Source organism: Stegostoma tigrinum, chromosome 6, assembly GCF_030684315.1.
Source record: "Stegostoma tigrinum isolate sSteTig4 chromosome 6, sSteTig4.hap1, whole genome shotgun sequence".
Taxonomy (NCBI): Eukaryota; Metazoa; Chordata; class Chondrichthyes; order Orectolobiformes; family Stegostomatidae; genus Stegostoma; species Stegostoma tigrinum.
Window position 1 is genome coordinate 65,276,534 of NC_081359.1, and position 144,179 is coordinate 65,420,712.

At 41.5% G+C, this 144,179-nt stretch overlaps 1 protein-coding gene across 1 annotated transcript; it reads left to right on the top strand.

Moving 5' to 3' along the window:
• The first annotated feature begins 14,192 nt into the window (after positions 1-14,192).
• LOC125453258 (high-affinity choline transporter 1-like) lies at positions 14,193-101,593 on the top strand. Its single transcript, XM_048532582.1, has 8 exons — positions 14,193-14,388; positions 15,935-16,048; positions 41,983-42,138; positions 79,173-79,321; positions 79,435-79,578; positions 97,992-98,145; positions 98,680-98,897; positions 100,982-101,593. Exons 1-8 carry the CDS (start codon positions 14,205-14,207, stop codon positions 101,591-101,593), a joined length of 1,731 nt encoding a protein of 576 aa, XP_048388539.1. The 5' UTR covers positions 14,193-14,204.
• The last annotated feature ends 42,586 nt before the right edge of the window (positions 101,594-144,179 follow it).

Consider the following 144,179-nt stretch of genomic DNA (forward strand, 5'->3'; position numbering starts at 1 on the left):
GAATTGTGGGAGATATAGCAGTTTGGATTGGAAATTGGCTTGCTGAAAGAAGACAGAGGGTGGTAGTTGATGGGAAATGTTCATCCTGGAGAGCAGTTACCAGTGGTGTACCGCAAGGGTCGGTGTTGGGTCCACTGCTGTTTGTCATTTTTATAAATGACCTGGATGAGGGCGTAGAAGGATGGATTAGTAAATTTGCAGACGACACTAAGGTTGGTGGAGTTGTGGATAGTGATGAAGGATGCTGTAGGTTGCAGAGGGACATAGATAAGCTGCAGAGCTGGGCTGAGAGATGACAAATGGAGTTTAATGCAGACAAGTGTGAGGTGATGCACTTTGGTAGGAGTAACCAGAAGGCAAAGTACAGGGCTAATGGTTAGATTCTTAGTAGTGTAGATGAGCAGAGAGATCTCGGTGTCCATGTACACAGATCCTTGAAAGTTGCCACCCAGGTTGACAGGGCTGTTAAGAAGGCATACAGTGTTTTAGCTTTTATTAATAGAGAGATCGAGTTCCGGAACCAAGAGGTTATGGTGAAGCTGTACAAAACTCTGGTGCGGCCGCACTTGGAGTATTGTGTACAGTTCTGGTCACCGCATTATAAGAAGGATGTGGAAGCTTTGGAAAGGGTGCAGAGGAGATTTACTTGGATGTTGCCTGGTATGGAGGGAAGGTCTTACGAGGAAAGGCTGAGGGACTTGAGGCTGTTTTCATTAGAGAGAAGAAGGTTGAGAGGTGACTTAATTGAGACATATAAAATAATCAGAGGGTTAGATAGGGTGGATAGGGAGAGCCTTTTTCCTAGGATGGTGACGGCGAGCACGAGGGGCCATGGCTTTAAATTGAGGGGTGAAAGTTATAGGACAGATGTCAGAGGTAGTTTCTTTACTCAGAGAGTAGTAAGGGAATGGAACACTTTGCCTGCAATGGTAGTAGATTCGCCAACTTTAGGTACATTTAAGTCGTCATTGGATAAGCATATGGACGTACATGGAATAGTGTAGGTTAGATGGGCTTGAGATCGGGATGACAGGTCAGCACAACATCAAGGGCCGAAGAGCCTGTACTGTGCTGTAATGTTCTATGTTCTAAGTGTAATAAGAGAAAAAGCTTAAAGAGAGACCATAACCCTTCTGCCACTGCAAGTGCCAGTCCCAGCCAATGTCGAAGTTGCCTATCCTCAGGTGGCATCTTTTGCTGCTGGGCCTACTTCATTGATGTAGCAGCTGATATTGGGCCCCCACGCTCATCCCTCCCCCAGCTTCCTCCTTGATGCCACTGCTTCCCGCTCCTGGCTCACCGGTCCCCACCATGCTCTTGGACCCTGGTGAAGCCACCTTCCTCGTGTCTTCCTCCAATAAACAAGAAAATAAGTAAACAAGAGAAAAGAACAGTTAAAAAAGAAGGAAAGAAAAGAAAAGTGGGCAGAGTGGATGAGCCCCTGTCACAGGAGTCCAGACGTTGGTTATTTTGCCACTGCCGTCTTGACAATCATGGTAACGTAACTTGCAGGCTAAGTGGGTTAGCCATGGTAAATGCAGGGTTATAGGGACAGGGTAGGGGGAGTGGGATGCTCTACAGAGTGGTGGTGCAAACTTGGGCCTAATTGCCGCTATCTGCAATGTAGGGATTCTGTGCATTTCTCTGAGATCAACAATTTGTTGCATAGGCTTACCATTAAAAGCTGTTTCATTTGACAAAACACCACTGTGACTGAAACTATGGGCTCAATCTTACTAAAATCGGCTAAGTATTAAGTTTGATGTGTTTCACAAATCATTTCTCTTCACGGGGCCATTGAGTTTTCTCAAATTATTGCCCCAAGGTCATCTGAGCACCTATGTACCATATCACCATGGCTCTTCACTCATCATATTACTCCACTCGCCACAGGCAGATGCAATGTCCCCCCTAAGCTATATTATGCAGCCACTCTGATGTTCCATGCACAGCAATTGGTGTCAGCAAACCAATCACAGCATTGGCTACTGGCAGCATAGTTTTCCTGTTCCAGAAGTCACTGCCACACATGGGCCTCAGCGGTCTAAGCAGCAGTAAGAAAATTAAAGGGAATGTTGAACAAATGTACTCAGTGAGGATATCCTACAAACCCTGATATTGGTGCCATGTTTGAAGGTCAACCATACACCTGACCAGTAACAGTGTCCTAGGACATCCTCAGTCTGCACCAACACTGTGATTTGCTCATCTGGAGGCATTGGTATTTGGGATGATAGACTCTGGGTGTTTTGGACATCCCCTACATTCTGAGGGGACCTTCAGTTGCAACCACTTCAAGAGGAGGCTGTTAGGCATCTACTGAAGTTTTCTGCTAGTCCCAGTTTTGTTGGGACATCTGTTCCGCATTCATTTCTCTGCACCTTTGGTGCTTTGAAGGGGGGATCAAGCTGTTCATTTTCCCCATCGAGGCTGAGGTGGTGGTAACAGCTGATAAACACCCTTCCCACAGTGTTCCACATCCTCCCATACACTCCTGAGATGCAACCTGCTCCAATCTGTGAGCCAAGTGCTAAGCCCTGTGCTCAAAGCATCCTTGAAGCAGCATTGCAATGGATAAGCACTGGCACACTCCAAAGTGAAATATTTCAAGGATAGAGCGGCTCTGTAAGTGGAACAGTGATGTGTCATGATGACGGGCCAAGGCTGGAATATGTAGGATGCCAAGGTCTATACACAGAGTGATTGCTATCCATGTAGTGTGCCATAGGCCTAGTTTCCAAGGTGGGGGTTCTGGAGGGGCAGACTGGAGTCACCAGCTATCCGATCGAATGGTCATTGGAACTGTCATTGTATAAGTCCTGCCCTGACTTGTTGAGGCTGCTTGGGACCCTGCATCATTTTAAAAATTGGGTGGATTCGTGGAAATTCATTCTTCATCTAAATCAAAGTGCATCTCGTGCATTGCTGCTTGCGTTGGTTAGGAGATTGTTGCAGTGACTCATTTGGCATCTATGCCCTCTACCTGGGCTTCTCTTCAGGTGTCCTTTTCCATTCTCAGATTGCTAGGCCCGCATCTTCATTCGCTTGTAACACCTTGCTGCACTGGACATCAATTCAGATACTCCCTTTAGTTTGCCTCTGGTTCTGTGTGTCTAATCACCACTGCTATCACCTAGCAAAATCTTTATGCAACATGACATGATGTAAGTCGTGCAATTTCTACATATTTTAATTTCATCTATTTGAGAATTTGGATTTTTAACTTGTAATGTGTCTATGTGTATGAAGGGGTTTAATGATTAACTTGGGAGTGATTCTGTATTCATGGTGATTTCTTCTAAAAAAGTGAGAGAAATAGATCTTGGATGCTAATGGGAATTTGTTTACATTTGGAGAGTTTTAAGACTGAGCAGAATAAACAATAAACACTGGTGTGTGTTAAGCTCCAGATAGATGATTCTAGATTCTTTTTTCCTTTGGAGAGACACCCACGGCTTGTAGAAAACATATTTTTGGAATGGAAAGTTCTTAGCTGAAATGCATGTACAAGACGATGGCTTATGAAAAAGGGAGACAGTTGCGAACTATTAAGAAATAGGTTATCTCAGTGTCAGGTATGTGAGTTAATACTCTGAATGGGTTATTTGAAGCTGAGAAAATGTAAGCTCGGTTGTGTGAAGATTTAAGAAGAGGCTATCAGATTCTCAAGATTAAAATTGTAGCCAGAGTTAAACTAAACCCTTTAGGTGAAATATAGAAGGAAGTTGTCTTGGTTTGTCATTACGGTTATGGGATGCTGTTTGAAATTAATGGTATTGTATTTTACCATGCATTTCAAACTCTTTAAACGTGATTTGCATGTAAATAGTTTACTTTACTCCTATTTTTTTGGTGTAATAAACTTATACTTTTTTGTTCAACCCGAATATGCATAATTGCATGTTTCTATTTCAGTGAAAGACCACCTCACTAAAATAAAATAAAAACAAAAACAAAAGCTTTTAGTCTGGGATTTGACTTGTCCAGTATTGACATCAATTGGGATCATAACATTTTGGGGCTCTTGGAAAAATCCCCAGATTCAAGACCGATCTTTATCCTTCCATTTTAAAGAAATGGAAATATGTTGATTCTGAACCTAAAACAGCTTTGTTGTCACGAGGTTTATGAAACAGAATTTGAAGATGTCATCACGAAGAGTTTTCTGGAAGTGGAAGGTATAACAGTGGATTCTTTGAACTCCGTGGCTAAAGCTCAGCTATGAGTCTTAGCAGATACATGAAGACGGAAGTAAAAGCAGGATGTCATAAGGATAACATGCTTCAAGTGATTAACCAACATTTAGAGTTTGAAGAAAGAGAGTTTAAAAGTGTAATATCACAACTGGAATTAGCTAAGATATACTTAGAAATGAAGAGATTTAAGTTGTAAGAAAATCAGACACTAACGAAAGTTTGTTTTTAAACCCACTCTTGGGATGTGGGCATCACTGGCTGGACAGCGTTTATTGCCCATCCCTAGTTGCCCTTGAGAAGGTGGTAGTGCTCACTGCAGTCCATGTGCTGTAAGTGGTGAGTAAAAGCGTAGGGTAATGTGGAAGGTCATAGAGCTAGGACAACTTGAAATGGAAAGAGAAGAAAAACAGAGGAAGATCGAAAGTGGGGGAAAAGACAAAAAGCAAGGAAGGGACAAACTTGAATTCCAAAGGAGGAAAGTAATTAGAGAGCATGACTCAGCCAAAAAAAAGCGTAGAGTAAAGACAAAAGGAGGGAGTAAGTGTTTAGAGGATTGTTCTGATTCTAATGTGTTTGACTGAACTGGGAATCTATGCTTTGTGGCTGAATTTACAAGAATGGGTTAAAAGGAATTTTACCTCTTCTTGAGCAGGTAGCTGGGCAGACGATGTGGCCGAAAGACGTTTGAATTTTGGTGTTATAAAGTATTTTGACAGGAACAGCTATGACTTTGCCAGTTTATCAGAAGAACAACTTGCAGAGTATGAAACTGTCAAAAAGGTGATATTCAAAACTTTGAGCTTATTCATTAAAGTTTAGGATAATTAAAAAAAAATCTAATCAGATATTTCCAGAATTTCTAAGAGTGCAAGAAATACTGTGTGGTCAGTGGTTTAGATCTTTCAAGCTGGAGAAAAAAATTGAGAACATAAGGGAAATTTTGATCATGGAAGAATTCAGAAATAACATTCTAGCAAATTTGAAAAACTTAAGTTGATGAGTGTTAATATTAAGAGCCTGAGAAGCAGCATTCCAATAAGTACATATGATATCTCACACAAAACATTACAGGTACAGAGAAGGTTACATGGAAATTCCCAGGTAATTTGAGGAATAGAAAGTTGAGATGATACTAGTTTTGGAGAACAGACAGAAAGACATCAAGTAATAAAGGGGAAAGTCAAGAAGCAAAGTAATAAAAGAAGGTAATATGCTTCCATCATAATAAAATGGAACATATCAAAGCAAATTGCTGGAAGTAAAATAGGAGGTTGTTGCAGTAGGAATGTGCAAGAAATTTTCAGACAAAGTGACATGAGAAAAGGATGTTGGTATTAAAACTATAGTAGTAGTACAAAGAGAAGATGTTACCTTGGAATTGTTAAAGAAGGAAAGATTTCTCGGGAAAATTCTTTTCTGTAACATTGACAAGAATTAAACTTCTGGAGTACTGATTATTTAATTTCAAAAATGGTGGCATTTTCTTATGCTTTAAATCACAGAGGTAAGATGATAAAGATATTGAGAGACAATGGAGAAGGTCAATTGCTGTTGCTGGCTGATACTTCTTTGTCTTCCAGGAGAAACTCTTAATTGGGGGTACATATGGAGCTTATAAACCAGCCTCATGATACAGAGTGGGATTTAAGTGTGATTTCATAAATGGAGAAGTTGTAGTGGGAGTCGTAAAACAAAGTTATATATAAGGAATTTACTTCATTTTGGGAAATGGCCTGGCAAGTTTAAGAATATGGGCTTCACCAAGGGTGGTGGAGCAACCAGAGCGGGTAAAAGAAAGTGTAAGTTACAGGTAGAACATCTTCAATTGTTTTCTGACTGTGTTGTGACTAGATCATAGGCCAATAAAATTAGACAGGAAGAAATTGAGTCTATAAAAATAGGGAAATAGTTTGAAAATTCAGTTGTTGGACACAGTTTTTCAAATTTCAGCAAAATGGATGAATGCAAAAGAGAATGAGGGTGACAAGTTTAGCCCACCTTCTTTAATAAAAATGGTTTTAAGAGTTAAAAGTGTTATAGCAAACAGCCTACGCAGAAAGTAAATCAACAACAATGCCTGAGCACTGGTGTTTGAAAGACAAGTATTGATGATGAAATGGAGACCAGCTCAAATACCAACCATTGAGGAATAGGCAGTGATCCATCAGGTGGTTCCATCTGAGCTTCATATTAAAATTCTATGCTCAGCTCACAAAATACCAATGGCTGTCACTTCAGCATTCTGAAAACATAGGCTAGATATTGAAACATGATAGTAGCCAGAATTACATAAGGATATAGTCAACTTCTTTCCAGACATGCCATATATGACGGTATTGAGGAAACCAAGCATCAGTTAAACCTGCACCTTCAGTTTGGATACTAGCTTTGAAGAACTTTATAATTGTGCAGGGCCCATACCTAATACCAGGAACAGGAAGAAGTATGATTATGGTTGATTCCACTAGACTTCCTGAAGCAACTGTCTTTATGAAAAATGACTGCAAAATAAGTAGTGAAAAAATTAGTGCAGTTCTTTACAAGGCATGAATTACCTAATGAAATACAATCGGATCAAGTACCAGATTTCATCTCAAATAATTGAAGAAATCATGACTAATTTGGGGATAAAACAATTTCCATCTTCTGCTTATCACCCAAAATCTCAAGGTACGGTGGAAAGAGTTATCTGACTTTGAAGACCATGATTAGAATTTATTGCTAAGAATGTCCTAATGAACGTGATAAAGGATTTTCGTTGTTACCATTTGCCAATAGAGAAACTCCTAATCAATCCACAGGATTTAGTCCTTTTGAATTAATATATGGACATGAGATGAGAGGGTTGTTTAAATTGATTAAGGAGAAATTGATAAACCAAAACTCAATGACTTCCAACCTTTGTTTTGAATTTCAGCAAGAAACTGACCAACACATAGGTTGGCTAAAAAGGATTTAAGAAATGCTCAACAAACAATGAAAATAAAAGTAAATTTTAAAAAGCCAAAATTTGAAATTTCGTTGTTGGAGACAGTGTCGATGCTATTATTTACTTCTGGAGAACAATTAAAAGCTAGGTTCATTGGACCTTATCATATCATAAAGAAGACCAACAATGTAAATTATGTAAATTATGCCGATGAGAATCTGAGATGACACGGTGTGAAGCTGGATGAACACACCAAGCCAAGCAGCATCAGAGGAGCAGGAAAGCTTGCCATTTCGGGTCGGGACCCTTCTTCAGAAATGGGGGAGGGATGTAAATTTAAATGTAAATTATCTAGTGAGTACTCTAGATAGAAAAAAAAATTCAGCAAGTGTGTCATTTTAACAATTAGAAAGATGCTATGACAGGATGATTAACAGGGGAAAAGTGTACTAAGGGCCACTGATTGAGTAGGGATTGAGTTAAAACAGTTGGAGAATGAATCAGAAAATGAATATTCAAAAGATGACACTGCGAAAATCAGATTATGAAATACTGGGGTGCATAAAGGTTTAGATACCATCCTGTTTTATCTTCCATAAAACATTAGATGTGACTTATGAAGGCCACTACAGAATTCTAAACTAATTTGTAGGAGTAAGCCAGTAAAACATCTATTACGGCTGTTCATGATATAAATGTGGAAATGCAATATTGATAAAGCAATGCCATGACAAACACAATCTAGCGAGATTAGCTCAAGTGAGGTAAGCAATTAAATTCTTGACAGACAATGAAATTATTGAACTAAGTTGTAATTGCTTCAGCTGGATGGGTCTCAGAAATTCTGTCCTGACTATCGCAAAGTCAATAAGGGGAGCAATAGTAAACTCATATGCTATTGAAAGATTGGATACCCGAATTGAGCAAAGCAGACATGCATGGTTTGTCACAAAAATCAACTTGATACCAATATGTTAATAAGTTTGGTTAACTGACGGAACTAAAAGAAAAGCGGCTTTTATAATTCTGAATGTACTTTTTATATGCAAAATGAAGCAATTTTGAATGAAAAATGCACCAGCAGTATTCCAACAATAACCACAAATGTCATTTGAAGGACTACGTAACCATGTAGTTTACATTAATAACTTAGTTGTTTTTACTTGGGAGAGAACCTGGGAAGAACATTTATGCCACTTAATTAAACTGTTTGATCAACTAAAATATAACAATTTTGTTATAAATCTGGCTGAGACCAAATTTTCCAGAGCAAACAAGATTCTTTTGAGCCACACTATGGAACAAAGCCAAACAGCATGTGGAGTTCTGAAATTACTGACTATTTTGGACTTTCCCTGTCTAGAACAAAATGTGAAATTTTGAGTGAGTGGATTTTATTGCAAGTTTGCTCTGAACATCACCACTGTCGTTACACCTTTAGTGCATCTGCTAAAGAAGGGCAGAACATTTGAATGGATATAAACATGTCAAAGTGCCTTTGAAAACTTGAAAGCTATACTGAAATTCACGGTGATTTTAGTCACACTTAATCATGAGAAGCTATTCAGACTGGCTTTTGCTGCGAGCAACATCAGAGTTGGACAATTTCAGATAATAGGAACAGGATTAGACCATTCAGCCCATAGGCCCTACTTCACCATTCAATATAATCGTTGATGATTGAGCACTTCAAAGTGTTTACTCCACACTATCCCTATAGCCCTTCAATTCATTGAAAATTAGAAATTTACTTTAAATATACTCAAAGACTGAGCTCCTATAGCCATCTGGAGTAGAGAATTCCAAATATTCACCATTCTCTGAGTAAAAGAAAATCTAATCTTCATCTTCATCATTATGAGCGGTATAGTGGCTCAGTGGTTAGCACTGATGCCTCACTGCACCAGAGACCTGGGTTCAATCCCACCCTCAGGTAACTGTGTGGAGTTTGCACATTCTCCTCTGTGTCTGTGCGGGTTTCCTCTGGATGCTCCAGTTTCCTCCCACAGTTCAAAATTTGACCATGTTAAATTGCCCATATTGTTCAGGGATGTGTAGATTAGGGGAAATGGGTCTGGGTGGGATCTTCTGAGCATCAGTGTGGACTTGTTGGTCCAAAGGTCCTGTTTTCACACTGTAGGGATTCTATAAATGGTACACCCCCATGTTTAAATTATGCCCCCGTTCTAGATTCCCCAAGCAAAGAGAACATCTTATCTGCATTTACTAAGTTTCAATGAGATCATCTCTCATTCTCCTAAATTTTAAACAACACAAATTCAGTTTTCCCAATGCCTCTTCACAGGACAGTCCCAGCATTCCAGGAGCAAGGCTGATGAACTTTTGTTGTACTCTTTCTATAGCAATAATGTCTTTACTGAGAGGAGGCCAAATCTGTACAAAATACTCTCAGTGCAGTCTAACCAAGCTCATATATAATTGAAATAAAACTTTCCTTTTCCTGTATTCAAATCTTCCTGCAATAAAGGCTACCATTCCTTAAGCCTTCCTAACAGGTTTCTGTACTTGCATGTTAGCCTTCAGTGATTTATCAACAAGGACATCTAGGTCCATTTGTGCCTCTACTCTTTCCAACTGCTTATCATTTAAGAAATACTACTCACATCAATTTTTCCCACCATTTTCCCACATATTCCATTGCCATGTTCTTACCCATTCAGTACGTCTGTCAAATTCCTGCTGAATATGCCTTACATCTTTCATATAACACACATTCCCACTTATTTTTATTGCTTTGTAACACCCTTTTTGATAGATTCTAGCTTTTTCCTTGCTACTCAAGTAAGGTAGATCCCTGTTTGTATTCCCTAGCTCCTTTCCAAAATAATGAGATGAATTTGTGAGTTTTCAATCTGCAGGAATACTTGCAGAATCTATGGAATTTTAGATTATGATAAATGCATTGGCTATCTATAGCCACCTCCTTCAAAGCTCTGAGATGCAGACTATCAGTTCCTTCAACCCCATTAATTTCTCCAGTGCAACTTTCATACTAATACCAATTTCCTTCAACTTCTCGTTTTCCCCTGTCACTTTATCCTTGGATTCTTGTATCTTCCTCAGTGAAAACAAACACTTTATAGTAATTTACTTTTTCAGCCGTTTCTCTATACTCCATTTAAATTCTCCTGACTCTGCCTGCAACGGATCCACATCCATCTCAGCCAAACATTGTTTTTTATGAATCAATATAAGCAGTCAAGTTTTATGTATTTTGCTAGATTGCATTTATATTCTGTTCTTCATATTCTTATTGGTTTATTGATCCTTATTTGCTCTATTCTGAATACCTTTTAAACTTCAGATTTGTGGTTATTTCCAAACACATTATAAGCCTTTTAACCATATACAATTCTTAACTCCTTTTCTCAGCCATGGTTGACCTACATTCTTTGTGTTTTGTATCTTATATTATTATAATGAGTCATGCGATAGCTCTTTAAAGTCATAACCCTCTCATATATTTTCCCACTCCAGCTCAGCCAATTTCTGCCTCATTACTTCATAATTTCCTTTATTCAACTTTAGTACCCTTGATTCAGACTGAAATGTCTCACTTCTACCCCAATGCAAAATTCTATATTAATGTGGTCATTCATGCCTAAAGGCTCTGTAACAAAAAGATTATTGTTTGCTCTTTCTCATTGCATAATACTTGATTTAAAATAACCTGACCTCTAGTTGGCTTCTCAACATGCTGTTCTAGAAAACCAGCCCTAATATACCCATCATTCACAGCTTTAGTGCTCAGCAAGTTGACTCAGCATTTTGCAGGGACTATTCAATCTCGTTCACTCCCACAGCACCTTACCAAGCAAACACAGAACATGCAACATTTTCCCGTTTGCCTCCCCACTAGTAAGGGCTGAAAACATACCTTCCAGGAGAAGCGGCGATTTACCTGTACTTCACACAATCTAGTCTACTGTTCACAATGCGGTCTCTTCCACAGTAAGGAGACAAAATGCAGATTGGTAACAGTTTCGCAGAACACCTGTGTTATGTCCATAAAACTATCCCTGAGTTTCCAGTTGCCTGCCACTTCAACACCACCCTATTCCCTGGCCAACATTTAAATCTCAGACCTGCCCAAGTGCTCCATGGAGGCTCCTTGTAAACTGGAAGCACAACTTTTCATCTTTCACTTTGGCACCCTGCAGCCTTCAGGATTCAATGTCATGTTCAATAATTTTAATGCCTGATACACCTCCTTTCATATCCTTCAGCCACCCCAATACCCCAGGCCCTGTCATTACATGGGCTGCTTTCAACAGAACCTATCCATTTTCACTCCACATCAACCCATTATCAGATCTTTTGCGTTCCCTAATTTATTATTAGCCATTCTTTTGTCTGCCTAATGATCTTTGTCTCTGTCTACGTTTCCCTTCCATCCCATTACATCAACCTAAATACCATTTTTTCCTAACGGCTATTAGTTCTGAAGAAGAGTCACTGGACTTGAAACATTGACCCTGTTTTCTCTCCACAGATGCTACCCAACCTATTGAATATCTCCAACAATTTCTGTTTTGTTTCAGATCTTCAGCATCTTGCTTTATCCTCTAAAGATATGTTTGTCTTGGATACATGACATGTACATGTCATCACACATTACTACTGGATATATAGTCCACTTGGTTCAACCGATCTGCCATCCTCTAACTTTGAAAACTATTCACCACCCTTAGAGTAATTATAAATTTGCTAGAAAAACTACTTAAATTTATTTCACTTATGTCAACTTTATTTCCCTTTGGTTTTTCTTCATAATTTTATTTTGTTTTGACTCGATTTATCTTTATTTTTGTGAGTGTTCCTTTTTGATTATTCCTTCTTTATAAATGATACATTTTTCTGGTTTTAAGCAATTTAGACTTGTTCCTTCATAGCATATTCTCACTGAACAACATGTGATCAGATTTCCTATAGTTTGAATCTGATTTCTTTTTCACACTCAACCCAAGTAGAGATGTATCCTTCAGGTCCAGTTCTCTCCAAGTTGGATCTACCACCGACTAGAAACTGAACTATACGAGAGTAAGGCAGAAGCTGGGAAATCAACAGCAGCACCTCACTTCTTAACTTCCCAAATTGTTACTGAGTATTGCCAACAATTTCTGTTTATAATCAAGTCTTCTCATTCTGAGCTATCATGTACTCAAACACCAACCCTCATCAATGATCAGGCTTTCAGCTATCATCTTCCAGCAATTTTTCTCATAGTAGCATTCACAGAACATAGAACACAGAACACTACAGAGCAGTACAGGCCCTTTGGCCCTCAATGTTGTGCCAACCTGTGAAACCAAACTGAAGCCTATCTGTCCTCATATCCAAAGTTCTTTTAAGCTTATTTCTTTGATCTTGCTTCTGGCTCTTCCATTACATGTTCATTAGACTAATGACAATTAGAATTATCAACCCTTGTAAAGCATAGAGTCATACAGCACAGAAACAGACCCTTCGGTCCAACTAGTCTATACTGACAATCCCAAACCAAACTAGTCCAACCTGCCTGCTCATGGCCCCTTTCCCTCCAAACCTTTCCTATTCATGCACTTATCCAAATGTCTTTTACACATTGTAATTGTACCCTCATACACCACTTCTTGTATGTTGGAACAAGTTCATGTGTTTAAGTCATAACATGAGGGAAAGTTATAATGTTAGAGATGAGTTTTACTCATGACTTGAAAAATCCTGGATAGGAAGCAGGGGTGGTTAATGATAGAGTAAGATGTCATTGTTCCAGAATGATAACAGGTATTCCAGCTCACTATTCTGCATGCTGTGCTTACACAGACTCATTCTTAGAATAGTTGTTCAGGATTCAATAAATGAAGGAAAAAGAAGGGTAAAGAACATAGATCTCTGACCTCATCTGAAAACAAGTCTATTTTGTCTTAATGAAATAGGATGAATGAATAAAATATCGGCACAACGGATAGCGTTCCTGCCTCTGAGCCAGTGCTTCAGATTTGAGGCTCATTCTAGGTCTTGATGGGTAAGGAAAGTGTGTTCATTCTTTGGCCAATCAGTTTGAGTATCAACTTATAAATCCTTCTAAAATAAGATGAATGGTAGGCAATATGCATGGGAGAGATTTCAGTCAGCCACATGCTGCAAAGAAAATTGTAACCTTTACTAGCATGATGAATAGATCCAAGCAAGAAGCTGAGTGGCACAGTGGCACAGTAGTCAGCACTGCAGCCTCACAGCACCAGGAACTGGATTCGATTCCATCCTCGGGCAAATATCTGTGTGGAGCTTGCACATTCTCCCTGTGTCTGTGTGGGTTTCCGTCGGGTATTCTGGTTTCCTCTCACAGTCCAAAGATGTGTAGGTCAGGTGGATTGACCATGCTAAATTGTCCATAGTGTCAGGGGATGTGCAGAGTAGATGGGTTAGCCATGGGAAATGTAGGGGTAGGGTAGGGGAATGGGTATAGGTGGGATGCTCTTCAGAGGCTTTGTCGGTGTGGACCCATTGAGCCAAATGGCCTGTTTTCACACTGTATAGGGGTTTTATGATTCTATGAACATTCATGCGAAGGTGAATTTTGACACCACAAGTCAGACTTCTTGAGGATAATAAAGTATGAAGCTGGATGAACACAGCAGGCCAAGCAGCATCTTAGGAGCACAAAAGCTGACGTTTTGGGCCTAGACCCTTCATCAGAGCTTCTTGAGGAGTTGGTTGGCCAGTGAGGATTGGTGCTATTGACACAGGGTTTGATCCTGCTTGAGGAAGATATGGGAGCTGCCTTCTTGCATTACCTGTGCTGGGGAGGAAGGACCTGCCTTTGGGGAGTGAACTTGAGGAATTTAATACGTCTGTTTTTATTATACCAGATTGCTGTGACATAAGAAAAATTGGCACTTCCTTTTGTATCCATTTATATGTTCCTCTTTGATCTCATTTGACATTGGCATTTTGATTGGCTTAGCAGTTATGAATTTCACTCTTGTTTGATGTGTGTAAATACTAATACATGCACTTGTTTTATCTAGCCATTGGTGACAGTATTCTGCACTCGCTGCATTTTCATTTGAAAAATGGGTGTCGATATTGGAGGGCTAATCGCAATCATCTTGTTCTACTTGGCCATCCTAGCTGTTGGAATATGGGCAGCCTGGAAAAATAAAAGCAAACCAACACATGGCGAATTACTTCGAAATGAAGTTATTATGATAGGGCGGAGAGACATAGGTTTATTTCTTGGTATTTTTACTATGACTGGTGAGTTTATTCATTTATACTTAGTCTTACCTTTGCCAAAGGTTAAATTAGTACTTTTTTAATCATTGATGTCAAGAAGAAATGTTATAGTTTGCACAAACCATTTAAGACCTTTCCTTACCATTTTACTATTATTTCTTAGCAACATGATGGTTCCCTATGCTGGGGTTTGGACACTTTTAGGGTTGCAGTGTTCACATTAGTCAGAATGCATAACATGATTTGATATACAATAATGCTCCTTTTCCTCATTTTCAGCCTGCAGTCACTCTGAGTACTAACTGCAACAGGGCCCACATGAACTTGGAGCTTAATTGAAACTCCCAATCCCATTCACAAAGGACTTTTAGGGCCAGTGAAGAGAATAAATTTGTTCACTCTGACACTGAACTTAAATTCAAGGATAGAGACAGAAAGCCATTATCTATTTCATTAGAATTCCCGATATATCTAGTAATTAGATAGTGATTTCAAATAATCAAATACTAATAATTAAATAATAATAATAAATCAAACAATAAACAATAAAATAATTAGAGTTTTGGCCAAGATCTGTAGCTCGGGTTGTGGATGAGGTTGTTGACTTGTTCATTGATGATGTCACCTAGCATGGTGACGAAATGCCTGAACAAAAACAAGCCAGCTCAGCGAGCAAGTCAACAACCTCATGAAATATTTAAAGATCTGCCCTCCATAATGACTCCTCGTGCAGTTGACCCAAGCAAAGGGCTGGCAGCTCTAAAGCCTAAGCAACACCGTAAGGAGATGTGTTTGTGGCTGAAGCAGCTCACTGACATCATGATGCCTTTAAATGGAGGCTCTCCTGGACAATAAAAGTTAAAAGGTCATGAAAAGGAGAAAACGGGTATCTATACTGCAGTGGTTTTCAAACAGAGCGATGTGAAATTTTGTGCAAAGGGATAAAAATCAACATAAAACACATTTGAAACATAAATACAATCTTTAGCTTGTTGTATGCACCATGTTGCACATCTTGGCCATCATAATAAATGCAAGTACAATTTGACATTTATGTGCGATCAATTCAGTTGAAAAAAGTGTGTGTGCCAAGGAATTGTTTTTCATTGAATTGTGCTGTGTTACTGAAGTGGTTGGGAACCACTGTTCTACAGGTCTACTGCCTGCCTCTCCATTCCTCCAAACTGATGTACAGCTGTGTGCTAAGTTTGCTTCTTCCATCAAATGGGTGCTTCACAGGCATGAATGAAAGGTAAGGTGGTTGGCTCCACCCTCAGAACAACTCCCCCACATTCGCTTATTGACGATAAGAGGGGACCTCCTTTCCTCACTGCGCCCAGATGGATATCTGGAGGCAAAATCAGAATGGCGGATACTCCGCATCACAAGTTCTGCCCAAGTTCTTACCTTTACGTTAAATCAGCATTCCCCAAGTGCTAAAAACAAAACAATGGCCTTGGATCATATGATGATGATGGTAATATTAGTAATTAGTATTATAGATACATGTGGCAACGAACTGAAATAAATAAGATCAGTTCCTAATCGTCTTGTATCTGTCCCATAGCCACATGGGTTGGTGGTGCTTACATTAATGGTACAGCAGAGGCAGTCTATGTTGTTGGACATGGATTTGTATGGACACAGGCTCCCTTAGGATTTGCAGTAAGTCTTATCATCGGTAAGGACAAAATTGTTTTCTACAAATGTTTTGCATATATTTTGGTCAATTCACTATTTTCTCTGCAATATGCAATAATACAATTTTTCTTCAACACAAAAAAGGTATAAAATTACCAAGGGCAGTCAAAACTATTTTAAACAGCAAGGGATTATGTTGTACAACTGTTGAATCAAAATTCCAGGATATTTCAGAGATAATAGGAACTGCAGATGCTGGAGAATCCAAGACAACAAGGTGTAGAGCTGGATGAACACAGCAGGCCAAGCAGCATCTTAGGAGCAGGAAAGCTGACGTTTCAGGCCTAGACTCTTCATGAGAAAAGTCTAGGCCCCAAGCATCAGCTTTCCTGCTCCTAAGATGCTGCTGGGATATTTCTTCAGGCCTTTTGGAAACAGTCTTTGAATTTATAATTAAAATTTTATATTTTAATCTTTAGAACAGAAGTTGGAGTGCTTTCCAGCTTTCTTTGTGGAAAAAGCCCTTAAATACTGACAAAAGCTTGTTGATTTTCTATTTTTCCCTCACAGCCTCACTGGTACCACTGCTTTGTTTTAGATCAGTGTTCTTTTAAAAAAAAGCAAATCAACCCACGAATAGAGAAAAATAGATTTCATTCCGAAGCAGGCAGTGTGTCTAGATTTGGATGTATAAAATTCTGATATCTTCTCATATTTCCATGCATTTTATGAGGCTGGATTTGAAAATTTGCATTTTGGACAGCTCCAGGAAAATTTCTTAAGCTGTCGATTCTTGTATCGGATAGAGAAGTAAAATATTAAAGGTGTTCAACGCAAAGTGTAGTAATAACATTAGCAAGTTTTGAGAAGATTTGTAGCTCAGGTTGAGGTTCTGGATGTGAGTTTGCTCGCTGAGCTGGAAGGTTAGTTTTCAGACGTTTCGTCACCATTCTAGGTAACATCATCAGTGAGCCTCCGACGAAGCGCTGGTGTTATGTCCCGCTTTCTATTTATAACATTAACATTATTACTGCAGTATTAACACTGACGACAAAAGAACTACACAAAGTACAATTTCCACTGAAGTATTTAAAAATATCAAATTTGTGATCTCCATAGAGATCAATAACTTTTAGAAAGAAATTTGAATTTCTAGTTAATAACTGGGAGAATGACACTAGATACTTTAATGCATTCACAGCAACAAAAGAGTAAAGCCATTATTGAAGAAACTATATATTTGTTGGCAACTTCTACTTTAAGCCACAGAACACCCCTTTTTTATTTTAACAAAGCTGAGAAAGTACGCTTCAAAGGCATACATGACACTATCTTTTAATTAGACATTACATTCTTCCAAACAACAGTTCAAATGATTCTTAGCTCCTGAGGGTTTACATCCCCTCTTTTCCAATCTGGAAACCTGATCTTAGGTAGACTATAGCATAAGTCACATGGCCCCCTTCATTTTACCCGGGACTGTCCCGAAGCACAATGTTTTAAACTTCAGTAGTAAAATTGTTTCCTGTCCAAAAAAAAATCATGTCACCATTAATTTCCCAACATGTCCTCTGACATTTTAATGTTAATATTTCTAAAAAAATTTGATCTTAAACAGTCAAACACCCTTTAACTGTTTAATTTAATGTTGAAATATTTTACTGACTTTGTGTGTATTTGGCCTCTTCTCTGTCTTTGCATAAACTGAAACCAAGTTTTTAATTCTGAATTTCTGGCCATGTATGGTGGGGTTAAGGGGATTAATGTCTAAATGCCCCATGTTCCTTTAAAAGGAATGCTTTAAGAGCAAAAATGGTTGCCTAGATCAACCTTTGATGTAAAAATCATACTGAGACCGACAAAGACTTTTCAGAGGGAATTACTTTTCAATCTCCAACAAAGGTGACAATGCTTTTATGTAGTCCCAAGGGGCTATATGTGCAATGGACATATCCAGCCAAATCCTAGAAAATCTGGTGCAATGACTTCCAACAATAGAAAAGTCACCCACTCCCAAAAGAATAATGAAAAGAATGAAAAGTCACTCCTCCAATCACAGATAATAAAATGTGAGGCTGGATGAACACAGCAGGCCCAGCAGCATCTCAGGAGCACAAAAGCTGACGTTTCGGGCCTAGACCCTTCATCAGAGAGGGGGATGGGGTGAGGGTTCTGGAATAAATAGGGAGAGAGGGGGAGGTGGACAAGAGAGTTGCAATGGGAGAGAGATTCCCTGAGGTTGGTCCGGAGGGAGGAGGGTAACTTCTTCAGGTTAGGCATCCCTGGAAGAGGCTTCACAGTGAGGTTAAAATTGTATCAGTGATAATGGGAACTGCAGATGCTGGAGAATCCAAGATAATAAAATGTGAGGCTGGATGAACACAGCAGGCCCCGCAGCATCTCAGGAGCACAAAAGCTGACGTATTTATTCCAGAACCCTCACCCCATCCCCCTCTCTGATGAAGGGTCTAGGCCCGAAACGTCAGCTTTTGTGCTCCTGAGATGCTGCTGGGCCTGCTGTGTTCATCCAGCCTCACATTTTATTATCTTGGTTTCTCCAGCATCTGCAGTTCCCATTATCACTGATACAATTTTAACCTCCAATCACAAGCTTGTTCTCTCCTGCACTTGCTGCTGAAATGTTCACTCATGACCCAGAAGAGACGCAGCCTGTGATTGGACAAGTTGCAAACAACTATGAAATTCCACATTGGCATTAAGGGAGTCCATGGGTCAGTCTTCTGCCAGGAACTGAGGGTTGAGAGCTGTGAAGGAAAATTTGAAAATTGTTGTAAAGCTGAGCGCTCCAATTGGCAGAGATACAGGTTCTTTTTCCAGGATGGTCTTTTGCTGGACCAAGGAGTTCCATCTGCTGGATGCTGGGTGGAGATACCAGTCAGAAGAAGAGATGGGTAGGAGAAGGAGGCTGTGGCAGAGGGCCTGAGAAGGAAGAAGCATGCCTAAGTGGAGTGGGTGGAATGAAGGAGATTGCAAGAAAGGTGTGGAAGAGAGAGAGAGAGAGAGAAAGGCTGAAAAGGAATGAGAACAGTTTTAAATCATTCAACAAAGGAACACTCAGTTAACTGGGATCCAAAAAAAAACCTTTAAATCACTGATTCATAGTGAAAGAACACAGAATATTTAGCTTCTGGCTGTTCAGCAACTAAAAAACATGGAACCAAAGCAATGGATTATCCTGTACTGAACACTGTTAGTTGTTGAATTTTAAATCTGCAATTGAGGTCTAAGATGCAGTACATAGGGCTGTAACTGCATGGTTTTAAATGTTCCGCTTTTATAAATATGAGATGAAAATGCATTTAATGTGACCTCGCCATCTGCAGAAGTTGTGTTTACATTGATGGCTTTTCCAGTACAGATGTGTGGTGGCTATTGTGAAAAAAGTATTTTGTTAACTCAAGCTGGTTACGCATCAATTTAAATACTGTGTTGGCAAGGAAACTAAAGCCACAGCATACAAGGAAAGCAATAGGTTTATGTAAGAGTTGATCATTATTGAGAGTGTTGATAAAATATTCTAACTGCACGTGAGTCCAGATACCCATGTGTTAACACATACAGAAAGTATTATTATGTGAGAGCATCACCTTATAAATGATTTAGTCAAAATCAGAAAGTAATCCCCAAATATAAAGAAAAGCACAAATTTAATAAGTTGTTTCAGAGATAGATTCTCCAGCATCTGCAATTCCTACTAAGATAACAAGGTGTAGAGCTGGATGAACACAACGGGCCAAGCAGCATCAGAGGAGCAGGAAAACTGACTTTTCAGGCCAATATTCTTCTTCAGACCCTTTCTGGCTTTCTTGCTCCTCTGAAGTTGCTTCGCCTGCTGTGTTCATCCAGCTATACACCTTGTCAATTTAATAAGTTGGCCTTGATTAAAAAATAATCTCAGGAGGAACTGTCGCAATAATTCATTTGGCCCTTAAATAGCAATGTGTTTCCAAGCCTTAGTTAGCTCCTGCAATGTGTCTTGTGTCTTCAATCTTCTCCATAAACTAATCATCTTCCCACCATCTGTTGCAATATGATGAGAGCTCAAAGTGGAAGATATTTTTGTTTTGTTCAAAGGAAAGATTGAAATGAAGTTTCATTTTCTTATGACGTTTTAAGAATTTGCTTTGTTTCTTTCAGTGTTCTCCAGTTTTCAACTCCGGGTATTGCCATCCTGCTGGTTATTAGTCTATAGATGACAGGTATTTCAGAGAGTCATAGAGTCATACAGCATGGCAACAGACCCTTTAGTTCGACCAGCCCATGTCGAACATAATCCCAAACTAAACTAGTCCCACTTGCCTGCACCTGCCCCATAGCCCTCCAAACCTTTCCTATTCATGTACTTCTCCAAATGTCTATTAAATGTTGCAATTTTACCCACATCTACTGCTTCCTCGGGAAGATCATTGAACATGTGAACCACACTCCATGTAAAAAAAAATCCCTCATGCCTTTTTTAAATCTTTCTTCTCTCATCTTAAAAATGTGCCCCCTAGTCTTGAAATCTTTCATCCTAGGGAAACGACATCTACCGCTAATTCTGTCTATACCCCTCATTATTTTATAAACTTCTATAGAGTCACCTTTCAACTTTTTACGCTCCAGTGAAAAATGTTCCTGCCTATCTAGCCTTTTTTCTATAACTGAAACCTTCCAAGTCCAGCAATATCCTGATAAAGATGTTTTAGAGATAGTAGGAACCGCAGATGCTGGAGAAACTGAGATAACAAGGTGTAGAGCTGGATGAACACAGCAGGTAAAGCAGCACCAGAGGAGCAGGAAAGCTGATGTTTCAGGCCTAGACCCTTCTTCAGCCTAGGCCCGAAACATCAGCCTTCCTGCTCCTCTGATGCTGCTTGTCCTGCTGTGTTCATCCAGCTCTACACCTTGTTATCTCTAATATCCTAATAAATCTCTTCTGAACCCTCTCCAGCTTAATAATATCTTTCCTATAATGTATAAAAGTAACTTACTTTTAAAACATAGCAATCTCCTCTTGTCATATCATCAAAGGCAGGGGAGAATTTTAACAGTCATTAAACAAACCCCCAGTAGAATTCAACAAACTCAGCAGTTTGAATACCAACCCAGCACATACGTCCCACAGGCTGTAGGCTGTGGAACATTAACATCATAATGTATACCTGCCATTACTAACAGGTTTCTGATGCTACAGAAGAAGCCACACCACCATTTATACTTGAAGAGCAACTGTGGGATGGAATCCAATGTCAAGAAGGGTCTAGGCCCGAAACGTCAGTTTTTGTGCTCCTAAGATGCTGCTTGGCCTGCTGTGTTCATCCAGCTCTACACTTTGCTATCTTGGTTAAATTCCTTTGTTTTTACTGTTAAATAGTACCGAAAAAAGACTCCCACCAGGTTTCATCAAGAAACCAAAAAAAATGCAATTATGAATACATATGGTCTTTATAAAGAGGCAAAATAGATTATTAAGTGTTACTGCGTAAACTTAAACTCCATCCACTTTAAACCCAAATGCACGCAAACATTCATACACAGGATGAAATATAACATAACTCTTTGCAGTGTTTATTATGGGCTTGAAACATTTTAAAAACAGAAAATTTTGGCAATCAAGAGTCCAAGACACACAGATGGAATGAGGTGATTTTCTTAGTTTTTTTGACTTTTGTTGATGAGATCACATTGCTGTGAGCTTCAGGGTGATTGAAGATCCTCGGTTTATGTCGTTGGTCAGTTATACCTGGGTATTATATTGAGTTACCAGTTCAGAGTGCTGTCTTTTACTCACAAAGAGAGAGACAGAGTGAGTGGGGGTCAGAGAGAGGACTATATCCTTACAGCTCTCTGACTACTGTAAATGTTTTCATTATTTCCAGGAGAGACAGAGACAGACCTATCGTTACAATCTCCATGGAGGTCTCTTTTGAATTGTCCACAGTTCCGAACGAAAATGGTCTAAAAATCATAGAATCGTACAGTAGAGAAGAGAGCCTTCAGCCCATTGAGTGTGTACGTCCAAAAACACACTACTACCTGCAATAGTTTCCCACACTAGGCCCATAGCCTTCAATGTTATGATAATTCAAGTGCTTATCCAAATACTTTAAAGGTTGTGAGGTTTCCTGCCTCAATTATCCTCCCAGGCAGTGCCTACCAGACCGTACGACCCTCTGGGGAAAAAAAATGTTTCCTCAAATCCCCACCAAACCTCCTGCTTTTCACTTTAAGATTATAGCCCCTTGTTATTAACCTTTCAACTAAGGGAGCAGCTGCTTTCTGTTATCACTGTCCATGAACCCCATAATTATATACATCTTAACCTGGTTCCCCTTCAATATTCTCCACTCCAAAGAAAACAGTCTAAGCTTATCCAGTCTCTCTTCTTAACTAAAATGCTCCATTCCAGGCAATATCCTGAGTGACCAGTACTGCACACATTAGCCCAAGATGTAGTCTAACTAAATTTCTGTACAGCTCCAACGTAACACCCCTGCTCTTATAATCTATGTCTCAATGGGTAAAGGTAAGTATTCTGTATGCCATCTTAACTACCCTCTTAACCTGTTCTGCCATCTTCAAGGGTCTGTAGGCAAGCATCTGAATTTTCTTGCCAGTTATCGAGTACTCCCCTGTCTCGTTACTTTTTTCAAAGTCCGTCGACTCACTTTTATCAGGATTAAGTTCATTTGCCACTGATTTGGCCAATCCATTTATAAATTTGTTACTTAACACCTTCTTCACTGTGATCTACCTGACTAATCATTGTGTCATCCACAAATTTATTCTTCATCGATACCACACCCCTGCCCCACCCTGGACCACATTCTCATGTACATCATTTATGAATATCACAAACAATAAGGGACCCAGCAATGAATCCTATGGTAAACTGCTGCACATCAGGCCCCAGGAACAAGTAGCCTTCTACCACCACCCTCTGTCTCCAACCACTAAGCCAATTTCCAACTTGCCAAAGTTACAAAAGGCCCCGTGAGCTTTTCAGAAATAGTAAGAACTGCCGATGCTGGAGTCAGAGATAACACAGTGTGGAGCTGGAGGAACACAGCAGGAACAAGAACAAAGACAGAATCCCCCTTGTCCTCAAATATCACCCCACTAACCTCCGGATTCAACGTATCATTCTCTGTCGCTTCCGCCACCTGAAATCTGACCCCACAACCAAGGATATGTTTCCCGCCCCACCCCATCTGCCTTCCATAGTGACTTCTCTCTCTGCGACTCCCTCATCCACTCCACACTCCCCACTAACCCCACCACCTCTGGCCCCTTTCCCTGCATCCGCAGGAAGTGCTATATTTTCCCACCTATGCCCAGGACATCACCCACGTCCTCCGCCTCCTCCAAGACTTGCAATTACCTGGCCCGCAACACTTCATCTTCTCTATGGACATCCAATCCCTATACACTTTATCCCCCACACAGATGGCCTAAAAGCCCTCCACTTATTCCTCTCCCACAGGTCCAACCAGTCACTCTCCACCAACTCCCTCATCTGCCTAACCAAACTTGTCTTTACCCTTAACAACTTCCCCTTTCACTTTCTACAGACAAAGGGGGTGGCTGTGGGAACCCGCATGGACCCAAGCTATGCCTGCCTCTTCAAAGGATACTTGGGACAGTCCCCTTTCTGCAGCTTCACCGGCACTATCCCCCACCTCTTCGTCCGCTACATCGATGACTGTATCGGCGCTGCCTCATGCTCCCACAAGGAGTTTGAACAGTTTATCAACTTTACTAACACCTTTCACCCCAACCTCAAGTTCACCTCGACTATCTCTGATACGTCTCTCCTTCCTGGACCTCTCTGTCTCCATCTCTGGTGACCACCTCAAAACTGACATCTGTTTCAAGCCCACCGACTCCCACAGCTACCTAGACGACACCTCCTCTCACCCATCTTCCCTCAAGAGTGCGATCCCACATTCCCAATTCCTCCGCCTCCACCACATCTGCTCGCAAGATGGGGCGTTCCATTCCCGAACATCCCAGATGTCCTCTTATTTCAAGGACCACAACTTCTCCCCTTCAGTGGTTAAAAATGCTCTCAACTGTGTCTCTTGCATTTCCTGCATCTTTGCCCTCACATTCCCTTCCCACAACAAGAACAAAGACCAAATGCCCCTTGTCCTCACATACCACCCCACTATCTTCCAGATTCAATGCATCATTCTCCTCCACTTACACCACCTGCAATCTGACCCCACAACCGAAGATATATTTCCCTCCCCACCCCTAACTGCCTTCCATAGGGACCGCTCTGTCTGCAACTCCCTCATCCGCTCCACACTCCCACGAGCACCACCAACTTCGGCACCTTTCCCTGCAACCTCTGGAAGTGCTATCCACCACTGCCTACCTACGTTCACCTATCACCACCCCAACTACCTTCCCAAGCCCCACCCTCCTCTCTATTTATTTCAGAGCTCCGATCCGCCTCCCCCATTTCTGAAGAAGGGTCCCAACTCAAAACGTCAGCTTTCCTGCTCCTTTGATGCTGCCTGGCCCACTGTGTACCTCCAGCTCCACACTGTGTTATCCCATGACCTTTTGCCTTCTTTATCAACTTTCCCATGTGAGATCTTGTCAAAGACTTTGCTGAAATTCATGTAAATTATATCAACAGCCCTACTATCATCCAAACACTTGGTTAACACTTAGCAACATGCAAACTACTGTTCCTTCCAACAGTTTATCGAGCAAAAGTAACATGTGGAGCTTGTTTATGTCAATTGACATCTTGCTCAATTTAAGCTTGATAAAGAGGTGAGTGTCATTGTCTCATGTGACCATTTACCAGGGCTGTAGAAACAGACATTACAGCTCCAGATCTGCATTGTTCAGGTGGAGATTGGAGATGCTGAAAACAGCCCGATAATACAAAGCATAGCACCTTGTAGAAAGCAAACGCAGTTCCAAATTGGCAAACTTCACTTGAGTAAGGAAGTGTTTTCTGGCCCTCCACCTCCTTCTTCAAAATTTGGAAAACTACAGCATAGTGATAAATGTTTCCTTGAAATGAAAATAAATTGTTCACCAGATTAGACAAACTGCATCACTTTAAAGCAAGATGGAAAACCATTATATCTCTACGCACCCAAGAAGATTCTGGCTTTCTTGCCAAATTGTGTTCAGAAAAAAGCTTCAGGAAAACCAAAATGAGTGTCCTTTCCTTGGTAACCAAATCAACCAAGTGCTGCTCGAGCATGGTCACTTTGTCCAAAACAATTGAGTCAATGTGTGGTGACCTAACTTGGCTCAACAAAATGGTTGCTAAGGAGATCCATCCCATGATTACTGATGACAAGAGCTTAGTTAAATTGTCTAAGAAAAGAATCCTCACCAAATTTAGTTCCAACACCGAACTCTGGCAGGCCCCATGAGATGACCATTCAAAAGTACTTGTGAATGTTAACTCCATTTGAGACATATTGTTTCAACTATCTGCACTTTAGGATTGTCTCAATCCCAGAAATCTTCCAAAATATTTAATGCAATTTATTGCATGGCTAGGAAGTGGCCATATTACCACATACATGGCAGATTGATTGAAGGGAGACAGTCAAAACATATGACCTTCATTTCCATGCAGTGTTCAAGTTCCTATGGGCTGTGAGGCTTACTCAACGAGAAATGTGAATTATCCTCGCAATCTCTTCACTCATGGGTCACTTTGTTGGCAAAGGTGGCATTAGGCCAGACCCACAGAAGGCAAAAAATGTTAGCTTCCAATTCCAAAATCAGTTCATGAATTACAAACGTTTCTGGGCAAGTTAAACCAATTGACAAAACTTTTGCGTCACTTGGTAACAATCAATCCCTGGAACAGGAGTTACTCAAATAGATGGAAGGATGGTGCCGGCATTTGCATCACAAAGGTACATTACTAAAGGTCAAGGACATGCTGGCTGGGCCATTAGAACCTATCCCTTCCAACCGTTAAAGCTGATCCAGCTACAGGCATTGGAGCAGTGTTCCTTCAGGAGCAAGCAGAAGCGTGTCAAAACAGGTCATTGTGCTTACAGGGCATTCTCTGACATGATAACAAGCTACATAGGTATAGAGAAGCAGGTCCCTTCTGTTACGTGTCCCTACAAGAGGCCTTCAGATAACATTCTTTCTGAGAAGGCCATCACAGAGATGGGCCATAAATCATTGGTCTTTCTTTTAGACTGGAGAGTTGACAAGGATGTCTCCACAAGTAGGTAATTCATCTCCGCTTTGATATGCCTATGAGGCCAGATTTGTGCAGGCAAAGTTGCAAATGATGGCAGATGCCGACTCTAGAATGACAGTCAATAGCCATCAAATGTCTGATAAGGAATTTGCCGGCAAACTTGAATTGTAGATATGTGCCATGTCAACAGAAGAGCCAGAAACCCAAAATAGGCTCAATCAAATCTGACAGGAATAAGTAAAAGTTTTGCAATGTGGTGCCATGTGTTGGTGTTATGTTTGAACTTAGCCTTACCAAAAGCCCAGTGAGTTGGCCTTGAAAACTTAGTTTGAGCATCAACATGTCATCATCATAGATGGATCGGTGCAAATTAAAATTGGAATGGCCAAACTGTCAATCAGATTTGACTGGGATAGTTGGAACTGCTGATGCTGGAGAATCTGAGATAACACGGTGTGAAGCTGGGTGAACACAGCTGGCCTAGCAGCATCAGAGGAGCAGGAAAGTTTGACATTTCAGGTCGTCTCAACCTGAAACGTCAAACCTTCCTGCTCCTCTGATGCTCCTTGGCCTGCTGTGTTCACCCAGCTTCACACTGTGTTATAATCAGATTTGATTGTCTGGACAAATTATATCAAGGATACTTGCACATTATCAAGAATCTGGGCTCACGCATGTTGAACCCAAAGGTCTGAAAAGAAGTTGAGGACCTTATAGCTGACTGTGAAGGTTGCTTTTAATAAGCCTCAATACAGAAGAATTAATTCGGAATACTCACCCACCAGAATATGCAAGTGACTCAGAACTGAACTAGTTATGTTTGACAGGCAGTCTTGCTTTATTGTTGTCAACTATTTTTTATAGTGAGAGATTGGTTTCTTCATTTGGATAAGTGACCAGTGATTTATTGCAGAACTAAATCAACAGCATGGATTGTGGCTGTGGCAATTCTTAAGGCCTGCTCCTCCCTTCCCCCACACTGTAGAGTGATTACCGCAGAGCTATACATAAACATTTGTCTGCCTCCCTCTCTCTTTCTCTGCCTAATGGAGAAAGGTGTCCCTGATCATGTAGGGATTGTAGCTCTTTATATTTCTCATGGTGCTTAAAGAGAAGAATTAAACGCCACTCAGTTGTCAGTGTCACATATGAAGTGCTTACAATACATGTGGTTGTATCTGACAAGGAAATATAGTTCATTAACAAGCCTTTTAGCTACTTTTGGATTTCAACATATACCTGGATCGCAAACAAGTCCAAGGGGGAAACAGAAGATGGAATACAGATCATAAAATATTTTCTAAAAAATATATCAGTTATATTGCCTCAATAAATTACTGGCCCACTCTGCTCTGATAAGACTTATCACCATCAGAAATACTGAAAGATTAGGAAATCTGATGAGTCCAGTCCCCATTTTATTAAAGGGGCTGAATCTATTGTTGAGTCCAAAGGATTCTAGAAATGTTTCTTACAAATGGGAGCCTTGTCTACTACAGCAAGATACTCATGACAATGGAGACCACCATAACATTGCTACAACTGGACCAAGGGCAACAGGTATAAGAAAGGGGCCTATACAGGAATGATATGGTTATCCAAGAGTCTATGGATCAGCAGTGATCATACATTGTCCATACAGTGGAGGGTATTATATGGAAGAGATGCAGTACTTTGTCTTATTGCAAAACCTTCATCCATTAATGCCTCTTGCGATTAATCCATTGACGGACATCATGACAGTAATGGTTCATCGACCATTCAAGAGCGGCATTAACATCAACAATCCTCAAGCCAACAGACATAAAACCTCCAAGTCGGATCTCAATACACACTGGATAAGTTGTCAAATCAATAGTTCATTTGAATCTACATAATTAGAGACTAGAGAGGAGAAGAGCTAATGGCAAGTGTAATTTGTTTGTTCATCCCGTTTTACAATGGGTTAGAAACTGGAAAGCTAGAAACATTCGACAATGGGGCCAGGCTAATCCAGCCTTCAAACCTCTTCCACTCTTCTAACTTGTTGGAAAGATGAGGTTGAACCCCTGATAATTAAAATCAAAACACAAGCCCCCAGTCTGTCACTGTGGGAGTGGAAGTCCTCTTCTAGTAATTAAACCTGAACTTATTTGACGGTAGAAGTGAAGAAATTAGTGGAACTAATAACAAATCAAATAATTTCCCCTTAATACAAACGATTCTCTAATGTAACAAATTCTAATGGTATGCTGTTCCAATAAATACACATAGCACTTATAAAAACCCAGGTAATAATAAAAATAAATTAAAACTTAGACTCTCAAAGGTACAGCCAGGTTAAGTGTTCCAAAGTTCTTTGCCTTCTCCACTGATCTTCTGTCAGGAATGCTTTCTTGTGAATTGTTCTATCAGGAATCTTAGCTAGAATTACCATGGCACCTTTATGAATAAATGGTGCTTTCTCAACGGGCTTCCAGATTTCTGTGGGAGCCAGATACTTACTCTCCAGATGGCAGTTTGCTCCCAAACTGATTTTCTAAAAACCTCTTCTTATATACCCGCAAGGACCCATCAATTTTCTTAAAATATGCTGGGTCTAAGGTTGTCAAAACCATCAGATTTAAATTCAATTGGTTTTAAATCTCTATGTGCCTGGTTTAAACTAATTGGCTGACCTTCAAGCTGGTTGCCAAAACATCAAAACAAGCCAAAGATTTCAAAGCACACGATCAATTAATACATGTTTCAGTTTCAGAACTGTCTGTGCCTCTTCAGCTGCTTCCTGAGACATTTTCATTTGGCTCTCCAAGTTTAGAAAAGTACATTACCTCTTAAAGGGACTGTACACTCTTGCCCCCTTCCATCACTTTTACAAACAAATTCTAACATCCTGCCTTCTAGTTCACAAGTACTCTACTTAACTTCGCATCCATATGTCTAAAGCTGATCATCCAACTCAATACCTTGTTCCTACTACACCTTTTTAGTCCTAAAAGCTACATCTAAATCCTTCTTAAAGGTTTAATGTTTTGTCTTCAACTACTTTCTGTGGCAGAGAGCTCCACGGGCTTATCACTATCTCTGAGTGAAGACATTTCTCCTCATCTCAGCCTGAAATAGCCTACCCTGTTTCTATAAGCTGTGTCCCCTGGTTTTGGACTCACTGGTCATCAGGAACAGACCCCTCAACCATCCCAACGTCCCCCTCAATTCTTCCAAATGCCAATGAATATAGTTCTTTCTGGTCCAGTTTCGCTAGGTACAAGTCCTGCCATCCTAAAGAGCAGTCCAGTAAACCTTTGTTGCACACCCTCCAAAGCCAGAATACTCTTCCATGCATAAGGAAACATTAAATTGCACACAATTCTTCAATTCTTCAAGGGTGGTCTGACAAAGACCCTAAAGAATTGAGGTAAAAAGTTACATTGATTGAGGTTGTTACGTAAGTGAATGGATATGAAAGTGTTAGACTAGGATTTAAGATTAAGCTCTGTCCACTCTGGTATAATACCAGCAACTGCTGGAAAGCTGCAGTTATCATTCCACTACTGGTCTGCATGGCAGACAGAATGAACAGAGGAGAACAGGTTTTTCACAGTTAAGGAGGAGGAAAGGTGATGAAAGCTATCAGCAACAGTTTTATAAAGGAACGAATATGTAAGAATTAATGTGGGAGCCAACACAGTCACTGGGGAGAGTATTGGACAGTTCAGGCTCTGAGTGGGATTCTGAAATGGTGAAAGATTCACTGGTCTTGCTTACCCCTCGTTACTAATAACTAAAATGCCTAAGAATGTAGTTACTGAGATACAATAATCACGTCCTGTTTTCTATAACCAGAATCTCTCCTGTTGAGATATATTTGTGGTTCATTCTTCAAATAGACTTATTCCTTTGTTTTATGAGTTTAATTAAGAAATACTTTAATGTTAGCTATTACCTCATTTCTCTATTTTTCTACTTATTCTATGAAGTGATGCTCAATTCTTGACTGTTTCACGTTGTGCCTAGGTTTTGGTGCCTTGGTACCTAAGATGGTACCTTGTGTAGCAACATTACTTTTCACTGTACTCCTGTACACATGGCAATAAAAATCTATATATAAATAAGGATGTAAATAACCCTTTATATTGTAGGAAGAGGGATTGCTAGCAGCACTCCAACTCAACCAGAGGTGGTTAGTTCATGCACAAGTCATAGAACCATAGAATTGTACCCCATGGAAACAGAGCCTTTGGTTCTGACCATGCCAACCGGATATCCAAAATTAATGTAGTCCCATTTGCCAGCATTTTACCCATATCCTTCTAAGCCCTTCCTATTTATGTACCCATCCAGATATCTTTTAAATGTTGAAATTGTACCAGCCTCCACCACTTCCTCTGACAGCTCATTCCATACACGCACCATCCTCTGCATGAAAAAGTTACCCCTTAGATTCCATTTAAATTTTTCACATTGCATCTTAAACCTATGCCCTTTCGTTTTGAACTCCCCTACCCTGGGAAAAAGACCTTGACTATTCACCCTATCCATGCCCGTCATGATATTATAAATCTCTATGAAGTCAGCCTTCAGCCTCTGATGCTGCGTGGAAAGCAGTCCCGGCCTATTCAGCCTCTCTCTATGGTTCAAATCCACCAGTCTCATCAAATGTCTTTGGCACCCTTTTAAGATTAATAACATCCTTCCTGTTGCAGGACTGTACACATTGTTCTGTAAGTGGCCTCACCAATGTCCCATACACCACTACATGACATCCGAACTCCTATTCTCGATGCACTGACCAATAAAGGCAATCATGCCAAATTCCTTCTTTACCGCCCTGTCTACCTGTGGTGTCACTGTCAAGGAACTATGTACCAGAACTCCTTGGTCTCTCTGTTTGACAAAACTCCCAGGACCCTACCATTAACTATGTAAGTCCTGCCCTTATTTGTCTTACCAAATTTATCCAAATTAAACTCTATCTGCCATTCCTCGACCCAATTGTCCAGAGGATCAAGGTCTCATTGTACTCTGAGATGATTTTCACTGCCCACTACACCACCAATTTTGGTGTCATCTGCAAACTGTCTAACCATGCCTCCCGGGGCGGCACGGTGGCTCAGTGGTTAGCACCACAGCCTCACAGCGCCAGGGGCCGGGGTCCAATTCCAGCCGTGGGTAACTATCTGTGTAGAGTTTGCACATTCTCCCCAAGTCTGCATGGGTTTCCTTCGGGTGCTCCCGTTTCCTCTCACAGTCCAAAGATGCTTTTTGGGTATCCATTCCTTTTAAAAACTCTGTATAAGTGCAGGCTAGGTGGATCGGTCTTGCTAAATCGCCTGTAGTGTTCAGGGGTGTGTGGGTTATAGGGGGATGGGTCTGGGTGGGATGCTTCAAGGGGCAGTGTGGACTTGTTGGGCCAAAGGGCCTGTTTCCACACTGTAGGGAATCTAATTTCATTCAAATCATTTGAGGTTGAAGACTTGCTTGCCCAGCCAGTGTGTTTGGTTGTAGACACGTTGTCATCCTGCTAGGTGACGTCGTCAGTGCGCCTCCTATGAAGCATTGGTATTCTGTCCTGCTTATTATTTATATGCCTTGGTTTGCTGGTTGGTGTCACTTCCAGTTTTGTTTTCAGTGGTGTGCACATTGGTCCAGATTAATGTACTTGTTGGTGGAGTTCCAGTTGGAATACCAGGCCTCCAGGGATTCCTTGGCATGTCTCAGTTTGGCTCATGCAATTATGGATATATTGTCCCTGTCAAATTTATGTCCTTCATTGTGTTTGAATACAGACCTGCATCAGGACATTATTCAAATGAGGCACAACACACTACACAATGAGCAGCAACCCGGAACTGCACTAAGCACAGCACTTATACAGAGTTTTTAAAAGGAATGGATACCCAAAAAGCACCATCTGCCATTACCACTCTGACAGAACATAACAAGAAGACTTAACATGGCCAGACACACTAGGCACCCTCCTGTACATCAGAGGCATATGAGAGATGACCACAAGACTACTTCAGATCCCTAGGTATCAGGGTAGCCCACAAACCAACACCCACCCTGCAACAGCTACTGACAAACATAAAGTTCGGAGGAAGGGTCACTGGAACCAAAACGTTAACTGTGTTTTCTCCTTCACTGATGCTGCCAGACCTGCTGAGCTTTCCCAGCAACTTTGTTTTTGTTCATAAAGGATCCCATTCCCGCAACCAGTAAAACCCATGTAATATACAAAATACCATGCAAGGACTGTGAGAAACATTACATAAGCCAAACTGGAAGAAAACTGACAATAAGAGCACTGATAAAATGAACACCAACTAGTCACCAAGAGACATGACCAATTGTCACTGGTCTCAATACACATGGACAAAGAAGGACACAAATCCGACTGGGACAACACATCCATAATAGCACAAGCCAGAAACATACCTGGGAATTCCTGGACACCTGGCATTCCAACCAGAACTCCATCAACTAACTCATTGACATGGATGTGATACACAAACCACTGAAAAACAAAACTTGAAATGATGCCAACCACCCAGAAAACCGAGGCAAATAAATAACGAATGGGACAGAAACCAATACTTCACCAGAGGCGCACTGACGATGTTACCCAGCAGAGTGACAAAACATCTTCAACCAAACACTCCGGCTCAGCGAGCAAGTCTACAACCTCATCCACAGCTCGAGTCACAGATCTTCTCAAAAACTTTCAAGTCATTTAGAAAGATGATGAAAAGCAGTGGATCCAGCACTGATTCTTGTGGCAAACCTCCAGGTCGAAAAGCAGCCCTCTACCACTACTCTCTGTCTCCTGTTGTCAAGCCAATTTTGTGAGCATTGGCTAGCACTCCCTGGATTCCAGGTAATCGAAACTTACTTAATAAAATGTGAGGCTGGATGAACACAGCAGACCCAGCAGTATCTCAGGAGCACAAAAGCTGACGTTTCGGGCCTAGACTCTTCATCAGAGAGGGGGATGGGGTGAGGGTTCTGGAATAAATAGGGAGAGAGAGGGAGGCAGACCAAAGACGGAGAGGAAAGAAGATAGGTGGAGAGGAGAGTATAGGTGGGGAGGTAGGGAGGGGATAGTTCAGTCCAGGGAAGACGGACAGGTCAAGGAGGTGGGATGAGGTTAGTAGGTAGAAGATGGAGGTACGGCTTGGCGTGGGAGGAAGAGATGGGTGAGAGGAAGAACAGGTTAGGGAGGCAGAGAAAGGCTGGACTGGTTTTGGGATGCAGTGGGTGGAGGGGAAGAGCTGGGCTGGTTGTGTGGTACAGTCGGGGGGAGGGGACTAACTGGGCTGGTTTTGGGATACGGTGGGGGAAGGGGAGATTTTGAAGCTGGTGAAGTCCACATTGATACCATTGGGCTGCAGGGTTCCCAAGCGGAATATGAGTTGCTGTTCCTGCAACCTTCGGGTCACATCAATGTGGCACTGCAGGAGGCCCATGATGGACATGTCGTCTAAAGAATGGGAGGGGGAGTGGAAATGGCTTGTGACTGGGAGGTGCAGTTGTTTATTGCGAACCGAGCGGAGGTGTTCTGCAAAGCGGTCCCCAAGCCTCCGCTTGGTTTCCCCAATGTAGAGGAAGCCACACCGGGTACAGTGGATGCAGTATACCACATTGGCAGATGTGCAGGTGAACCTCTGCTTAATGTGGAATGTCATCTTGGGGCCTGGGATGGGGGTGAGGGAGGAGGTGTGGGGGCAAGTGTAGCATTTCCTGTGGTTGCAGGGGAAGGTGCCGGGTGTGGTGGGGTTGGAGGGCAGTGTGGAGTGAACAAGGGAGTCACGGAGAGAGTGGTCTCTCCGGAAAGCAGACAAGGGTGGGGATGGAAAAATGTCTTGGGTGGTGGGGTCTAAACTTACTGCCCAGTCTACTGCGTGGAACCTTGTTGATTGCCTTGCTGAAGTCCATATAGACAAGGTCTATCATTGTGCCTTTATCTCTCTTATTTGTTTCCTTTTCAAAAATCTCAATCAAGTTTGTGAGACACCATTTTCCATGTACAAAACCATGCTAACTATCCCATATCAGTCATAAGATAACAAAGTGTGAAGCTGGATGAACACAGCAGGCCCAGCAGCATCTCAGGAGCACAAAAGCTGACGTTTCGGGCCTAGACCCTTCATCAGAGAGGGGGATGGGGTGAGGGTTCTGGAATAAATAGGGAGAGAGGGGGAGGCGGACCGAAGATGGAGAGAAAAGAAATAGGTGGAGAGGAGAGTATAGGTGGGGAGGTGGGGAGGGGATAGGTCAGTCCGGGGAGGACAGACAGGTCAAGGAGGTGGGATGAGGTTAGTAGGTGGGAAATGGAGGTGCGGCTTGAGGTGGGAGGAGGGGATAGGTGAGAGAAAGAACAGGTTAGGGAGGCGGGGACAAGCTGGGCTGGTTTTGGGATGCAGTGGGAGAGGGGGAGATTTTGAAGATTGTGAAGTCCACTTTGATACCATTGGGCTGCAGAGTTCCCAAGTGGAATATGAGTTGCTGTTCCTGCAACCTTTGGGTGGCATCATTGTGGCTCTGCAGGAGGCCCATGATGGACATGTCATCTGAGGAATGGGTGGGGGAATTAAAATGGCTCGCAACTGAGAGGTGCAATTGTTTATTGCGAATCGAGCGGAGGTGTTCTGCAAAGAGGTCCCCAAGCCTCCACTTGGTTTCCCCAATGTAGAGAAAGCCACACTGGGTACAGTGGATACAGTATACTACAGTATACTGCATCCCAAAACCAGCCCAGCTCATCCCCGCCTCCCTAACCTGTTCTTCCTCTCACCTATCCCCTCCTCCCACCTCAAGCCGCACCTCCATTTCCCACCTACTGACCTCTTCCCACCTCCTTGAAATGTCCGTCCTCCCCAGGCTGACCTATCCCCTCCCCACCTCCTCCACCTATACTCTCTTCTCCACCTATCTTCTTTTCTCTCCATCTTCGGTCCGCCTCCCTCACTCTCCCTATTTATTCCAGAACCCTCACCCCATCCCCCTCTCTGATGAAGGTTCTAGGCCGAAACGTCAGCTTTTGTGCTCCTGAGATGCTGCTTGGCCTGCTATGTTCATCCATACTTTGTTATCTTGGATTCTCCAGCATCTGCAGTTCCCATTATCTCTAATCAGTCCTTGCCTTTCCAAATGCGTGTAAATCCTGTCTATCAGAACCTGCTCCAACAGTTTATCCACCACTTACATCAAGCTCTTGGATATGTATTTCCCTGGCTTTTACTTACAGCCTTTCTTAAATAATACCAAATTAGCCAACCCCCCCAGTCTTCTATTGAAGAATCTAAATGGGTCACATTAGAAAAATAAGGAGTTACACAATTAAAACAGATGAGGAGAAAGGACTAAGGGTTGAGAGTTTTGAAATTCCCTTTCTCAAAAGGCAGAATCTTTAATTACCTTTCAGGCAGAGGCAGATAGGTTCTTGATTACCAAGGGGATGAAACATCATTGGGGTTTGCAGGAATGTACATTTGATATTAAAATCAGATTAACCAGGATCTTACTGAATGATGGAGCAGGCGTGAAGTGCTAAGAGGCCTACTCTTGTTCCTTTTATGTGTGTTCAGTGCTAAATAAAGAAGCTGATGGCCCTTTTTCATACCAAGAGAAAGGAGGACAATATGTTCTTGCTGACCAAACAGATTCAGACTTCACCCCAAGTAAGAGGGCTTTCCTACAGTGTAGAGTGACATTGAGTACACACACATAGCTTTTTGGACACTGCATCCAAGTGCAAAGCCATACAAAATCCACAAAACATTCCATTCCTTCAATTTGCAACTCTTCTATGCTCATTGGGATTCTGGCAGCAGTCATGTTCACTATGAATACTTCATTCACTATGTCAAATCAGTGCATGGCCCTTGGGCAATTGAGACTATTCACTAGCTACCTGGCTTATGAATCTGGTGCACATTTGTGAGCATATTTGAGATACATGAGTAGAAAACCAGCAATCTTCTTTCTACCTGGATGGCCCACGAGTGCATGATTAATTAATAATACCCTGGTACTAATTCCCCTTTCAACACTCCCACACATTACCTTCCCTCTACAGTGAGTCAGCATGGAGTGCACTTGGCCACAATATTGAAACAAAAGGCACTGCTAAACAACAAATCCAACCTGCTTTTATCAAACAAACCAGAGATTTTTATTTCATAAAAGCCAGTTATTCATTCTTTATGCGATGCCTTCGTGAATGGAGAGTTTGAGCTAAAGGGACATGCTGCATATGTTGCACCTACTTTCCCTGGAGCGGCGAAGACTGAGTAGAGGTTTATAAAACCATGAGGGGCATGGATAGGGTAAATAGACAAGGACTTTTCCCTGGGCTGGGGGCATCCAAAACTAAAGGACTTGGATTTAAGATGAGAGAGGAAAGATTTAAAAGGGGCCTGAGGGGCAACCTTTTCATGCAGAGGGCAATGCTTGTATGGAATAAGCTGCCAGAGGAAGTGGTAGAGGCGGGTAGAATTACAACATTTGAAAGATATATGAATAGGAAGGGTTCAGTGGTATATGGGCCAAATGCTGGAAAATGGGACTGGATTAATTTACGATATCTGGTCAGCATGGACAAGTCGGACTGAAGAGTCTGCTTCCTTGCTGTACATCTCTTTGCCTCTATGACTCTATGTTTCCTGGGTGTGTTCACCTGCTCTAGTGTTCCTAGCCATGCTACGCCAATGGTTGCAGGGGTGGTGCGTTCCCAATCATGGGGGTAGCCTGCATGTGACTTTGCCAGACAACCTTGACTAACCCAGAGTGTAGGAGTCCTAGCTACACTTTGTCCCATGTTTGCCTAGCAGCAGCATATTAGGTTAGATAACAAAGTGTGAAGCTGGATGAACACAGCAGGCCAAACAGCATCTCAGGAGCACAAAAGCTGACATTTCGGGCCTAGAGCCTTCATCAGAGAGGGGGATGGGGAGAGGGTTCTGGAATAAATAGGGAGAGAGGGGGAGGCGGACCGAAGATGGAAAGAAAAGAAGATAGGTGGAGAGAGTATAGGTGGGGAGGTAGGGAAGGGCTAGGTCAGTCCAGGGAAGACGGACAGGTCAAGGAGGTGGGATGAGGTTAGTAGGTGGGAAATGGAGATCGAGGTGCGGCTTGAGGTGGGGGGGGGGATAGGGTAGACAAAAAAACAGGTTAGGGAGGCGGGGACGAGCTGGGCTGGTTTTATGGGATGCAGTGGGGGGAGGGGACGAGCTGGGCTGGTTTTGGGATGCAGTGGGGGAAGGGGAGATTTTGAAGCTTGTGAAGCCCACATTGATACCATTGGGCTGCAGGGTTCCCAAGTGGAATATGAGTTGCTGTTCTTGCAACCTTCGGATGGCATCACTGTGGCACTGCAGGAGGTCCATGATGGACATATCATCTGAGGAATGGGAGGGGGAGTTAAAATGATTCGCGACTGGGAGGTGCAGTTGTTTATTGCGAACCGAGTGGAGGTGTTCTGCAAAGCAGTCCCCAAGCCTCCGCTTGGTTTCCCCAATGTAGAGGAAGCCACACTGGCTACAATGGATACAGTATACCACATCGGCAAATGTTCAGGTGAACATCTGCTTAATGTGGAATGTCATCTTGGGGCCTGGGATGGGGGTGAGGGAGGAGGTATGGGAGCAAGTGTAGCACTTCCTGCGGTTGCAGGGGAAGGTGCCGGATGTGGTGGGGTTGGAGAGGAGTGTGGAGCGAACAAGGGAGTCATGGAGAGAGTGGTCTCTCCGGAAGGCAGACAAGGGTGGGGATGGAAAAATGTCTTGGATGGTGGGGTCGGATTGTAGATGGCGGAAGTGTCGGAGGATAATGTGTTGTATCCGGAGGTTGGTGGGGTGGTATGTGAGAACGAGGGGGATCCTCTTTGGGCGGTTGTGGCGGGGGCGGGGTGTGAGGGATGTGTTGCGGGAAATGCGGGAGACGCGGTCAAGGGCGTCCTCGACCACTGTGGGGGGAAAGTTGCGGTCCTTGAAGAACTTGGACATCTGGGATGTGCGGGAGTGGAATGCCTCATCCTGGGAGCAGATGCGGCGGAGGCGGAGGAACTGGGAATAGGGGATGGAATTTTTGCAGGATGGTGGGTGGGAGGAGGTGTATTCTAGGTAGCTGTGGGAGTCAGTGGGCTTGAAATAGACATCAGTTTCTAGCTGGTTACCTGGGATGGAGACTGAGAGGTCCAGGAAAGTGAGGGATGTGTTGGAGATGGCCCAGGTGAACATGAGTTTGGGGTGGAAGGTGTTGGTGAAGTGGATGAACTGTTTGAGATCCTCTGGGAAGCAAGAGGTGGCGCCGATACAGTCATCAATGTAACGGAGGAAGAGGTGGGGTTTGGGGCCTGTGTAGATGTGGAAGAGAGACTGTTCCACGTAATCTACAAAGACACAGGCATAGGTTGGGCCCATGGCCACGCCCTTAGTCTGTAGGAAGTGGGAGGAATCAAAAGAGAAGTTGTTGAGGGTGAGGACGAGTTCAGCTAGGCGGATGACGGTGTCGGTGGTGGGGGAGAGGTCGGGCCTGTGGGACAGGAAGAAGCGGAGGGCCTTGAGGCCATCTGCATGAGGAATACAGGTGTATAGGGACTGGACATCCATGGTGCAAATGAGGTGTTGGGGGCTAGGGAATTGGAAGTCCTGGAGGAGGTGGAGGGCGTGGGTGGTGTCACAAATGTAGGTAGGGAGTTCCTGGACCAAAGAGGAGAAAATGGAGTCCAGATAGGTGGAGATGAGTTTGGTGGGGCAGGAACAGGCTGAGACAATGGGTCGACCAGGGCAGGCAGGTTTGTGGATTTTGGGAAGGAGATAGAAATGGGCCGTGCAGGGTTGGGGAACAATAAGGTTGGAGGCTGTGGGTGGGAGGCCCCCTGAGGTGATAAGGTCATGGATGGTGTTGGTGCTCGGGAGTGGGGTCATGATCAAGGTGGGGGGGGGTTAGGACCAGCCCAGCTTGTCCCCTCACCCCACTGCATCCCAAAAACAACCCAGCCTGTCTCCGCTTCCCTAACCTGTTCTTCCTCTCACCTATCCACTCCTCCCACCCCAGGCCGCACCTCCATCTCCTACCTACTAACCTCATCCCACCTCCTTGACCTGTCCGTCTTCCCCGGACTGACCTATCCCCTCCCTACCTCCCCACCTAAACTCTCCTCTCCACCTATCTTCTTTACTCTCCATCTTCGGTCCGCCTCCCCCTCTCTCCCTATTTATTCCAGCTCCCTCTCCCCAACCCCCTCTCTGATGAAGGGTCTAGGCCCGAAACGTCAGCTTTTGTGCTCCTGAGATGCAGCTTGGCCTGCTGTGTTCATCCAGCTCCACACTTTGTTATCTTGGATTCTCCAGCATCTGCAGTTCCCATTATCTCTGAGATTAGGTTCGATGACTGGGAAACAACAACTCGGGCAGTGTGGTAGAACCACTGCCATTCCCTCGGTAGCAATTGTTTTAATCTGCTGGAGGATAAAATGCTGAACTGCTCCGACACTGATACCCGCAGACATGATGGTGGCTCTCTGTGTGTTTATGATAACAAACTAAGCTGCTTTATAGTCTGAGCTTCCCCTGCAGCATTCCAGCTTTGAGGGATTTCTGTTAGCTTCCATTGCAACACAGAGGCATTGACCATCAGATACTGCATCACAGCTGGCGCAACAAATTCATTACATGGAGGTTGGCCATCACTATGCATAGGATCTGAGTTCTGTGCAAAACTCTGTGCCAAGTTGGTTCTTGAGTCTTCCATATTACTTTACTTTACTGTACACTCCCTGTTTGCAAGTGTGGAGTATGTAAAATCCAAAAGGTGAATTTGCTAACTCCTTCCGACACATCCATAGCCCAGTGGCACTATCACCAATGACAAACGTGGCAGTGGGCAGCTGTTTGCACAATCCCAGTCATAGCCTGACACCATGTGCAGAGATGGGATTACTTCATTTTATTTTGATGATGAGCGGCACCACCATGACTTGAAAATATATCCTCCTTCCTTCTTTATGATTAGGTTAAAATCCTGGGGACCATTCAATCTGATTTGCACATCGCAAGAACAAATAAAGAAAAGCTTTTTAGAAAAATTGTATCCATTTCGTAATGTTCCTTATTGGTACATAATAAACTGTGCCACAATACCCTTCTCATAATAATTGCGATTTTATTAGCTTGTTGACTGACATATTCTAAAATTAGTCAGCACAAAGCTAGCAATGCGAGTACTCACCTTTTACATTTCATTTGCATTATGGATTACTCCAAGTTCACTCTTTTGTTTCAGCTAGGCAAAAAGCAAAGGTTAGTTGAAGTTTCACCTTCCTTTGCTTTTCACCATTGGAAGGTTGGTCGGGTTAACTGCCAGTTAACCTACTAATTCACTTCTAAGTGTCAAGTCCTGGCATCTAAATTCAACTGGTCATGCTCCAACAGAACAATTCCAATATAACATTGATAATGTTTACTCGAATACAAGGGTGAAAGAACTCAAGATGATATTGAAATTGAAAAACAGCCCCAAGACTAATGTTTCAATTAGACTTGATTGGCATTCCCAAAATAGGTATGTTCTGTAAGTTTAATCTTTTGTAATGAAGTTTCAGAAAGAAATATTTTCATATAAATTGAATGATTTATGATGTCAGTCAAATATCTTAAAATATGATGCTTCCTCTCCAACATAATTTACTGACAATATGTTTATTCATTTGCAGCATTATGACCTTTAGATGCCATAAAACATTTCTGGTATTCGAAGGTTATATTTTAATGACCCTTAGCAAAATGAGACACATAGAAAGGAATGAAGTTACTGAGTAAAACAACAATGCAGTATGTCGTACTTTCATATGAAGCAATTTAATTTTAAGTATGCGTTTCTATGTAAGGTATTTTATTATCACATGACGATTTAAAGCCTCATATACCAAACTTCAACTTAAATCTTTTCTACTTGTAATGGACATTGGATAACATTTGTTTTAAAAGTCCTTCCTCACCTTCTACCCAAAACTTTCAAAACTCAAAGAGGAATCGTTCCTGTTTTATGTAGGCAATTTCAGCTAGTCAGTCCTGAAAGATCCATAGAACAATATTTTATTTTTCAATATGGCTGTGCATCACATCATGAAATCCTTAGGCGCAAGAACAGAAATAGTCCATTCAGCCCATCTAATCTGATCCACCATTCAACACAACAATGATCTTAAGTCAACGTTTCTGCCGACTCCTTTTAACTCTCCTGTTTATCAAGTTCTGTCCAATTTTGCTATGAATATATTCAATGACCTAATCTACACTTTTCTCTGTGGAGGATAATTTCAAAGACTAATCACCTTCTCAGAAGAAATTCCTCCTCATGAACCACCAAATAGGATACTCTTTATTTTTTAGATTCTGTCCCATCGTTCTACAATTTCCCATGACGGAAAATATCTTCTCACTATCTACCCTGATGAGCTCATTCAGAAACATAAGTTTCTATAAGATCACCTCACATTGTCCCAATTTATACTCCACCAGCTGGCTTTTTGCAAATTCATTGGGCTTATCTATGATCCATTTACAGAATCTTTGTATTCTCCCACAATTTATTCTCCTATTTTGCTTTCCTCAGGTTATATCCAAGTGTTAACAACATTACCAATAGTGTCTTATCATCGACAACACAATAATTTGTTTACTTCATAACAGTTTGCATCACAAATATTTTTACAATGTAGCACTGCCAGTAATTGCCATTACAAATAAAAGAATTGTATGTAACAAATTGGTCCTTTAATAACATTTTTACAGGCGGTTTGTTTTTCGCTAAAACAATGCGTTCAAGAAGGTATGTGACTATGTTGGACCCCTTTCAGGAAACCTATGGTGGAAGTATCGGTAGCCTGATGTTTATCCCTGCTGTTATGGGAGAGCTGTTCTGGTCTGCATCCGTTCTATCTGCTCTTGGTGAGAAAATATGGCATTAATTCTAAAACTTTTCTTAATTATATTCTGTAAATAATGAAGAAATAGTTCTAAGGAAAGCTACTGATTTAGTTTTGAAGCAGACAGGAAAATACTGCAATGACATTCTACTTTCACACAAATTAGGACTCGAGTTTAGCTGCAACATCTGCAATATAATTATCGTAGTGTGAAAAATCAATGGCTAAAAGTTCTGCAACACCAAAACTGGACACTCATTCATTTCCCTCATCCTCTCACCATTCATTCACTCATCCTCTCTCTCCTAGCAAGCACAACTCACCCAGACAGTCTCAAAAGTTCACAGCTTGTATGACTCCTTTGCAGACAGGTGGTTAAGAGTAGATTGGATAGATGTGTTCAAATTTGTGAATGATTTACGATAGGAACCAACAGCTTCCAATGTTAGAAACCTCAAGACGGGTTTGAGGTGATTCAGAAGAATCAGAGGTGACATGAGGAAGCCTTCCTTGCACAGTTGCTTAGAGCTGCGATGGGCTTCCAAAAAGGGTGGTGGATGCTGACTCGACAACGAAAATCAAAAGAGAATTGATTAAATATCTGAAGGGAAATTAAACAAAATGGAAGGCTGTGGGGAATAAAGCAAGCAAGTAGGATTACTGGATAGTTCTGGCAAAGAGATGGCCTAGCCCTGGTGGACAAAGTATCACCCACTTGAAAGATAACACCTCTGACAGAGGTGACACACAACAGTGGAATCACATATTGTAAGTCAATCAAGTTATATATGCTTCACTCCTGTACAGGGGTTTGAATCTTCTACTTTCAGACTGAAAAGATGAGAGTGCTACCAACTGATTCTTGCACAGCAGAATGAACCAAGTTGGTACTGCATGAACCTTTCACCATGACTTTTACAATCAACAGGCATGGAGCACAATAATTCCATCAATTCTAACAGTTAGTTTTTAAAAATATATAAATAAGGTGAATGGAAAGCTAAGGTTGAAAAGAATTGAGGTGATGAGGTAATTCATGAAATAATAAATAGATACCAATAAACTTGTAAATTTTTATTTTATGAGAGAAAACAAAGACTGCGGAATCAAAATGTTAAGATTCTACAAAAATTAGATCATGTAGAAAAATTATGATATTTGAACTCCATGGATGTTTTGTTTAAATCTTAGAAAAAGAGAGTGAAAACTCATAAAAAAAAGGAGACGAGGTCTTTGAATTAAACAGCAGAACAAATTTGAGTGGTCTCAGTACCACCGCACAAAATAAAGTCTTCATAGTGACAAGTAACTGGTGTTTTAATCTGAGGGTCACCATGCCTCAGGAGAGGGGAGATGTTGAGAATAAGGGACCTTCAAGGCTGGCTTAACTAGTACAAGAATTGAACCCTTGTCATTCTAAATTGCAAACCAACTGATCAGTTAACTGAGCTAACTGACCCATGACCACTGGTATTTACTACCAGTACTTCACTTCCAATAAACAATAAAATGGTGGAAGGTGTCATCAGCATTGCTTTCAGGTGAAGTTCACTCAGCTTTAACTTAGTCATGGATGCTTAATTTGGATTCCACCTGGGGCACTTGGCCTCAGAACAACTTCTTTTAAAACACGGAACTGAACTGCAGGGATATTGTGATAATGATTGTTCTTGATATTGAGGCTGCTTTCAACAAAGTGGCATCAAGGAGCCCTTGAAAATGGAAAACAATGGGAATTTAGGGAAATCTCTTCATCGTTTGGTCATACCTAATACTAACAGAGGTGAGTGCGGTTGTTGGTAGACAACTATCTAAGCCAAAGGGCACCTCGACAGGAATTCCTCCAGATAGTGTCCTGGGTCTGACTGTGTCATTAATGACCTTCCCTTAATCATAAGGTTGGAAATGGAGGCGTTCGCCAATCTAAAATCATCAAGGGCCTGTGTTCAACAACATTTGCGATTCCTCAGGTACTGAAGCAGTCCATGTCCCATTGCAGCAAAGGCCTGGATAATATTCAGTCTTTGGCTGATAAATGACAAGGATAATTTGTGTTCCACAAGTGCCAGGCAAATGACGATTTCTAATGAGAGGGAATCTAACCATTTCCCCTTGACATTCAATTGCCCTGTCATTACTGAATATGCCCCATCAATATTCATATATAAATACATTGCTGCAAGGGCAGGTCAGAGGCTCGAGGCTCTTCAACCATACACATTGCCTGTCCACCATCTACAAGTCACATGACAGGAGCAAGCTGGAGTACTTTCTATTTGCCCAAACGGAGAACAGCTCTAACAATACTTTCACAAAGCTTCACGTCCAGTATAAAATAGAACATTTGCTGGGCACCCCATGCACATCTTAAAAATCACTCCATCAATGCCCATCATAGTGGCAGCAGATGGTACAATCTACAAGTACTGCAACTACTCACTGAAGTCTTTTGGCCAGAATCTTGCAAAGCTGCAACATCCAGCACCTAGAAAGACAAAGGCAGCAGATGCATAGGAATACCACAACCTTCAAGTTTTCTCCAAGCCACTCATTATTCTGGCTTGGAACCATATCACTGCTCCTTCATTGTCTACGGGTCAAAATCCCAAGGCAGGAAAATTGCTCCCTGAACATTCCATACAGGTAGGTCCTCCTGCTGAGTGATCTTCTCCACTCATCCTGTTTTCTGCTGCAGGCCTCTGCTTATTCTCTAAGTCATGCTGCATTCCATGTGAAATGCTTACTATTGCATTTAGCAACTGGGAGCAATCAGTTTATGTAGAAGACACAAAGTTAACAAAAGTTCCTTTACTATCTGCCTCATCATTTACTCTATATCTTTAATAGTTAAGTAACTGTAGAAAGCACCAAACTCTTGTAGAATCATAGCAAAAGCAAGACAAAGTCAACTGGCAACTAGTCAGATGTCCTTTTAAATAGTGCACCTTACGGAGTACAGAAGTGAGCAGAGGCTTGGGTGTGTGGGATGGTCTTCTCTGTTTCTGAACAAATGTTGTGTGTGTGAGGTTGAGAGGGAGTATATCAGGACATTGAACTCCAAACTATGTATTGATGTCAAGCCACTGATCATGTCATGATCTGACTACTTTGCAGACATTCAGTGGACATTTACTCCACGTGTGCTAACTGCCTCATCAACACGGTATCTGGCACATTTTAATTCACCAGTGTGCATGCACATTTTGGATGCTTTGTTGGAGTGTTAAATGTGCTTGTATCTAGGCAAAATCATCTCTAATTATTTCAATTTCTCATTTCTTGATGAACTGAAAAGTGCTTGGATAACTTCCCTGTGGTAAATAGAAACCATAATGGCAATCGTTACACCGCAAGATGAATTTAGATTATACAAACTGAAGGAAAATGGCAAACACATTTATTGACACAGTTTTTGAATTTAATGATTATGAATATTGAAGAATCAAGACATGATGTTTAGAAAACAGACAATCAGATGGTATTGCTTAGCTTGATGTTTATAATTGTGGTAGAATCAGAAATATTGAGGAAGATTCTTCACCAAATGTAATAGATATAAGAAAAGTAAAATTTGCATTTATATGAAGACTTCTGTGGCTTCAGGCTTTCCAAAAGTGCTTCATAAATAAGTGAAGTATTTTGAAGTGTTGTAATGTAGAAAATGACAATTTTCTCTTATGGACAAGTAGAAATTATACATAACCATAAGAAATATGATGGAAGAGGAATAAAAAGGGAAATTCACTTGAGATGGCCATGAGATTCAAGAGAATGAGAAAGTTTGGATCAAAAATGGGTCCTGGTGCAGAAAGCAAAGAATAATGATTAATTGGTGATTCTTGACTGGAAGACTGTTCCCTGTGTTGTTTCACAAGTTTCAGTACTAGATCCATTGTTTTTTGTGGTATATGTAAAAATGATTTAGAAATCTATGTAGGATACCTGATGAAGAAATTTTCAAATGGTAGAGTTGATTGTGTAGGAAAAGCAGTGGACTGGTCAAGTAAGCAAAAATGTGGTAAATGCAGTTCAGTCTGTATAAATGTGATGTAATGATCTTAAGAAGGGAAAAATAGGCTGTGGTTTACATTTTAAGTGGTGGAAAAAGTATAAAGGATCATTATTAAGCAACGCAATATGGATACTGAGGGCGCAGGAGACCAGGAGTCCTGAAGGCATATTGAAAGTGCAGGGGGTTACTGAAAGAAAAGGAAAATGAAGAGGGAGCTTGAAAAAAATTGGTGGTTAACATCAATGAAAATCCAAAGTTACTGTATAAATATGTTACATTTCATAAGTAGAGCACAAGCAAGAAAATAACCAGAGAAAGAGTCCCTATTAGGGACTAAAGTGGCAAACTGTGGGTGGATCCAGAAGATATAGGTGAGGTTTTAAAACAGTACTTTACACTTCTAATCACAATGGAGAAGAGTAATGTAGGTAGTTAAACTGGGAAGAGAAATGTTATATACTTGAACAAATTTATAACTGGGAGGGATGGAATATAATGGGTATAAAATTTGATACGTCACTAGATCAATTTGAAATGTATCCCAAGCTGCTCTGGGAGGTAAGAGAAGAGATTTCAGGGGACCAGATATTAATTTTCAAATCTTCACACAATACAGGAGAGGGTATCTTAAGATTAGAGGACAGCTAACATGGTAACAATATTAGGTTAGAGAAATTATGGGGAAAATTCTGAGGAACAGAATTCCTCTCTATTTGCACAGGTAAGGGCTGATCAAGGATTGTCAGCACAGTTCAGTCATGAGGAGATTATGGCTAACAGGTTGAGTGAGCTTTTCAAGGAGATGACTAGATGTGTGGATAAGGATTGTAATTGGAGTCTACATGGACTTCAATGTGGCATTTGACAAGGTGTCATGTGGGGAAACTGGTCAAGAGGGTAAAGAGACCATGGGATCTAGAGCATCTTGGCAAATTGGATCCAAAATTGACTTGGTGATAAAAGGTAATGATCAAAGATTGCTTCTGTCGTTGAAAGCCTATGTGCAATGATATATATTACAGAGTTTGGTGCTGAGTCCCTTGCTGTTTGTAGTGTATATTAATGATCTGAGCATGAATGTAAGAGACTAAATTAGTAAATTGGCAGGTGGCATGAAAATTGATGGTGTGATAAATAGTAAGGAGGACTGGTTCAGACTCCATGATAGCAGAGATGAGTAGGACAGAGCCATGGCAAACAGTGATTCATTTTGGGAGGACTAACAAGGCAAGAGATTACGTAACGGATAGTAGAACCCTAGAAAATACAAAGGATCACAGGGACTTTAGTGTGCATGTTCACAGATCTTTGAATACATGATAGGTAGATAAGGTGGTTAAGAAGGCATATGGGCTATTTGTCTTCATTAGCCAAGGCATTGTATGCAAGAGTGGGATGTTATGTTGGAACTGTATATAATGTTAGTGTACAGTTCTGATCACAATGCTATCGGAAGGATCTCATTGTACTTGCAATGGTACAGAAGAGATTCACCAGGATGTTGCACAAGTTGGAGTATTTCAGCTGTGAAAAGTTACAAGATGGGCTAGGATTGTTTTTCTTCATGCAGAGACGAGAAGGCTGAAGGGGGAGCTGACTGAGGTGTACACATGATGGACAAAGATAGGAGGAATTTTTTTTCCCTTTCAAAGAAGAATCAATAACTAAGGGGCATAGATTTAAGATAAAGGCCAGGAAGCTTTAGAGGAAAATTCAAGAGTTTTTTTTTAAATCCACAGGATGGTGGGAATTTGGAACTTGCTGCCAGTAAGAGTGGTGGAGATGGGAACCAGCACAACTTTTAATAAGTATTTAGATGTAACTTCACCTCATCTATACTTTGGCATTCAAAGTTACAGACCAAGTGCTGGAATGGTGAACAAGAGTACATTGATGCTCAATGAATAGCACAGACAGAATGGGCTCTTTTGTTGCTGTAAAACTCTGATTCTATGAGCTTAGGGACCTTGGAATATTTGTGAATGGGACCCTGAAAATGGCTGATCAGGTGGTGAAAATAGTTAGGAAGGGATATGGGATATTTGCCTTCATTGAGGTTGAGTCTTAAAATGTAGGAGATGAGAAGTTAGATTTGATTATAAAACATTAATTAGGTTACAGTCAGATTACTGAAAACAGTTCCAGTCACTGCATTACAGGAAGGATACAATCCATTGTGAGGGATTGCAGAGGAGGTTTGAGTACGTTGCACAGAAACTTGAATTTTAAACAATGAGGAAAAAGTGGGAAGGCTGGGATTGTTTACTTTATAAGACAGGAGTTGGAAGAGACAATTAATTGAGGTTTATCAAACTGACTGACCTAGTGGAGTTTAAAGGAAGGGTTTATTTCCCTTAGCATAGGATACAGATTCTAAAATAACTGGTGGAAGGATTATTAAACAGCTAAGGAGACATTTTTGTCAACAAAAGGGTCATACAGGCCTAGAGGTCCCATGAAAGGTTGGAGAAGGCGGAAAATGTCATCATGTTTAATACTTGAGAATGCACTTGATGTGTTGTTTCTTACAACTAAGTTGCTAGAAAGTAAGATCAGGTGGACTGATCATAAAATATGAGGCTGGATGAACACAGCAGGCCAAGCATCATCTCAGGAGCACAAAAGCTGACGTTTCGGGCCTAGACCCTTCATCAGAGAGGGGGATGGGGTGAGGGTTCTGGAATAAATAGGGAGAGAGGGGGAGGCGGACCGAAGATGGAGAGAAAAGAAGATAGGTGGAGAGAGTATAGGTGGGGAGGTAGGGAGGGGATAGGTCAGTCCAGGGAAGACGGACAGGTCAAGAAGGTGGGATGAGGTTAGTAGGTAGGAGATGGGGGTGCGGCTTGGGATGGGAGGAAGGGATGGGTGAGAGGAAGAACAGGTTAGAGAGGCAGAGACAGGTTGGACTGGTTTTGGGATGCAGTGGGTGGAGGGGAAGAGCTGGGCTGGTTGTGTGGTGCAGTGGGGGGAGGGGACGAATTGGGCTGGTTTAGGGATGCGGTGGGGGAAGGGGAGATTTCGAAGCTGGTGAAGTCCACATTGATACCTAATGGTATCAAAGATCTGAGCATGTAACGGTATCAATGGTTTGCTGCTCTACTAGAAACATCTACAATTTTATGCTTCTATGGTGAGAATCTTTTGTTGTAAGAAAATAGGAAATAATGCGATGTGGAACATGAAAATAAAAATTGAAGTTTTTCATTGAAGCCCTTTTATAATTCTGATATATTGCAGTGGGTTTACAATTGTTAAACATAGATCAAATTAGCTGATTATTAGTTCAGATTATTTGTCTGAAATGCCAGCTACGATAGACAAAACTTAAAAAAAATAATGCCAGCTTTCGAACCATAGCACAATACCAAATCAATGCAAAGGTGTAAGAATTAGAGCCACCAGGAATAGATAAAATGGTATCAATTAATGAAAGAAAATAAGAGCAGGTAATTGGAGCAACAAAGAATATCAGTAAGGATTGTTTGATGGCTATTTATATTGCTAGTTATCCAGAGAGCTAAATGCCTTTCACAGTGTAATTTGGAGCAACATATTGTATCACATGTAAATATAAAGGAGTGGTCAGAAAAGCTTATTGCTCAGGGAGTAGATAGAATGTGAAAAAAAATTAAGACAAGTTAATTGAATTTCACAGCTTCACTAGAATGTGGAGGGGTTGACTGAAAGATTTCTTTTCCATATTAGATGTGAAAGGAGTGGGCATTATTAGCAGCCTGATCAGCAGCAGAGGAAGAAAGCTATTCCAAATCGTACATATTCAGGGTGCCAAGAGCAAAGATTTCATTAAATGTAAAGTTAATTATTCATTAGAAAGATGCAATAAGAAAGGTCATTTGGCTCATCTTTGTTCATTCATCCCGTAAAACCTATCAGGCCCGTCAAATGATCCATTTGTTTCTTAAATGTTTCCTGGGTGCTTGCTTCCACAGTCCTGCCCAGAATTCCACCTGTTGATCAGGGCCTTTGCGTGAAGAACTTCAAGACATCAGTACTATCTTTTTCTTTCCAAGTGTGAATGTATGCTCTTATCTGTTATGCTTTAATTTGAAGTTGTGTTCCAATTTCATCTACATTGTACGAAAATACATAAGGCCATCCCTATTTTATTCTATTCATGGATGAATACTCAAATTTTCTTCAAAAGATCTGAGCATGTAAGTAATTAATTGAAGAAGACAGTGCAGCTAAAGTGGCTAAAGGCATGAGGATAATAGATTTCAAAAATAGCATATAAAAGCTGGAAAGTATGATAAAACATTCTTATACATTGATTCCAACTCAACTGGAGTCTTTTGTCTAATTCTGAACTTTGCATTTTTGGAATTATGAGATGGCTTGTGCGACGGTGCAGAAGAGATTTATGAGAATGTTCCAAGGATGACAGGCTTACCTTGAGGATAGATTAAAGAAGCTAGGCTTATGGAAGAGAAAGTTGAGAGAGAATACATTAGTGCGTCTAACATCACAAAGAATCTAGACAGGTTAAAGAGAAACAAACTGATCCTAAAATGATTGGCAAAATAACTAGTATCAACATAAAGAAATACAATTTTACACAGAAAATGTTAAGATTTGGATTGCACAACATGTGAGAGTGTGGAGGCAGATTCAAAAGGGCTCAGAGTTGAATTTTACCTTTTTTTTGACAAAGTGACATTCAGGTAGCCAGTCCGCCATGGCTCATGCTGACTTTCTCACACAACTTTTCACTCTTATTTTCATTTACTTATTTTCATTTATTTCAGTGGAATTGAGTGGTAGAAGAGGCTGAAGTACTTGTTTATGCCAATGTTCATGAGGCTGGTATAATATTTTAACTGGCGTTCCACTTCACATTAGATACCAGCTTTCACAATCTCTGAAGTTTGAGTATTACAGTTAAGAAAATGGCCAAGAATGGCAGGTTAGCTCCTTGCTTTGTGGATGTGGACTGTGAGATTCTGTGAGAATGGAACAGTGGAGAGGAAGTCCATTCTTTTTCCAGCTGACCAGCAAAAGAAGGCCAAAACAGCCAATCTCAGGCAGCCTGGTCTAAAATAAAGACTTGGGTCAGTGCAGTGTCTCAGGTTAAAGGAGATGCCTGGCAGTGAAGGAAGAAAGTCAATTTATCTTCTGTGCTTCAAGGCTAAGTGTCATCATTTTCTCTCCAATATCTCACCCTCACAGGGTCACCACTTGCTTGAATTCTGCCATTGCACTCTTACCAAGAATTATATTCTGCATGAAATAGTGAGTTGTAGTCTGTCCATTCAACAAGCTGTCACCTACCTCAACCTCCCAAACTACCAACCCTTTCCGGTTTCTGAACCTCCTATTCACCATCGGAGGGACACTTCATCATCTTTCCTGATCCCACATTACCACTATCAGTTCTCCAATCCATTTCCACATAGTCAATCCATACCTACTTATCTTATTGCTGATGTGATGCAGTAAGATATAATGCTGATTTGCAACTATCACACTTGGATCCTTTCTTTATGTCCATAGAAATGAGAAATAAGCCACAAAATATGGAAGAGTTTGGTGAACTTTATGACAACTCCTGGTATTTGCCTACATACACTACAGTCGCACACTTTTGCTCATCTTGGCTCAAACTAGACAATTCAGTTGTACAGTAGCATACTTCCCTCAGCAGATCATGTAGCAAGTGAACAGAGACAAGTAAGGTGGAAACTGAGACATTTTATGTGCCATGACCGGTGCTGACACCATGACCATACCCCGCAAAGGAATATCACATATTATCTCCCTCTTTTCAAAGAAAAGAAATCCCAAACACATGCACATCATTGGACATAAGGATGTGATTTGATTTTGATTTGATTTGGATTTGATTTCTTATTATAATATGTACCTAGGTACAGTGAAAAGTTTTATTTTATGGTACAGGCAGATCATACCATTGAAAGTGCATTAGTGTAATAGAACAAAGTGAGGAATACATTGTTATGATGGCAGAGAAAGTGCACAAAGAGCGAAATCAGCATTAAATTTAAAATGTCCTTTTAGAAATCTAATAACAGCAGGTAAGAAGCTGTCCTTGAATCTGTTGGTACATGTGTTTAGCTTTTGTACCTTCTGCCTGATAGAAGAGGTTGGAAGAGATTATAACTAGGGTGGAAAGAGTCTTTGATGTTGGCTGTCTTTCGAAGGCAGCAAGAAGTGTAGATGGAGTCAATGGATGGTAAGTTGAAAACATAAACAAAGTTGCTGGAAAGGCTCAGCAGGTCTGGCAGCATCTGTGAAGGAAAAAACCGAGTTAATGTTTTGGGTCTGGTGACTCTTCCTCAGAATGGAAAATTGGCTTGTACGATGGCCTGGCTTGTTTTTTATAGTCCTGGGCACAGCAGTTGCCATACCAAGCTGTGATGCATCTGGATAGAATGTTTTCTGTGGTGCATCTATAAAAATTGGTAAAATTCTTTTCATGCATGCAGAATTTCCTTAGCCGCCTGAAGAAGTAGAAGTATTGTACTTTCCTGACCATTGCATCAACATGGGTGGACCAGCTGTCAATTCATAACTGTACTGACATCAGAAAACTGAATTAACAGGATTAATAATTTTAGATTTTGATTGACCATTTTGGCAGTTTGACAACTCTTCCTGAATTGGTTTGCATACACATTTGGAGAGGTACGGGTTAGTCTTGGTTGTTCATGGCTGACAACTTGGTGATCTTGCTATGATTGCTGCCACTCAGCATCAGCACATCATCTTCGGAGCTTTATTCTTCATACTCTGTTGGTAAGTTATACATTAGCCTGAACCGACTTCTGTTCCTTCACAGTGTAGCACCATGCTCCATGCTGACTTCACACAACTTGAGCTGTTTGTGGATCTTATAAACCTTTGCAAGTAGCCAGGTATTTGTGATTGGATATCTGATGTTCACTCCCTGCCAGCTACATAATTGAGGTGGTTCTCTACCTGCTCACAGGTGGTGTCACTCTTTCATTCTCCTCTGTCTTTGAAGAGGAGGCTGTTTCATTCTCAATACTGTGGGTGTAATCTGAATCTTGTGACTAGTTCTAATGCAGAGATCTGTGCACATTGGTAGTCATGCCATTGCTGAATTATTGACCTCTGCCAAGTGTAAGGCTTCAGGAATCTAGTCAGAACAGAGGAAGGGTCATCCGACCCGATATATTAACTCCGATTTCTTTTCTTCACAGATGCTGCCAGACCTGCTGAGCTTTGCCAGCAATTCCTGTTATATTAAGGAAGCCAGTGGTTGATTCCACAATGGCTCTGGTGGAAAAAATAGCCATCATTGCATCTCTGTTCTGTGTCTCACAAAGTTTTCATCAGACATGTTTGGAAAGAGTATTCCTTGCCCACAAGCAACAAATTAAGGCCCAGGGATGTTGGAAGGTGGCAGGTAACTGTGAACTTTCTATAATGTATGTGTCATGGCTGCTCCCAGGGTATCTGACACAAGCCTCTAAAATCTGGTCACAGGTTGATGGAGTAAAAACCTTTTCAGTTGACTAACTCTGCAAGCCAATGATAGGTAATTCCTGAAGGATTGTCAGTGTAACTTGTAACACACTGCAACCAGGGGAAACCAGTGATGGAGGAGGCAGTTAGTGCAAACTATGTAATCGTCATAATGACAGAAAATACAGGAGAAACACCACATTGTCTGCAGCATCTGTGGGGAGAGAAATAGTTAACGTTTCAATTCTGATGTGTCTCCTCAGAAGTGAATGATGATCTTTATGCGGCTGACAGAGGAGGAATTGGGAGTTGAGCAACTGGCAAGTGCTCAGAGAAAAACACAAAGGGCCTTTATTGTGGTAATAATTGTGGTAAATGATTGAGATATGTAAAATAGGTCTAAATGATAGGCTATGAAAGCTCTGGAAGATGACTTCACCTTTACACTTTAGAACTCTCCACTATGGAAGAAGTTCAGAGCACATAGACATGAAGATGGTAGTCATTTTTCGAACATAACTATATGTCAGAGACTTCTACTATATTTCACAGTATTTAACATTAATGCCTTATAATATGTTACTTTGAAGTGTAAGCCTGAAGAATGTATTTGGCTTTCCCTTCATCAGGACTAGTCCTTCTCAAACACAAACCCATAAAGTGGCATTGAACCACATGATAAAGAAAGGCGGATAACAAAGTGTGGAGCTGGGTGAACACAGCAGGCCAAGCAGCATCTCAGGAGCACAAAAGCTGATGTTTCGGGCCTAGACCCTTCCCGAAACGTCAGCTTTTGTGCTCCTGAGATGCTGCTTGGCCTGCTGTGTTCATCCAGCTCCACACTTTTGTTATCTTGGGTTCTACAGCATCTGCAGTTCCCATTATCACTGTTAAAGAAAGGCATTGAATTTACCACCTGGAAAATTGTGGCAGCAGTGGAGACCAAAATGCAGACCTGAGATTGCCCAGAGAAGAGAAAAATTCAAAAACCCTTTTGTTTCACCCCCCCCATCCCCCCAAAAAATTGTTACATCTTTGAAACCAGCCAGCATCCAGGCAAAATAAAACACAGGGGAACAGCATACATTTGAGGAAACATCCCTGAAAAGAAAATCCTCCAGTGAAACCACCAGAAAAAAGCTGGAAAGTCAAAGAAACTATTTTTTTAAAACACAGTAACAGAAGAAAAAAAGAAAAAAAAAGCAGTGAGAGCAGGAAATGCCCACTAGCAGTTCCAAAGAGAAAATTGAATCTGAGCCAATTGTCGGGCATGTTTTGTCCCTTGACTGAAGGGACAGGGACTAGATTTTCAGATGAAATCAAAACTTTGAGGAACACAGCTTACTTCTAAAAATGAATTTGCAAAATTGTGAACTCTTGATTTGATTTTTTTTAATTTAACAGCAAATTGAAAATATTTCAGGAACATGTTTAAAAAAATGGATTGAAAAATTATTTTAAAAATCCTTCTTATAATTTGAATTATCACAGCCTCTCATCAGTAAGATTAGTGAAATTTTGATTATTTTTGACAATTTGGATAACACATTCAAGCTTCATTCAACACCTAAGCTGTTTTATTGGTTGTACTCATGAAAGTACAAAAAATTGGTAAAGTAAAAAATGCACTAATCTAATCATGTGATGTCAAATGTGCTGTGAAAATACCTTACACACAGAAAAACATTGGAATGAATGACATTGAGATGGACCATTTTGATATGGTCAAAAAAAATCATTGAAAATTAATGAATGAAACCATTTTGAAAAGTTCCTATCTACAGATGTTTGGGCATCCTTCAGTCATCTTAGCTAGAGAATATCTTCAATTCAACTCCATGAAGAAGTCTTTGGGAAAAGAAAACCGAACTTCACATTAAAAATCATATTTAAAACAGCAGAAACATTGATAGTTTTCAGTTTTGATACGACAACAATGAGTGTACTACAAGGAGATCAAAATTTTAGCAATATTCTTGAACTGCTGCAGCCTGTGTGCTGTGGGTAGACCCACAATGCTTTTGGGGAGGACGGATTCCAGGAACTTTGACCAAGCAATACTGAACAATATATTTCCAAGATGTTGAGTGGCTTGGAGGTGAACTTGCTGTTGATGTGGCACAATGTACCGGCTGTTCTGTCCATCCAGATGGTAGAGGTCATGGATTTGGAGGCTGCTGCCTAAGGAGACTAGGTGAGTTACGACAGAGCATCTTATTAATGGGCACACACTGCTGTTATTGAGCATCAGTGAAGGAGGAAGTGAATGTTTCTGTGTGGATCTGATGCCAAATGAGTGAGCTGCGTTATCCCATATAGTGTCAAGCTGGAGTGTTGTTGGAGCTACATCTAGGGAACGCTGATGATCATAATCCCATCACAACTCTTGCCTATGCCTTACAAATGACGGACAGGCTCTGGGATGTCAGGTGGTGAGCTACTTGCTACAGTGTTACTAGCCTCTGACCTGTTCTTGTAGCCATTGTATTTAAATGACTAGTGCAGTAAAAATCTGGCCAATGGTAACAATCAAGGATATTGATACTGGGGGAACTTAGTGATAGCAATGCAACTGAATGTTAAGAGTAATGTTATATTTTCTTTTGTTGGAAATGATAATTGCCTGGCATTTATGTGGCGTGAATGCAGTCTGCCACTCGTCAGACCAAAACTTCATATTGTGCATGTCCTGCTGCACTTGGACACAGTCTGCTTCAGTATCTGGAGTTTTGAATGGTGCTGAACATTGTATATCCCCACTTCTGGCCTTATGATAGAGGGAAGGTCATTGGCGAAGCAGCTGAAGATGATTGGGTTCAGAGCACTATCCTGAGGAAAAACAGTTAACCTCAACCACATTAGCAAGCACAACCATTGTGCTAGAAATACTCCAAACAGCAGAGCGTTTTCCCCTGATTCCCATTGACTCCAGTTTTGCAAGGGATCCTTGATGCCACATTCTATCAAATGTAGCCTCTTGGTGAAAGGCAGTCACTCTCAGCTGAACTCTGGAATTCAACTCTTTTGACCATGTACATGTCAAGGTTATGATGAGGTCAGGAACTGAGTGGCCTTGGAAGAACCAAACTGAATGTCATTTAGCAGGTTATTGCTAAACAAGTATTGTTTCAGGAAGGTCAGAGAGACAAGTATAAAATGTACAGCAATCTAAGTAACTCCTTTGAATATGTATATAACACTTAGTCAATACTTATGCCACGGGGTGGGTACATCTTGGAGGAGATGTTGGGGCATGTTATGCAAAATTAGGACCCTAATATTCATGACTTTGCACTAGTATAAATATTGCATGGATTTGGAACACTGTATGGAAGAAGACTGTAACACTACACTTTACTCTCTGGAAGAAATGGAGGAAATGGGCTTGAAGTCATCAAGATATATCAGTCATTCCCTAATTTAACTAAGCCAGAGCTTAGTACATCACCATATGTTACCAGTATGCAGCATTAATATTTTACAATTAATGTTACTTTGAAGCCTAAGCCTTAAGGCTGTCCTTGTTTTTACCTTCTCCTTGATTAGTCATTAAAGAACCCAAACTCAGTGCAGCGTCAAACCACATACCGAAGTAATTCTCCTGCCTGATCTTCCATAATGATCTGCCTTTTGTGTAAAAAGATTGTCAATGAAATCTGCCATGTCCCATAGTCACAAATCCAACCTCAGAGCAATGCAACGATTGTATTTTCTTTGCCTGTCAAGATGACTGTGTCTCTAAACTATTATAACGTGACTCCTGGCCGACTGCTGCTCCAGATATAAGCAGCATCTTACAATTTGCAATTCTGTGTAAAAGAGGTCACTGAAGCTCTCTACGAAGAGAGGCCTTTTCATTTCATTCTGTCCTGTCATATTAAACAGACCGAGTGAATACAAGGATTTGGACAAATATTCTCATGATGTTGAATGATATTGTACACAGCGCTTCCCTCGTGCCTTAAGGCTATTTTATTTGATTAGTTGCCAAAGCGTACAAGCTGTAAGACTTGGGTTTGAGATCTGCAGCAGTGCTCAGTGTACGAAGATGAGGTGAAGAAGATACATATTAAGTATAAGTCCTGATTCTTGGATTATTGTTAAGAAATATTTTACAAAATGGTTTTGGATTTGAGACAGGGTGTTTAAGGAAAAGTCAAAGTCAAGAACTGTCTTCAAGCACAGATTTCAAAGTAACTTTACATTTATTGTAAAAACTACTGGATATGGCTATCATAGATCTACCAGGCTCTGACATGTAATTACATGGGTTAATTTAGCTTCATATATTTACGTGCTCAACTGAATCTTCCAGCTTAGATTGTTGAAAAATGCATCCAGAGTATGCAGTATCATCTCTTTCTGCTGACATTGCTCTATTTATGGCCAGTTGAGGGCAGCTCTATGGCATCATCAAAGTTGCCCAACAGTCCTGATGCCCTCATACAAGTGATGGTGGTGAACTGAGCAATGGCTGAGGCTAGCAATGCTATTAGCAACATGACAATAGCAACATATGACAATCTATTCAATGAACCTGAGCACTCATGTGAGCCTGTCTTCTTCCTTCACTGCTTCAGTTGATCTCTCTGGCAATCTCTTTCCAGTGCCATTTCTGCAAGTGCTTGGAGGAGCCTCCTGACCCACTAATGATGGAAATGTCTTTTCCCTATCCCATCTCCTCAACTAAGAGGTCCACTCTGGTGTCAAATTCCTTCATGTGCATGCTTGGTGGGAATAGAGTGCTGGGCAACACTCATTTCAGGAGTTCCAACAATTGCAGTGTGCAAGCAGCAAGCAGTCCATGGAGTGCTGACTATATGCTTATTGTGCCTATGTCCATTTTGGAGGTTAGCCAATTTAACTCCTTTTAAACTCCTGCTGAAGAATGGCTCCAATACATCTTTCACCAGCCAAAACCCGGCTTGAGCAAATGTTTATGATTTTTATTCCTATGCAAAGCAGTGCAGTTATAGCTATCTCTTCTCTTGGCATTCTAAGATAATGGGAGGAGCTTCTTTTTTAACTATTGTAGTTCTTGTGGCGATAATTTCTCTATAATTTAAGGATTGGAGTTACATCATATTGACTCAGTCGCAATAAAGGGATGACAATGTCTAATTCAAAACAGTGTGCTTTATAGAGCATTTGTGCATGATGCTGTTTCTATGAGCCTGCTGTTCCTGACACTGAGGTTGCATGACAGGGATATGCTAAATTGATGAAGTATGTCTTATGGATATTGTGCATTGCTGCCTCTGTATGGCAGCAAATGGAAAAGGTTAGCAGTGATTCTAATGGCAACAACAACAAACAACATGCTAGCAAAGCCACAATCAATGGAAACTGGGGGGAAATCTCTCTGCAGGTTAGAGTCATACCTGACAGATAGGAAGTTGGTTGTGGGTGTTGCAGGAGTTCCTCAGGGTAGTGTCCTAGGCCCAAGCATTTTCATCAATGTTTGATCAATGACCTTCCCTCCATCATAAGGTCAGAAGTGGGGATATTTGCTGATAATTGCACAAATTCAGCACTATTCATGAGTTTTCAGATACTGAAGTAGTCCATGTTTAATTGCAACGAGATCCGGACAATATCCAGGCAAGGTCTGAAAAGTGTCAAGTAAAATTCATGCCACACAAACGTTAGGCAATGGCTATCTCCGACATGGGCAATCTAACCACTGCCCCTTGACATTCAATAGAATTGCAGTCACTGAATCCTGTGCTATCAACATCCTAGAGGCTTCCCATTGGCCAGACCTTAACTGAGCTCACCACATAAATACAGTGGTACAAGAGAGGTCAGAGGTAAGAAATCCTGCAGTTGGTAACCCACCTCTTGACTGTCCAAAGCTTGTCTAGTATCTACAATGCAAAGCCAGGAGTGTGAGGGAATGCTCTCCACATGTCACCACTAGTGTCCCTACTGACTTCATCTGCCGGATGTGCACCCAACTCCAGCTCCTTGAAAACCGCGTTAGGGAACTGGAGCTGGAGCTGGATGAACTTCGGATCATTCGGGAGGCAGAGGGGGTTATTGAGAGGAGTTACAGGGAGGTAGTCACTCCTCAAGTACAGGAAAAAGGCAGATGGGTTACGGTCAGGGTGCGGAAAGGGAACCGGCAGACAGTGCAGGGATCCCCTGTGACCATTCCCCTCAACAATAAGTATACCGTTTTGGATACTGTTGGGGGGGACGACTTACCATGGGAAAGCAGTGGGGCACAGGTCTCTGGCACAGAGTCTGTCCCTGCTGCTCAGAAGGGAAGGGGGAAGAGGAGCAGAGCATTAGTCACTGGGGACTCCATAGTTAGGGGAACAGATAGGGGCTTCTGTGGGGACGAGAGAGACTGACGGTTGGTGTGTTGCCTCCCAGGTGCCAGGGTGCATGATGTCTCTGATCGTGTTTTTTGGGATCCTTAAGGGGGAGGGGGAGCAGCCCCAAGTCGTGGTCCATTTGGCACCAACGACATTGGTAGGAAGAGAGATGGGGATTTAAGGCAGAAATTCAGGGAGCTAGGATGAAAGTTGAGAGCTAGGACGAACAGAGTTGTTGTCTCTGGCTTGTTGCCCGTGCCATGTGCTAGTGAAGCAAGGAATAGGGAGAGAGAGGAATTGAACACATGGCTACAGGGATGGTGCAGGAGGGAGGGTTTTGGATTCTTGGATAATTGGGGCTTTTTCTGGGGTAGGTGGGATCTCTACAAGCAAGATGGTCTTCACCTGAACCAGAGGGGTACCGATATCCGGGGGGGGGTGGGGGGGGGTGGAATTTGCTAAGGCTATTTGGGTGGGTGTAAACTAATTCAGCAGGGGGATGGGCACCAAAATTGTAGTTCAACGATAGAAAAGGTTGAGAGTAGGGTGGTCCGAAATAAAGTTTCAGGGAAGCAAGATGGCACCGGCAAGCAAGAAGTTGGTTTGAAGTGTGTCTACTTCAATGCCAGGAGTGTCTGGAATAAGGTGGGTGAACTTGCAGCATGGGTTGGTACCTGGGTCTTCGATGTTGTGGCCATTTCGGAGACATGGATAGAGCAGGGACAGGAATGGTTGTTGCAGGTTCCGGGATTTAGGTGTTTCAGTAAGAACAGAGAAGATGGTAAAAGGGGCGGAGGTGTTGCATTGTTGGTCAAGGACAGTATTACAGTTGCAGAAAGGATGTTTGGAGACTCATCAACTGAGGTAGTATGGGCTGAGGTTAGAGACAGGAAAGAAGAGGTCACCCTGTTGGAGTTTTCTATATGCCTCCTAATAGTTCCAGAGATGTAGAGGAAAGGATAGCAAAGATGATTCTCGATAGGAGTGAGAAAGACAGGGTAGTTGTCATGGGGGACTTCAACTTTCCAAATATTGACTGGGAACACTATAGTTCGAGTACTATAGATGTGTCAGTTTTTGTCCAGTGTGTGCAGGAGGGCTTCCTGACACAGTATGTAGATAGGCCTACAAGGAGCGAAGCCACATGAGATTTGGTACTGGGTAATGAGCCTGGCCAGGTGTTAGATTTGGAAGTAGGTGAGCACTTTGGTGATAGCGATCACAATTCTGTTATGTTTACTTTAGTGATGGAAAGGGATAGGTGTATACAACTGGGCAAGAGTTATAGCTGGGGGAAAGGCAATTACGATGAGATTAGGCAAGACTTAGGGAGCACAGGATGGGGAAGGAAACTGCAGGGGATGGGCACATTAGAAATGTGGAGCTTATTCAAGGAAAAGCTCCTGTGTGTCCTAGATAAGTATGTACCTGTCAGGCAGGGAGGAAGCTGTAGAGTGAGGGAGCTGTGGTTTACGAAGGAGGTGGAATATCTGGTCAAGAGGAAGAAGAAGGCTTATGTTAGGATGAGATGTGAAGGCTCAGTTAGGGCACTTGAGGGCTAGAGGTAGCCAGGAAAGACCTAAAGAGAGAGCTCAGAAGAGCCAGGAGGAGACATGAGAAGTTGTTGGCGGATAGGATCAGGGTAAACCCTAAGGCTTTCTATAGGTATTTAAGGGAAAAAAAATAACAAAAGTAAGATTAGGCCCAATCAAGGATAGTAGTGGTAAGTTGTGTGTGGAGTCAGATGAGATAGGGGAAGCACTAAATGAATATTTTTCGACAGTATTCACTCTAGAAAACGACACTGTTGTTGAGGAGAATACTGAGATACGGGCTACTAGACTAGGTGGGATTGAGGTTCACAAGGAAGAGGTATTAGAAATCCTGCAGCGGGTGAAGATAGATAAGTCCCCTGGGCCGGATGGGATTTATCCAAGGATCCTCTGGGAAGCCAGGGAGGAGATTGCCGAGCCTTTGGCATTGATCTTTAACTCGTCATTGTCTACAGGAATAGTGCCAGATGACTGGAGGATAGCAAATGTGGTTCCCCTGTTCAAGAAGGGGAGTAGAGACAACCCTGGTAATTAGAGAACAGTGAGCCTTACCTCAATTGTTGGTAAAGTGTTGGAAAAGGTTATAAGGGATAGGATTTATAATCATCTAGAAAACAATAAATTGATTCGGGATAGTCAGCACAGTTTTGTGAAGGGAAGGTCGTGCCTCACAAACCTTATTGAGTTCTTTGAGAAGGTGACCAAACAGGTAGATGAGAGTAAACCGGTTGATGTGGTATATATGGATTTCAGCAAGGCATTCAATAAGGTTCCCCACAATAGGTTATTGTACAAAATGCGGAGGAATGGAATTGTGGGAGATATAGCAGTTTGGATTGGAAATTGGCTTGCTGAAAGAAGACAGAGGGTGGTAGTTGATGGGAAATGTTCATCCTGGAGACCAGTTACTAGTCGTGTTCCGCAAGGGTCGGTGTTGGGTCCACTGCTGTTTGTCATTTTTATAAATGACCTGGATGAGGGCGTAGAAGGATGGGTTAGTAAATTTGCAGATGACACTAAGGTCGGTGGAGTTGTGAATAGTGACGAACGATGCTGTAGGTTGCAGAGAGACGTAGATAAGCTGCAGAGCTGGGCTGAGAGGTGGCAAATGGAGTTTAATGCAGACAAGTGTGAGGTGATGCACTTTGGTAGGAGTAACCAGAAGGCAAAGTACAGGGCTAATGGTAAGATTCTTAGTAGTGTAGATGAGCAGAGAGATCTCAGTGTCCATGTACACAGATCCTTGAAAGTTGCCACCCAGGTTGACAGGGCTGTTAAGAAGGCATTACAGTGTTTTAGCTTTTATTAATAGAGGGATCGAGTTCCGGAACCAAGTGGTTATGGTGAAACTGTACAAAACTCTGCTGCGGCCGCACTTGGAGTATTGTGTACAGTTCTGGTCACCGCATTATAAGAAGGATGTGGGAGCTTTGGAAAGGGTGCAGTGGAGATTTACTAGGATGTTGCCTGGTATGGTGGGAAGGTCTTACGAGGAAATCCTGAGGGACTTGAGGCTGTTTTCATTAGACAGAAAAAGGTTGAGAGGTGACTTAATTGAGACATATAAAATAGTCAGAAGGTTAGATAGGGTGGATAGGGAGAGCCTTTTTCCTAGGATGGTGACGGCGAGCACGAGGGGGCATAGCTTTAAATTGAGGGGTGAAAGATATAGGACAGATGTCAGAGGTAGTTTCTTTACTCAGAGTAGTAAGGGAATGGAACGCTTTGCCTGCAACGGTAGTAGATTCGCCAACTTTAGGTACATTTAAGTCGTCATTGGATAAGCATATGGACGTACATGGAATAGTGTAGGTTAGATGGGCTTGAGATCGGTATGACAGGTCGGCACAACATTGAGGGCTGAAGGGCCTGTACTCTGCTGTAATGTTCTATGTTCTATGTTCTATGTGCATTTCCAACAACTCAAGAAGCCTGATACTGGAAAAAGCAGCTAGATTGTTTGACACCATTCTGCAAATATCCACTGCCTCCATCATCAATGCTCAGTAGTAGCAGCATGTACTATCTACAAAATGCACAGCAAAAATTTGCCACAGATCCTCAGACACGAACTTCCATGATCACTTCCATGTAGAAAGACAAGGACAGCAGATGCAACAATATTGTCTGCAATCACCAACCTGCCTTGGAAATATATCACTGTGCCTTCAGTGTCACTGGTTCAAACTTCTGGAATTCTCTCCCTAAAGACATTGGTGAGTCCCTACAGCATTGAAACTTGCAGCAGTTTAAGCGAGCAGCTCACCACCAACTTTTCAAGGGCAACTAGGGACGCACAATAAATGCTGGCCCACCCAGCAATACTTTTGAATGAATTTTAAAAAGCTGTATTCTAGATAGTAGCAAGCTTTTTGCTTTTTTGCAACAACATCCATGTAGCAAATACTTTTTTATAACAAATATGCACTCATGGATGCTGAATTATAGGATAGGAATGGTAAATAAGGAAATAATAGGCTTCTCTGTCTAGTGCCTGCAGTATTGTTACTAGAGACAGTGACAGAATATGGACAAATAAAGAGATGGAAAGTTAAGTTATGTCTCACAAACACAGCTGAATTGTTTTAAGCGAGAATTAAAGTGGTAAATAAAGGATATTCTGCAATGTTATGTATGTGGATTTCTAGAAGAATTCGGTATGGTTCCATACAAAGGATTATTTCCAACAATAAGAATGAATGGAATTAGACATAACATGTTGAAATTGACAGGGAACTGTTTAGGAGGAAAGGACTAATGAGTGTGTGCACTCCAATTCAAAGGACATGACTAGAGTCCATCAGTGATCAGTACTGGAACTTTAGCTCTTCACTATGTTTGTAAATGGCCTGAAGGGGAAAACAGTTTTGCTTATAATACAAGGTTATAAAGCGCATTATTAAATGAAGAAAACTACACCAGCTAGAGTTTAAAGTGGAGAACTGTTAGATCAACATACTTTATAAATATTGAAAATCCAGGAGCTGTAAAGAAGGTGGGAGACCATGGCAGAGAGATATTGTATTTGGACAGGTAATCTAGAGCCAGGTGATGATCTGGGGATCCATGTTCAAATCTCACAATGGCATGAATTCTAACAAAAAATCTGAAATTAAAAGTCTATTGTTGAATGGCTATGAAGCCACTGATGGATTCATACCAGTTCGGGAACGAAATATGTTGGGCAACATAATGCTCCAGCCCCTCAGCAATGTGGTCAATATGACCTGGCAAGCCTCTCAGTTGTATCAAACTGTGAAAGAATGCAAAGAACTCAGACAAAATACCTGGCATTGCTGTAGGCACTGAAAATGATAACATCAAACACGGCCCTGTCGACCAGTAAAATCCTCCTTGCTAACATCTGAGTAGTCAAACAACATGCACAAGGTGATATCAACAGGCTCAGCCATACTCATGGCATCATGCCATACAATCAATATCCCAGAAAACACTTTTACCATTCCAAATGTGTTCTGTTCTTCCGCCAGGCCAGGCCAGCAGATATGGTGGCACAGTGGTATAGAGTTCGGTGGGAATTGCTCTGAAAATCTTTAACATTGATTCCAGAGCTCAGGGATCTCGTGGCATCAGTTCAAAAAGGGCAAAGAAAGCTGCTGATGATAATCATGTACTCTTCACCATTCAACTGATATATCAATGCTCCTCCATGTTTAACAACATTTGGAAAAACCCAGGAGATGAGAAGGGTGCAGAATGTACTCTGGGTGGGGGATTGCTTTGTCTATTATTAAGAATGTCTCCACAGCATCACTAAGACTGATCTGGTCAAGTCCAAAAGAACATTGCTATGAGCTAGGTTTTAGATGCTGAAACAATGAACAAGATGAAAGAAATTTTTTCATTACCCATTCTCACCAATCTGCCTTCTGCAGATGTATTTGTTCATTATACTGTCAGCAGAAGTGATGACTGTCCACTCATAGTGGAAGCAAAACTTTGTCTTCATATTTATGATAACATCCAATGTGTTAGGTGACACTATCATCCAGTTCATGAGAAAAAAAATTTGAACAGATGAACCCACTCTGAACTGACCATCCCAAGGCACTGAAAGCCATCAGCTACAGCAGCATTATGTTCAAATACCAGCACCAACCTAATGGCCTGACATATCTATCATTCTAACATTACCATTAAACCAAGTGCAACGAAGATTTCTGGAGTTCATGTCAGGGGCAACATCAGGCATAGCTGAAAATAAGGCTGCAATCTGGGAAAGGAAACAACCAAACAGGATTACTTGAGAGCCAAGCAGCATAAATAACCCATGAAGAAGCTGAGCAATTCCAGAATCAATGAACTAAATCTAAGCTCAGTAGCCCTGCCATATCTAATTGTGGAGCTGGTGGACAATTCAACACATCACTGGAGGAGGAGTGTCCGCAAATATCCCCATCCTCAACAATGGGAACGCTGAACATAATAGTTGATTCGGCTAAACCATTGGGTGCAATCATCAGCCAAAGATGCCAAGTGGATGATCCATTTTGGCTTCCTCCAGTGTCCCCAGTAACATAGTTGCCAGTCCTTAGCCAAATTGATTCACTTTGCATGATATCAAGAAACAGTTGAAGGCTCAGGACATTGTAAAGGCTATTGGTCCTGACAATATTGCAGCAATAGCAATGAAGAGCTGTGCTCCGGAACTTGCTGCTCCCCTAGCCAAACTGTTCGAGTACAGCTTCAACACTAGCACCTACCCAACAATGTGGAAAATTGAACAGCTGTGTCCTGTACGGAAAGTAGGATAAATCCAATCCAGCTAATTACCACCCCATCTGCCTCCACGTCATTAATAAAGTGGTGGGGTTATCAACACTGTTCTCAAACAGCACTTGCTAAGTAATAACCTGCTCAATATTGCTCTGTTTAAGTTCCTCCAGGGCCACTCGGCTCCTGATCTCATTGCAACCTTCAGTAAAACATGGCATATACAGATGGACTGCAGAGGTGAGGTGAGAGTGAATTCCCTTCAAGATTAAAGCCATATTTGACAAAGTGTGGCATCACTTTGAGCCCCAGAAAAACTGGATTCAGTGTGAATCAGGAAAGTTTTCTGCTGGTTGGAGTCATACCTGGCACAAAGGGAGATGGTTATGGTCGTTTGAGGTCAGTCCAAAGATGTGTAGATTTGGTGGATTGGCTATGCCAAATTGCCAATAGTGTCTAGGAATGTGTAGGTTTGATGATTTAGCCATGGGAAATGTAGGCATAAGGTAGGAGAGTGAGACTGGATGGGTTGCTCTTTGTAGTGGGGGGGGGGGGGGTGGTTGGTGTGGAATTGTTGTGCTGAATGGCCTGTTTCCACACTGTAGGGATTATATGAGTTGGCCAGATTAGTTCCAGGACAACTTTACAGGAGTTCTGCCGAGTATTATCCAAGGCCCAATCATCTTCATTAGCTTTATCAATGACCTTCCCTCCATCATAAGGTCAGAAGTGAGGGTGTTTTCTGATGATTGATTGTTCAACGACCAACACCATTCACAACCCCTTAGATACTGAAGCAGTCCAATTCAAAATGCTGACAATATCATGTGCATCTCCCACAGGAGAGAATGTCATCAAGACTCCTTGACATTTAATGGTATTATCATCTCTGAATGCCCCCACTGTCAACATCCTTGGGCATTACCATTGACGACATACTGAACAGGACTTGTCAGACCAAAACTGTCGTGGCAAGAATAGGTCAGAAGTTGAGAATCTTGTTCTGAAGAAGTGTCGTGATTAGACTTGAAGTGCTAACTCTGTTTTTGTTTGTACAGATGCTGCCAAATGTGCTGAGTTTGTCCATCACTTTTAATTTTATTCCAGAAATCCAGCATCCAAACTCTTTTGCTTTTAATTGCATAAAGATCTATTTTTCTTAGCTCAGAACATCACAACTCAGGTCAGATGTCTTAGCCCTGGAAAGGATTCAGTGCAGATTTGCCAGTGTAGTGCTGGGGATAAAAAGCCTAATTATGAAGACATATAACATAGATTGGGTTTGCATTCGCTTGAGTGTAGTAGATTTAAAAACAACCTAATTGAGGTTATTGGTAATCAACCAATTTGATAGGCAACATTGGTAGCTGGAACACAGTTACTGATGGCCAAGACCTTTAGCATTCCACGGTTTAGAAGACATTGGAAGAGGTGAGCAGAATGGAAAAGTTGAATTGGCCAAGAAGAGAAAATGGACCAGCAAATTGTCCCAGCCCATTGTTTTTCTGTTCAGTTATGATGGCAAAGGCTGCCAAGCCAATGTGGGGCTCCTGTTTTTGCAATGCTTAGAACAGCACAATCCCTCATCTTAACAGATGGAAGGGTGTCAGCTAAAGGGGATTCAGAAGAATTGTTTCCTGTGTCAGAGAATCCAGAACAACACAACATCATCTTAAATCTCAGGCTTGGCAGTCCAAATGTCATATCAGTTCGCATTTCATCACTCTGCTTTACACCCCCAAAATTCTGTTTCAGCTATATCAGGTAGAAATTTCAAACCTGAAGCTGATTCTAATACCTTGTTAGATGAGTCTGTTAAGATTTACAGAGTCAAGACCAATAATCAAAGGACAGAACTGATGTGAATTTAACACTAGAACAGACTGCAGGGACTGAAAAGTTTGAAATTCCTATGTTCTTCCAAGAGATTAGGAAGTGAGTCACTTATCAAGTTCTGCCCTACACCTATAGCCACAGTATTCCATAGCAGATCCAATTAAGTTTCTCATTGTTAACTGACCAGCCCATTATATACATACCACTCAAAAGTTAAGAGTTTCTGACTCCACTATTCTTTCAGGCAGTGAGTTCTAGACTCCATCAGCCTCTGAGTGATAAAATATTCTCCTCAGTCTTTGTCTTGGATTTTTAGGCTTTGCTTTAAATCTATGCCCCTGGTCACTGGCCTCTCTACTCATGGAAAAGATGCCTTCCTTTCCACCCTATCAACACCCCTCATAAGCATAATCAAAAAATAATCAGGTCCCTCTTAACCTTTACTGCTTCAAGAAAAACAACCTCAGCCTATCCAATCTTTATTCCTATTTAAATCCTCTTGGCCAAGCAGCATAATGGTAAATCTCCTCTGCACCTTCTCTAGTGCAATCAACATGTTCCATATAATAGTGTGACCAGAACTGCATGCAGTACTCCAATTGTGGCCTACCCAGCTTTTTAAGCAGTTCCAGCATAACCTCCGTGCTCTTATATCCTTTACTTGGCAAGGAATGGCAACTATCCCATTTGCCTTCTTAACCACCTTTATCAATCGGCCCTGTTATCCTGTGTGGATGTGCACACCAAAGGCCTTCTGATCTTCAATAATTTCTAAGGTCTTACCACTCATAGTGCAATCCCTCTTGAAGCACTTTACCTCACAATTTTTTGGGTTGAGTAACGTTTTCCACTTCTGTGTCCACGTGACCAGTCTATTGATACCTTCTTGCAGTTTACAGTTATCGTCCTCACTTTTTACCACACCACCAATGTTAATATCCACATCATTAACATACACCACAAACAGTAAAGGCCCAGCACTGAACCCCATGGAACCTGGCTGGAAGTAGACTTCCAGTCACAGAAACATCCCTGTGCCAACACCCTCTGCTTCCTGCTTCTTGGCCAATTTTGGATCCAATGTCAATACAGTGTGGAGGTGGAGGAACACAGCAGATCAGGCAGCATCAAAGGAGCAGGAGAGTCAACATTTTGGGTTGGGACTCTTTATCAGGACACCAGTATATACAGCTCCACTCTGCATTGACTCTGACTCCAGCATCTTCAGTTCTTCCTCTCTCCTTTGGATCCAATGTGCCAATTTCTCGAATTCCATCATCTCTTACTTTCTTGACCAGTTTGCCATGAAGGACCTGGTTAAAAGCTTTGCTCTAATCCATGTGGACAATATCAAATGCATTTCCTTCATCAATATACCTTGTTACCTCCTGAAAGGGTTCGATCAACTTTTTTTTTCACAAATGCATCCATCCCTTAACAATTCAATGCCGACTATTCATGTTTAATCTATATCACTTAAAGTGCAGACATATTCCATTCTTCAGAATTCTTTCTAATAATGTCCCCAACACTGAGGTTAGTCTGACTGGCCTATAATGTCTAGTCTATTGCTTCCTCCTTTTTTCAATAATGGGACAACATTAGCAGTCCACCAGGCTTCTGGCACTTCACCTGTGGCCAGAGATGATTTGAAAATTGTTGCAAGGGCTTCTGAATATCTCCTCCCTTCCCTCCTTCAACATGCTGGGATACATCTCATCTTGGCCTGCAGATCTATTCACTTTTAAGCTGCTAGGCCCAGTCTTGCCTCCTCTCTCAATTTAATTGCTACAAATATTTTATCATTCTCCACCACAAATTCCATGTCTATGTCATTCTTTTCCTTTATGAAAAAATATTCATTGAGGTCTACGTCCAGATCTTCCTGTTCCACGCTCCAATTATCTCTTATAGTCTCCAATGGGTCATACTCTAACCCTAGTTATTCGCTCCATTTTATATAAAAAAAGACACTTTGCAGTTTCCATTATTTTATCTGCCAATGGTTTCTATGCACTTTCTGTCTTCCTGATGTCCATTTTAAGTTTCCCCTCACTATTTACATTCTTTGAGGGACTCTGCCTATTGAGCACTCAGTACCTGCTGTAAGACCCTCTCTTTCTCCTTATTGCAATTGGATATGTGCCTTTACATTCAGGGCTCAGTGGTCTGAGTCCAATCTTTTATATTTACAGAAACAAATATGCCTTGTACTCTTGCTGTTCCTCTTTGAATGGCCTCCCACTGTTCTGACACAGTTTTATCTGCAAGTAACTGTTCATAGTCCACCTGGACCAAATTGAGTCTGGTTTTAATAAAATTAACATTTTCCCTATCTAGAAGTTTTATTCCCATTGCAACCTTATCCTCTTTTTCAATAAGTGTTATAAATTTAACTGAGTTATGGTAACTACCTTCAAAATGATCTCCTACTGATAAGCCAGACATATGCCGGGGCTCATTTCCAAATATTTAGGTCCAGAACTGCAACATCCAACTCCTTTTTGAATCCTCTGTATCATGCCTGAATACCCTACAACCAAGAATGATGAGATACTAATCCAGCCCATGTTTCAGCCAAACAGATATGACATGATGAGCACATCAGAATATCTGTGCCCTCAGTTATCTGTCTATTCCTCTGTCCCTTGCATTGAAATATATTCCATTTAGCCTTGTTAAACTCAACACTTTCTTACTTGGCTCTCAGATTCATTTACTCAAATTTTAACTTTTCAGCTCAGTGCTTCTTCCCTCTTAAATATCACCGGATCTCATCCTCTGCCCATCTAGTTTAAATTCAGGCACCCTTACGTTCCATCTTATTGAGTTCTGTCCTCTTGCAGCATGAAATTCTGGGAGAAGCATACTATAGGACATCTGAATTTCTTAGCTTGATCCCAGACATGTGAATTTAACGTACATATGCAAATACCAGGATCTGTAATTAAAATTTCGGCAACCCTTCAGTAGTATGTGATCCACATTGCATTCATATTTATAATCTGGAAGCTAACATAAATATCACATCATGAGAGTTGAAGATTGTCAGTTTCAGATTTCCCACATCATTCAAGACTTAAGTATTGCCTCATCAAATGCAAGTATCCTAAAGGCAAGATCCCGCATCACAGTGGCAGGTTAGGGTGGCTGCACAGTGGTAAACAGTAGTGGCCATTTACAAAAGCATCCAAGTTCTCAGTGGTAAACACTTGGAAACATCACTGTAGGTCAGGGGACAACAGTGCTGTACTTTAAGCATTCAGAAATTAACAGCACCAATTTCTGAGATTTAGAAAACTGCAGATTAAACAGTCAGAGGGTGAGTCTTCCTTCTGCCTGTTTAAAATTTATATTCTATTAAAATAAAAGCTCTGTCTCCCTTTAAATGACAATAAGCTGACAGCTTGATTTCCTTTTTAATGACAAATATCAGATCAGAGAGATGCTTCAGGCTTCTTGCATTAAAATAAAAAATGCCAGTCGAAAGACCTTCACAATGCAGATACAAAACTCTTCAGGATCAAATATAATTTTCAAAAGGTGGTTTTATTTTGTTATTTTGTGGGATGTGGGCATTGCAGGCTGGCCAGCATTTATTGCCTGTCCCTAGATGCCCTTGAGAAGCTGCTGCTGAGCTGCCTTCTTGAACTGCCGCAGTCCCACAATGCCATTAGAGAGGGAATTCCAGGGTTTTGACCCAGTGTTAGTGAAGGAACGGCAACATATTTTCAAGTCAGGCTGGTGCGCAGCTTGGAGGGGAACTTGCAGACGGTGGTATTCCCATGTATCTGCTGCCTTTGTCCTTCTAGGTGGAAGTGGTTTTGGGTTGGAAGGTGCAGTCGAAGGATCATTGACGAATTTATGCTGTGTATCTTGCAGATAGTACACACTGCTGCTACTGCATGTTGGTGATGGAGGGAGTGGATGTTTGTGGATGTGGTGCCAATCAAGTGGGCTGCACTGTCCTAGATGGTGTCAACCTCTTGTTGGAGCTACACCCATCCCAGAGGAGTCAGGAGGTGTGTTACTCGCCGCAGTATTCCTAGCCTCTAATCTACCATTGTATTTTTTCTGTAACTCCAGATGAGCTTCTGGTCAATGATAACTCCAAGGATGTTGATAATGGGGGATTCAGTGATGGTAGTGCTTTTGAATATCAAGAGGTGGTGTTAGATTGTCTCTGATTGGAGACAGCCATTGATGAAGCAGCTGAAGATGGTTGGGCTGAGGACACTACCTTGAGTAGCTCCTGCCGAGATGTCCTGGAGCTGCGTTGACTGACGTCCAACAACCACAACCATCTCCCTATGTGGCATGACTCCGGCCAGCAGAGGGTTTGCCCCTTGATTCGCAATAATTTTAATTTTGCTCCTAGACGTCATACTAAATCAAATGCAAACTCAGCATTTTGTATCTCCAAATCAACATCAAATCAGGTGGAATCTTGCATGACATTATCACTCCTTATTTATTGTGATCACCATTTAATGACAAAAACCTACTACTGTCAGCCTGTACTTATTAAAGGAACTATTTGTAATACTATAGAACTCAGTAAGGAAACAACAACAGTGACAAGTAAAACAAAAGAAGGAAAACTAAATGGACATGACAGCAAATACAAAAGAAAAAGAACTTCAACAAGAAATGGAGGTCCAACAATAACATATGGATTGGGCAACAATTGACACCTTCACTGAATTATACCTATTCAAGCAACACATGCAGTTCTATTTTGCAGATCAAGTGATAATGATCCTGAGAAGAGATACCTGAAAATCTTCCTTGCTATCAGCAAATTGGGGCTCACAGAACTAATCTTGTCTTACCACAGAAAATGAGAGAGATCCAGAGAAGATCTGGAGAACATTGGAAAGCCTAGCCAAGGTAAGAATTAACTTCAGAATTGACAGATTTCAGCCCACCTCATACAGACGGAGACTCAAGAAAGAGTCTATTGACAAGTTTGTTGCAAGTTGTTGCAGAAAGGATTTTATGGGCAAGTAAAGGGGCCATAACATGATGCTTTGCTTGAAGATGGGCATTAGTATAAAACTACTGGAGCTGGCCAGTAACTCTTATATAATTTAGGTGCAGCCAACACTATTGCTATGTTCAGCAAAGTGCACCAACTCAGCAAGGTCTGTTACAGATGTGGTTTGTCACACCTCAACAAAAACTATTCAGCATTTTTCATATATGCAAAGTATGAAGGACATTGGAAATATATGTTCAAGAAATCTAGTTCCAGAAACCCAGCCAGATCCCAGAATAAAATGACAAACAGCAAACACAACAATGGCAGCAGGGCACATCTCAAAATGTGCACAAACATCAATAAAATGTTCAGTCAAATCAACCAAAGGCAAATTTCAGATGCCCGAGGTTTTCTGAGAAAAAGAACAGGAAGTGACATCACCAACACAGGAAATGACATCACCACAGGAAATGACATAACCAGCCCAAGGAAACCTAAACACATAAATAGAAAGCGGAACATAACACCAGCGCTTCACCGGTGGCTCACTGATGATGTTACCTAGAATGGTGACAAAACGCCTGAAAATGAACCTTCCAGCTCAGCGAGCAAACTTACATCCAGCTTTCATTTTGTTAACCTCTTACACCATATCAACGGAATAAGGTAATCTGAAGCCTTTACAAACGTTAGTGTTGTAAGTCCTGAAAATCATAAGCTAGTGTCAATATATTCCCACTACACATCTTGAAAGACATATCCTAGTTAGAGGCTATCTGCGGTACAGCTTATGAGAGAGACAACAGAACATTATATAACAGAATCGTGCTGCCATGCCAATAGAGAAGTTTATCTTGGCTTCTTGAAATCTTCTACCTGCTGGATTTAAGTTGTCTGGCAGAACTACCTTGGGAAGGAAATATGGCGCAGTCACAATCCATGAGATACAAATCGCCCCCACTATGGTGGAACAGATCAAGTATGAGACAATTAGATCAATTCAAGTTAAAGGCATTCTTATTGTAGATCTGCTACACTTTAGCCAGAGCTACTGTGAACAGTTGTGAACCTGACTGCACCATACTCTCTTCTGAAGAAGGGCCTAGGCCCGAAACATCAGCTTTCTTGCTCCATTGATGCTGCTTGGCCTACTGTGTTCATCCAGCTCTACACCTTGTTATCTCAGATTCTCCAGCATCTGTAGTTCCTATCCCTGCACCATGCTCTCACACAGTGCACAACAGACACTCGTAACCCTTCTGCTTATTCAAGTAATTACTTTACATATATGCCCTCTTCTTCATGCTCCCTGCACAGGTAGAAGTATTTTCTCCTATTTATTGTGTCTAGATCTCTCAAAATTTTGAATATTTTTATCAGATCTTCTCTCGGTCTACCTTACTCCAAGGGAAACAATCCCAAGTTCTCCAATCTATCTTCATAACGGAATTTTTCATTGCCAGAATCACATTCTGCACTCTTTCTGAAATGCCTTCATATCTTTTTTGTGGTGTGGAGCCTAAAATGGATGTAAAACTTCACCTTAGGTGAAAATAATGGCTTATACATAACAACCTTGATATTGTATTCAAAAGCTTTATTAACAATATCAAAAATACTATATGCTTTGTTAACTGCTTTTTCAACCTGTTCTGCCATTTTTAATTTGCTATGTACATGTACTTCCAGGCCCCCGTACATGCATCTCTTCCATAATTGTACCTGTTCAATTTTCACAAATCATCTGAAATGTATAACTCATAATGAGACACTCAAACGCCTCTCAGAATGAAACTTTGTAAATGCTAGTTATATTTGGAACGAAGTCTTAAATACAAAACTCATTCTGCAAAGAGGAGGATAGAAGTTTTTCAATCTCGATCAGAAGACAACAGAGGAATTCTGACAATGGGTGAACAAACAGATTTGCCACATTACAAACCACCGTCTGTGAGCAGCCCTGACATGAAGTGTGTTTTCTGCTTATGAAGAGACATGCAGAAAAAGGACTCCCCCCTCTCTGTCTATCTGGATGTGGTGTCCTGTTCTGCAAAAAAGTGAACAGTCCTGAGAAAAAAATGACGATGAAACAAATCTCTTAAAAATGCGGAAGAACTCGGGCCCAGGTGACAGGGTGCAAGCAATGCAATTCACTGTATTCTATGAGTTCAGGGGACCCAGGCTCAGGCAGCACAGCCCCTCTGTCTCGCAACCAAGGATGGGAACAGGGCAAAGCTCCAGTGTTTGCGTCCCAATTATCCTGGAGTGAGAACCTGAATTTGTGTTGCCGTTTGTTTTGACACCCAGGCAGGTTTCTGGGTAATGAATTCTGAATCTGACCTGGCAGCACTCCCATGCTCCCTCAGAGGTGTCAGCTCACAAAGGAACTCTGCAGTTTTCACAGCACATCCTCTCTGTCTGTGATTGAAATGCCTTCACCTGACCCTGGTGGAATTCAGAAGAGGGAAGTCTAATGAGATTTTTAAGACACTTCATTCTCTTTAAAACATTTGTCTTTGCTTTACTGTAGAGTTTTTTGCATTTTTCTAGTTTTTAATTTTTTAAAATAAAATTTTTAAAAATATGAATAGACATGTTATGACTTCAAGCACAGCCGGGATTTAAATGATAGAACATAGAACATAGAACATTACAGCACAATACAGGCCCTTCGGCCCTCGATGTTGTGCCGACCTGTCATACCAATCTCAAGCCTATCTAACCTGCACTATTCCATGTACATCCATATGCTTATCCAATGACGACTTAAATGTACTTAAAGTTGGCGAATCTATTACCGTTGCAGGCAAAGCGTTCCATTCCCTTACTACTCTCTGAGTAAAGAAACTACCTCTGACATCTGTCCTATATCTTTCACCCTTCAATTTAAAGCTATGCCCCCTTGTGCTCGCCGTCACCATCCTAGGAAAAAGGCTCTCCCTATCCACCCTATCTAACCCTCTGATTATTTTATATGTCTCAATTAAGTCACCTCTCAACCTTCTTCTCTCTAATGAAAACAGCCTCAAGTCCCTCAGCCTTTCCTCGTAAGACCTTCCCTCCATACCAGGCAACATCCTAGTAAATCTTCTCTGCACCCTTTCCAATGCTTCCACATCCTTCTTATAATGCGGTGACCAGAACTGCACGCAATACTCAAAGTGTGGCCGCACCACAGTTTTGTACAGCTGCAGCATAACCTCTTGGTTCCGGAACTCGATCTCTCTATTAATAAAAGCTAAAACACTGTATGCCTTCTTAACAGCCCCGTCAACCTGGGAGGCAACTTTCAAGGATCTGTGTACATGGACACCGAGATCTCTCTGCTCATCTACACTACTAAGAATCTTACCATTAGCCCAGTACTTTGCCTTCCGGTTACTCCTACCAAAGTGCATCACCTCACACTTGTCTGCATTAAACTCCATTTGCCACCTCTCAGCCCAGCTCTGCAGCTTACCCATGCCTCTCTGCAACGTTCAGCATCCTTCATCACTATCCACAACTCCACCGACCTTCGTGTCGTCTGCAAATTTACTAAGCCATCCTTCTATGCCCTTATCCAGGTCTTTTATAAAAGTGACAAACAGCAGTGGATCCAACACCGACCCTTGCGGAACACGACTAGTAACTGGTCTCCAGGATGAATATTTCCCATCAACTGCCACCCTCTGTCTTCTTTCAGCAAGCCAATTTCCGATCCAAACTGCTATATCTCCCACAATTCCATTCCTCCACATTTTGTACAATAGCCTACTGTGGGGAACCTTATCGAACGCCTTGCTGAAATCCATATACACCACATCAATCGGTTTACTCTCATCTACCTGTTTGGTAGATATATGGATTGCCATTAGTAACCATGTTTCTAGTTCAATTATCTAACTTGTTTCTAAATTAACTTTTTTAAAAATTTGGACTGATCGTGTGCACACAGTTTCATCAGGCAATCAAAATCAAAAGTAAATTGCCTTTTGATTGGATGCAGAACTTTTCCAACTTGATGATGTGGCATGACAGCACAAGCACATGGGACAGTGATTGTATGTGTGTGTAAGAGAGTCAGTTGGCTGAAAACTAGGGATCATTTGCCCCTCCACTGAAGACCAATAATAAGCCTGGCCTACTGCGCAGTGCTAAATTGATGGATAGTGGGACTCCCAACAGTTATTGAGAGGATGTCCCATACATTGGAGCTGTTGGCCAACATATTTGTGGTTGCAAGGAATGCACAAAGGGCACACCTGTGAAGATAGTATGCTTTCCATTCTTGCCAGTGTAAATATTTTTAAACTCCTAGCCATCTGCTCACACCAACCCTTTAACGACGTGGGTAGTGAATTTTTTTTTCTACACATTATGGGTCGTGGATGTTGCTGGCTGGCCAGTATTTTTTGCCCATCCCTAGTCGCCCTTGAGAAGTTGATGGTGAGCTGCCTTTTTGAATCACTGCAGTTCATCTGCTATAGATCCACCCACAATGCCATTAGGGAGGGAATTCCAGGATTTTGACGCAGCAATAGTGAAGGGACAGCAATATATTTCCAAGCCTGGATGGTGAGTGGCTTGGAGTGGAGCTTGGAGATGGTGGTGTTCCCATATTTTAGCTGGCCTTGTCCTTCTAGATGGAAGTGGTCGTGGGTTTGGAAGATGCTGTCTGAGGATCTTTGGTGAATTTCTGCAGTGCATCTTGTAGATAGTACACACTGCTGCTACTGAGCTTTGGTAGAGAGAGTGAATGCTTGTGGGTGAAATGCCAATTAAGCAGGCTGCTTTGTCATGGATGGTGTCAAGCTTCTTGAGTGTTATTGGGGCAGCACTCATCCAGGCAAGTGGGGAGTATCTCATCACAATCCTAACTTGTGCCTAGTAGATAGTAGACAGGCTTTGAAGAGTCAGGAGGTGAGTTACTTGCAGTATTCCTAGCTTCTGGCCTGATCTTGTTGCCACTGTGTTAATGTGGTGAGTCCTGTTGAGTTTATGGTCAATGACAACCCCCAGGATGTTGACCAGTGACTCGGTAATGGTATCACCATTGAATGTCAAGGGGAGGTAAATAAATGGCCTCTTATTGGTGATGGTCATAGACTGATATTTATGTGGCATGAATGTCACTTGCCATTTGTCAGCCCAAAACTGGATATTGTCCAGATCTTGTTGCATGTGAACATGGACTACTTCAGTACCTGAGGAGTTACAAATGGTGCTGATGATTGTGCAATCATCAGTGAACATCCCCGTTTCTGACCTTATGATGGAGGGAAGGTCATTGATGAAGCAGCTGAAGATGGTGGGGCCACGGACACCGCCCTGAGGAATTCCTGCATACATGTCCTGGAGCCGAGATGATTGATGTCCAACAACCAAAACCATCTTTCTATGTGTCAGATATGACTCCAACCACCATAGAGTTTGCCCCCTGATACCATTGACTCCAGTTTTGCTTGGGATTCTTGATGCCACACTTGGTCGAATGCAGTCTTGATATCAAGGTTGTCACTCTCAGAGCTCTTAGAGCTCAGTGAGTTTTTAAGTTAGACCATTAATTGTTTAATTACATGGGGTGTGGGCAGCAAACTTTGGTGCCTGCCCACCCTCTGTACTATAGACTTAATCTTGGGGTGGTTAAGAAGGTGGCAAAGTAGTCACATAACATATATTACATGACAACCACTTCTCAGTGGTTAGCACTGCTGCCTCACAGCACTAGGGACCCGCATTCAAACCCAGCCTTGGGTGCCTGTCTGTGTGGAGTTGTACATTCTTTACATGTTTGTGTGGACTTGTTGGACCGAAGGGCCTGTTTCCACACTGTAGGGAATCTAATCTAAACCAGCCCCTGTGCAGTTATTTCAGTCTTCTAGCTAAGTGGGGATAAGGAAAGTGAGGGATTTGCAAGACCATGAGAGAAGATTGGGGTAATGCACAATCATGTAATTAGTGAGAGTTCGGTGTTGCTGGACATGACCTTTGACTTTTCCTTCATTGTGACTTAACAAATTTGTGCTGTCTGAAAACATATGTATCTCTTGACATTTTTGCTTGCATGTGAAGTAATTTCTTTAAAATATTTATCATTTGACAGCTACAAATTGATATTATTGTTCCAGTTATTGCATCCAGATTCGTAACTAATGACATTTCCTCCTTCAGGTTCATCATTGAGTGTGATTTTTGAAATCAACATCCATGTGGCCATTATTATTTCTACTGTGATAGCAGTTTTTTACACTCTGATTGGCGGTTTGTACTCAGTCGCATACACAGACATGGCTCAACTGTTGTGTATTTTTGTAGGATTGGTGAGTCTAATAAATGTTGTTTAACATGATCCACAGTTAACTTTCAAACATCTGGATGTAGGGAATCCATTTTGTAAGTGGATTAAGATTTATTGCTTTAATTTTCCATACAGTACATTAGCCTGCCTTTTGCTATTTTGAATCCTGCGGTCACAAGTATTGCCATCACTGCTACTGAGTATGTTTACCGTGAACCTTGGCTTGGATACATAAGCCCTGGAAATGCGTGGATTTGGATTGACAATTACGTTCTGATGGTACGTATGCAGTATCAATGATTTTAATCTGTCTAAGATAAATTCACACAAAGCACCAGGATCCAACTGAAATCTTTCCTGCTGTTTCTTTTTAAATACACAAGAATCACATGAGCAGTGTGAATGGTTTCCAGTGACATTTCAAGTTGCCATCGTTAGTCACGGCCCAAGGTATTTCCCGACACTGGGCTGCATGGAGCTAAAATATTTCATTCCTGGTACCAATTGTAGCACGGGAACTCAAGTTTCTACTTTGCGGATCTAGATAAGAAAGCAGTGGTGAATGTTAATGCGAGATAACAAGGTGTAGAGCTGGATGAACACAGCAGGCCAAGCAGCATCAAAGGAGCAGGGAAGCTTACGTTTCAGGCCCAGACCTTTCTTCAGAAACGGATGCAGGAGGTTGAGAGTAGTGCAGTCATGAATAAGGTTTCAAAATTGCAGGAGTGTACCGGCAGGAAGGAAGGTAGTTTGACGTGTGTCTACTTCAACGCCAGGAGCATCTGGAATAAGGTGGGTGAACTTGCAGCATGTGTTGGTACCTGGGACTTTGATGTTGTGACCATTTCAGAGACATGGATAGAGCAGAGACAGGAATGGTTGTTGCAGGTTCCGGTGTTTAGATCTTTCAGTAAGAGCAGGGCAAGTGGTAAAAGAGGTGGAGGTGTGGCATTGTTAGTCAAGGACAGTATTATGGTGGCAAAAAGGACATTTGTTGAGGACTCGTCTACTGAGGTAGTATGGGCTGAGGTTAGAAACAGGAAAGGAGAGGTCACCCTGTCGGGAGTTTTCTATAGGCCTCCGAAAAGTTCCAGAGATGTAGAGGAAAGGATAGCAACGATGATTCGGGATAGGAGCGAAAGTAACAGGGTAGTTGCTATAGGGGATTTTAACTTTCCAAATATTGACTGGAAATGCTATAGTTCGAGTACTTTAGATGGGTCAGTTTTTGTCCAATGTGCACAGGAGAGTTTCCTGACACCATATGTAGATAGGCCAACAAGAGGCGAGGCACATTGGATTTGGTACTGGGTAACGAACCGGGCCAGGTGTTAGATTTGGAGGTAGGTGAGCACTTTGGTGCTAATGACCACAATTCGGTTATGTTTATTTTAGCAATGGAAAGGGATAGGCATATACCGCAGGGCAAGAGTTGTAGCTAGGGGAAAGGCAATTGAGGTGATTAGGCAAGACATAGGATGGGGAAGGAAACTGCAGGGGCTGGGCACAATTGAAACATGGAGCTTGTTCAAGGAACAGCTACTGAGTGTCCTTGATAAGTATGTACCTGTCAGGCAGGGAGAAGTGATCGAGTAAGGGAACCATGGTTTACTAACGAAGTTGAATCTCTTGTCAAGAGGAAGAAGGACGCTTATGTAAAGATGAGGCGTGAAGGCTCAGTTAGGGTGCTCGAGAGTTACAAATTAGCCAGGAAGGACCTAAAGCGAGTGCTAAGAAGAGCCAGGAGGGGACATAGAAGTCTTTGGCAGGTAGGGTTAAGGAAAACCCTAAAGCTTTCTGTAGGTATGTCAGGAATAAAAGAATGACTGGAGTAAGATTAGGACAGTAGTGGGAAGTTTTGAGTGGAGTCCAAAGATATAGGAGAGGTGCTAAATGAATATTTTTCGTCAGTATTCACACAGGAAAAAGACAATGTTATGGAGGACAATACTAAGATACAGGCTATTAGACCAGACAGGATTGACGTTCATAAGGAGGAGGTGTTAGCAATTCTGGAACATGTGAAAATAGATAAGTCCCCTGTGCCAGATGGGATTTATCATAGGATTCTTTGGGAAGTGAGGGAGGAGATTGCAGAGCCTTTGACTTTGATCTTTAACTCGTCATTCTCTACAGGAATAGTGCCAGATGACTGGAGGACAGCAAATGTTGTCCCCTTGTTCAAGAAGGGGAGTAGAGACAACCCTGGTAATTATAGACCAGTGAGCCTTACTTCGGTTGTGGGTAAAGTGTTGGAAAGGATTATAAGAGATAGGAATAATTTGATTAGGGATAGTCAACACTGTTTTGTGAAGGGTAGCTCATGCCTCACAAACGTTATTGAGTTCTTTGAAAAGGTGACCAAACAGGTGGATGAGGGTAAAGCGGTTGATTTGGTGGATATGGATTTCAATAAAGTATTTGATAAGGTTCCCCACAGTAGGCTGTTGCAGAAAATATGGACGCATGGGATTGAGGGTGATTTAGTGGTTTGATCAGAAATTGGCTAGCTGTAAGAAGACAGAGGGTGGTGGTTGAGGGGAAATGTTCATCCTGGAGTTCAGTTATTAGTGGTATACCGCAAGGATCTGTTTTGGGGCCACTGCTGTTTGTCATTTGTAAAAATGACCTGGATGAGGGTGTAGAAGGATGGGTTAGTAAATTTACAGATGACACTAAAGTCGGTGGAGTTGTGGATAGTGCGGAAGGATGTTGCAGGTTACCGAGGGACATATATATGCTGCAGATAGCAAATCTGCAAAGTTGTTTAATGCCGAAAAGTGTGAGTTGATTCATTTTGGAAGAAGTAACAGGAATACAGAGTACTAAGCTAATGGTAAGATTCTTGGTAGTGTGGACAAGCAGAGAGATCTCGGTGTCCATGTGCATAGATCCCTGAAAGTTGCCACCCAAGTTGATAGTGTTGTTAAGAAGGTATACGATGTGTCAGGTTTTATTGGTAGAGGGATTGAGTTTCGGAGCCATGAGGTCATGTTGCAGCTGTACAAAACTCTGTTGTGGCCGTACTTGGAGTATTGCATACAGTTCTGGCCGCATTATAGGAAGGATGTGGAAGCATTGGAAAGGGTGCAGAGGAGATTTACCAGGGTATTTCCTGGTATGGAGGGAAGATCTTATGAGGAAAGGCTGAGGGACTTGAGGCTATTTTTGTTAGAGAGAAGAAGGTTAGGAGGTGACTTAATTGAGACATACAAGATGATTAGGGGATTAGATAGGGTGGACAGTGAGAGCCTTTTTCCCCGGATGGTGATGGCTAGCACGAAGGGACATAGCTTTAAATTGAGGAATGATAGATATCAGACAGAAGTCAGAGGTAGGTTCTTTACTCAGAACAGTCAACTTTAAGGGCATTTAAATGGTCATTGGATAAACAGATGGATGATAACGGAATAGTGTAGGTTACTTGGGCTTCAGTTTGGTTTCACAGGTTGGCGCAACATCGAGGGCCAAAGGGCCTGTACTGCGCTGTAATGTTCTATGAAGAACTACAGAGCTGTTCTTTTGATTTCATGAGTTGGAAATGTTATAATCAATTATAAAGTATATGATAACTACATACTTAGTTTTAAAAAAATGCCTGGACAAAGTCAATATGGATTTATGAAAGAAAGTCATGCTTGACAAACCAGGTAGAGGTTTTTAGGCTATATTCGTAGCATAGATAAATGAGAGTCGGTTGATGTGAAACACTTAGAGTTCAAAGTCTTTTGATAAACTCCCATACAGGATGTTGGTAAACAAAATTAAAGCTCTCAGTTGGGGAGGGGGAGCGCAGTGGCAGTGGTGTAACATGAATTGAGACAAAAACAGAAATTGTTGGAGTAAATCTGGCAGCATCCGTGGAGAGAAAACAGTTAACATTTCAAGTCAGATGACCCTATTTCAGAACAATATGGATTAAGAACTGGTTAACGAAAAAGAGTCAGAGTAAGAATATATGGGTCATTCTCAGATGAAAGACTGTGTTACCCATGGGATATCATAAGGATCAGTATTTGGGCTACACCTAGTTGCAAGCTTTATTAATGATTTTGATGTGGACACCAAACATAATATTCCAAATTTGCTAGTGACAACAAACTAGGTGAGAACGTAAGTTGTGAAGAGGATGTAAGAAAGATGCAAGGAAACTTGGGCAAGCTGAATGAAAGGGCTGGAACATGCCAGAAATAATAGAACGTGAATAAGTATGAAGTTATCCAATTTGTTATCAGCAACAGATACACAGAGCACTTTTTAAATAATGAGACATTTGTAAGTGTTGGTGTCCATAGGGATTGGGGTGTACTTTTTCATGAGACCGTAAAAGGTACAATTAGGAAGAAAAATTATGTTGGTTTTCATCACAAGAAACTTTGTAAATATAATGAAAACTGCAGAGGGAGGCAAGCAAGGAGATCTCATGGACTTTGGCTGTAATTTCCAGATCTTCCCTGGCCACAGGTGAGGAGCCAGAGGAATACTCATGTTAACCCATTATTAAAAAATTGAGGAAGTTATAGGCCAGTAATTTACAGGCCAGTCAATCTAGCCTTGACAATAAGGAGATTATTAGCCAAAATTCTGTGACAAGGAATATTAGTACTTGGAGAGATGCAGATTAAACATGTATAGTCAACATGGACTTTTCAAGGGAGGGTTGTATTTGATAAATTTGATCGAATTCTTTCAGGAGATAACCAGGAATATTGATGAAGTTAACGTATGTGATATAATCCACCTGGAGTTCAGCAAGGCCTTTGATGAGTCTCCTTATGGCAAACTGTCAAGAAAGTAACAGTCCATGGGATTTAAGGCAAAGTGGCACATTAGATCCAAAATTGACCATGAGGGAAGAAACAGAGTGTGATGGTAGAGAGACATGACTGGAAGTCTATTTCCACTGAAGATTCCAGGGCTTGTTGCTGGATATCTTGCTGTTTTGTGATGTTCATTAATGTACTTAAATATAGGAGATATGATTAAGAATTTTGAAGACATTCTTAAAATTAATAGGATATTAAATAGTGAGGAGGATAGCCATAAACTGCAGGAAAATATCAAAGGAATGGTCAGGTGGGCAAGTAAGTGGCAAATGGAACAAAATTTGAGGAAATGCATTTGGGGAGGGCTAATAAGTTGAGGGATTACACAATGGGCATAGGACTCTGGAAAGCGCTGAAGATCAGAGAGATTTAAGCAGATGGATAAGATGGTTAAGAAGCTATATGGGATGCCAGAATACAAGAGCTCGGATTTTATACTTGAACTGTATAAAAAGAAGATTCGTAGCCACTGATCACTGCATTCAGTTCTGATCACTTCAAGAAAAGATGTGATTACACTAGAGAAACAATGAAAGGAACATGATGCGTCTGGCTCCTCGATAGCTTTTGCAACTGTTCCAGAACCTGTGGCTTCTCCCTGTCAAGCATTGAAGATACCTCGGAATCTAAGATGGACATGGCAGATGTCATTACCTCAACATCTTTGCGGTCCCAAGAAGAGAAAGAATTTCTTCCAGGCACAAGAAGCAAGCTACCGTGCATTACACGCCAACTGTATCAGAGGCAGAGATGGAGGAATCCAACCTGGTGCTAAAACTTCCCAAGGGGAGCTACAACAGAAAAGGCCTATGGCATCAGAGGGGGAGGGATGTACTGACTATAACAAGGTCAGGCAAGTGGACCTCATAGAATATGAGTTGCCTGATTGGACCAGATTAACAGCCCCGATCAGGGAGCCCTGGCTGTCAGATTAAAAACAGGAGAGTCAGACATCCTGTTCACTCAGAGCTGGCTCTAAGGGAGCTAGATCATTGTCAAGGATCTTCACATGTAAATTAAGGGTGGCTTGGTGTTGGGATACCAGCCTCTGGGGTTATTTCTAAAACATGAGTTTTGCCTTTGATCAAGTGAGCTTTAACATATAATTTTCATGATTCTCTTGAGCCTTCTTATCTTCAACTTGCAGACCTTCCTCATTTGTCTTTGCACACTATGAAACCCTTATGCTGAGCTGTTTATCAAAGATAACCAATCCAAATCATTTTATTTGACTCTTGAAATCTAGAAGTTCTCCATATTAACATTCTATTCCAATTTGAATAATAACATATCATAGCTTCAACATGCGGTTGCCTAGCAGTATCTGGAGAGAAAAGAAACAAAGTTAATGTTTCAAATCAATATAACTTCTCTCTAAAGGAGTCATTTTCACTGAAAACAATAACTCAAGATTGAAACATAGATAGGAGCAAGAATAGGCCTTACTGCCCTTCAAACCTGCTCCACCATTTTATATGATCATGGTTAATCATCCAACTCAGTACCCTGTTCCCATCTTGTCCTGGTGCTCTTTGATCACTTCAACCCTATAAACTATATGTACCTCCTTCTTGAAAATATTTAACGTTTTGACCTCCACTGCTTTCTATCGCAGAAAATTTCACAGGGTCCCTATTCTCTGGGTGAAGAAATTTCCCCCCATCTCAGGCTTACTCTGTATCCTTAGACTGTGATTTCTAGTTTGAGACTCCCCGATCATCAAGGACAGCTTTTCTGCATTTACTCTGTCTAGTTCTGTGCAAATTCTATAGGTTTCTACAAGATCTCCCTCATTCTTTTAAACTACAGTGAATACAGTCCTAACTGATCCAGTCTCTCTTCATACATCAATCTTACCATTGGTGGAACCATGTCTGGTAAATCTTTGTTGTTCTCCCTCCATAGGCAGAACATTTATTTTTTCCTCCGATCAGACCAAAGCTACACACATGGGTCATGGTCTGGCCAAGGTACTGTAGAATTTCAGGAAGACATACGCTCTCTGGTACTCAAATCCTCTCATGATCAAGGCCAGCATGCAATTTACTGCATTCACAGCCTGCTGAGTCAGTGTGCTTACTTTCAGTGACTGGTGTACACAGAAACCCAGGTCTCATTACATCTTCCCTTTTCCTAATCTATCATGATTCAGATAACAATCTGACTTACTGTTCTTTGCTACCAGTGTGAATAACTTCACATTAATCCTCATTATTCTTCATCCCGGTGCTCTTTGATCACTTCAACCCTATAAACTATATGTACCTCCTTCTTGAAAATACTTAATGTTTTGACCTCCACTGCTTTCTATCGCAGAAAATTTCACAGGCTCACTATTCTCTGGGTGAAGAAATTTCCTCCCATCTCAGGCTTATCTAGTTTGAGACTCCCCGATCATTAGGAACAGCTTTTCTGCATTTACTCTGTCTAGTTCTGTGCAAATTCTATAGGTTTCTACAAGATCTCCCTCATTCTTTTAAACTCCAGTGAATACAGTCCTAACTGATCCAGTCAAGGTAATCCTCATTATTCTTCATCTGCCATGGATTTGCCCACCCACTGAACTTGTCCAAATCGCACTGAATCATCTCTATTGCATCTTCCCCACAGGTCATGCTCCCATCCAGTTTTGTGTCATCTGCAAACTTGGTGATACGACATTTAGGTCCCCCATATGTTGTGAATCATTGGTGTCCAAGCACTGACCCTTGTGATCTCCAAGAAATCACTGGCTGTCACTCAGAAAAAGATTTTCTTATTCCTACTCTTTGTCTCCTGTGTGGCAGACAGTGTCCTACCCGTAATTCTGCATTTTAAATGTACATGATAATCTCTTGAGTGGGACCATATCAAAAACCTTCTGAAAGTCCATGCAGACCACATTGTATCCTCAAAATATTGCAGTAAATTCATCAAGCATGATTTTCTTTTCATAAATTTATGCTGACTCTGTCCAATCCTGTCATTATTTTCTGAGTCTTCTGCCATTAAATCTTTTGTACTGGACTCTGGTATTTTCCCTACCACCAATGTCAGGCTAACCAATCTCTAGTTTACTGTTTTCCCTCTACCTCCTTTTTTCAAATGTTGAAATTACATTAGCCATCCTCCAATCTGTCAGAACTATTCTACAGACTATTGAATCTTTAAAGATTACTACCAATGCATCAATTATTTCCAGCGCCACTTCTTTTACTCTGGAATGTAGTTTATCAGACCCTGAGGACACATCAGCCTTTAGTCCTATCAATTTCCACAACACTATTTCCCTAATACTGGTCTCTCGGTTCCTGCAAATCAATAGACCCTGCGTTCCCCAACAGTTTTAGGATGTTATTTGTGTCCTCCTTTTTGAAGACAGAAATGACATATGTATTTAACTGATTTGCCATCTCTATTTATTTTTTCTGCCATTTCAACTACATCTAGCCATCATTCAACTACACCCTGTTTAATTGAGTATCTCTTTGAACTTGCTCAAGTTAAAATCCATTTACTAACCACGACCTGCAAGTTATTCATAAAATTTATCAGGAGGTGTGAAATAGCATCTCTGAATGGATTGAGTAGAAAAATAGGTTAAATAAAAAATACAAAAAACTATAAAATTAGCAGTGTAATTACTGGTGGTCATTAATAGTTTAAAAACTAAACACTGTGATTTGGTGGTGGGAAAGTCATTCAATTGTATTTGATAGCCCTTCCAAATATAAAATGACATTAACAAGGGGGATTATTTCCGATATGGCGGTAACACCCCTACTTCTGAGCTAAGAACTCAAGTTCAAACCCCATCTTCCCCAGAGGTGTGCAATAGCATCTCTGAACAGGTTAATTAGGAAAGTATATGTACAATTAAAACACAATAGAGTACACAACTTACACACCAGAAATAAGGGCCTAATAAAAGAGAGGAATTTAAGGTAAAGAATATCATGAGAGAAGAAGATGGGACAAATGCAAGGAACTAACACAACATCAAGTCCCTGAACTTTATGACTAACACCCTAGAGTGCTAAAAGTGGTCATTACAGAGATATGGTTATGATTTTTCCAACCCCCTCAATTCCAGGATGGCTCCAATGGATTGAAAGTCATCAGACGTAACTGTTATTTAAGAAAGGGTGAGTAAACAGGGAACTACATTCCAGTTCACCTGATATCTGTCATCAGGACAATGTTGGAATCCATTGTTAGGGAAGTGTTACCAATGTGCTGAGGAAATTGTGATATGAAAAGACAAAATTAACATGCTTCCCTGAAAGAAAAGTCATGTTTTAAAAATTTATTAGAGTTTATTGGGGATGTAAGCTGTAGAGCAAATAAAGAGAACCAGCAGATAGAATATATATGAATTTCCAACAGATATTCAATAAAGCGCTACGCACAAAAATTAATACACAAGAAACTTGGAAGTAATTTATTGGTATGTATTAAAAATTGATTAACAAAGAATAGATATAGAAAGGCTTTTTTCTTGAACAAATGGATCAGTGCTAGGTCCTCAGCTACTTACAATCCATATTAATAAATTAAACAAAGATACTGAGGATAATGTTTATACATTTGCTGATGACACAAAACTAGGTGTGAATGTACACTACAAGGAAGAGACACAGATACTGTAAAGAGACATAGATAGATTCATTAAGTGAGAAACAATTTGACAGATGGAATATAATGTGGTGAAGTGTAAAATTATTCACTTTGGTGAGAAGAACAGAAATTGCATATTTCTTAAAATGTATTCTGACGTTTTGATGTTGATGCTCAGAGAAGCCTAAAGTGGCTTCTTTTTTGGTAATTCCTGAGTCAAGAATGACTCTGGGAGAGTGGGTTCTGCAGTGACTAAGAAGTTCAATCCTTGTGCCACAGACTCTGTTGCAGGTTGATGATGCAGGTGAGGAGTACATTCTGGATTCTGCATGCTGTTTCCACCAGTTGGCCGATGCTGGTCCTCCAGTTAGTGTGCGTTTAACACCAGTGACTCTGATTCGTCAGTGGGGTGGTTGCATTTGTTTAGGGTAGCTTTTGAGATGTCGCCACAGCATTTCATCTGCCCTCCTAGTGATCACTTACCATTGCAGAGGTCAGAGTAGAGCACTCACTTTGGGAGTCTTGTATTAGACATGCTAATAATATTGTCCACTCATTATAGTTGTTAATCATGTGAGCAGTGCATCAATATTGGGGATATTGGGTAGGGGCAGAGCACATAGCTACACCCATCTTGCTGGTGGATTTGCAGGGTTTGTGAAGGCAGTGCTGGTGATAGCTGTAGGAATTCGAAGTGTCTGCTGTACGTGGTCCATGCTCTGATGCATGCAGGAGGGTGGGGTCCATGGCTGTTCTGTAGACCACGAGCTTGGTGCTGGATTTGAGGTCTTGGATTTTGAACACTCTGTTCCTCAGACATCCAAAGGCTGCACTGATACGTTGGAGTCAATATTGTCTTCCATTGTCAATGGCTGCTCACACTGAGATGGGCTCTGAAGGCGTTGGAAATAATCTACATTATCCATGGGCATGCAGTGGATTTTGATGGTTGGGAGAGCCATTGTTATGTAGCAAGAATGGGCAGGAATGGACTGGTAGATAATCTTTGTTTTGCAGAAGTTTAGTATGAGATCCATTCTTGTATTCACCATGTCGAATGCATCAATGATGGCTTGTAGTATGACCTCTGACCATGTGTACATGAAGGCATCATCTGTACACTGCAACACATTGTTAGGAATTGGGATGGTCAGATTCTAGCCTGGAGGTATTGACATTTGAAACATTTCCCATAGTTCTGTTGGTTAGCTCCACTCTAGTAGGGCGCTTCATAGAGATTATGTGGAATGGTACATGAGGAAATTGGAGAAAAGCATTGATGTGATGTTGCAGACCCCCCTGACCTTGGTTTGCACTTGTACTCAGTCTGGGGAAGATCCATTGGTGAGGATCACAGCTTGAATGTCTTTGTTACACAGGCAGGCAATGGTGACAAATTTCTGTAGGCAGCTGAATTTCAGGAGGATATTCCACAATCCCTCACTGTTGACAGCATCAAATACCTTTGTGAGACTGTCAACAGCCATGTCCAGAAGTTAGGGCTGTTCCCTGCACTTTTCTTGGATTTGTTGCACCCCGAAAATCACATCCATTGCTCCTCCTGATGGGCAGACAGTACACTGAGACTCAAGGAGCAGATCTTCAGTCACTGCAGGAGGTGGTTGTGGAGGATACTCATGAAGATCTTTTCTGTGATAGACAGTATTAATATCCCCTGAACCTTTCTTCTTTGTTGAAGATGGTCACAATTAGGATCTAGAAAATCTCCTGGCATGCTCTCTTCCTTCCAGAGAAGGGTGGCATGTTTGTGGTTTCGTATCAAGAGCGCCTGTCCTCCATATTTTAGTTCTTCAGCAGGGATTTCATCAGTGCTGGAGGCCTTGTTTCTCTTCAGTGTTGAAAGGAATTTTCGACTTACTCATGCAAGAAACAGAGAAGGTTAGTGTTAAGATGCAGCATGGAATTAGGAAGGCAAATGGCATGTTGGGTTTATTGAAAGGGGATTAGATTACCAGAATAACAAAGTTTTACAATAAATTTTATCGTGCTATGGTGAGATCGCAACTAGGCTACGCTGTGCAGGCTTTATCGAAACAAGCGTAGACTTGGAGACTGTTTCGCAGAATATCTGCAGTCTGCTCGCAAAAAAGACCCTGAACTACCTGTTGCCTGCCACTTCAATGCACCACCCTGCTCCCTGGCCAACATCTCTGTGTCTGGCTTGCTGCAGTGTTCCAGCAAAGCCCAATGTAAGCTGGAGGAACAACACCTCATATTCTGCCTGGGGACCCTACAGCCCTCCGGAATCAATATTGAGTTCAATAATTTTAGGGTCTAAACTCTGCCATGTCCTGGCCCCTCACCCCACACACCAGGCCTTGTTACCACATAGCCTGCCATTACACCGCACCCCCCCCCCACCACTTCCCGTGGTTAGTCACTGACAGTCCCCATTAACAACTATTCACCCTCCCAGCCTGATCGTTAGCAACTCCTTTGTCTGTTCAACTGTCTTTCTCTCTCTTTGGGCTCTATCCTATCGTATACTCCCTACCCCACCCACCTCCCTGATTTCAGCATATAAACTGATGTTTTCCCAGCCACCATCAATTCTGAGGAAGGGTCACCGGACCCAAAACGTTAACTCTGTTTTCTCCTTCACAGATGCTGCCAGACCTGCTGAGCTTTTCAAGCAACTTTGCTTTTGTTTCTATTCCGTGCAGGTCAGTCTCTGTAACTAAGGAAGGACATGCCTGCCTTCAAAACAAAACAGTAGACATGATAGTTCAATTTGCAAGTTCCCTAGATTTTTTTTAACTGATGATTGGAAGTTTGCCCAATTTGTTAAGCAAATTGGTTTTATACTCTGTGCATGTTAGAAAAATGAAGATTATCTCATTGGAGCTTGCAAAATTCTGAAGGACTCAGTTTGGTAGGCATTAAAAGCTGTCTTCCTAGTCAGGGAAATTAGAATACAGTAGGCATAGCCTGAGGAGAAGGAGTTAATCATTTGAGACTGAGATGAGGAGAAACTTGGGTATGTAAAAACTTTTATGAATCTTTCAATTTTTTTTCACATACAAACCCAACAGAAAATATGCCTGACACCCAATTTTCTTTTCTGTCCAGCAAGAGAGGGTGATGGAGCACTAGAATGGTGCTTCTGAACTCTTTCACCAACAAATTGCAAAATTTTCAAACTAAAGCATAAAAATAAGTGTTGAGGAAATAGAAAAGGGACATGATTACACTGCAGGACAGTCAAATTTGCAAGAATAAAAGTTCTATGTTTTAACACATCAACTCTGATCATGGCTTCACCCAAAAAATTGGCCTATCTTATAGATATTGACTGGTTTGTGGGCATTCCAACATTTTCTGAATAATGTTATAAAGTAGATTTTGTAATCATATATGCCAACTGTGCAGGCGCAGACAGTTTGGAAAAATAGATTGGCAAGCTTTAAGTTTCCCATTTATTTCCATAAACAATTTTCCAGCCAACTGCATTTTATGCAAAAAAGCACAGGTTTCCAGTTTTTATGTCAGTATTGCACTTCCTACCATCAAAAACCCCTTTTAATACATGCTAGGAGAACATTAGGAGGATGATTTTCCTTCAAGTCAAAAGTTGGATGAGGAGCCTTACTACCTCCATTTAATATGACAGTCAGTCCCCTGTTTCCATGCTGTGCTTCTCCTAGGAGGTAGATGTCACAGATTTTGAAGGTGCTGTCAAGGAATCTTTCCTGCAGAGCATGTTGTAAATGGTACGCACTGCTGCCACTGTGTTCCATTGGTTGTAAGCATTTAAAATCTCCCAGCCATCTTCTAAGGTCTCAGATTTTTGAATGGCCTTTTGTAATGCATTTAAGGATCAGTAGGAAGTTATTTTGTGTGCAGCCTTTAGCTTATTCCTGTAGGAAAGCCTTTACCCCATAGATACTTCTTCAGCAATCTCTTAGGATTGAGCATATTCTGGTTCTACTCGATGGCTCTAGGAACCACTTCAGAACTCAATCTGTGGACTGCATCACTTATGAGGCAGTTGGATAAGACAGCTGAGGTGCTAGGAGGCTTGTGTGCTCTTTCCAATGCCTATACCTTGTTACTGCATGCTCCTGACAAGTTCTCTTGATGCTTTTAGTGCCTTCCTGAATATACCTTATGTTTCTCGCTGAGTGTGACAATGATGGTGTCAATGCACTCGATTTTCCACACTAAAATAGTGGTGCAGCATTCAGGTCTTTTGAAGTTGGATTGTCCATGAGGGTTCTGATGTTCCAAATCCCAAAGATCCTTTTGATGAAAGAAAGAACGTATCAATGCGATTTTTTTTTTTAAACAAAATGTGGCCAGATTCCATACCACCCATTCTCGGCAGAAAGGGGCCTGGATCCAACGGCAAAGGGGATTTGAAGATTTTTTTTTTCTTCATATGTGGGAAATAGTCTTCACTGTCTGGACCAGCATTTATTATTCATCCTTAATTGTCGTTGAGAAGGTGGGAGTGAGCTGTCATCTCCAATGGTACCGTTCATGCATTGTGGATAGACCCTCAATGCAGTTAGCCGGGTAGTTCTAGGGTGTTGACCCAGTGAAAGTGGAGGAACGGTGATATATTTCCATGTCAGTGTTGGAAGCCAAGTTTTACTCCAAGACATTAGCTGGCCTATGCATAATTAGATGGCCAAGAACAGACATTATAAACACAAAATATGATTTGATATTGTTCAGCAATTGAAACAAAACCTTTGTAAATAGTTCTTGAATTGATTAAAGCATTTTGTTTTCTCCAAGCTGTCAGATATTAGGATCTTCGTGCTTTGGCTCATAAACTAACTCAGACCTTTTAATAGTAAACATTAAAGCAGACCAAAAACTCAACCAGATCTTGCTTATTTATTTTGAACATGCATTTCGTCTTTGGATGCCTATCTGCTAAAACACATAATCCATTGCCAAAGCGTGAACCGTTGCTACTGTAAACACAAACATATGCATTGGAAAGAACATCTATTCACAACAGTTCTTGCTATATATCTCTATTTCAGTGAAATATCCCCTACGTTTTCAATACCAATCAGAGTTATAATAGATGAAGCTTGCTTTCCTCAGGTTAAAGTGCTGTTTCCTGAACTCCAGTAACATACTTCATACAAATCATATGTTTGCACATGCTTCCAAGTTCTTCACTTGAACTGATTATTTCAAAACTTTACAGAAGGAGGTAGATCCCAGCATGAGCAGGTGCATGTACATCCATAACTATTGGAAATCCAATCAAAGTTTGTATGAACTGTGGAAGATACCTTATGACAGTTGTGATCCAATTATATGATGAAACAGGCTTATAGGACCCTCTGTCCTATTTTTTTTTATATTCTAATCTCAATGACAGGTGCTGTTCTGTTCAGGGTGTACTTGGAATGGAGGGATGACCCTTTAGAAATGAGATGAGGAAGAATTTCTTCAGCCAGAGAATGGTGAATCCACGAAACTCATTACCACAGAAGCCTGTCGAGGCTAAGTCATTGAGTGTATTTGAGACGGAGACAGATAAGTTCTTGATTAATAAGGAGATCAAGGATTATGGAGAGAAGGCAGAATGGGGTTGAGAAAAATATTAGCCATGATCATATGGTGGAGCAGACTTGATGGGCTGAATGGCCGAATTCTGTTCTTCTCTCTTATGGTCTTATGTTGGTATGTGAAGCTTCTCCCACAGACAAGGTCTGAAAGTCTGCAACAGTGGTTGGTCCAGTGAGATGTTGGAAGCAAGATATTTCCCAGTATTTTGCTTTGAGTGAAGGTGAACTCGAAATGAACTTCTTGATAATTTTTGGACACCAGGCTTCAATCGAGCTGTTAACCATGGGTGGACCACAGTTCATAACCAATTGATATTATCTGACAAGGCAACTATCCACAAATACAAACATCAATTCTCACTTAAAAGCTAAGAGAAAAAACATGGATATGAGATCACCCTAAAGTGCCATCATCGATTCTTCAGAAAGGTTCTTCAGAATTAGTAACTGGCATCACTGGAAATGAAATTCTATCTTTATTTTCTTCAGTACAATATTGCACTTTATGTTAAATAAATGTTATCTCCTGGGTATTTGTTGTGAATCTGCACTGAAAATTTTTATGTGATCATGAAAAGTCCATTTGCAACGATTGATTTCACTCAGCCATAATGAAATTGGGTTCTACCTCTGACCTGGATAATGCCACAAGTACAGCAAATTCACTATGACCATCCTGTTTTCATATAACTTTAATTATGATGGAGCACTCAATATGGCATCATGCAGTGCATTTCTGGACAATATGTGCAGAATAGGTCTTCTTAAAAGTCTTCACATAGAAACTTACACCATCTTTGACTCCCTCTTGTGTGAAGTATATTGTCCTAAGAACGAGTTGTTTTTTAAAAGTCCAACACTGACTGGGGACTCAAGCACATCTGCTTTAATTCAGAAAACTGACAGAGATGGATCAGTAAGTTAGCACCAGTTCTGTGCTGTGAAAGTTCTGCAAACAGCAAGGAATTGGCCTCCATGTACCACCTTGGGAATACTGTGCATTATTCAAAGCATTATATTACAGAAATAATATAGAGACACTGGATAGGTTGGAAAAGAGCTTCGTGGGATGAGAAAATGTGAATGTTAGAAAAGACCGAACAAGTTGTGGTTCTTGCCTCTAAAAAGAGATAGTCAAGGGCTGACCTACTAGAGGCCTCTTAAGTACCAATGAGTTTCTTTTTCAGGTGATATGTCAAGAAGATCTTTCCATTTGTAGGAATGAACAAAACCAAAGGTCTTAAACATCAGACAGCCACTAATAAATTCCAATTGTGTATTTAAGAGAATTAGCTTCAACTAAACAGTAATGAAAATGTGGAACTCACTGCCACAAAGAATGTTTAAGGCAAATAACATAAATATATTCAACGGAAAGCTAGATATGTGGACTGGTTGGATAAAAGGGTCTGTTTCCATGCTGTAAGCCTCTATGGCTCAAAGTACATGAGATATAAAAAATAAATCTTGATAGAGTTAGGTGAAGTAGGTAGAAGGAAGCATGTGCACAGCTTAAAAATTGGCAACGAGTTCAATAGCCTATTATGCCGTATAAGTGTAAAAGGTTTGGATTTTCACTAGAATGAAAAGAGTTCACCCTCCTGATCAGCCAGTGTCGAATTACAAAACCTTTTACTTTTGGGTGGCACAGTGGCTCAGTGGTTAGCAATGCTGCCTCAAAGCACCAGAGACCTGGGTTTGATTCTAGCCTTGGGCGGCTGCCTCTGTGGAGTTTGCACATTTTCCGCATGTCTGTATGGGTTTTCTCCAAGGGCTCTGGTTTTCTCCCGCAGTCCAAAGATGTGCAGGGTAGGTGGATTGGCCATGCTAAATTGTCATATAGTGCCCAGGGATGTTTAGGTTAGGTGGGCTAGATATGGGAAATACAGGAGTAGGGGAATAGATCTGGGTGGGATGCTCTTCAGAGGGGTGGTGTGGACTAGTTTGGCCAAATGGCCTGTTTCCATACTGTAGGGATTCTATGTGTATAGATTGCCTTATCTGTCATAAATATCACCCAGCAAGACACTGAGCAGTACAGGCCCTTCAGCCCACGATGTTGTGCTGACCTATTTATCCTACTAAGATCAATCTACCCTGCATACCCTACATTTTACTATCCTCTATGTGCCTACCAAAGAGTCGCTTCAAAGTTTCTAAAGTATTTGACTCCATTACCAATGCCGGCAGCGCATTCCACACGCCCACCACACTGTGTGAAGAACCTACCTCTGACATCTCCCCAATACCTTCCTCCAATCATCTTAAAATTATGTCCCCTCATAATAGTCATTTCCACTCCAGGGAAAAGTCCCTGACTATCCATTCTATCCATGCCCCTCCACATCTTGCAAACCTCTATCAAGTCACCTCTCATCCTTCTTCGCTCCAATGAAAAAAGCCCTAGCTCCCTGAACCTTTCCTCATAAGACCTGCCCTCCAGTCCAGGTAGCCTCCTGGTAAATCTCCTCTGCACCCTCTCTCAAGCTTCCACATCTTTCCTATAATGAGGTGGCCAGAACTGAACACAATATTCCAAGTGTGGTCTAACTAGAGTTTTGTAGAGCTGCAACATAACCTCGCAGTTCTTAAACTCAATTAACCTGCCAATGAAATCCAACACACCATATGCCTTCTTTACAACCCTATCAACTTGGGTAGCAACTTTGAAGGATCTAAGGATGTGGACGCCAAGATCCCTCTGTTCCTCCACACTGCCAAGAATCCTGCCATTAACTCTTTATTCTGCATTCAAATTTGACTTTCCAAAATCAATCTCTTCATACATTAAGCCACATGGGTGGCATAAAGGCACTGATTGTAAGGTTCATGAAAAAAATGGATATAAAGGAGAATTTGGAAGGAGGAAACAAGTTAAGGAGGCAAGGCTGAATGAAGGCATTCTAAACTTTAGTACCTTTGTACTTGAAATTGTGGCCACTAATAATGTAGCAAGAAGCCAAAATTTGAGAAATACAGTTAGCACAGACTGTTTTAGGACTAGAGAAGATTACAAACATTGATAGTGGCAAGGCCATGGATAAATTTGAAAACAAGCACAAACATTTCAAGTGAGGCATTGCTTAACTGAGAGCCAAGTATGTCTTAGTGAGCAGAGAGGTGGTGGGTGAATAATGTTTAGTGTCATTTAGGACATGGATATCAGATTTTTAAATGATTTAAAGTTTGTACCGGAGGAGTAAATGGAAAAAAAAAGCCAGGGATGCATTGAAATAGTTAAGCCTGAAAGGCATAAATGAGGCTTTCATCAGCAGATGAGCTGAGGCATAGAAAAAGTTGGGTAATGCTGGTTAGATGGTTCAAGTACATGATTTGAAGCTCATTACAGGCTTAACTATGATTTCAAGTTGTGAAGACTCTCGATAAGCCTCAGACTGATCAGAGAGATGGATGGAATCAATGGCTAAGGCTCCAAGTTCATAGTTGGGGGATGAAAGACAACTGTGCAATAAAATATGACTATGTCATTTTCAACAAGGTTCAACCATATCAACAAATCTAATAAGAAACATACAGAACTGTTTTTAAATCAAGACGATGCACTGAAGTCATGTATGATAAAAATAATTCCCTTTTAAAGTTGCTTCTCTGGATATAAATATTCACTCATGGATATATTTCTGTATCAAAGACCCACAACTTGTAAATGTAGCTGTACATTAAGTCTAAGTGTTTTATTTTCTGCTTTTTTTTTCAGATTTTAGGAGGAATTCCTTGGCAGGCATATTTTCAAAGGGTACTTTCAGCCTCCACAGCTGCTCAAGCACAAATACTCTCCTTTGTGGCTGCTTTCAGTAGTTTAATACTGGCTCTCCCAGCTGTAATCATTGGTGCAGTAGGAGCATCAACTGGTAATGTGAAACTGTTTTAAATCATGTGAAAAATCTTTAATATCTAATCAGGGTGAAACATTGAAATATATGGATATGTTTACAGACATCAAAATTATCAAAGCATATGTGCAGCAATTGTAACAATTGTTGTGTAGACCTCATAGAATACGAGTTCCCTAACTGGGGCTGTTAATCTGGTCCAGTCAGGGAAGCCTGGCTGACAGATAAGGACAGGAGTGTCAGACATCCTGTTCACTCTGAGAGTTGGCTCTGAGTGAGCTGGATCAGTGCCAAGGACTCTACCTGTGCAAATAAAAGATGACTAAGCGACGGGATACAAGTCTCTGAGGAATTACTTCAAGTCAGTGATTGATTTTAAGTTGCTTTTTGCCAAAAAATATTATCCAGTCTCTATACATAGCTAATGATGTAATGCAAGTTTCAATTTACTTTGTTTTATTTTCTTTAATTCAGGCATTAGAATACAACTAAACAGGGGATTCCGCTTATTAGCTGTCTAAGGGTTATTTTGGTTTCATGTTCTTGTTACAGACTGGAATCAGACGAGTTATGGTCTTCCAGATCCTATGGACAGAAATGAAACTCAGATGATTTTGCCTATTATACTACGGTACCTTTGTCCAAATTACATTGCATTTTTTGGCCTTGGAGCTATTTCTGCTGCAGTGATGTCATCAGCTGACTCCTCCATCCTATCAGCAAGTTCGATGTTTACTCGGAATCTTTATCATGGTGTACTTAGGCGTGAAGTGAGCATGCCTTAAACCTACAAGCCTTCAAGCTTATTTATTGTACATATTTATTTTCTTTTATGATGTTACATGTATTTTACCTAGTAATGTGATTTTGTTAAGTTAGATAAAAGCTATATGTTTGTCTGTCATATGAGAAACAATTCTTTAAAATCACATTTACTTTCAAATAGATTAATTTCTACTATCAAAGGTGGTTACCACAATATCGCTGTAGCAATACTTTTTAAAAAAATATATTTATCAATAAATTATATTTGGTCTCGCTAATTGTGTAGTGGAGGAGGTAGAGTGGGTTTTAACCAAAAATTAGTGTCAAGGGTGCAAATTTGGAAGGTTACAGTGAATCATTGAATGAGGAAAATGTAACAGTGAAATAAATTAATTTGGCAAAGAGTAAATGGACAATGACATGAAAAGACGGAGATCTTAGAGCAACTCAGCAGATAAGACTAAGTGTTACTAAAATTATAAAAGGACAAAACAAAGGCATTGTATTTAAATGCATATAGCATTCAAAACAAAAGAGATGAACTAGTAGTACAAATTGAAATTATAGCCAAGATGAGGCTTGAATATTGAGTTTATGAAGAACAGGAAGTTCAGCAAGATTGGAGGAGTAGCTTCATTAATTAAAGATGGTATTAGCCCAATAGACAGCGATGACTAAAATTCAGGAAATTAGGATATTGAAGCAGTCTCGATGGACATGAGGAATGATAAAGGCAAGAGGTCATGCAAGTGTGCTTCCAAGACAATTATTTTTAATCTAAACTAGGCTAAATATGACAAGGGCATCCAAGTAGAACTAGCAAAAGTGAACTGGCAATTTAAGTAAAGGGATAGGCCAATACAGATAACAGTGAAAAACATTTGAGGTGATAATTCAGAAAATTCAGAAAACATACATTCCAACAAATAAGAAAAATTCTAAGGGACAGACCGTGCTTAACTAAAAAGGTCAGAGGTGGTATTAACCTCAAAGAACAGACATATGGTTGTGCAAAGGTAGGTGACAAATCAGAAGGTTGAACAGAACATTAAAAGTCACAAGGAGGGAAAAGTTAGAATACAAGAGAAAATTAGACAAAATATTTTTAAAAAAGGAAAACATTCTTTAAATGTTTAGAAAGGCAATGAGATAAAGTGCCTGTCCTTTAGAAAATGAATCTGGGAAGTTAGTGATGAAAGATAAAGAATGGCAGACACTTTGAACAGGTATTTTGCCTTGGTCTTCACTAGAGAGGATACAAGTAACATCTCAGAAATAGCTGTAAATCAGGAATTGAAAGAGAGGGAGGACCTGAAGAAAATTGTAATCACCAATAAAACAGTACTGAGTAAATTATTGGAATTGCAAGTTGACAAGACCCCAGGTCCTGATGGATTTCATCCTAAGCTCTTAATAAGAAGTAGCTAGTGAGATGGCTAATGTATTGGTTTTAATTTTCCAAATCTTATTACATTCAGGGAAGGTACTTTCAAATGGGAAAAAGCTAATGTAACTCCTTTATTCAAAAGGAGATGGGGGCAGAAAAATAGGAAACTTCAGGCCAGTTAGCTTGAAAATGTTATAAGCTATTATTAAAACCTAGTGCAGGAATGTGATTCTGTCTGTCAGGTTAACTAGCTTCAGGCAAAATGGCAGTATTAATGCTACAATAGCCTACGGAATCCTATTATTCATCGGCATTTAATAATTCTTACTCAGGACTGCATGCTTTAAAAGGTTATTTAGGGCTCTTGCAACACAGTAACATCACTACGTCTCGGCCAAAGCGCAGGTCCCACCTGCCCCAGAGATGTGCCAAAATATGCCTGAACTGTTTGATTAAAAATTCTTAAAGTATTGGTTATTTCTGAAATGATAAATTTTCTGACAACCTTTGTCCAAGTTCACTTTTGAAAATTGGCCACATGGGCAAGGTAACAGATCTGGGCACATTCACCTCAGTAGATTTCAGGATATTATGAAAACCGAACGATGAATATATTTTTTTAAAAAATCATTAGCAATTATTCACCTTGCTACATTAAAATAGTCAACTATTTTTCCTTTTTTGTCTTCATGTGCATTACAGGCCACAGATAATGAACTGGTGTGGGTAATGAGAGCAGGCATCATTATGTTTGGATCAATAGCAGCAGCAATGACATGGATGTCCACTTCTGTCTACGGATTATGGTACCTGAGCTCGGATCTTATCTTTGTTCTGCTTTTTCCTCAACTGGTATCCGTACTCTACATCAAAGGAACCAATGTTTACGGTTGCCTCACTAGTTACTTCTTTGGTATTTTTCTCCGTATTAGTGGTGGTGAACCATACCTACGATTACAACCATTGATCTGTTATGCTGGATGTTATTTGGATATCACATTTCCAAGTGGACCAATATACATCCAAACATTTCCATTCAAAACTTTGTCAATGCTGTCATGCTTGCTGATTAACTTGAGCGTTTCTTACCTGACCAAAACTCTCTTTGATAGGGGAATGTTATCACAGAAAATGGACTTTCTTAAAGGCTTTTATTCACCGCCTAAAAAAGAAAAAATTAATAAAGTAGGATCACTGAACAATGATAACACAGATACTGTTGAACAGACACCTACAGATAAAGAAGCTATGGACCCTCTTAATGCTACTTCTGTAAACAAGGAACCAGATGCTGATCAAGTTCAAGTCCAGTGACTTCAAAAATGGATGATTGACACATGCCTCACTTGAAAGCAACTTCAAACATCGATATTGTAGCAAAAAAATGTATTACACCTGAAGCAAATGCCAAGTGGTTTTGGTTAGTAGGAGCTATAATAAATAAAACAAAACTCACTGATAAACATCTAAAGCTAGTGGACTAAAAATCCCAATCGAGTCAATTATTAGCATTGGATATTTTTAGCTAGTTACTATTCCAGTTAGTTTACAACAACAACTTACTTTTATCTAACACTTTTAAGGTAGGACAGCACTCCATGGCACTTCCCAGGAGTGCACTCAGATGAAAATTGATACCAAGTCAAACAAGATGACTTAGGAAAAGTAGCCAGAAGCTTATCAAGAAGATAGGTTTTAGAGGAGAAGAGATTATTGGAAAAGTAAAGTTTAGGGAGGGAATTTCAGAGATTAGAGCCTAGATGGCTGACAACTCTGACAACAATGTTAGTTGAAAGATTTAAAGGATACACAATTGACTAAAGTTAGAAGTATCAGAATTATTTGGAAAATGTAGGGCCAGAGAAGTTTACAGAGATAGGGAGGAACAAAGCCATGAAGAATTTGAACCATGAGATAAGAATTTTAAAATCGAGGTGTTGTGGACCAGCAGCCAATTCAGGTCAACAAGCAGAATGAATGAAGCTTGAGAAAGGGCTGGTTACAGGCTGAAGAGTTTTAAAGAGCTTAATGTTCATATAGTGTGAAAGATATGACAACAGCCAAAAAAAAATTGGAATATTCGAGACTGAAGTTAACAAAACCATTGATCAAGGTTCCAGCCATAATGGGCGGAGATGGATGAAAAAGCATTGAGACAGGGGTCAGGGAAATGATTCATGAGGTTAGGCGCTTAATTATGACCTTCTACAGCACATTTACCTTTGCTCAATAAAGCTGGAATTCCTGGATTTTCAAAAAAAAATTCTGTTAATTATTTTCTAATCAGCTTTGCTGTCTCTATTGCTGTTTGCTCACTTTAATGATAGTTAAAGGTTTCATATCCATTTCAGTGTTTAAGCAATTATTAATGATAATTGGATGGCTTACCTTTTGCTGTAAGGAAATGAAAGCTGACTGAAGGCAAGTTCAGTGTTTAATCCACTGCTTGCTAATACATGCAGTTACATTGCAAACATCTTTAAAGTGAACACTGAATCTCAAAACATAAAGTTAGAAGTGTTCTTCTACATCTTGTATAATGCACCTTGCTTTATAAAGGTCACTGATATGAAAACATAACGTTCTTCCTAAAATGTCACATAATGCTTAAGAAGTTCCCTTTATAGAAAGTTGATGAGAAGATTTTATCCTGAGAGATCTGATTTCAGGTTTTTCTCTTTTTAAGGCAGTACCAATGTAAAATGTATTTTGCTCCAATTTATAGTTCTTATTGTAATGTGATATGAAAGGTCATTAAATAGTAGTGAACAATAACCACTCATTAAAGACAAGAGGAGATTTTATTCCTCAAATCTACTATCAAGTAATTTGTGAGTTATTTCAGCACATTAGAGGTTAAATGGATATTAATCCTTTCCTCGGTTTTGTGCTTAAATACTGCTTCTCTTGAATTCCTCAATCGTTTTTCTGTTTTTGTGCCTGGTTACGACAATAAACAGTCTAATTTATTACACAACTGATAGAAATTCCCAAATAATAGAACCTGCACTTAGGTTTCTTCAGATAATGGATCTGCACAGACGGCTTGGTGTCATTTAAGCCCCATTTTAAATATGAATGAAGGGAGAACATGATGTGGATTTGGCAATCATTAGCCTTGTGCAGGTTAATTGACATGAAGCCTCGACCATTTAAACCTCTAGAACTTATTTACATACTTCAAACATAAATTGCTTCCAAATACAATGCCAATATGGCAGACAATAAGAAAGCAAAGCAAGAGATTATGGTCTGAATTGAGGAGCGAAGGGAAATAATGTTTCTCAAACTTGTTAGAGTCTTTTAGGGAAGTAACCAAGAAGATTGATGAGGACAGAAAGGTAAACATTGTTTGTTTGGACTTTAGTAAAGCCTTGAACAAGATTCTGCATGGTAACCTAATTAGTAAAGTTAGATCATATGGGATTCAGGGTGATCTTACCAACTGGATACAAAATTGGCTTAATGGCAGGAGACAGAGAACAATGGTGGAGGGTTTTTTTTGGACCAGTTCCACAGGGATAAGTGCTGGGTCCACTTTTGTTAGTTATTTACAGGAAAGATTTAGATGAGAATATAGAAGATGTGATCAGTGTTTTGCAGATGATACCGAAATTGGAGATATAGTGGTTAGAAGAGGGTCATCTAAGATTACAAAGAGATCTTGATTGATTGGGTTAATGGGCTGAAGAGTGGCAGACGTAGTTTAATTTGGATAAATACAAAGTATTGCATTTTGGATTAACAAACAACAGCAGGACTTGTACAATTAAAAATAAGGCCTTTGGTGAGTTGTAGAACAGAGGACCTAGGGATTCAGGTACATAATTCTTTGAAGTTTGGGTCAAATAAAGACAAGGTGGTTAAGAAGGTGTTTTGCACTCTTGCATTCATTGGTTAGAGCTTTGAGTATGGGAGTTGGGATGTTATGTTGACGTTGTACAAGATGTTAGTGAGCTCTCTTCTAAGGTACTGTGACCTGTTCTTGTCACCTTTTTATAGGAAGGATAATATTAAATTGGAGAGGATTCCGAAAAGATTTACTAGGTTGTTACCAGGAATGGTAGGTTTGAATAATAAGGAGAGGCTGGATAGGTTCTGTTTTGTCTGGAGCATAGGAGGTTTATAAAATCACGAGGGGTATAGATAAGGTGAATGGCGGGTGACTTTTTCCTAGGGTGGGGGATTTAAAGACTAGGGGGCATATTTTTAAGATGACAGGAGAATGATTTTAAAAAGACATGACGGGAACTTGTTTACATAGAGTGGTTTGTGTGTAGAACGAACTTGTAAAATGTGTTGTTCATACAGGCACAGTTACAATGTTTGAAAGACATTTCGATAAGTACATGAATACGAAATGTTTGGAAGGACACAGGCCAAGCATAGGCAGGCGGGAGTAGATTAGACTGGGATTATGATCAGCATGGACTGGTTGGACTGAAAGGTCTGTTTCCTGGGCTTTATAACTGTATAACTCCAAAATAGACTGAGGCAATACAGACAACTGGAGCTCAGATAAGTGATTGTGCTTAGGGTATAGTTTCTTGAATGGAAGAGCATTTCTGATCACTTGTACCTCTTCCAAAACAAAACAAAAGGACTTGCTCCAATGGACATCTTTTAAGCTTGCTATTCTTTCAGGCCTGATGTGCTGTTTGGGGCTTGCACTGTGGGGAAAAATGTGGATGCTGTGTGTAAAAAATATAGCTGGGTTCTTAATGAATTCATCAGACTCTGACTCAGTTTCAATGAAGCTGTACTGGCTTGCTGCAAGACCTTTAACTTACCAGCCACGCTTGTCAAAGTAGGACATGCTGCAAGGCTGGTGAATATATGACAAATAGGTCTTTGCAAGGATTTTAACTCTTCAGATGCCCAGTTCCTATCAGGCATGGAGGCTTAAAATCTGGGTTTTGGATTTTTTTTCCCCACACACATATACCCTAATTCGTAGGATGCGCACATTGCCATCAAGGCCAGTATTTATTGCCTATTCCTAATTTCCTTGAGAAGGTGGAGATGAACAGCTTTCTTGAACTGCTGCTCTGTGATGTTGTTTTAGCTTCGGTATTTGCTGCTTGAAGCAACAAACTAGTATCATTAGGCCAGACTTCATCTTTGTGTTCATTTTTGCATTTAACAATTACTTGTTAGTACAGAACTTGAATACTGAAAGTTGAAAATTGCTTGAATGTTGCTGAAGCATTTCATCTCGCATTCATCAGTGAAAGCACAAAAACGCCAACTGCCAAACAATCATAAGTTAGACTAAAGGAGAAAGGAGTGATGTTTGATTGGCAAAATAATGGTGACTGGCTGAAGTACTGTTATGGAGAAAGCAACAGTGAATTATTGTTCTGCATGGTAGATGCATGGGATCCAGGGGAAGCCAGCCAACTGGATACAAAATTGGCTTGAAGACAAGAGACAGAGGGTAGTGGTAGACACAACACAGTGTGGAGTTGGAGGAACACAGCAGGTCAGGCAGCATCAGAGGAGCAGGAAAGTTGATGTTTCTGGAGTTCTGAGTTCTTCAGTTCTGAAGAAGAGTCCCAACCCAATCTGTTGACTTTCCTACTCCTCTGATGCTGCCTGGCCTGCTGTGTTCCTCCAGCTTCACACTGTGTTGTCTCTGACTCCAGCACCTGCAGCTCTTGCTATCTCTGGGGAGTGGTAGAGGTTTGTTTTTTTGACTTGGGGACCTGTGCTAGCAGTGTGTCACAAGGATCAGTGCTGGATCCACTGCTGTTTGTTGTTTATATAAATGATTTGGATGTGAAGATAGGAGGTATGGTTAGTAAGTTTGCAGATGACACCAAAATCAGTGGTGTAGTGGACAGTGAAGAAGATTATGTCAGAGAACAATGGGACCTCAATCAGATGGGCCGATGGGCTGAGGATTGGCAGATGCATTTAAATTTAAATAAATATGAGGCGCTGTATTTTGATAGCTCAAACCAGGGCAGGATTTACACAGTTAATGGTAGGGTCCTGGGGAGTGTAGCTGAACCAAGAAACCTGGGAGTGGAGGTGCATGGTTCCCTGAAAATGGAGTTGCAGCTAGACAGAGTGGTGAAGAAAGCATTCAGCATGCCTGCCTTTATTGGTCACTGCATTGTGGGTAGGAGTTGGGATGTCATGTCGTGGTTGCACAGGACATTGGTGAGGCCACTTTTAAAATACTGCATACAGTTCTGGTCGCCTTGCTACAGGAAGGAGTTGCTAAACTTGAGAGGGTGTGGAAAAGATTTACAAGGCTGTTGCTGGGGCTTGAGGGCTTCAACTGTAGCGCAAGACTGAATAGACTGGGACTTTTTTTTCCCTGAAGCGTCAGAGACTGGCGGGTGATCGTATAGAGGTTTGTAAAATCAGGAGGGGCATGGACAGGATGAATAATCTTTTTCCTAGGGTGCGGAAGTCCAAAACTAGAGAGCATAGGTTTGAGGTGAGAGGAGAAAGATTTAAAAAAGCCCTGAGGGGCGCCTTTTTCATGCAGAGGAAAGAACCTGTATGGAACGAGCTGCCACAAGAAGTGATGGAGGTGGCTATCATTACAATTTGTAAAAGGCATTTGGATGGATATATGAATCAGAAGGATTTAGCAGGATATGGGTCAAAGGCTGGCAAATGGGACTAGATCAGATTAGAATGTCTGGCCGACACAGTTGCATTGGACCAAAGGGTCTGTGCTGTATGATTTTATCACTCTATAGGTTCCACAGATTTCCAGGTGATTCAAAAAGTTGCAAGATGAGAGTCTTCACCAGCCCCCAGACCTCCCCCTCACTGAGGACAAATGGTTAGTCCTCAGTAAAGGGCTCACCTTTGACTCCCTCCACCCACACATCAACGAATACCAGTCACGTTTGGACATTGAGCAGTTTTTCCACCACCTTGTCCTCCGTGCTTACTTCTCTAACCGTGAGCCGAACCCTCCCTCTACTGATCCCTTCTCCCGCCTCCAATACGCCCCCTTCTCCTGGGCACCACCCCAACCACACCAAGGCCTTCTACCCTCTCTCAACCTCTTCATCTCCAACTGTCATTGAAACATCAATCGCCTCAACCTCACCACCCCTCTCACCCACTCCAACCTCTCCCCCGCAGAATGCGCAGCCCTCCGCTCCAACCCCAACCTCACCATCAAACCCGCAGACAAGGGAGGTGCAGTTGTAGTATGGCGCACTGACCTCTACATCGCCGAGGCCAGACGCCAACTCTCCGACACCTCCTCCTTCCGACCCTTGGTCATGACCCCAACCCCAACCACCAAACCATCATTTCCCAAACCATCCACAAACTTATCAACTCAGGTGACCTTCCACCCACAGCCTCCAACTTCATCGCTCCCCAACACCACATCGTCCGCTCTAACTCCTTCCCAAAATCCACAAACCTGCCTGCCCTGGTTGACACACTGTCTCCACCTGCTCCTGCCCCACCAAACTTACCTCCACCTATTTCGAATCCATTTTCTCCCCCTCACTCCAAGTACTCCCTATCTACGTCCGTGACACCACCCATGCCCTCCACCTCCACCAGAACTTCCATTCCCTGGTCCCCAACACCTAATCTTTACCATGGGCATCCAGTCCCTGTACCCCTGCATTCCCCGTGTAGATGGCCTAAAGGACCTCCGCTTCTTCCTGTCCCACAGGCCTGACCAGTCCCCCTCCACTGACACCCTTATCCACTGAGCCGAACTCATTCTCACCCTCAACAACTTCCCTTTCAATTCCTCCCACTTCCTACAGACAAAGTGGGTGGCCATGGGTACCCGCATGGGCCCAAGCTATGCCTGCTTCTTTGTAGGTTATTTGGAAGAATCTCTCTTCCGTACCTACAATGGCCCTAAACCCCACCTTATCCTCCATTACATGGATGACTGGATCGCTGCTGCCTCGTGCTCCCACAAGGAGCTCAAACAGGTCATCCACTTCACCAACTCCTTCCACCCCAACTTTGGGTTCTCCTGGGCCATCTCCAATACCTCTCTCTCCTTTCTGGACCTCTCTGTCTCTATCTCTGGCAACCACCTAGAAACCAATATCCATTTCATGCCCACTGACCCCTACAGCTACCTAGGATAGACCTCCTCCCACCCAACTTCCTGCAAAAATGCCATCCTCTATTCCCAATTCCTTCGCCTCCACCACATTTGCTCCCAGGATGAGGCATTCCACTCCCATACATCTCAGAAATCCTCATTTTGCAAGGACTGCAACTTCCCCCTCGCAGTGGTCGAGAACGCCCTCAACCGCATCGACCGCATTTCCTGCAATTCATCCCTCACACCCACTCTCCATAATAACAACCAAAACAGAATCTCCCTCATCCTCCCGTACCACCCAACCAACCTCCAGATCCAATGCATCATCCTCCGACACTTCCACTATCTGCAATCCGACCCCACCACCCAAGACATTTTTCCCTTCCCCACCCTTATCTGCTTTCCAGAGAGACCACTCTCTCCGTGACTCCCTTGTCTGCTCCACACTCCCCTCCAGCCCCACCACACCCAGCACTTTTCCCTGCAACCGCAGTAAGTGCTATACCTTGCCCTATACCTCTTCCCTCACCCCCATCCCAGGCCCCAAGAAGACATTCCACATCAAGCAGATGTTCACCTGCACATCTGCTAATGTGGTATACTGCATCTGCTGTTCCCGTTGTGGCCTCCTCTACATCGGGGAAGCCAAGCGGAGGCTTGGGGACTGCTTTGCAGAACACCTATACTCAGTTCGCACTTAAAATACTGCACCTCCCAATCACGAACCATTTCAACCCCCCCTCCCATTCCTTAGACGACATGTCCATCCTGGGCCTCCTGCAGCACCACAACGATGCTATCTGAAGTTTGCAGGAACAGCAACTCTTATTCCGCTTGGGAAACCTGCCCAATGGTATCAATGTGGAATTCACAAGCTTCAAAATCTCTCCTCCCCCCCCAACCACATCCCAAAACCAGCCTAGCTCGTCCCTGCCTCCTTAATCAGTCCTTCCTCCCATCTATCCCCTCCTCCCACCCCAAGCCCCACCCCCATCTCCTACCTACTAACCTCATCCCTCCCCCTTAACCTCCCCATTGTCCCTGTACTGGCCCATCTCTTCCCTAACTCTCCACCTATACTCACATTTACTGGCTCCATCCCCGCCTCTTTGGCCTGTCTGTCTCCTCTCCACTTGTCTTCTCCTTTATCCATCTTTTATCCACCTCCTCCTCTCTCCCTGTTTATTTCAGAATCCCCTTCCCCTCCCCCATTTCTGAAGAATGGTCTAGGCCCAAAACATCAGCCTTCCTGTTGCTCTGATGATGTTTGGCCTGCTGTGTTCATCCAGCTCTACATCTTGTTATCCAAGACGAAAGCATATTCCTTTTGTTTTCAGAGAGTGTGTACCTATGTATTAATGAATGTCACTTCTAGGAAATATAATGCCACGTTATGAGTTTGATCTTAAGTCAGTTATGATTTTAACTGTTGGTGTACTCAGGATTGTTCTGCAAATGTTGCCTAATCTCAGAATCATATCTAACCATAGGCCTTCTGTTTTGGCTTTTAATAGTGTGACTTGGTGGAATACAGTCTCTATTCCTCCAACTGAAAATAACCAAATATTCTGTTTTATTTAATGTGCCAATGATTAGGATGTTACATACCTGGCACCACAATGTGCAAAGCATAGGATGACACCTTTTTGGACCAAATGCAGCATCTTGTCATGGAAAATACCACTCATTCTGACACTGCACTCAAAGAGCATGACTCCTGTGTTTGCAAGTTTTTCTCCAAATAATCTCTCCTTAAGGTTTCCCTCAACTACAGTGCTGATCTATCAAGCCTGCCATAAAGATCTCTGATGTATTCAATCTTTTATGCTTTCCTCAGTTAGTTTATTATCTTATACTCCTCTAAAGATTTTTAAAGACCACAATACCCAATTGTATTCTGACCCTTTGTTTCAACAAAGATTTGAATCCAGCCAAAATCTTGTCCACGTTTCTTTCATTTTCTTCAGTAAAATTTCATTAAATCAAGTCGATTATAGCTAGTTTTCCAGGAAAATAAATTGTGCATTTGTTGGGCCATAGCTCTCCATCTTATCACAATTCAAGGCCCGGTCTATGAAAACTAAAATGATAAAGGCTCTCATAAGTCTCTGAAACAATTTTAACTCCACTGCGAAGCCTCTTCTAAGGATGCCTACCTTGAAGAGGTTACCCCCCGCAAAAAGACCTCAGTGGTCCTATTTATTTCAGAATACCTTTCCCCTCCCCCATTTCTGAAGAAGGGTCTAGACCCGAAACGTCAGCTTTCCTGCTCCTCAGATGCTGCTTGGCCTGCTGTGTTCATCCATCTCTGCACCTTGTTATCTCAGATTCTACAGCATCTGTAGTTCCTAACATCTCTAAGTTATCTTTGATGGTTTTTTTTGATGGAATGTGTTTTGAGTTTCTCAGCTTGCTAAATTTGGCAAGTTTAATTTTGAAAGACTAAGAAATGAACTTCTTTTTGTCAACACCTTCCTGGTTTCCCAAGCCTTGCAAGTCAAATATCAAGTTCAAAATCATGTTTTTATTTTCCGTTCTACATTTCATCCCCCTGCCACCACATCAAGAATTTCAGCAAGACGTAACAGTGTAGAATTGAAAAACACAGGCTTTATGAATGGAAAAGAAGATGAATATGGAATTGAAACTCAGGACCGCTACCAAGTGGATAACCTCACATTTATCCATATTATAGTTCATCTGCTATGTATTTTCCCACTCACTCAACTTTCCACATCAAGTGAAACACCTATGCAACTTCCTGATAGTTCACTCTTTCATCCAAGTTTGTATCATTTGCAAGCTTGGAGATATCACATTTAACTCCCTCATCTAAATCATTAATATATGTTGTCAGTAGTTGGGTACAAGCATTGATCCCTGTGTATCTCCATTAGTAACATGCTGCCATCCAGAAAAAAGACTTATTTATTTCTACTCTTTGTTTCCTGTCCAATAACCAGTTCTACATCTATTTCAGTACACTATCATCAATCCCATGCATTTTAATTTTACTTGCTGATCCCTCATGTGGAACATTATCAAAAGCTTTCTGATGTTCCAAGTCAACAGGTTCCCCCTTATCCTCGAAAAATGCTAGTAGATTTCTCAAATATGACTGCCCTTATATAAAATCATGGTGGGTCTGTCCAATCCTGTCACTTTTCCAAGTCGTCTGCTTTTAAATCTTTTATAATGAACTTTAGCATTTTGCCAACACAACCAATGTCAAGCTAACCGTTATATATTTCATTGTTTTCTCTCTATCTTTTTTTTAAATGTAGTGGAGTTGCACCAGCTGCTCTCCAATCTGTAGGAACTGTTCTAGAGTCCATAGAATCTTGAAAGATTACCAGCAACACATCCATTATTTCTTGGACCATTTGTTTCTATCCTCTGCGATGTGGTTTATTGAGCCTTTAATCACACCAATTTGCCCAACATCATTTCTCTACTAATCCTGGTTTCATTCAGTTACTCCCCAACACTAGACCTTGTGTTCTCCAATATTTTTAGAACGTTGGTGTGTCTCCCTTTATGAAGATAGAACCATTATTACTTCCTCTGTTTCTGCTTGTAATGGAACTATATTTGCCTTCACTATATTTTTTTCTCTTTGCCTAACTGTTGAAGCATTTACAATCAGCTTTAATGTTCTTGTGTTCTCCAATTTCTCTTTCTTATCCAATCCTTTGTTGAAATCTAAACCTGTACCAATTCTCAGTTCTACTACGTTCTTTGGCCAATTTATTTGTACCTTCCTTAGATCAAATACTATCCCTTAATTCCTTTAATAGCCATGGTTGGGCCACTTTTCCTATCATGTTGTTGCAGTTCTTACATGTCCACTTTAAATGTTTCCCCTTGCCTATATACCCTGAAACTAATGTTCCCCAACTTATCAATGCCAGTTCGCACCTAATGCGATTGTTGTGTCTTGTATTTAGATTCTGGACTCTAGCCTTAGAATCAACTACGTCACTCTCCATTTTTAAAAAAGAATGCTATCAGATTGTAATCACTCTTCACTAAGGGGCCTTCCACAATTAAATTGCCCATTTTTCCTTTCTCATTACACAATGTCCAGTTTGGTATGGCCTGTTCTCTAGTTTGTCCCTGAACATATTGATCCAGACAACCATTTCATACACACTCCACGGATTCCTCCTCTAACATACTGTTACTGATTTGATTTGGCAAATATATATACAGATTAAAGTCACCCATAATTACATCTGTACCTTTATTGCTTGTGTCTCTAACTTCCTGTTTATTGCCTTACCCAATGAAACCACTACAGTTTGGAGGTCCATATACAAACCTCACTACTGTTTTCTGCCCCTTGTTATTTCTAAGCTCGACCTATTCAAATTCTTCTTCATTAGAGCTAATATCCTTCCTTACTGTAGTGTTCATGCCCTCTTTAATCAGCAATGCTACCTCACCCTCTTTTCTGAATTGTCTGTCCTAACTAAACACTGAATACCTCTGGATATTCAGTTCCCATTTCTGGTCACCATACTCTCGTATTCATTTGAGCTTATTTGCACGACTAATTCATCCACGTTATTTTGAATGTTCCATGAATTAAGACTCGAGGCTTTAATGTTTTCTTTTTAACATTCTTGCCCCAATCTGATTATTTAGCACTGTGGCCCTCTTTGATACTTACCCCTGAATTCTCTGCCTATCTCTTTTCTTATTTCACATTCTGTCTTCTGTTTTTGCCTTTTTTCCTCTTATTTTTCTGACTCCCTCTCTAGTGTTCTAGCCCACTGCTATTCAGTGCTATTTTAGTTCAAACCCTCCCCAACTGCATAAGCAAGTACTTCCCTTGGGACATCTGTTCCATCCATGACCAGTTACAAACCCTTCAAATTGTTCTGGTGTGATCTCCTACAGCACCAGTTCCAATGTTCCAGGAATCTGAAACCCTCCCCATTAAACCTTTTCTCCACCCATATATTTATCTGTTATATCTCACTATTTCTACTCTGACTATCACATGGAACTGGTAGTAACCCTGAGAGCTCTACCTTTGAAATATTAATTTTTGTAAGTTGCTTCCTAACTCCCTTTTTTCTTCTTTTAGGGCCTTATCTACTTTTTCAAATACATCATTGCTACCTCAATGTTGTCCCACAATCACTGGCTGTTCTCTCTCCAGAATGTCCCAGATCTGTTCCAATACGTCTTTGACCCTCATACCTGAGAGGCAACAGACTATCCTAGAGTCTCATTTGTGGCCACAGAAATGTCCATCTATTCCCCTTACAACTGAATCCCTTATTATTCTAGCATTTCCACATTTACTCCTTGTCTCCTGTGCAGTAGAGCTAACCAAGGTGCAATGAAATAGGCTGTTACTCTATTTTTACTCTGAAAGGAAGTTTCTTCCAACAGTATGGAAAGCAGTTTATCTGTTTTGTAGGGAAATGGCCACAGTGGACTCCCGCACTGCCTAATCTGTAGGGTATCTATGAGGCTGAGCATTTAATGGATAACATGTACAGACATGTGGCCACTCCACAGGCAGGGAGGGAGTGGATGACCACCAGGCAGAGAAAGCAGAGAGACAGGCAGTGTAGGAGTCCCTGCGGCCATTTCCATACCAAAACAAATATACCACTTCCCATACTATTGGAAGAACAAGTCTCTTCTTGTAATAGTGGTGGCAGCTAACTCTATGACTATAGCAAATACTGCATTTGAAATTGAAATACCGTTCTTGAGATTGAGGGCAAACCCACAGATGAAAAATGTAGCTCAAAAATATAACAAGAGCACAATAGTCATATGATTCTCTACAGGAAGGGTTGAAACACTGACGAGAAGACAATGTATGACTGTAAATGCACATAGTGAACAAAATAAGGGAATTGGAAGCAAATATTGCTCCAGGGGAATATAACATAGTAGCATTGACAGAAACATGGCTGAAGCCAGAACAGGATTGGATACCTAACATCCTGGGTTATAAGGTTTTTAGTAGAAACAGATTGGGTACAAAACGATGGAGGTGCAGCAGTCTTGGTCAAAGATATGATCATTTCCCTTAAGCAAGATATAGTTCCTAAATTAGAATCTAAATAGTTAAAGGTGAGAAACAGGAAAGAAACAGTGAGGATGTGTATTTCTTATAGACTTCCAAATAGTGGGGAGGAGGTAGAAGAGTATATCTGTAGGCAGTTTATGGAAATCTGCAGGACAAATAGGGTATTGATAGTTGATGATTTCCATTACCCTAAGACAGACTGAGGAAAAAGGTAGAGTGTGAGGCATAGAAGTGGAGAAAGTCCTGCAATGTGTGAAAGAGAGCGTTCTGGAATAGTACATTTCCAGTCCTACCAGGGATCAAGCTGTGCTGGATCTGGTCTTAGGAAATGAAGCAAGCCAAGTCGAGAACTTCAGAGGGGGGGGAGGAGCTTTCGGGAAATAGTGATCATAACATAATAAGGTTCAAAATTGGAAAAGAATTTTTTAAAAAGTCAGAGAATGATTAAGATCTCAGACCAGAAAAGAGCAGGTTTTAGAGGCCGAACAGTTGAACTGTGACACATTGATTGGAAACATATTTTGGTAGATAAAACAGTAGATGAAAAATAGGAGAGAGAGGAATAGACTGCAATCTAGGTAAATACCAATGCAAAATAAATACGCGGTATCCAAAGTGAGAGTATTCTGGATGAGAAAATAAGGAAGAAAAAGAAGATTTCTGATGTATATTGGAATAATAAAAACAGTAGAAATCAGGAAGAGTATTGCAAATGCAGGAGAGAAGCTGAGACTAAGTGAAGGTTAAGAGGAAGCCTGACAAACGAATGGCAGACTTTGCTAAAACAGATAATAAAATCTTCTTCAAACGTATTAATTGTAAATGACTCATGAAGGGTACAGTGAGGCCCATAAGGAATAAGCAGGGGAAGCTACTCACTGAAGTAAAGGATATAGCAGAGGTATTAAATGAACACTTTGTTTCCAACTTCACCAAATTAGAAAATGATGACAATAGCCCAGTTGAAAATGTGGGATTTAAGCCACTAAGCTGGACAGTGATAGATGAAGAACAGATGCTAATAAGGCTGGCAGCACTCCAGGTAGAGAAGTCACCAGGCCCAGATGCTGAGAGAAGTAAGGGAGAAAATCACAGAGCCACTAACAGAAATTTTCCATGCCTCTCTGAACACAGGGTTAGCCCTGGTGAACTGGGGGATTGTAAATGTGACAACATTGTTTATGAAAAGGATGAATGATGACCCAAGAAACTACAGATCTGTCAGCTTGACATCAACAGTGGGGAAATGGATGGAGGCCATAATATGGGATAAGGTAAATATACACTTAGAGAGAAATAAGCTGATACTTGACAGTCAACAAACTTTGTCAAGGGAAGGTCATGTCCGAGAAATCTAAATGAGTTCTTTGATAAAGTGACACAGGCAGTGGCAAAAGGTAGTGCTGTGGATGTTGTATATTTGGGCTTTCAGAATGCACTTACTACATTGCTGCACGGCAGGTTGGATAGCAAATTTAAAATGTTTGGTATTGATGGGTCCTTGACAACATGGATTAGAAGTTGGCTAAAAGATAGGAAAGAGAAGTGTAGTATAGATGGACATTTGTCAGAGTGGAGACAGGTTGAAAGTGGTGTTCACCAATGGGATCCTTGCTTTGTTTTGATTTACATAAACGATTTGCAGATGACTGTTACGGGCATAATCTCTAAATTTTGAAGATGATTCTAAGCTGGAGAGAATAGTAAATTCTGAAGATGAAGCTGAGTGACTTCTGAAGGACATTGACAAGTTGGCCAAATGGGCAGACGCCTGGCAGATGAATTTCAATGCAGAGAAATGTGAGGTGATGCATTCTGGTTGAAGAAACTTGGAAAGATAATATAGGTTCAATGGTACAACTTTGAGGGCAGTACAGAGGCAGAGGGACCTCAAGGTGCACATGCATAATTTGCTGAAGGTGTGAAACAGTTTTTAAGAAGGCTTATAGGATCCTTATAAACGCAAGGAAGTGTTGCTACACCACTACAGGCATTTACAGTATTGCGTTCAGTTCTGGGCACCTTATAAAAGGAAAAATATTAAAGGCCTGGAGAGAATGCGGTGGAGATTTACGAGAACATCAGATTTTAGATACAAAGAAAGATTAGAAAAATTAGTTTTATCCTCCTGCAGAAGGGAAGATTAATGCTTTATTGAGATGTTAAAAATTATGAGCAATTTTGACAAAGAAAGATCATGAACAATTTTGATAAAGAAGGATTTCCTGTATCTTCTAGTTGATATGTCAGCAACTAGGGGTCACAATTTCAAGTTTGTTAACAAGACAGCTAGGAGTGATATGAAATGAAGCTTCTTTACTCTTAGAGTTGTTAGGATTTGGAATGTACTGCCTGGAAGAGTGGTGGAGGTGGATTCCGAAGGAGATTTCAAAAGAGAACTGGATAAATATTTGCAAGTGATGAATTTAGAGGACTACGCTGGTAGGGCTGGAGAATGGAGAATGGAACTAGCTGGGTAGCTCTTTCAGGAACCACAACAGATACTATGGGCCAAATGGTCTCCTTGTGTATTATAAAATTCAATGATTCTATGGTTCAAAGATTAAGAAATAAAAAGATACCCATGAGTAAAAACAGTTGAGGATTGTTTATTGTTTTACGATCATAGAATGGTTAAATCAAAGTCAACGCAAAGTGAACTCCTACAGAAAATCCACAGGACATATCTAAATATCACAGTGCAGAGCAAGAACAATCAGAATGGTGGCCAAGTATGTCAAAAGACATGACATCCAGGATTACAGTTCATCGTGCCAAATGTGCTCTCTCCACATCCATGATCCTACAAAGCCAATGATTTTCTCAAGATTTCCAGAAAGGTTGAGAGGGAAGATGAATTTAGTTCTGGTCAATACAATGTTGAGCACTGAACCAGCTGTTTGTGATAGATCATTTTCTAGGAGGATTCCCATCAGACAATTGGACACTAATTTTTGAAAACATCCCTTCGGAGATTTGTCCATCTTCATTTAAAGAAAGACACAGAATGCACAGTTGAGACTTTTTAGAATTCTTTGAGGAAGTGACAAAGTTGATAGATGAGGGAAGGGCTATGGATGTCATACACATGGACTTCATTAAGGCGTTTGATATGGTTCTATTGACAGGCTGATGGAGAAAGTGAAGTCTCATGGGGTCCAGGGTGTACTAACTAGATGTATAGAGAGCTGGATGGGCACAGGAGACAGAGTTGTAGTGGAAGGGAGTTTCTCAAAATGGAGAATTGTGACCAGTGGTGTTCCACAGGGATCCGTGTTAGGAACACTGTTGTTTGTGATATACGTATATGATTTGGAGAAGGTATAGATGGTCTGATTAGCAAGTTTGCAGATGACACTAAGATTAGTGGAGTAGCAGATAGTGAAGGGAACTGTCGGAGAATGCAGCAGAATATAGATAGATTGGAGAGTTGGGTGGAGAAATGGCAGATGCAGTTCATTTCAGGCAAACGCGAGGAGATGCATTTTGGAAGATCCAGTTCAAGAGCAAACTGTATATTAAATGGAAAAGCCCTGGGGAAAGTTGATACACAGAGAGATCTGGGTGTTCAGGTTCATTGTACCCTGAAGGTGGCAACGCAGGTCGATAGTGTGTTCAAGTATGCATATGGCATGCTTTCATTCATCAGACGGGGCACCGAGTACAAGAGTTAGCAAGTTATATTACAGTTGTACAGGACTTTAGTTCGACCACATTTGGAATACTGCATACAGTTCTAGTCACCACATTACCAAAAGGATGTGGATACTTTGGAGAGGGTGCAGAGGAGGTTCACCAGGATGTTGCCTGCTATGGAGAGTGCTAGCTATGAAGAAAGGTTGAGGAGATTAGGATTACTTTCATTAGAAGGAGATTGAGGGGGGACCTGACTGAGGTCTACAAAATCATGAGGGGTATAGACAAGGTGGACAGCAAGAAGCTTTTTCCCAGCGTGGGGGACTCATTACGAGGAGTCATTTGTTCAAAGTGAGAGGAGGAAAGTTTATGGGAGATATGCATGGAAAGTTCTTTATGCAGAGGGAGGTGGGTGCCTGGAACGCTTTGCCAGCGGGGTGGTAGAATTGGGCATGATAGCTTCATTTAAGGAGTATCTAGACCAATATATGAATGGGCAGGGAGCAGAGGGATATAGATCCTTAGAAAATAAGTGACAGATTTAGATAGAAGATCTGGATCAGCGCAGGCTTGGAGGGCCGATCGGCCTGTTCCTGCGCTGTAATTTTCATTGTTCTTCTGTTCTTTGAGACTGTAAAGTCACTAATGTAATAGAATCCAGACTAGAAATCAACTCCTCAATTAGACCAACGCCACTGAGCAATGCACAGTCACTTACCAGGATTGTTAATGAATGTACCAGGATTAAGAATACAACCTCAAGCCAAACATATTCTCTCAAGACCACAAGATGATAAATCAACTACAGTAAAACTGCAACATATGTCTCAAGAGTCGGTAAAGCTCGAGACAAGGGGGTAAATATGTTGTCAACCTTAAAGCCAGGGCAGAAAGTCTAGTTAAGCAACAGGAAATAAAAAGTCATGGTCATCAGCTGTCAGAACACGTGAAGGGATATTCAGAAGGAATCAGAGGCATTCACTGAATCATCGAATCATAGAGTACGGAAGAGGCCCTTCATCGCTTTAAGTATGTAATGCCAAAGCTACACTAAAAGCTCCTAAGATGCTGCTTGACCAGCTCCACACTTTGTTATCTCTAAACCTACACTCATTTCACTTGCCAGCACTAGGCTCATAGCCTTGAATGTTATGACATTTAAAGTGCTCATCCCCATGTACTTCAAAGACTATGAGGTTACCCACGTCAACTATTTTCCCAGGCTGTGCATTCCAGACCCTCACCAGCTTTTCAAAAAAATAACTTTTCCTCAAAACCCCTTAAATATTCTGCCTTTCATTTAAAATTATGCCCTCTTTTAACACTTCTTTATTCGTACAAGCTAGCTCTACAATGGTGAGAACTATGTAGTTTTGGCATTTTTAATTCATCCAGTCAAACATGATATTATGCAGATCTGAAGCAGCTGGTACTTGAACTGAAGCCTTCTAGCCTAGAGGTAGGGACACTACCACTGCATCACAAGAGCCCCCAACCTTCCAGCCTTACTCTTTCAAGGATTCTTCTATTCCTCTCCGTTTATTTAACTTATTTTTCCAATCAACCTGTTCAGAGATTTTATTAAACATCCCTGGAGCAGGTGGGACTTGAACCTGGGCCTCTCAGTCCAGCGTTATTTATTGACTCCTCGACGAAGGGGAAGAGCTTTTTTCAATTCACCCTACCCATACACCTCATAATCTTATTTATTCCTCTATCAGGTTCTCTCTAAAGCTCCTATGTTCTAACGAAAACATCCTGAGCTTACTCAGGTTCCCTTCAGAGCTAAAGTACTAGATCCCAGGCACATCTTGGTGAATCTCTTCCACAGTCCCTCCAGTACAATCACATTCTTCCTGTAGTTCATTGATCTTACTCAAGCCAAGTGAGATTGAGTCTGATTATCCCAGGATGTGGGGATAGCAGTATCTATGTGACATTTGATTTGTACAGAGTGGCACAACTATTCCAGACATGATACAACACCATCACTCTGGTATGTTCATGATGGTAATAATGACATCAATGATTTCAGGTAAATAAAAAAAAACTACTGGAATAAAGTAGACCAAGTAGAGAGAAACATGACATGTGGTCTAATCAGATGCTTGTACATCATAATATTGTAATTGATCATATGTCTGACATCTGTAAGGGAAGACATTATTCTACATTAAGCATGTCAAGAGATAAGTCTTAGACACTGCACTAGAGATCTGTAGGAGCTTTTATATACTGATATAAACAAAGGAGTGTGACTGATGGAGTGAGGGTGACAGGCAAAAGGCTCAAATCCTCCCCATGCACGCACGTAACTCAAACCCTTCAGTGGTCAGTGAAAGGTAACGGGGATGGGAACGAGAGGGCTGGAAGACCCTATCTTTGGGCCAGCACTTAAGTAATGGAATTTGATTCAGTCATTTAGCCTTTGGTTTAGGAACAGGAAAGTGTTTTGGCGGCTTTTTTCATGACTGAGCCATCTTCTTCAGGGGATGAATGTGACTCACTCTACACAGGGGAAAGCCTTAGAAAAGTCATCTATTCCACTACCAACCTGAAAGGAAAGCCACAGCCAGCAGCACATTCAGTGGTCTGAAAACCCAAGTCAAGCTCGATCTCAGAACATGGAGCGTATGAACCCTCATGTTCAACGAGCGAAACAATTAAGAACTGCCTTTGTTGTCCATGAACTCAGGCACTTTAATATTTATATCACTGCCCTGCAGGAAACTTGTAGAGCAGGCAAAGAGCAGCTGAGGGAAGAAGGTGGTGTTACACCTTCTTCTGGAGGGGAAAACCTGAGCGTCAATCTGAGACAAATAGTATTGGATTCGCTATCAAGAACAAACTCAGCGACTAACTCTCTGAATTCCTTATTTTTCAATAACAATCACCTCAAGACTCTCTGTCTACAACTTGCCAAGTACCAGCAGGCAGTGATCAGGAGCACCAATATTTCAATTCTTGATGCTACAGATGAGTCCAAAGAAGGCTTCTACTCTACCCTGAACACCATATTCACCAACATCCCTTAGGAAAGTAAAATTATTCTTCTTGGAGACTTTAATACCAAGATTGGAAAGGATGTTCAACTCTGGAAAAGAACATTTGGAAAGCAAGGAGTCAGGAATTGCAACACCAGTAGGGTTCTCCAGATTGCCAAATGTGTGGAACACCAACTGGTCATCACTGACTCGCTGTCACACCAAAGGAGACAAGTTCAAGGCTTGTATTCACAATCAAAATCTATCATAAGTCCAACTACATCATCACTCAATCTTGAGACCAGAAGAATGCCCTCATTACCAAAGCAATGGCCAGTGCTGACAACTGCTGGACAGATAGCTGGCTCAACCACTCCTCAATATTCATCAAATGCCACCAGAAGCAGCTGAGGATAAAGAAATAGTTCAGGAAAGAAACATTGAGCAACTTCAAGAGTCAAGCAGACTAGTAAACTTCCAACAGCATTTCATCAAAACCTTCAAAGAGCTCATTATAATGGAATGGAGGAAGTCTGGAAAGAGCTGAAGACAGCCATCATGTCATGTTACGAAGAAACCATTGACTACACCACCAGGAAACTCCAAGACTGTTTGATGAGAATGATCACATCATCCAAGGCTTCTTCAACAAGAAGGGGAAAGCTCTCCTGACCAGCAAAACAACATCCTGCTATGCTCCTCCAGCTCCACATTGTATTACCTCTGACTCCAGCATCGGCAGTTCTTACGATCTCTGAGATATTTACTTAACATCCTTGGCCTCGAACTCATACAGAGTAAGGATGGAATCCTTTCATGAGACAGAGACGATATGAGCATCCAGTGGACAGAACACTATAAGAACTCTAAAACTGTGATACAATCATCGATGTGGATGTGATTATGAAAATTCCACAACTTCCCATCATATTGGACACCCAACTAGTGTGACTGTAGCTGAAGCTTCCATTAGATACATGAAGAAAGGGAAAGTTGCAGGAATAGATAGGATTCCAGAAGAGAGGTCCAAATTTGGAGGACCAGAGCTTACCCATCAACTACTTCAACCGTTCCTGAAAATCTGGGACAATGAGAAAATTCCTGCCAATCTCATGGATACAGTCAGTGCCATCTCGCTGCAAGAAAGGAGATAAAGTGGACTGTGAGCACTACCGAGGGATTCCATACTATCCAACATTAGGAACATTACCGCCCAAATCCTTGCACAACGTGTTTTTCCCAATCATGGAGGAAATCATTCCTGAATGCCAAGGTGGCTTCCAACCGAACCATGGAGCAATGGATATGATTCTCACTGCTCAACAATTCCAAGAGAAATGCCAGCAATAACACTAGCTAATCTACATGGCCTCCTTCAATCTGACCAAGGGCTTTAACTCATCATTTGGCTAATACTACAGAAGACCCTGTCAAAGATCAGCTGTACAGTGAATTTCACCAATGTCCTCTGTCTTCTCCATGACAAACTTTCAGCAATGGTCCTCACCAATGGTAATTATGACAAAATCCTTTGTGATGCAGATAAGAGTCTTAGCCTCAAACTCAAGAAGGCTCAAATCCTTAAGCAATCCATGTGGTCAATTTCCAGCCCATTAAGATCAAAACAGAAATCTTCCCAAACACAGAATATTTCCCTTACCTGGGAAGCAACTGCTCATCTAAGGCTGACGATGCAGAGATTCAACATTGCAACCAAACTGCAGAAGCTGCCTTCAGACACATGAGGATGAAAATCTTCAATGATCATGACATCAGTGCTGACAACGAGATCCTTGTGTACAAAGCAGTATTCCTTCTAACGCTTCTATTTGGCTCAGAAACTTGGACTATGTATACACACCACCTCACGACCCTTGAGGCGTACAATCAATGCTGTTTGAGGCAGATTCTCCCCATCAGCTGGGAGGACAGATGTACTAACATTAGCATCCTTGATGCAATTAATGGCATCAGCGTTAAGGCTATGTTCATCTGAAACTGAGCCCACTGGGCTTCCTGTGTGCTTAGGACGGCTGAGGTCTAACTGCCAAAACAAATCTTCTTTGCTCAGCTCAAGGAAGGCACTCGATCGAGAGGAGGACAAAGGAAGCATTTTAAAGATTCACTGAAGTCATGCAACATAGATATGAATTCATGGGAGACCCTCATTCAGAACAAACAAACTTGGAGGAAACTCTTGTATGGAGGGATTCAATTCTTTGAGAACACCAGTTGGCAAGAGGAAGTATGGAGAAGGAACTGGAGAAAGGAATGTCAACAATCTCAAGGTCAAGGTCTACTTCCACTTCCTGGAAACATGAGTGTGAGGTCAGAGATGTGGCTCAAGGATCAGGTTTGTCAGCCACACAAGAATCCATCTAACCCATCACCAATGACATGGAATTTCCCAGGGGGCCCTTCATACTCATTAGTGAGGGTTTGCTGATGACATCTTCACAAGGTTGTTCACTCAAACCCTTGTTTAGGTAAAAGACTTCGATACTTCCTTAGCAATACAGCTCACCAGAACACCAATCCCAGCATGGTTCAAATGTGGTCCATATGACCGTGCAGATCCCATAGCCCCCAGTATCAGTTTCAATTCCCCCGACCCGTACCCCTCTCCTCCCATACCATACTGGGATCCACGCACTGATTTAGTAAATCTTATTTTTCTCATGCCAATTGCATATGGCTCAGGTAGTATTCCAGATATTATTACCTTTGAAGTTCTGCTTACTACTTTGGAGCCTAGTTTCACACAGTCCTTTAGTAGAACCTCCTTCTCAGTTCACTCTATGTTCTTGGAACTGACAGGGACTATAGGGTCACTGGATATTCTATCCTATGCAGCTTCTACTGAAGTACAGGAATACATCCTGGCCCTGGCACTAGGCAGACAACATCTAGAGGCATGTTCTTTGCTGCAAAGAACAGTGTCAACTGTCCCCTGTTAGCATTATATTTCTTTTTGCTGAATGGCTTCCTGTACCGAGGTGACTCTTTAATCAAATGCTGAGGGATTGTGTTTGATGAGATGTTAAAACAAAATTCTGTTTGCCTTATTAAATTGATTTAAAAAGCTCTGTATCCCTATTTGAAAAAGCATAAAATGCTCCTAATGTCTTGGACAATATTTATCAACCCTCCCCTCCACCCCCTCATTATACCACTAAAACAGATTTTGTTAATCTCACTTGAGATTAATCTCATTGTAGGAGTGACAAATAGTCGTCACGTTTCTCTATATCACAATATTAAGTAGACTTGAACAAATGTTCCATTGGCTGTGAAGTGATCTGCTATCCCCCAAGGCTTTAAAAATGCTGAGGAATGCAATTTATCTTTCAAATGCCTTCCATGAATGATGTTACTCATCTGAGTGAATGTATTGTTCTTTCATCAGCTACCTAGAGCTTTCAAAGGTCTTCCTGCATTCAGAACATTAGAAAGGTCTCTCCCCGTATCACTGCTAATCCACTCGAAACTAGGACAAAAAAATAAGTGGATCCTTTCCTCACACCCAGAACAGTGAACTGTTTCGTTTTTCTAATACTTTTCTGAGTGGTAAGCCTAACTGAAATAACAAAAACACTGGAAACACTCCACTGATCAGAGAAATTGCAAGAGAAAAAGAGTTAACCTATCAGATCAATGAGAACTGAAAGTCAGCGATATAACCAATTTTGAACGGCTTCAAATGCAGGAAAAGCTGACAGGGAAAGACAGAGCAAGCAGAAAGGTTTGTGACAGAGTTGAAGACTGACGGCGGTGTCAAATGGTATAACAATGAGACAATCAATGAAAAATAAAATGGGCGTCAAAGAGAGGAATATGTCGAGAGCATAGTCATAGCCAGAAACATCAGACTAAAACCATGCGAGCAGTCCTTATTTATTTTAAATGAATTTAAAACATTGAGTTCATTCATTTCAATTCATATGTGTATAATGATCATTAACTGGAGAATGATGGCGGTAAGACACATTTTTCAATACAATAAAATTATTCACAAATTCTTTGTAGGGCCAATTAAGAGTCTGAAGGTGACTTGTCCAAATTGGGTGAGGCCGGCTAATTTCCGTCCCTAAAAAATACCCAGGAATCAGATGGGTTTTTCTAACAATGCAGTAGTTTCGTACATAGCATTCATTCCTGAAATATTAATGCATTTCTTTCAAATTTATCTGCTGCCTTGCTAGGATTTGAATTTGTATTTACAGTTCATTCGTTATAGAATTACATGGACTGTAACATAATCACAATGCCAAACATAATCCCGCCAATCCAGAAGGCTTAAAGTCTTTAACAGAAGGGTGAGGTGTCGCTCTTTAAGATTCCATTGGATTTGACCATGCAGTGCAGGAGCCAAGGGATAAATGGTTACGATGAAAATAAGGCAGGGAATTAAATGACCGAAAAATCAGATAATGTTTACTGACTGAAGAGAAGTGTTCCGCAAAACAATCATCCCACCTGTATTTGCATCCATCACGCTGTAGAGGCATTGTGGGCAATTAATACAATGTACTAAATTGAAACTGAATCTGCTTTCACACATTCAGGAGGTAAGTGTGACTTCTCAATTGCATCTGTACTCCGTTCTTTCTGCCCTGGATGGTTCATTGAATCTCCTTTCTCCCAATTATCACGTGCAACTGTCAGTTGCTAATCTGAAACATGCCTCATTTGTTTGGACACAACTAAAGGTATGTCCTGTTTCTAGTTGAACTGAACAAAGCAGCATTTATTTCACATTTTCTGATGAGGAAACAGCACAATTTATTTAATGCGTATCCCTAAGCGCATTTATTGTTCTTTTCGAGGGTTTGAGCAAGACTGACAATACCAGCGTTTATCACCCATTTCTAAGTGACCTTGAACTGAGTGGCTTGCTCCGCATTTTCAGAGGGCAATTACGAGTCGGCCACATTTTCGTGGGTCTGGAGACACTTATAGGCCAGACTGGATAGGAATGGCAGATTTCCAACCTTATACAGCATCAGTGAACCAGGTTTGTATTTATTACCATCAACAATGGCTCCATAGTTGTCATTTGTCCAGCTTTTAATACCAGATTTTACTGAATTCAAATTTCACCATCCATCATGACGAGATTCGAACGCATGTCCCCAGAACTTTAGCCTGGGGCTCTGGATTACTGATCCAACTATGTTAGCACTATACAACCACATCCCCTGATTTATTGAGTTTTGTTTAGGTTTTTTTTAAGTAGAGCTCATCACATTGGAGGTGCACTTGTTTACTTATTCTTACAGCAAGGCAGCACTTTATGCTCCTGAAATGTCAATACCTGATTAGACTGTCTGTAATAGCCCAGCAGTAGACTATGTTGTGGGTAAATATTCCGACCCACTTGGTGATGCCAGGATTTGGTTATGTTCTATATTAATCCATCAGTGGGAAAGTGCAAGGAGTAAGTCCTATCAACACAAAAAAAAACTTCTAGCATAATGAATATTCAGAGCTCAGTTAACTGCAATGTGACAAGTATGCACTCAAGTTGGGTACTTCATTCTAAAATCCTAAAGGCCCACTGCTTTATTTTTAACTAATTGTGATTCTTTTAGTGAAGCACACTGCATTAGCAAATTGATTTAATCAATTTAGGAGAAATGAGATGAGCACCGATAATGATCTCTAAAAGAAGCTGAGACTAAATGTTACTCCAGAAGAGACTATGAAGGGCAATTTTCTTTGGCACTCAATTCCTGGTCACTGAAGAGTACTGCATGCTTCTACTTTCTGTTCTATCCCTTAAATAAATTGGAAACAGCCTCAGCATAAAGTTGCCCACAAAAATAAGTCACAGTTGAGAATAATGCATTTCCAGACCTACATCAGCTGAAGACAAAGGCCAGGCTCTCTCCCAAGAGCTATACTGGTAAAGGAAATTGCATTTTTAAAGTTTAAATCAGTTTTGTCTCCTCTGCGTATATCCTGCATCGTCCTGTTGATGCTAACAAATTTTAGTGTTCTGATCTATTCACTAAAAATAGCCCTTTCTAACCTTCCAGAACTGCACAAACTGGATTCTGCTGCCTGGAAGGGAATTGACTGGACCCACTTCTTCCTTTTAAAAGTGGGAATGGGCAGGGGTTGGGATAATTTTAAGTTGGCAGGATCAAAAATGCTGTTTCCCAATTGTGTGGTGCAGTTTTGGTATGAAGCTCTCATGCGGGTCTGCATTCTCTTTTGTCTTCATAAGCATGTCATAAATACTCATTAGCAACACAGCCCACTGGAATTACATTCACAGGTCCAAACTTGTTCCGTATGGAAAACACTTGCTCCCTTCACAAATCCAACTATCTATATAAGGCATGTATCTCATAGTGTAGATTTGTACCTCCAAATTTCAAAAAGTACAAACTTCTTCAGCAACTTAACTTCGTCATAACCAAGCCACTTATCTGTGCAAGAATTTACAGTATAAAGGTGAAGTCTGACCAGTCAACAAGCCAATGAGAAGTTTCAGTTCTACGTGGTCTTGCTTGTTGTTAAAAAGTATAAGAGGTGAAGACTGGATCACCAAGCCTGCCCAAGTAAGACTGCCACATTGGCTGAGACCAGAAATCCTGACTACAGCAAATGTATGGGGCATAACTCCAAAAGGGGCTGAAGTCAAGGTGTTCAGACAATCGTGAGTTATGTAGAAAGGAATGGGATGGGAATGGATTGTAAAGAGGCTGGTTTTGAAGGGAGGTTACTGGGATGCCATTGGGAATGTCACGATGACTGCAGCAAGATGAACAAGGAAGGATGGAAGCTGCATATTTAGGGTAGGGAAACCGATAGAGGGAGAGAGATCAGGTGAAATGAATAAGGAGTGGTGTGATAAGGCGAGAAATAGGGATTTGGATGGGAGTGCTCACTTCTTCCAACAGGGGTCATTTCCCGTGTCACACACATCCATTCACTGTCTCCAATATTCCAACTAGACCTGAAACCCTCCCCTTGGCCTTTTACCTGTACTTGATCATCTGGAACTGCTAAATTGACATTGGGCACCTTCATTTATATGCTTCCCTCGCCCACTCCAATCTGTCTCCCTGTAAACTTGCTGCACACCATTTCCTCAGGATAAACCCCGACTGTGTTATCAAGCCTGCCAACAAAGATGGTGAGGTTGTCATCTGGCGTGCTGAACTTTACCTGGCAGAGGCTGTGCCAATTCTCAGATGCTTTCTCTTGTCTCCTCTTGGACCATGACCCTAGCATTGAACATTATTCTGTAGTTCCTAGGACTGTCATAGAGCTAATCTCTTCTGGAGATCCACCCCCCCCCGCCACCACAGCTTTGCACATAATGGACCCCCAACACTGCACAGCCCACTTCAACGTCCTTCTCAAAATCCGCAAACAAGAGCCACCTGGCAGACTGACCATTTCAGCTGGTTCCTGCCCCCTTGAACATATTTGCTTTTCTCTTGACTCTTTGTCCCCCATTGTTTAGTCTTTCCCTGCTTATATTAATGATTCTTCTAATGTCTTACACTAGTTCCACAATTTCTAGTTTTCTAGTCCTAGCGTCTCCTCTTCATCATGGATATGCAATCCCTTTACATATCCATTTCTGCGCCCCCCCCCCCCCCCCGGCAAAGAAATGGTCTGAAGGCACTCACTTCTTCCTTGAAAAGCAGCCCTGTACAGTCCCCATCCACCATCTCCCTTTACCTGGCTGTGCTTATTCTTACCTTGAACAACTTCTCCTTTAATTCATCTCATTTTCCCCAAGTCAAAGGTGTGGCTATGGCTCCCAGCTATGGCTGCTACTTAGTGGAGAATGTTAAACATTCTTTGTTCCAGCCCTACTCAAGTGCCCACCCACAACTCTTCTTTCCAACGCATCAGAGATGTTATTTCTGCTGCTTCCTGCTCTTGGCCAGAATTGGAACAATTCAACAGTTTTACTTTCAACTTCCATCCTTCTCTCACTGTCACCTGGTTCCCTCCCTTTCTGTGATTCCTCTGTTTCAATTTTTTTATGATAGGCTGTCCACCAATATTGATTATAAGATTACCGGCTCCCACAGATAGCTCGACTACACTTCCTGCCGACCTGCTTCTCGCAAGGACCCCGTTCCATTCTCCCAGTTTCATCACATCCATTCTGATGATGCCACATTTCATTGGTTGCACCCATTAAGACTTTCTTTATCATCAACCGAGGATCCCCCCACCCCCCGTTTGTGGTTGACAGAGCCTTCAGCCATGACAGCCCATCTCTTGCAAATCTTCCCTCACTCCTTCCCCTACTTCCCAGAACAATGATACAGTTCCACTTGTCCTCACTTTCCACCCCACTATTCTTTACATTCAAAGGATCATCCTCCACCATTTCTGCCACCTCCAGAAGGATGTCACCACAAACACGTCTTCCCCTTCCATCCACTGGCAGTAGTCCAAGGGGATTGTTTCCTCCATGATATCCTGGTCTACTGCTCCATCGCTCCTAACACTTCGTCACTCTGACCATGCATTTTCCCATTCAAAGTGTAACACTGGCCCATTCACCTACTCTCCGAGGCCCCAAACACACCTTGCAGGTAAAGCCACACTTTTTATACTTCTTTCAATTTAGTCTCCTGTAAGCACTGCTCACATGACAGTCTCCTTGACAGCGGCAAGCCCAAATTCAGACTAGCCGACCATTTTGCAGAACATGTCCACTCTGTCCATAGGATTGAATCCAACCTTCCAGTTGCTTGCCAATAAGCTACCTTGCTGTCATGCTAACATTTCTGTCCAGAGCTTGCTGTAACGTTCCAAAGAAATACAAGGTATCGGAGAAAAAGCAGGAATATCAAAGGAGATAGTGAAAGAGCCAGTAGTTAGGTAGATTGATAAAGGTTAGAGAGGGGGTACTAGTGGAAAGGAAAATGTTATCCACAGTAATGAGGAGATACGTGTAGGGTAACAGGGGAGGGTAAAACATGAACAAACCAAATAAAAAGTTAGCAATCCTTGCGAAAGCAAGCCTGGTAGAGAATGTGCAATACAAATGGAAGGAGGCCTAAGATCTGCTAGCACAATTTCCTACACAGCACAAACATTCCTAATTGAGGGAATCTAAGTGGAAACTGAAACATACTTTTGTATAAGTAATCAGTTAAAGCTTCAGTACGAAAGGGTGCACTGCGCAGAATAATGGTAAATGAGCTCTATTGACTCCTGACATCAGTATCCCAACCACGTCCTGTCATTCACTTAATGCTGAGAAGACAGGCACCTCGATTAGATTAGATTTATTTATTGTCATGTGTATTACAAATACAGCGAAAAGTGTTCAGTGTCACTACACTCCAGCACCATCTTGAAACACAGAAAACAAAGCAAGACACAGAGTGCAAAGCCAGAAAATAAATCTAAAGAGGTAATCAAAACAGAAGTTGCTGGAAAAGCTCATCAGGTCTGGCAGCATCTGTGAAGAAAAATCAGAGTGAACGTTTCGTATCCAGTGACACTTCCTCGGATTCTAGGTTGTTGGGTTGTATCGCAGGAAATAATAAAGATACCAAGACTCATATTGAAATAATTGGAGCCCGAATATAAAGTAATACAGGCAAGCTTGCCTCCAATTACCTCAGTGGTATCCTCTGGTGGTCTGTGACATTCTCAATGATAACTTTGTTCAAGTCCCATGTCATCTTAAATGTTAAAAACGTGCTTGAGTAGAACTTAACTATCATCGTAAATTCAGCACTGGTTTAACAACAATGAAAGTAAAATGACAATGGAATATAAAAGTGATTTCAAATTATTGCAGGTTTAACTGATTCCACTTTATCCCCCAAAGTACTTTTTAGTCATACCACAATATGCCATGCTCTATTAAAGTTACATCACAGACCAATTGAAGCATAAACGCCATCAAAATATTGTATATACTGCTAATCTGAAAGAAAAACAGGAAATGCTCAAGTTGTCTGGTCAAGAGAAAAAGTATAGATATTTCAGGATGTCAGTGTAGAGAAAAACAGAGTTAATGATCAAAATCTTCTGCTTTCCCTAATGGCAAACTTGTAACCACGAAAGGCCTAGCATTCGGCTGGATAATGGACACCTGCCTGCCTTTGTTAGAAATAAGGTCTGGATGGAAAGGATAATGGTTGAATTTCCTGCACCACACCAATTAAGGCCCTTTTATAAAAATTAATGACAAATCACCACCCTACTACCCAGCATTTTCCATAAACTGTGTGGCCACTCAGCCACTGGGAAGTTTTGCACATATCAATTGGCCGATTCAGGTCTTCTGTTTCTGCAAGCTGCTTCCACACATGGATCCCAAAGATCCATGCAGCAGCAAGAGCAATTACAATGAACTGCAAGCCTACTATCCCCACCCACTTACCACCCCACTCCACACTTACCTCACACACTTACCTTCTTGCAGTAGCTTGCAAAATGGCTACTGGATCTTTCAGTGACAAAAAAGTGGCATTTAATGCTGGAAAGTGGGGGGAGGGTGTAGTTTCCACATTGATCATCTCCGCTGCTGTTTTCATGGCGTCCTGGCTTCATGTAATGCTGCTTCAGAAGGGAAAGTCCCTAGGAATGAAATTCCTGCATGGGCTCATCCAAGGGGAAGTATCAATTTTCTGATCCCAATCAGGATCAGAAATAGGGAACTGCATTTTAGTGAAAATTGGTTAAATGTCAATTTTGGGCAGTTTCATGGAAGGTTTCTCTCTATGAGGCCCAGGGACTTATCTCACACAAGTATCTGTTGCTTACCTCATTATGTATACACTGCATCTCTATGTCACTGTAGTCATGCTATTATGTCCTTACCAGCTGCAGAAATCCTCACCATCTGGCCCCATATTTAAAGACCAGTCTGCAAAGCCAAGGATGCCATTCACAGTTTGTTGCTGCACTGTTCTGAAGGACATAACCAAAAAAAAAGCTGGCATCCTGTTTTGCCAACAAGAGACCTGGAAGTCCTGATAGACAGGATGGTACAGAGGAGGGGTATCCTCTTCCCCCAGGACCACCAGAGCAGACCATGACACCAGAACTTGCTGGCATGGTCTGAAATTGTCACCTGGGTTGGTGTGCTGTAAACAGTCTGGTAGAATGCCCAGAAATGCAAGAAGAAAGTTAATGACCTTTTATGGTCTGCAAGGGTAAGTGCCATGATTTTCTCTCTGCTCCCTCACACCTAATCCAAATTTGCCACTGCACTCACCTTCAACCATGGTTGATCACCATTATATTGTAAACATCAGTTTCTCTCAGAGATTCTCACCAAATCCACTCCCACTTCTAAACCAGCATGTCATCTGCACTTCCTACTGACTCAGAATACCTCACCAGCATTAACAGTTGTACCACAATTTTTATCTCACTCAATCCCTCTCTTTGTTTCATTGCAGGCGACTACACTCCCATTACCACCACTTTGCATGTATTCTTAACATGCCTCAAATTTCTACTCCTATCTTGTAACTCATTTTCTCTTTTGTTCCCTGCAGGTAACAGCAGCTATACAGTCTTTGCTCTGTAAAAACAAGCCCTGCTCGAACATCAACCCCTCCTCCAAACAGTCCCAGCTTAACCTGCCTACTCTCATATTCTATTCATGAGCTAATAAAGGAAAGAATACCATTTAGCCCCTTAAGCACTTTATCAACTTGTCCTACTACTTCAGGGATGTGTGGGCATTTACTCCATGGTGCTTCACTTCCTCTACACCCTTTAGTAGCCTCTCATTAACTGTGTATTCCCTTGCCTTGTTTGGCCTCCCTAAATGCATCACCTTACAGTTCTCCAGCTTGAATACCATTTGCCACTTTTCTGCCCATCAGACCAATTCATTGATACTTTGCTGCAGCCTGCAGTTATCCCTTCCACTATCAACAAATTGCACTGTCATCTTCAAACTCCCTGATCATGCTTTATATTTAGGTCCAGTTCATTAATATATGCCATAAACGTGTAGTGGGGAAGTTCGGGTCTAGTAATGAGCCCTGCCAAACTATTCTGGAAATAACAATCCCAGTCACCAAAACTTTGTTTCCTGCCATTGCACCAACTTTGTATCCAGTTTTCTGGAGCCCACGGGCTTTTACTTTTAACTGGTCTGATATGTAGAATCTTGTCTAAAATCCATGCAGACAACATCAACTGTGCAATCTTCATCAATCCTCCTCGTTACCCGTTCCAAACACTCAATCTTGTTACTCAGACATAACCTTAACATAAATCCACATTGACTATCATTGATTAATCTATGACTTTCTAAGTGGCAGTTAATCCTATCTCTCAGAAATGATTCCAATAATTTGTCCATTGTTGAGATTAGATTGATAAGCCTGTAACTACTCAGTCTACACTACACTTTTTTTTAACCCGGCACGATTGAATAAAGGTGAACAAATAACAGGGAACTGCAATCAATCCATATGTTAATGGATGAAAAGGCCGGTACAAAACAGATAAAGGAAGCACTTAAGTGGGGAAAAAAGAAACATTTTTCCTTCTAATTTAAAATATCTATCTAGTAAAATGGTAAAATTTTCCAACTACTTAGCAGAACAGACCTATATTCTATAGCAGGAGTGGCGAACACTTTTTCCATTTAGGTCCATGACACTTGGACAGAAAAAGCATAGAAACACATGAAATAGGAGCAAGAGTAGGCCTTTTGCCCTTTGAGCCTGCTCTGCCATTCAAAGTGATCATGACTGATCATTCAACTCATAACCCTGTTCCTGTTTTATCCCCATCCCCTTTCATCCCTAAAATCAGTCAAGATGCTGACACAAAATGTTAGTTTAACTTAGATTTTAAGACAGAAAACTCAGTCACCTGTAGTTTCAATGAAGTGGAGGAGGTTGCTTTGTCTTAATGAGCCTTCCTATATCTGTTGGCAACGAAGATGTTGCTACTTAGGAATTTTGTTCCAAATACTCATCTGATAGTCTGGAATGCAGATGGTTCTTTGCCAGAGAAAGGTTTGTAAAGAACTGTCCAGTGTAGTAATACAGTTCTGAGCACTGACACAATTCTCATTGCCTGTCTCCTCAACTTTGTAAAGTCAACGGCCTTATACTGGAGGTTGTGGAATTTCAGCAGAGGCAGGTCAATGCCTTAGCTTGCAGCTTACTGTTGCCTTGCAGTTCTGTGACTTCAGATGGAAGGCCTTCAGGTACGTTGGCTGCCTTAATATTGATCAGGGTGGCAAAAATATTAAATTCCAATTCTTTCAATTTTTAGGTCTCAAAAGTGCAGAAATTTTCTGAAGTGGATTTCCACACTCCCAGCTTACTCCTGCAGGTTTTTATTCCTAAAGTGTCGGAAGCTGCAATGTGTTGTCCTTCTCCGGCTACATTTGTCACAACGACAACGTGGTCTTCTTTGACTTGCATTTCACCATCACATTTTCTCTTTAAAAAGACAGCTCTCCATGGCCCCTTTTTGCCTTTTGTTGGCAGGAGCCATTTTTGTGGTCATTCTGTGGTAAACCTTCTAATACCGCTTTCACAAGGAATTTCTCTGCCATTGTCCTCTGCACTTCCAGGCTGCTCACCACAAAAGGTTTTGCCGCTGCCTCACTGGCAATCTTCAAGCTGCCCTCATTGAATTGTTACAGGGCAGAAGAAGGCCATTCAGCCCACTGTGACTACACCATCTCTTCAAAAAGGCATCATAACCTGGTGTCAATCTCCTGCTTTCGCCCCAAACCCTTGGATGTGATTTCTATTTGAATAATCATCCAATATCCTCTTGAATTCCTCAATTGATCTGCCTCCACCACACTTATAAAGAAAGGCTGGATAGGCTGGAGCTTTTTTCAATGGAGCATAGGAGGTTGACAGGTGACCTTATACAGGTTTATAAAATAATGAGGGTATAGATAGGGTTAATGTTTGGTGTTTATTCCCTGGTATGGGGAATTTCAAGACTAAGGGGCCCATTTTTAAGGTGAGTGGACAGAGATTTAAAAAAGACATGACAGGCAATTTTTTTTTAGGAAGAGGGCAGTTCATGCGTGGAATGAACTTCCTGAGGAAGTTGTGACAATTACAACATTTAAAAGACAATTGGATAGGTACATGAATAGGAATAGTTTGGAGGGATAAGGGCCAGGATCAGGCAGGTAAGACTAGTTTAGTTTAGGATTATGTTTAGCATGGACTGGTTAGACCAAAGGGTCTGTTTCTGTCTGTATGACTCCATGACTCTAAGACTTCCAGGCAGTGCATTCCATATCCTAATCACTCACTGAGTGAAACAGTTATTTTCTCATATCACCCTTGCTTCTTTTGCACATCCCTTTAAATCTATGCCTTATCATCTTGTTCCTTTCACAAGTAGGAACACGTTCTCTCTATCTACACTCCCCAGCCCACTCATGATTTTGAAAACTTCTATCACATCTCCTACTGAGACTTCTTCTCTCCCAGAAGAATAGTTCCAATTTCTTCAATCTGTCCTCATGTAAGTGTCTTGTACAGGTTCACATCACCTCTTGCTCTTATACTCTCTGTCTCCATTAGTAAAGCCAAGGACACTGTGCTTTAGTAACTGCTTTCTCCACTTGTTCTGCTGCCTTCACTCATCATGCACATATACACCCAGGACCCTGTGCTCCTGTTCGCCTTTTAGAATTGCACCGAAAATGTCTTTCAATGTTCTTTCTACCAAAGTGCATCACTTTATGCATCTCTTCTGATATTGCTTTCATGCTACAACTTTGCCTATGGTTCCTGTGCTCCCAAACGCATCCCTATGATGCACTCTGCTGTTCCCATTTTAGTTTACATGTGACTTCATGGCAGCTGTTTGGCCCAGGATCTTGCTGATGGCCAGTTGACTGGAAATAAATCGAGAACAGGCCAGAGATGGCCTGAGGCTGGAGGTTCCCATTCCCATTCTACACAATGTATTTATATATTAATCATCATTTGGTATTGCAGAACTTGAGTCATGTTGAAAGAAACAGATACGTTGAGCCAAAGTTTTTCATGTTGCACTCATCAAGGTGATACAAAATGTGAAAAATAACAAAAATAACAGCAAGATCTTCAACGTGCTTTTTTCAACAATAGGTAATATTTTACACTTTAAAACATAGTACATTTCTATAAGAAATGTTACTTGTTACAAATTTAACAACATTTAGACCATAGACCATAAGACATAGGAGTGGAAATAAGGCCATTTGGCCCATCAAGTCCACTCTGCCATTTAAATCATGGTTGATGGGCATTTCAACTCCACTTCCCTGAACTCTCCCCGTTGCCCTTGATTCCTTCTGAGATCAAGAATTTGTCAATCTCTGCCTTGAAGGCATCCAACATCCCGGCCTCCACTGCACTCCGTGGCAATGAATTCCACAAGCCCACCACTCTCTGGCTGAAGAAATGTCATCTCATTTCAGTTTCAAATTTACCCCCTCTAATTTTAAGGCTGTGCCCACGTGTCCTAGTCTCCCCGCCTAACAGAAAAAACTTCCTAGCGTCCACCCCTTCTAAACTATACATTATCTTGTAAGTTTCTATTAGATCTCCCCTCAACCTTCTAAACTCTAATGAGTACAATCCCAGGATCCTTAGCCGTTCATCATACGTTAAACCTACCATTCCAGGGATCATCCGTGTGAATCTCCGCTGGACACACTCCAGGGCTATGGAAAGGCACATGTAGACTTGTTTCTCCAAGTAAATAAATAGCGACACAGTATGTTGATAATCTACTCACTGAAAATATGTTTTGCAACTGTTGGATCTGCTAATTATTTCTCAGTAATTTAATAGAAGAAAGGAATAACCTGGTTGCATGTGTCTGTTGAATTTCTTTGTACGTATTAATGCTATTGAAGATTCAACTTCAACATTAACATTTTAGCCTCTTTCAGAAACCCAGGCTCCAGTTTAATCAGTGCATTGTAGAGATTTGAACTTGGCCAGAACAAACTGTGAGAATTCAAGTTGAAAGGATGCTGCCAAGAAAATTGTTAAATTTAAATTCAAATTGTAAATTAAAACAGAGGTAACAAGGTGTAGAGCTGGATGAACACAACAGGCCAAGCAGCATCAAAGGAGCAGGAAAGCTGACGTTTCGGGCCTAGACCATTCTTCAGAAATCTGATTTCTGAAGAACTGTCTAGGCCCGAAACATCAGGTTTCCTGCTCCTCTGATGCTGCTTGGCCTGTTGTGTTCATCCAGCTCTACACCTTGTTACCTCAGATACTCCAACATCTGCAGTTCCTAATATCTCTATAAATTAAAACATCCTGGTTTGGAAAACCACAGGATGAAGATTAAAATATTCTAACAAATAAAACATATGTTGAGGTTTATTTTTAAAATTTGAACACATGAAGAAAGAGAGAAAAGGCAACTTTTGTATGCAACATAAATCAGGTGGGCATTGGCTGTGGATTCACCATCCAGTTATAGAGGCTGGCAAAAGCTCTCTGCTCTTTTAATAGCCCCAGCCATAAATTAAATGAAACTGGCAATCTACAGTTGCTAATTACATTTCCAATAATCAGGTCCCCAACTCAGAGGGTTGGAAGCCTGACAGGACAGCCAATATTTAAATGCAGTCTGTAACACCAAAAGAGCAATTGCATTTTGTTTCCTCCAGACAGAAGCCACCAATATTCTAGAGCAGCAGTAGAATTGTCAACATCCAGTGTCTACAGGCTTTCAGGAGCAGAGATGATTGCGTTTGTGGACCAAATAAACAGCAGGACAGAATGTCTGTTTCCTCTCTAAAGGCCAACAAGTGCCCTGACAAATTCGTCAAAAGGAGAAGACATAAATGACAATCCAAGTGTATGCTATAACCACTGTCCAAAAGACGAACCAAAACAACAAACAAGTAACAAACACTGCTATACCACCCTGTTTGCAGTTACTACTTCAAAACCTTTACTATTCTAACAATGGCTTCTCGTCTTGGTGACATTTACTATTTCCATTAACATTTCACACACTATGCTGTGCTTTCTTATACACCTTTCAAACTCTTCAGCGTACTATTCTTTGGGGGGGAAAATGCACACTGCAGCCCAAAAACAAGAATATTCTCACCTCTTAAACAGACAGTAACATCAACGGGAAAGGCAATGATCAACATTAATTGAAGAGAAAGGTTATAGCATATTGGAGATGACCAGGTTGGAGAGCGGGCACAGCAGGGTTTCTGGAAATCAATCCCTTCTCTTCCTTTACCATCGATTTCCTTCAGTTATACAGTGACAAACTGTCAATGAAAAAGAAAGTTATTTCGGAACATGGTGGGTAGCAATTTATAATTGTCTGTTTTGTAGCCCTGGGTGTTAATTGTAAGTTATAAAAATGAACAAATTGAGCCTCTTTCAGAGATAGAAGGAACTGCAGATGCTACAGAATCTGAGATAACAAGGTGTAGAGCTGGATGAACACAGCAGGCCAAGCAGCATCACAGGAGCAGGAAGACTGACGTTTTGGGCCTAGAACCTCTGAAGAAGGGTCAAGGCCCGAAATGTCAGCCTTCCTGCTCCTCTGATGCTGCTTGGCATGCGGTGTTCATCCAGCTCTACACCCTGTTATCGCAAATTGAGACTGTACTTGTTGGGGAAGGAGGCATATGTTTGTAGTGTATGCGCTTAGGTTTGCAGATAGGCCGCCGGGTCCACTATTGCACCATCAGAAGTGGGAGCTGCTTTCACTTTGGTGAGGATTAACCCTTCACACGTTACCTTCTGGCGACCAATCAATCAACAAGGTGGAGACACGTGGGTTGACCAGTCAGCAAGCAGAGGTGGCATGAAATTACAACACATTTAAAGTGCTGGCAGCACTGAGTATAATAGGGATCAGACAGCTGCAAATGGCAGATGCAGAAAGAACTGCAAAAGGAAGATTACAGTTGGTCAAATGATGCCTCTGATATGCGAGGGCTGAACCTACAAAATTGCAAATTACAGAATGTGCAATTGAAACAAACTTTTTCTCCATGTACCAAATACCACTCTACAGGCTGCTAAACAGTTGCAATACTCTTCAAATTTACAAGATAGGCTTCATGTTAGCCAATGGTGTTCGAGCCTCTCAGTGTACTCTATCTGAATGGGCTTAAGCAGTGACTTCCCCCCATTATACCTCTGCAGCAGCTGCTCCAAGCTTAATTTTGTCCCTCAGCACATGGTCTTTAACTTTGTAGTGTATCAGTCTGCAAAATTCAGTTCATGACAACTCTTCAGACTGAAAGATCGGTAAATTTTGGGTAGATCAAAAAGTGTTTTTCACTGAATTGATGGTGCTCCAGCTGCAGTTGATGTTTATCTTGGTGTATTCCCTTGGAAACTGTCTGTAATGCACAGATTCCTGTGTCATGGTGCACCTCTGGAAGAACATCAACAAACCATCACATCTTCCTCCAGACCTTCAGTGCCACACCACATTCCACAAGTAGGTGGACAATGGTCTATTCCCCAGCACCACTGAGTGAGGACGTACCCGTACCCAGCATCCACTGTGAATTCAGCTCCATGGCACCATTCTTCCCAGGAAGGGGGCAAAGTTCTCAGAGACTGGAGCCACTTCCATAGTGGGAACTTGGGCACGCTGCTCTGTATGTTGTTTCAGTCTACTGAGGGCCTCTAGCACACCTACATGGCGTTCCCCAATCTCTCTGCAGATTGAGCATATCATTTTAAACCAAGTACAAAGTCATATCTTCCGCACTGATGTCAGAAGGGGCCTGGTCTCTGGCATTCCCCTGAGTGTCAGAGATGCCTGGCATTTCTTCTTCCACTGGCTGCAGACACATGCTGTACTCACCAGGTTTTGTCCTACTTTGGCGAAAGTACCCACAGTCCCCTGCACCGGCAGAGGGTACAGGTGAGCCCCTTGCCTGTGCATCTGTGGAGGGGCCAGAAGTTTCCTCCTCAGACATGTCACTGGCATTGAGGAGCTCAGATTTTGGGCTCTTATACTGATCACCACTAGTGTCTGTAAAAAGAGAAGAGAAAGAATTAGTTCATTGAACATAGAACATTACAGCACAATACAGGCCTTTCAGCTCTTGATGTTGTGCCAACCTGCCATACCAATCTGAAGCCCATGTAACCTACACTATTCCATGTCTGTCCATATGTTGTCTAATGACGACTTAAATGTACTTAAAGTTAGCGAATCTACTACCATTGCAGGCAAAGCGTTCCATACACTTACTACTCTCTGAGTAAAGAAACTACCTCTGACATCTGTCCTATATCTTTCACCCCTCAATTTAAAGCTATGCCCCCTCGTGCTCGCCGTCACCATCCTAGGAAAAAGGCTCTCCCTATCCACCCTATCTAACCCTCTGATTATCTTATATGTCTCAATTAAGTCACCTCTCAACCTTCTTCTCTCTAATGAAAACTGCCTCAAGTCAATCAGCCTTTCCTTGTAAGACCTTCCCTCCATACCAGGCAACATCCTAGTAAATCTCCTCTGCACCCTTTCCAAAGCTTCCACATCCATCTTATAATTTGGTGACCAGAACTGCACGTAATACTCCAAGTGCGGCCGCACCAGAGTTTTGTACAGTTTCACCATAACCTCTTGGTTCTGGAACTCGATCTCTCTATTAATAAAAGCTAAAACACTGTATGCCTTCTTAACAGCCCTGTCAACCTGGGTGGCAACTTTCAAGGATCTGTGTACATGGACACTGAGATCTCTCTGCTCATCTACACTACCAAGAATCTTACCATTAGCCCAGTACTTTGCATTCCGGTTACTCCTACCAAAGTGCATCACCTCACACTTGCCGACATTAAACTCCATTTGCCACCTCTCAGCCCAGCTCTGCAGCTTATCTATGTCTCTCTGTAACGCACAACATCCTTCGTCACTACCCACAACTCCACCGACCTTAGTGTCATCTGCAAATTTACTAACCCATCCTTCTACACCCTCATCCAGGTCATTTATAAAAATGACAAACAGCAGTGGACCCAACACAGACCCTTGCGGTACACCACTAGTAACTGGACTCCAGGATGAACATTTCCCATCAACCACCACCCTCTGTCTTCTTTCAGCAAGTCAATTTCTGACCCAAACTGCTATATCTCCCACAATCCCATTCCTCCGCATTTTGTACAATAGCCTACTGTGGGGAACTTTATCGAAAGCCTTGCTGAAATCCATATACACCACATCAACCGGTTTACTCTCATCTACCTGTTTGGTCACCTCCTCAAAGAACTCAATAAGCTTTGTGAGGCACAACCTACCCTTCACAAAACTGTGCTGACTATCCCTAATCAAATTATTCTTTTCTATATGATTACAAATCCTATTTCTTATAACCTTTTCCAACACTTTACCAACAACTGAAGTGAGGCTCACTGGTCTATAATTACCAGGGTTGGCTCTACTCCCCTTCTTGAACAGGGGAACCACATTTGCTATCCTCCAGTCTTCTGGCACTATTCCTGTAGACAATGACGAGTTAAAGATCAATGCCAAAGGCTCGGCAACCTCCTCCCTGGCTTCCCAGAGGATCCTTGGATAAATCCCATACGACCCAGGGGACTTACATATTTTCACACTCTGTAGGATTTCTAATACCTCTTCCTTGTGAACCTCAATCCCACCTAGTCTAGTAGCCTCTATCTCAGTATTCTCCTCAACAACAGTGTCATTTTCTAGAGTGAATACTGTCAAAAAATATTCATTTAGTGCTTCCCCTATCTCCTCTGACTCCACACACAACTTCCCACTGCTATCCTTGATTGGGCCTAATCTTACTTTCGTCATTTTTTTATTCCTTAAATACCTATAGAAAGCCTTAAGGTTTACCCTGATCCTATCCGCCAACAACTTCTCATGTCTCCTCCTGGCTCTTCTGAGCTCTCTCTTTAGGTCTTTCATGGCTACCTTGTAACCCTCAAGCTCCCTAACTGAGCCTTCACATCTCATCCTAACATAAGCCTTCTTCTTCCTCTTGACCAGAGATTCCACTTCCTTCGTAAACCACAGCTCCCGCACTCTACAGCTTCCTCCCTGCTTGACAGGTACATACTTATCTAAGACACACAGGAACTTTTCCTTGAATAAGCTCCACATTTCTAATGTGCCCATCCTCCGCAGTTTCCTTCCCCATCCTATGCTCCCTAAGTCTTGCCTAATCTCATCATAATTGCCTTTCCCCCAGCTATAACTCTTGCCCAGTGGTATACACCTATCCCTTTCCATCACTAAAGTAAACATAACAGGATTGTGATCGCTATCACCAAAGTGCTCACCTACTTCCAAATCTAACACCTGGCCAGGATCATTACCCAGTACCAAATCTAATGTGGCTTCGCCCCTTGTTGACCTGTCTACATACTGTGTCAGGAAGCCCCCCTGCACACACTGGACAAAAACTGACACATCTATAGTACTCGAACTATAGTTTTCCCAGTCAATATTTGGAAAGTTGAAGTCCCCCATGACAACTACCCTGTCTCTCTCACTCCTATCGAGAATCATCTTTGCTATCCTTTCTCCTACATCTCTGGAACTATTCGGAGGCCTATAGAAAACTCCCAACAGGGTGACCTCTCCTTTCCTGTTTCTAACCTCAGCCCATACTACCTCAGTTGATGAGTCCCCAAACATCCTTTCTGCAACTGTAATACTGTCCTTGACCAACAATGCCACACCTCCCCCTCTTTTACCATCTTCTCTGTTCTTACTGAAACATCTAAATCCCGGAACCTGCAACAACCATTCCTGTCCCTGCTCTATCCATGTCTCCGAAATGGCCACAACATCGAAGTCCCAGGTACTGACCCATGCTGTAAGTTCACCCACCTTATTTCGGATGCTCCTGGCATTGAAGTAGACATACTTCAAACCAACGTCTTGCTTGCCGGTGCCATCTTGCGTCCCTGAAACTTTATTTCAGACCTCCCTACTCTCAACCTTTCCTATCGTCAAACTACAATTTTGGTTCCCTTCCCCCTGCTGAATTAGTTTGAACCCACCTGAATAGCCTTAGCAAATTTCCCCCCCAGGATATTGGTACCCCTCTGGTTCAGGTGAAGACCATTCTGCTTGTAGAGGTCCCACCTACCCCAGAAAAAGCCCCAGTTATCCAAGAATCCAAACCCCTCCCTCTTGCACCATCCCTGTAGCCACGTGTTCAACTCCTTTCTCTCTCTGTTCCTCATCTCACTAGCACATGGCACAGGCAACAAACCAGAGTCAACAACTCTGTTTGTCCTAGCTCTAAGCTTCCATCCTAGCTCCCTGAATTTCTGCCTTAAATCCCCATCTCTCTTCCTATCTATGTCATTGGTGCCCATGACGGGGGGGCTGCACCCCTTCCCCCTTAAGGGTCCGCAAAACACGATCAGAGACATCATGAACCCTGGCACTTGGGAGGCAACACACCAACCGTGAGTCTCTCTCATCCCCACAGAACCTCCTGTCCCCCTAACTATAGAGTCCCCAATGACTACTGCTCTGCTCCTCTTCCCCCTTCCCTTCTGAGGAGCAGGGACAGACTCTGTGCCAGAGTTCGTGAAGGTGGACAGTAACTTATGACAAACAGTGTGTGTGCCTTCATTCACATCTGAGAAGACCAAAGTACAATCTGATGATAGGGTTCCTGGTCCATTCCTATCTCCCCAGTGCCACAAGAATAGCCCCAGACTTTCTCAGCCGCTATTTAGTCCTTGCTTTTCAGGGGACGGAGAACTTCATATCAGGCTTTCTCCCGGTCTTGGCCCTCTCAAAGCAGCTTCTGTCCAACATTTCCTGCAAGGAGGTAAAGGGTAGGATTGAACGTGAAGGCAATGGGTGGAGAATCATTTTGTGAACACCTATAACTACACAAGGTGGTGACCACCTATAATCATTTGAGAGCATGAGATAGTTGCACATCATATCAGTGATGCTGAGGCTTGCAGACTGCCCATGCAGTCACACAGTTAGACTGACATATGCTTCTGTGAGTTTGAGTTAGGAGAGAAAAGAGGGAGCACGGGGGAGCAATCATTTTTCATGCACTGCTGTCAGTTGCATTCATGAATGTCACTGTTATGCGGCCCCAGGCCAAATGGGTTTAATGGTATAGACTCCTGGTGCCACCCCTGGGAGGAGGAACTCCCTTCTGTTGGTGACTCCTTCCAATTTCAGTTGTAAAGTACTATCACTGAATTG

Coding starts and splice junctions, on each gene's coding strand:
- LOC125453258 (XM_048532582.1), top strand. CDS start 14,205: ATGGGTGTCGATATTGGAGGGCTAATCGCAATCATCTTGTTCTACTTG. Junction 14,389..15,934: donor TGGTATTTTTACTATGACTG/GTGAGTTTATTC, acceptor TCTGTCCCATAG/CCACATGGGTTGGTGGTGCT. Junction 98,146..98,679: donor TGCAGTAGGAGCATCAACTG/GTAATGTGAAAC, acceptor TTCTTGTTACAG/ACTGGAATCAGACGAGTTAT.